Source organism: Phocoena phocoena, chromosome 7 (genome assembly GCF_963924675.1).
Source record: "Phocoena phocoena chromosome 7, mPhoPho1.1, whole genome shotgun sequence".
Lineage (NCBI taxonomy): Eukaryota > Metazoa > Chordata > Mammalia > Artiodactyla > Phocoenidae > Phocoena > Phocoena phocoena.
In genome coordinates, this window is record NC_089225.1 from 14,262,012 (window position 1) to 14,406,190 (window position 144,179).

Consider the following 144,179-nt stretch of genomic DNA (forward strand, 5'->3'; position numbering starts at 1 on the left):
TACAAACCCGCAGCCTGTGAAAAGGAGACCCCAAACACAGTAAATTAAACAAAATGAGAAGACAAAGAAATACGCAGCAGATGAAGGAGCAAGGTAAAAACCCACCAGACCAAACAAATGAAGAGAAAATAGGCAGTCTATCTGAAAAAGAATTCAGAGTAATGATAGTAAAGATGATCCAAAATCTTGGAAATAGAATGGAGAAAATACAAGAAATGTTTAACAAGGACCTAGAAGAACTAAAGAGCAAACAAACAATGATGAAGAACACAATAAATGAAATTAAAAATTCTCTAGAAGGAATCAATAGCAGAATAACTGAGGAAGAAGAACAGATAAGTGACCTGTAAGATAAAATAGTGGAAATAACTACTGCAGAGCAGAATAAAGAAAAAAGAAGGAAAAGAATTGAGGACAGTCTCAGAGACCTCTGGGACAATATTAAATGCACCAACATTCGAATTATAGGGGGTCCCAGAAGAAGAAGAGAAAAAGAAAGTGTCTGAGAAAATATTTGAAGAGATTATACTGGAAAACTTCCCTAACATGGAAAGGAAATAGTCAGTCAAGTCCAGGAAGTGCAGAGAGTCTCATACAGGATAAATCCAAGGAGAAACACACCAAGACACAAATTAATCAAGCTTTCAAAAATTAAATACAAAATAAATATTAAAAGCAGCAAGGGAAAAGCAACATATAACATACAAGGGAATCCCCATAAGGTTAACAGCTGATCTTTCAGCAGAAAGTGCAAGTCAGAAGGGAGTGGCAGGAAATATTTAAAGTGATGAAAGGGAAAGATCTACAGCTAAGGTTACTCTACCCAGCAAGGATCTCATTCAGATGCGATGGAGAAATTAAAAACTTTACAGACAAGCAAAGGTTAAGGGAATTTAGCACCACCAAACCAGCTTTACAACAAAGGCTAAAGAAACTTCTCTAGGCAGGAAACACAAGAGAAGGAAAAGACCTACAAAACAAACCCCAAACAATTAAGAAAATGGTAACAGGAACATATATAACGATAATTACCTTAAATGTAAATGGATTAAATGCTCCAACCAAAAGACATAGACTGGCTGAATGGATACAAAAACAAGACCTGTATATATGCTGTCTACAAGAGACCCACTTCAGACCTAGGGACACATACAGATGGAAAGGGAGGGGATTGAAAAAGATATTCCATGCAAATGGAAATCAAGACAAAGCTGGAGTAGCAATTCTCATATCAGACAAAATAGACTTTAAAATAAAGACATTTACAGAGGCAAAGAATGACACTACATAATCATCAAGGGATCAATCCAAGAAGAAGATATATCTGTTGTAAATATTTATGCACACAAAATAGGAGCACCTTAATACATAAGGCAAATGCTAACAGCTATAAAAGGGGAAATGGACAGTAACACAATCTTAATAGGGGACTTTAACACCCTACTTTCACCAATGGACAGATCATCCAAAATGAAAATAAATAAAGAAACACAAGCTTTAAATGACACATTAAGCAAGATGGATGTAATTGATATTTATAAGACATTCCATCCAAAAACAACAGAATACACTTTCTTCCCAAATTCTCATGGAACATTCTCCAGGATAGATCATATCTCAGGTCACAAATCAAGCCTTCGTAAATTTAATAAAATTGAAATTGTATCAAGTATCTTTTCTGACAACAACGCTATGAGACTACATATCAATTAAGGGAGAAAAAACTGTAAAAAATACAAACACAAGAAGGCTAAATAATACACTACTAAAAAACCAAGAGATCCCTAAAGAAATCAAAGAAGAAATCAAAAAAATACCTAGAAACAAATGACAATGAAAACATGACAACCCAAAACTTATGGGATGCAGCAAAAGCCGTTCTAAGACGGAAGTTTATAGCAATACCATCCTACCTCAAGAAAAAAGAAAAATCTCAAATAAACAATCTAACCTTACACCTAAAGCAATTAGAGAAAGAAGAACAAAAAGAACCGAAAGTTAGCAGAAGGAAAGAAATCATAAAGATCAGAGGAGAAGTAAATGAAAATAAATGAAGGAAAGAATAACAAAGATCAATAAAACTAAAAGCTGGTCCTTTGAGAAGATAAAGAAAATTGATAAACCACCAGCAAGACTCCTCAAGAATAAAAGGGTGAAGACTCAAATCAACAGAATTAGAAACGAAAAAGGTGAAGTAACAACTGACACTGCAGAAATACAAAGAGCATGAGAGATTACTACAAACAACATATATGCCAATGAAATAGACAACCTGGAAGAAATGGACAAATTCTTAGAAAAGCACAACCTTCTGAGACTGAACCAGGAAGAAATAGAAAATATAAGCAGACCAATCACAAGCACTGAAATTGAAACTGTGATTAAAAATCTTCCAACAAACAAAAACCCAGGACCAGATGGCTTCACAGGTGAATTCTATCAAACGTTTAGAGAAGAGCTAACACCTATCCTTCTCAAACTCTTCCAAAATATAGCAGAGGGAGGAACACTCCTAAACTCATTCTACAAGGCCACAATCACCCTGATACCAAAAGCAGACAAAGATGTCACAAAAAAAGAAAAATACAGGCCATTATCTCTGATGAACATAGATGCAAAAATACTCAACTAAGTACTAGCAAACAGAATCCAACAGCACATTAAAAGGATCATACACCATTATCAAGTGGGGTTTATCCCAGAAATGCAAGGATTCTTCAAAATATGCAAATCAGTTAATGTGATAAACTTTATTAAAGAATCGAAGCATAAACACCATGTGATCATCCCAATAGATGCAGAAAAAGCTTTTGACAAAATTCAACACCCATTTATGATAATAACCCTCCAGAAAGGCATAGAGGGAACTTTCCTCAACATAATAAAGGCCATATATGACAAACCCACAGCTAACATCGTTCTCAATGGTGAAAAACTGAAACCATTTCCACTAAGATCAAGAACAAGACAAGGTTGCTGCTCTCACCACTATTATTCAACATAGTTTTGGAAGTTTAACCACAGCAATCAGAGAAGAAAAAGAAATAAAAGGAATCCAAATTGGAAAAAGAAGTAAAGCTGTCACTGTGTGCAGATGACATGATACTATACTTAGAGAATCCTAAAGATGCTACCAGAAAACTACTAGAGCTAATCAATGAATTTGGTAAAGTAGCAGGATACAAAATTAATTCACAGAAATCCCTTACATTCTTATACACTAATGATGAAAAATCTGAAAGAGAAATTAAGGAAACACTCCCATTTACCATTGCAACAAAAAGAATAAAATACCTAGGAATAAACCTACCTAAGGAGACAAAAGACCTGTATGCAGAAAACTGTAAGACACTGATGAAAGAAATTAAAAACAACACAACCAGATGGAGAGATATACCGTGTTCTTGGACTGGAAGAAACAACATTGTGAAAATGATTATACTGTCCAAAGCAATCTACAGATTCAATGCAATCCCTATCAAACAATCAATGGCATTTTTCACAGAACTAGAACAAAATATTTCACAATTTGTATGGAAACACAAACAACTCCAAATAGACAAAGCAATCTTGAGAAAGAAAAATGGAGCTGGAGGCATCAGACTCCCTGATTTCAGACTACTACAAAGCTACAGTAATCAAGAGAGTATGGTACTGGTACAAAAACAGAAATATAGATCAATGGAACAGGATAGAAAGCCCAGAGATAAACCCACACACATATGGTCACCTTATTTTTGCTAAAGGAGGCAAGAATATACAATGGAGAAACGACAGCCTCTTCAGTAAGTGGTGCTGGGAAAATGGGACAACTACATTTAAAAGAATGAAATTAGAACACTGCCTAACACCATATACAAAAATAAACTAAAAATGGATTAAGGACCTCAATGTAAGGCCAGATACTATAAAAGTCTTAGAGGAAAACATAAGCACACCACTCTATGACATAAATTACAACAAGATCCTTTTTGACCCCTCTTAGAGAAATGGAAACAAAAATAAACAAATGGAACTAATGAAATTTAAAAGCTTTTCCACAGCAAGGGAAACCATAAACAAGATGAAAAGACAACCCTCAGAATGGGAGAAAATATTTGTAAATGAAGCAGCTGACAAAGGATTAATCTCCAAAATATACAAGCAGCTCATGTGGCTCATGCAGCTCAATATCTAAAAAGGAAGCAACCCAATCCAAAAATGGGCAGAAGACCAAGACAGACATTTCTCCCGAGGAGAAATACAGATTGCCAACAAACACATGAAAAGATGCTCAATATCACTAATCATTAGAGAAATGCAAATCAAAAGTACAATGAGGTATCACCTCACAATGGTCAGAATGGCCATCATCAAAAAAACTACAAACAATAAATGCTGGAGAGGGTGTGGAGAAAAGGGAGCCCTCTTGCACTGTTGGTGGGAATGTAAATTGATACAGCCACTATGGAGAACAATATGGAGGTTCCTTAAAAAACTAAAAATAGAACTACCATAGGACCCAGCAAACACACTACTGGGCATATACCCTGAGAAAACCGTAATTCAAAAAGATTCATGGGGGCTTCCCTGGTGGTGCAGTGGTTGAGAGTCCGCCTGCCGATGCAGGAGACACGGGTTCGTGCCCCGGTCCGGGAGGATCCCACATGTCGCGGAGCACCTGGGCCTGTGAGACATGGCCGCTGAGCCTGCACGTCCCGAGCCTGTGCTCCGCAACGGGAGAGGCCACAGCAGTGAGAGGCCCGCGTACCACAAAAAAAAGATTCATGTACCCCAGTGTTCACTGCAGCACTATTTACAATAGCCAGGACATGGAAGCATCTGTCCATCTACAGATGAATGGATAAAGAAGATGTGGCACATATATACAATGGAATATTACTCAGACATACAAAGAAACAAAATTGAGTCATTTGTAGTGAGGTGAATGGACCTAGAGTCTGTCATACAGACTGAAGTAAGTCAGAGAGAGAAAAACAAATACCATATGCTAACACATATATATGGAATCTAAAAAAAAAAAAAAAGTGTTTCTGAAGAACCTAGGGGCAGGGTAGGAATAAAGATGCAGATCTAGAGAATGGACTTGAGGACATGGGGAGGGGGAAGGTTAAGCTGGAACAAACTGTGAGAATGGCATGGATATATATACACTACCAAACATAAAATAGATAGCTAGTGGGAAGCAGCCGCATAGCACAGCGAGATCAGGTTGGTGCTTTGTGACCACCTAGAGGGGTCGGATAGGGTGGGTGGGAGGGAGACACAAGAGGTAGGAGATATGGATTTATATGTATACATATAACTGATTTACTTTGTTATACAGCAGAAATTAATACAACATAGTAAAGCAATTATACTTCAATAAATATGTTAAAAAGAAAGAAAGAAAGAATATTGTTGGGCATCTTTCTCTACCAATAAAAGGGATATTACTTTCACTTGAAGTATACATATTTCAATAAGCTTAAACATATAATCATATATATAAACTGTTTCTGACTGAGTTAAACTAAAAGCAAAATAGTTAGAGTACACATATTTATTGGTTGTCTCTTTCCCTCCATCTTCTAAAAGGGAAGAATTCTGTGATCATCAAGCAACCTCTCCAGCCTTCTTACTGATGAGACCACTGTAGAAAGGCAAGAATGAGAACCAATCAAATTGTTCCATGTGAGAATAGATATGGGAGGAATAGATGTTGGCTGCTTATGATAAACAGCAGAAGAGTGGAGGAAAGCAGGATTTAGGGTACAAGAGGGAAGATTCCATGAACAATTATATGAAAATAAAGATTTTAAGAAGACTTTTAGGAGACGCACTTATGAAAAAAATTAAAGAAATCTTTCAGCATATTCTGCTATAAGCCTTTTCCATATAATTTCTTAAAGTGACTTTGCATAGTCTATATATCTTCAAATGTTAGTTTTTGAGTTTGATTTGTGTTTCTCTTTGTTACAATACTAAACCAGTAAATAGCTTAAAGTTCACCTACTTTGCTTTTTTTTTTTTTTAACTTTGGAGGACTGCCAAGTGGGATTTTGGGCTCAACGTGCCTTGTATAGCTGTACTGCACCAATAATACACTTTCAACATAACCACAAGGTTTCTGAGTTTAAGGTGCAAGGAAATAGAAGTCAATGAAAATAACTCATAGTTTTCTTTTAATGTACCTCAAAATGAGTAGAAATTGTGCAAACCATTCTACCAATTAGAATTGAAACATTGGAATAAATGGGCATACGTAGTTGGATATGTGGAGTGTAGCACCAGATGTAAACATTGGGTTAGGCCCCTAACTGAGAAAGTCTAAGGAATTTCTGGGCATTTCAGCACTTATCCCAGATTCTATTAATAGATAATTGCTGAAGACATTGAACTCATTCCAAGAAGAGGAGAGGGTCATCTGGTGCAGACCTGATTGGATCCAGATCTGATTGGGTTCAGGGCCATCACAAAGATTTACTAGATTGAGATTTACTTAATCTCTATTGAAGATTAAGCTTCTGTGGTAGGTAGACAACCAAGCTAGCTCTGTAGCCATAGGGAGAGTACACCTATTCCATATTTGGAGAAAATCATAGGGTTACTCCCTCATCCAGATGAAAAATAAAGGAAGTCTAGTTTAAATCAACTGATGGGGAAACAGAAGAGTATTTGAGGCAGAGACTACAGGGATAGGATATGAGAGATGAGGAAGAGAGAGTGGGTCACCTGTTCTCCTTATGTTTCTGGCTTGGGGGGCAGGATAGAATTTGGCGTCATCAACCAAGGTAGGAAATACAAGGAGAGAAACCAGTTTGAGGTAAGGCTGCTAGAAGTAGGATAAGGGTAGAGAGAGTGTATTCTGTTTGGTACATATGGCATTTGATATGCCTATTTAGTGGAGTTTTCTATAAAGCAGAGTACTATACATCTGAAATCTTATAACTGGTGGTAGGATTCATAAAACATAAGGGTAGAAACAATCTATTAAGGAAAATGGCTTGCAATGAGAAATTGAAGCTAAATAGATTTAATGAATTTTCTCAGTTCTATATAGAAAAAATAATTTTTAAACTAATACCTAAAAAACTAGTAATGAGTAGGCGTTCCTTAATTTATACTTGTATCATTGCAAGAATCTCACTGCAAACTGTATATGAGTCTTTCACAGTTGATCATACATATTGCTGGGTTCAAATCCTGGGTTAGCAAATCATTATGATTTGGGCCTTGCTGTGAATGTTCCCCTTGCCTTAAGCTCTCTTCTTTCTTTCCTACACATCCTTCAGCTCTCAACTCAAGGATTGTTTCCTCATGAAAATCTTTTTTAATCCTCAGATTAGATCATATCTGGCTATCATGACTCTCATGCTTCTCTGTACTTGTCATTTATAGCACATATCACAGTTTTTCAAGACATAGTGTTGTGCTTATCCGATGAATGTCTTTGTCACCAACAAGAATGCATGCTGCATATATACCAAGTTCATACCTGCTTTACTTACCATTAAATCCCCAGTAGCAAGTTCAGTCTCTGCACGTGGAAGCTGACAAGTATTATTGAATACATGAATAAAATGATACTCGCTATGCTTTTTCAACTTACTGAACTGTGGAAAATGTCCAGAAAGTGGGAGACCATAATAATAAAGTAGAATGATTGTATATGACCTCATGAGGACCAAACTTATAATCTAGCTCAGTTAGCACTAACCACTCAGTTAATATCAAAATCAATTTCCATAAATGACATATCTATTGAAGCATGAATTGCTAAGGTTGGATATCTTATTACTTACTTGGCCGAAGGGAATTAATTCATTTAAGATAAATTAGGCTGCAAGTGAAACAACAACAAGCTGCACATGGCTTATGGAAGAGGAAACGCATTGCCTTACTCAACAAAATTCAGAGGCAGGACGGCACTGTGTTTGGCTAATCAACCAACTTAAGGATATTATCAAGGACAAGAATTTTTGTCTTTTAACTTAAAAAAATTTTTTTTCAGAAATATATCACTCGGCATCCCTTACCGTAATGTCCTTTAATACTGCCACTTCATCCCTTTACAAATTGTCATGGCTGTTTTTGTACTGTAATAGCAGAGTTGAACAGTTGCAACAGCGACCTCATAACTTAAAAAGACTCAAATATTTACTATCTGACCCTTTACAGAGAAGTTTGTCAACCCCGACTTAAACCATGAAAAAAAAAAAAAATGAGAGGACCTAGTTATCCATTACCACACACCCTCTATCTTCCAGCATTGGCACATTTGTAGATGAGGACAGCTGATTTGTGCACTTTTGCAATTAAATGACAAGTCCTAAGGCAGTTTTGACTTATGTTTCATTTCAAGTGGGCTCCACAGTAGTGCTCCTTAACTCTCCAGATATGATCTAGCCACATGAGAAGGAGGAAAGACAGGAAGAACCAGAAGGAAATAAAACTTTCATCCCAACCTATCTTGTAGCAAAAGCCACCCTCTTCCCCTCTAGTATAGTGATATAATTATATATACATGAGAACATTTTGTCCATGATTCATGTCTAAACTCCTCTCTTGAATGATTGAATGCAGAAAACTAAGGAGGAAAGAATGGCACTCAGAGACCTTTTAAGAAGTTAAAGGGGATGGCTATATCTGACTATATGTCTATATTATGTGTTTACACTTCCCCTAAAATTTATTACCAGTGGTTCAGACCTTGGAGAAAAGCTGAAGTGCCTACAATCAAGCAGTGCCTTAAGACAGAGATTATGAAAAGTAGTACTTCTGTTTTCATGTGTTATCATCACAGTATGAAACCTCAACTGCTATTTTTCCCAGCAAATAATAAACATTCTACTACCAGAAATATTGGACAAAGTAAGCATGGACAGAATATATTTTTATTTAGTGTGGTTAGGTACTGTCTCCACATTAAATTGAAATCTGCATGAAAATTGCAACACAGAGTTAATTATCTGGATGTCTGGTCTATCCCATTGCAGGACATTTATAAACATTTAGATGGCTGGATATCTAAATGTTTCTTTTGGGCTTTTAACTTTGATGCATATAATCACAGCTATTCTTAGAAAGCACCTATAGAATTTCAATACTATGTCAAAAATTTATTACATATGCTTTTCTAATTTCATTTTCTCCCAACTTTACACAGATGAAGAAACTGAAATAGTGAGATTTGTCACTGAGTACAACAAAAAATATAACTGTAAAATATGCACTATTTTTACTATTTATGTTCAGTTGCTTATGAGTACATTACTTATACCTCCTTAAGTTTCAAATCTGAACCAAACACATACATATAAATAGATTAGTTGTTGGTTTGTGGGCAAGAACAATTTATTAATCACTTTTTTTTAATCCACACTTGAAACATAGTACTGAGTCCTTCTTAACTACTTAATCAGAGGTTTCTTATCCATGACTTTGTTTGTTTATTCAACAAACATTTATTCATGCCTGTATCTCAACCATGTTTTAGTGTTATTCTAAACAAATACATGTTTCCACCATGAGTTTCTTCCATGGGTTCAATGCTCATATTTACAACTGCACACTAAACAATGTTAATATTTCACAGAATACCAACACCAATAGGCTTTTAACAAGCTTACCATTTCCCTCTGGATTCTTCTAGTTCTCCTGTCTTCTCTAGAGCAATGGATGGAACACCAGCCACCCAAGCTAGGATCACAGGAGACCTCTCCAACTCATTAAAATCTTTAATTTGGTCATCTTATTATCTTTCAATTCTATTTTATATTTTTAGTCCAACTATCAATATTTCAGTCATTTTCCATCATTTCTCATATAAAGTCTCTGAAATAGGTACCTGTTTGTACTCTCTGTGTCCAATCACACTCTCAGTTCTTCTCCCTTCCTGTTGCCTGACTATTATTGGTTGTTTACAAAGCGTACTTAATCATCTTGTTCCCTCACAAGGGAACCTTAAGCCCCTTATGCCTGCCTTTCCAGATCCCTCTCCTTCCATTCTCCATGGGCCCTGCACTGTTGTTATCCTCAATTATCACAGTTCTTGGGGTAGCCTGTGTGCTCCCACCTACCTGTGCCTTTGCTTAAGCTGTCTTCTCTGCCCTCCTTTCCTGACTTTCTCCTTTTAGAGTCACTGCCTGAACACTTGTATTTTTCCTTAAGAGTCAGCTCACATACCATTACCTCTGATAGCCATTTCCTGATCCTCTCAGCATACATTATAGGATCCTTCTATGCATAAAATCACTGAATACTTGTATTTTCTGGATTCTTTTTGGCTATTTCAGCATCCCCAGGACTTCCACTTGTAAGGGCTCTACTGCATTGCAAGGGAGAAGTCAAGAACAGCATTTCTCAGAATCTCTTTCTCTTCATGGCTCTCGATCTGAAGTTTTTCAATAAGAGAAACGCTTTGGAAATTGGGAAGGTAGGAAAGACAACAGAGCCATTATTCTCTTAGCAAAATTGTAGTCAGACAGGGGCAGACAGGAGATTCAATGACTACTAAGAACCACACACTTTGCTGCTTCAAACTTTTGGTGAGAGTTTCTTAGAGATTCCTCAGAATTAGAGCAGCTTTGTAGTAAACTTTGGAGGTGTCCTGCTTTCATGCTTTAGGGTTGATCTTCAGTGAGCCTTATGCAGTCTCCATATAATGGCTTGGTTCGGTATCAGCTAATTGGGAATTCTATTTTGCAGAATTCTCTCCTCTGTTGAGTTCTGGGATGAAGCTGGCCTTAAGATAAATTCACTGAGATTTGCAAGGTGAAAGTGAAGCAGCATTCAAGAACATTCTTTACAAGTCAGTGGTGGCTCGGGCTCTTTATCAGCCTGTGCTCTGATGGGTTCACTGTTTCTCTTTTATGGGCAGGAAGCAGCAGCCCAGTCGATAGCTTACAGCTTCTTCAGTATCTCCTTCTTCAGTTTCTCTGACTCCACAAACAGATGCACTTTTAGCTCTGGGATGCAGGTCATCAGCGACTAGTTCAGATTGCTCATATCACAGAAGTGAAGGTTAGAAGCCATGAGAGGTCCACATGGGTTCCTGCTCACCCCCATGGGTTACAGTTTGCCCCTTTGCACTCCAACTTGTCCTTGCTCTCTTCCACCTCTACGTTCATCTTTTCTTCTTGACTGCCTGCCCTATTGACCCCAGCCTTGAACCTGACACAGAAGCAATAGCTGGACATAAACGGGTCAGCCAGCTCCCACATAGTATAAGGTCAAACCTTATAATAAAAGTTCTCATTCTATATCACTGCTGGTGATTCAGTTTCTCTGATGAAACCCCGACTGACACATTCCATGATCTTCAATGGCAACATCTGTCACTCCAACCCCTTCAGCTCTTCCAACACTCACATACGTCCATGACTCCTATATTAAACCCTTTCTGTCTGGAATTCACAAGTCACTTCTGTTTTTTTAATTTTGTTTTTCCTTAACCCCAATTAACATATTATATTAGTGCTTGTATTATTTAGTGGATCCTTAAACATCAATGTGATTTAAATCTTGCTCATAGGCAATAAAAAGGACATGACTAATACAAATATGCTGTAGTTATCATTCCATGTTATAAAAATTGGAGATTATAATTTGTTTTGTGTTTGTAACTTTGGTGTCTAATATAGTCCCTAACACATAGAATGCAGTATACAAAAGTTTTAAAAATGAAACAATAAATTGATAGTTTATAAAGAATATAAAATAAATCAATCATCTATAATGAGTAAAGAAAATGAAGGGAGGCAAACACTCTTCTTGCTCATAAAAATGTCAGAATCTATCTGAGAAGATAAAGTCCACAGATTACAGAGTACACAATGACTACAATGCAATAATTAAACATATGAAATTAAATAATAACTTATACACGGGCACCTATCAAACATGCTATAGAGGGAATTACAGAATTGAGTTAGTAATTAAAAGTATAAAACAAACATTATGAAGTATATAAAACTAAAATTATCTCACCCCAGTTTGGTGGCCTCCTATGAATAACTTCAGTTCCACCTACGCCATATCAAATTCTGAAATTTCACCTCATTGCATTTTAAAGATAAAGTAAAATCAAGGGACAGAATTTGGTAGATTACAGATCAAAGAAAACAACTCCACAATGCACTAGGAAGCAATATAAAAACTTACTGAAGATTTCTTGGGTAGACACAGGATATGTACAAACCATTAGCCCACATTTATCTTAAATTTAGGTGTTTAATTCATTTTTTATTTGGACCAAAATCCCTCGACATCAGTCAGTCTCCCCATTTAAAGAAATGGAAAAGCCATCATCTATCCCCATTACCTCTAATATTCCCTATCTTGACCATAACTACTCAGATATCTCTCATATCATGCATGTCACATTCAGCACTCCAAAAACCAATTATTAGAAAGCAATATAGTGAGTAAAAATGGAGTAAATTTACCCCTCAGGGCTTCTTCACACCCTAAAGAGAATATCAAATAAATCCTCCAAAGTAGATATTATCTCATATTATTAATACATCGCTATTTCTATCAACTGCATGAATTAAGAAAAGAGTATGTAGGTGAGCAAAATTTGCCACCCCAAAATGTCTCTTTGACATGCAGATTATTTCTAGCTGAAAACAATCAAGGCCTAAAAGACTCAGGAAAAAGCTTTGACCTTTCCCCTAACTGCCTAAAGGATGTAGACAGAGGATTTGTCCCAGAAAGGAAGCTGTCACCTTAGGTAACTATAGTATGAACTCAGAGAGCAGAGGGAGAAACCTAGAAAAGTCTTAAAATTTCTGTGTCCCATTGTCTCTGCCTGGCCCAGCAAATATTTTTCACCAAACATTTGCTTTTCCACCTCCATGTCAATTTCCTCCCTCCCCTTGGAAGTCCCATCCACTACGGAAACCACCAAGTCCCCTAAAACTGAGTTCTTCTGCTGAGTTTATGATTAACCTCTCTATCCAGAACTTTACTCCCTTTCTTTTCCTGAACCTGTTCCCCTCAAGATTGAGGAGTATCAGAGAAAAGGGAGGATTTAAACCAAATACAAGCCCCTGTGTCCCTGTCCTGTGAAGTAAAAGCCTTCTGCTTTAGTCTCTCAGGCCTCTCCTGAGTCTCAAAAGGCTGACTCAGGAGTTAACAACTAGGAATGTGAAGATGTAGAGACAAAGAATAGTTGTTGGGCTAGGAAACTGGTAATGATTTAGACTATAAATCAGTCACATAGCAGAATCACTGAACTCTCAGTTCCCTGAAAGGTACAGATAAAGTCCAGACTCACATCCCCAAGTTGTTTTTACAGGAAGCAGAGCCTCACCAGATGAGAACTGCTGACCACAGCACATAGACCCTAGACTGGTTGAAACCAGGCAGCTGATGATGCTTGAAACTTCACCTTGATGCCAACGAATCCAAGAATTATGCATGAGCTGATCACGGACCCTGAAGACCCCTCCCTCACACTGACTGCCTTTAAAAACTCTTCCCTGGGGCTTCCCTGGTGGCGCACTGGTTGAGAGTCCGCCTGCTGATGCAGGGGACGGGGGGTTTGTGCCCTGGTCCAGGAGGATCCCACATGCCGTGGAGCGGCTGGTCCCGTGAGCCATGGCTGCTGAGCCTGTGCGTCCGGATCCATGGCCACTGAGCCTGCGCATCTGGAGCCATGGCCGCTGAGCCTGCACATCCGGAGCCTGTGCTCCACAACGGGAGAGGCCACAACAGTGAGAGGCCCGCGTACCGCAAAAAATAAATAAATAAAACCAAAAAAAAAAAAAACAAACCTCTTCCCTGAAAGCCACTGGAGAGTTCAGGTCTTTTGAGCATGAGCTGCCCATTCTCCTTGCTTGGTGCCCTGCAATAAATGCAGCAATTTCCTTCACCACGACCCAGTGTCAGTAGACTGGCTTTGCTGTGTGTGGGCAAGTGGACCCAAGTTTGGTTCAGTAACACTACCCCCGATATCCTCTTTTGTCTTTTGCTGAGATTGTATTTAAGGTGAGCGTTTCAGCCATTTTGTCGAGTTACTCAGTTCACCTGGATCTCTCCCATGTTATTAAACTTTTGTTTGTTTTTCCTCTGTTAATGTCTCATGTCAATTTAATCCATAGACCAGCCAGAAGAACCTACAAGGGTAAAAGAAATTTTTTTCCTCCCTGACAAGTAGAACAAATATGATTAGGATATATTCTCCTTGGGTAAATGACACACATCAGTATCACTCTATTATCAGTCTATAATCTTGACTGGATAGGTCATATGGATGGGGAATATTAATATTCTTCTGTGGTCCTTAGATGTAGTAATGGCTATTTTATTCGCCTTATGTACTCTCAGTTCCCAAATATCACAGCACATACACACATGATGCACATGCAACATTTTCCTCTCATTATATGCATTTTTATTAATATGAAAAGGGGAAAAAAATTATCTCACACCAAAAGTTTATTTGTGCATATACATTTTTATGAATGATTGAATGAAAAATTAGTAAAATAATTCACTTAGTTCCTGGAGTTATTAATTTGTTCCAAAACATACAGTACCAGATATTTTAGATACAGTACAAAATAGGATTAATAGCTGGAATAAAGTGTGATTTTTTTAAAAAGTATTTCCTTAGGAACCTTTTGGTTGTAATTATTCCACCATTTATAACTATTTATCTGTCACCACAACAGTCTGAAAATAAAATGAAAGTTTTCAAATATATTGTCCACATACTTGGCATCCCAAAGGCAATATATATAAATCTAACTGAATTTTTCTGATTCCACTGAGATACTTGACTCGTAATATCATAGCATTTATGTGTGGGTATTATCGTAGATCAGTTTAGTTGCAGAAAAACTTTATTCCCTAGACTCTAATAACTGTGATTTAAAAATACAAGACACTTTACAAGTTAAACTTTAAAATAATCTATAACATATTCAGTTATATTTAGTTACATTATTTTTCTTCCCAATGTACACAGTCTGTTTTATTTTTAAACCAATTCAACTGAAGGAACGTGATTATTATAGCTTCTGTAAGCAACATACTTTTCTTATTATCTTCCAAATGGCTGTGGTTAGTGTTCTTAACCCATTGAGAAACATGTGACTACTTTGTAGTTTTGTCCTGATACCATAAAATCAGTATAAGTGTAACTGGTTGCTATACCATTTCAACAGAGTGCCTTAGGTCTCTATGGCTTAAATAAGAGAAAATACCTCAATCATTCATAGCTTAATATTTTAAAGTTTTAAACATGCTCAATTTTAAAGCAAGCTTTTTGGAGACTTTGAGCACAAACTCAATGACTTAGTCAAGTTTTAGCTCATGATCACCAGTGCAACATTCCATTTATATATAGTAGGATGGTACCTCGCTCCATGAATCTATCCTACTGTCAGTCAAAAATCTCTTTAAAGTAGTCCTATTCTATTTCTCCTTTTCTTCCTCCTAAACCAAACACCTTTATAATTGTATTTTTTGTTGAGTGCCAATGTAGTGGATCCTCTTTGCCCTATTCAACATCCTCAATTTATCCCTAAATTCTTACTCACTATAATTCAATGCTATTGCTCATGCCACTCTCTCCATAATATATTTCACCTTCCTCTTCTTAAGGTCAGCATCTCTTTCAATGCTTAGTTCAAAACTCATTTGCCTTAAGACTTGCAACTCTGATAGAGAGAAACTTGTAAGTCATATTAGCTTAGGAAATACGGAAAATCAATTTCCCCATTAGTTAGATATATCTATGCACACCTTCCATATTTGGCTACAGTGAGGCATATAAGACTGTAGTTAATAATGGCAAGCAGCCTGCAGTGGGTGTTATTTATATGGTTGCTGGCAACTGTGATTTGTCTTTTTACTCAATTATATTGATTTCTTCTTGGATTGTCTTTTTATGTACAGCATTGTTGGGGCAGTTCAAACTGGTTTTTAAAATATTATTTTACTGGCATTTAATATAAACAATAATGTAATCAATTACCTTACTCTCTTCCAAGAAACTGAATGCAATATAATCAAGTCTAGCTGGAACTATAACTATGGAACATGTGGACCTAGCCTGCATATTTTTAAAGAATATTATATGCCAACTTTTTAGTACCTTCTACTTTTTAAAGCAAAGAATAAGAATATAGATTCAGCAAATATTAAAAAAGAATGACAGTCATGGATGAATGCTAAATAGTATTGCTAAATGTCACTTAAATTTTAAAATATGCAGTTAAAATTAACTAAAGAAGGTATAAAGACATTAAATTTTGTAAATGTGGATACATCACCTTTGTCAAACAATCCTTCTATTCTTTTTTTTTTTCCTGAAAATACCAAGATAAACCCACCACAAAGGAGCTACTCATGTGTAATTATCTTCCTTTATTTCCATTTGTTTTTACCTATGTCATCCTTAATGTCCAAATGAGTTGCAGCTGTCAGAGAGGGAGAACATTCCCCCTCCACCCTTCCTGAGTCCTTGTGGCTGGACTAATAATAAAATTGACACAAGACAGAGTAAAAGGAGAAAAAGAAACAAATTTAATTTGTGCACACAGGAATAAAACCTAAGAAGTGGCTAAAGCAGGCAGCTTTTATATTTTTTCGGCAAACAATAAATTTGAGAGGAATTGACAGGACAATAAAATTTAGATTTGGGTGCTTGATTAGTAAGGAATTTAAGCAAAGTTTGAGCTTAGGGTAGTACATTAGTAAAGAGGAAACAAGGTTTGATGATGTAGGCTTCTTGGCCCTGAATTCCGTACCTCTGGTGATAAGGATGTCTTTCTATCTCTTGGTACAGTGAGGTCATCTTTCACATGAGAGATTTATTTCTTGCTTTTGGGGAGACAGAGAGAAGAGTGAAAGTGTTCCTCTTGCATTGGCTGTTTCTTAAGTAGCTTTATTTCAAAATAACCAATATCCATTGTGGCATATTTGTGGGAAGCTTACCCTGGGCCTTAACAGTTTCCTCCTCTGAAAATTCCCTGGAAGTTTCACAGATTAAATGTTAAGCTGGTAGGTTGTTCCATCTCTTTGACCCAGAGACTCTTAGTCTAGACAATAGGTCAGTTAAATTAAACTCATTTCAGGAGGTGGTGATGCAGGTGGGCTCTCAAATTCAGGCCTATGGCGCAAGCAACCAGGTATTTAATAAGAGGAATTTCTATGGAGACAAAAAGACAAACAAACAAAAACAATGGTTAATAATTGGAGCAAATTATAAACCAGTGTTTGAGTTCTGAGGGTAGCCAGTTGAAAAGATTTCTAGATGTCAGTGTTGAAGCATCTTTTGTAGTTTGAATGTCTCTGATGATGTCATCAGTTGTTCTCTGATGATGTTATCAGTTGTAAACTTTCTGAGTGGCCCATATTGCAACAAGCATTAAGAAGATTGTGTAAACACGACCTACTGTGGTGATTTCTCTGAAGTTTATGTCAAGTCATCTAGCTTTAGTTTGCAGGGCTTCAGAAAAAGGGCAGTTTTCGTTCTCAATGATTCCAAGTTCAGATATCACCTGTCAGTCCCTGGCCTTGAGTAGCTCATGCAAAGAGGCCTTTGTATTCCTAGGGGACTCCAGAGCAGAAGGTATCCAGTGTTGTTTCTTGAGTTGTTTATTTTCAGGGCGTGGACAGCTCCAAGATAATACATTATCAAGAGCTCCCTCAAAACAGTTTGAGTCAGACCACAAGACTGGAGGCTGTGCAAACAAACCAAAGAGTGTCCAAAAGTTACCTTTGCTTTATTTTAGTGCTGAAATCTCCTCCCCAGGTGGAGCTTAAGCCTGATTAACACAACATGGGATGTATGAAGAAGCATGTTCACAAACTACGCTTGTGGGAGATTATGCCCACCTTTACCTGTAATGACAAAGTTTCCTGCTTGAATGTTCATCCCCTGCCCTAATAAAAGAATTAACCTTTCCTGGTTCTGGGAACCATGTCTTTGGAAAATGATTCCCCCGGTCTTTTTATTTGCTGCAAATAAAATCTTCACTTTGTGTGACAATTACTCTTAGTATTGTCTCTGATTAAAAACTCACCAAGAAGTGAACCCCTTTTGGTTAGGTAACATAAAGGGTGGAGGAATATTGGAAAGGTTAATTTGGAGAGTTTTAGCCAGGTGTTGGAGGAAACTAGAAAAATTCAGGATCCAGTCCAGTTTTCAGGCAAATAGCAAAAATCTCAAAGACAATTAATAGAACTAAAATCTGGTATCTATAAGTGTGTATTATAGCTTCTGCTGAAACATAATTTTTCTCTCTACAGTTACACCCATTTGTACCAAAGATAGTCAAATTGAGACTAATTTGTTTGTAAAATAAGTCTAGATTCAATAAACTTGGCCTGGTTATTTACATAAAGACAGCAAGAATAGCGATTAATCATACAGGCTCTTTAAATCTGTTTTGCTGGAATTTTTTATAAGGAATCTCTAAATTGAGCTTTTCCTAGGAGAGTTTTTTATTCAAACAACAATTATATTAACACATTATTGACCAGTGGATTTTTGCAGAATCTAATGTCTGTGGCCGTAATACGTCTCCAGTCAAAAATGTGTTAAATAATAGTGTATGAGTAGTGATTATGGTAAGAAAACCTATAGAGCAATAAAAAGGGAAGTAGTCAACATTTGTTGTGTGTCATTTATTTGTCAAGCATTTACAAGATGCTAGGGATACAGAGAATCACAATATGAAATTCTATTACTCAATATCTAAGCTCACTTTCATTCTTTCACTATCTATCCAGCCTTGCTCTTAGAGGGTAAATAACCTAAGGTCTAGTCTCTCAACCTCTCACTTTAACGCTCTCTCTTTCTCTCCATATAAGTAATTGATTAATGATATTTACACACACATATATATGTAAATACTATATATACATATTTCATTTACACCATATGTTCCATTAACCACAAACTGTAACTCACTTCTGTCCATAATCATCCTTTTCTTGTTTCTCCTTTTTGTTATAATACAGAGTTGTCATTTTCTTATCTATGGTCAATGTGACCATGTCTCCATTTGATTGCATTCTCATCTCCTCTCACCTTTTAGAAACCCAAAGTTTGCAATGCCACTAATGTTTTCTTTCTTTTTTATATTTAACATTTTCCTCTTTAAAAAGAAATCCTTACCATAAAAAAAGTGTATAAGCTTTCTGATATTAAACAAGCATTTTGAAAACCTTCTAAACTTCCCTTGACCTCTTGAATTCCTTGTCTTCTAGAATTCTCTCTCCTCTACTTCACTGCCAAACTATTTGTAAAAAGTATTTACACCAGCTATCCTCACAACACTCCAGTTTGGCTTCTGCCCCATATCTCAATGTAAACAGCTCTCATTCAGAACCTCATTGTCATTGAAGTCAGTGATTATTTTTATCGCACACAGGCCCTCTAGCCTTAATCTCTCCTTTGAGATTCAGAAGCATAATCTCAGTGCCATACTTGACATTTGCTTTTGAATATCTTAAAAGAAACTCATGTTCAATATATCCAAAAAGAAACTCGTAACCTTCCTGCTGTAAATATGGTCCTCTTCTGCTGTTCCCATCCTCAAATAGACAATTCCCAAAGTTGCCTAGAGTCATTCTTGATAATTCCTCTTATCTCACCCATCCTATCCTATCTAGGTCCAAGTGATTTTTATTAATTTCATTAATTTACCTTGAATACTTGTACTCTTCATCATCACCATCTATACCTATGCTAGTTTTCTAGATTCTAGAGCCCACCTGCATCCTTGGCTCATGACCCCCTTCTTCATTTTCAAAGCCAACAGCATAGTATCTTCTCATCCTCCTCTTTCTGATTCTAACCCTTCTATCTTCCCCTTATAAAAACTCACGTCATTACATTGAACCCACCCAAACTACTCTGGGTAATTTTCCCATTTCAAGATTATTAATTTAATCACATTTACAAAATTCCTTTTGCATGTAAGGTAACATATTTACAAGTTCTGGGGATTAACAAGTGTGTATCTTTGGTGTGGGGGGCATTATTCAACCTACCCCAGCCAGTCTAGTATAAACCAATGTTATCACGTGCCTGGGCAGTTGAAGCCAAGCTCTTAACTTATATCCTTTCTTTATTCATCTCCAACATCAATTCTTGTCTCCCACACATTTATTCATCACATTTTAACCAGAGTGAAGTTCTTACAAAAGGCTATTTTAGTCATATTCTAACCAATTAATGGTTCCTCATTGATCTGAGAATACTGACTACATTCCTGAATAAAGACAACAGGTCTTGTATAGCCCGATCTTTTCCAGTATATTCCCACAGCAAGTTCTTCACTCTTGACCCTTTGATCACACTAAATTGCTTTTTAGTGCTAAAAGTATCAAGCTCTGTGATGCCACATACTACTACACAGTTTTTGCACTAGAACACTATTGGACACATTTCAATAACATTTCCTTAAATACTTTTTAAAAACAAATCTACTTCTAAAATAGAGATTCACGATTAAAACTCTCCCTGACCAGTAATGTTCTGGAAGATACTCTTGTTCTAATGTTTTCCATCACTCTCAATCATAGCACCAACCATGCATTGTACATTATCCCTGCCTATTTATTTTTACATTTCATCAAATGTGTGATCAATTTGAAAAAACACTCAAAACTTACTTTATAAATATCAATTACTTAGAAATGGAGGGATGAATTTTCTTTCTAAATATGTTTGTTGCAACATGATTAAAGTAACACTTTATCCACCAAAGTTTAGGGTACATTTTACAAATTTTAGTTTAGGATTTCTAACATTTTCTGTGCTAAGAAAAGAAAAAAGGGGTCAGTTTGTACATTTAGAAATTTCCTCTGTTTGTGTGCCTTTTCTCCTCTTGAAAAATAGAAGTGCAGATTTATCTTCGAGGTTCATATGCTATACAGGTTTTGGTAAATATAATACAATGAATAAATACACAGAGATAACTTTGTGTTGGCTGACTTGATCTGGTCTGTAAAATGTTTTTATTCTTATTTTAAGAAATCTTGTCTCCCTAATTAAAATAAAATAGTTAAGACAATTGGAATTAATTCCTCCAAATGTTTCTTATGGGTAAGAAATTAGTGAAGGAAAATTTCCCCTCTTCTAACATTACTCTTTGAGGACAAGCATTAGGAAATTTCAAACTTATCACCACCTCAAATCAGTGGAGCTGAGTGGAGTGAGGTAGGGCTAGGGCTGAGACTCAGTAGGGCCTAAGACCTCTGAATACTTACTTGTCCAAGTGATTTTGGACTTCAACTTAAACCTTATCATCTTCCCCCACAGGATTAAGTGAAGCAACCAAAAACTGCAGCTCAACTCTCAACCTCAGTGGAGTAAGAGAGGAGGTAGAGAAGCAAATTTTTACATTATATCTTTAAATAGCCATATCCAGGTTGTGAAAATACTCTCTTTTGGAACAGGAGTTGAGTAATAGGAGGATATTGACTAGTTTATTTTCTTACTCAACTTTATTTTTTTAAACTTTTATTTCTATTACCTATTTAAAGAGAGCTTTTTTTTTTTTAAGTCTGGCAAGAACTGAAATATGTTCTCTGTAATTTCAATTGGTGAGAACACAGTGATTCTGGTTTATTAGGACAGTTTCACTGAAAGGAATACAAGAATATAAACAAACAAAACCCCCACATTTAGACATCTAGCCCCCCCAAAAATTGAGAAATCCAAAGCATTTTGCTTAACAGGCTGGTGGTATGATAGAGCAACTGGCCAACCTCTACATATATTTATAACATGCCAATATGAAAGAAAAATAAACAGTAATGTTTATAGACTAAAACAAATTGCATATAAATGTGGGAAATAAATGTCTGAAATTATTTTAAATACTTAGATTTCATTAATATTCAATCAGTCTAAATATATAAGGCTGCAATGTGACAGCTAGTGATTATCTTTTGACAGTTGATAGAATGCCTTGAAAAGGAGTACCTCTGTGCCAGATATTCATGACAAAGAGATAAGAATGAATGAGATTGGATCTTTCGGGTGTATACAGTCAATTTTGGAGAAAAAAAAAAACAAGAAAGTAACTGTCAAATTACTAAGCAATTAGTGTTATCATAATGATTATCGTGGTAGAAAATACATACACTTTTCAAAAGAGAAAAAATTTTTAAAAAATACCAACGAGACCATAAATGTGCACCATTTTACACCAACTAGAGTGGCAACAATTCAGAAGTTTGACCATACCAATCACCAAGGGGGATTACAGAGAAGTAAGGAGTAGGAATACAGAGAAGAATCTCCAAAGCAGGAAACCTAATAAAAGCCATAGAAGAGGGGATTTTTAGGACCCCCTGACGAGATGAGGTCGGCTTTTAGCTGAATTATGCTTGATACACAGATGCTATTGACATGAGTAATAAGGGCATTCCAGGGGGGAAGAAAGATTCTTAGCTAAGTTACAAGGGCAAAATAGGAATAGATATGAAAGGAGTATTCAGGAGGACTGAAAGTGGAAGAGGCTGAAGAAAGAAAAGCATAAAGAGGAACAGAGATGATTTCATGACAATCTTGCCCAAGAAGTCAGAGAGGAAGTATGTAATATGACTTTTCCATTACAATATGTATACACTGAGTTGGAGAAATAACATGAATGTATGCAACACCTCACAACACTTCAAACTCGGTTTACGCTTTTTGTTTTCTTCTTTTTGTTAGATATACAATGAATCTAGATTTCCAAGCTGTTTAGTTTAATTAATAATGGATTTTCTTTACTGATTCAGATATGGAAACCATCAATAAAATTGCCCAAATTGATCTGAAAAGAGTAAAACCTTAAAGAAACTCACACAGTGAGCCTTTACTTTCTATTTAATTCATATATTAGGATTTTCTCACTACTTGCTAATTCACATAAACTCTAACTTTTTTTTTTTCTCATCTTATCCTTAAATAAGATAATGAGAAAAGGGTAAGAATAAGAACTAATGAGTTCAAGGAATTGAGTCCTTTATTACAATTCAGCTCCATTACTATTTTGGCAACTAAAAGGTACAAAATTTAAGATTAATTTCCTCAGGGAAACATGACAAATCTGTTCTTTGATTCAAGCAAAAAGAGAACAACTTATTCACTCAGCACATCATAATTTCTTATTCCCAAAATACTCTTTACTTCTTTTCTTTATTTATTTTCTTGGAAAAAACCTACCCTGCACTGCAATGAGTTTTGGGCTATAGGTAAAGTTTAGGAGCTATTGCCATGTTGTGTGAAGATTTGTGCTTGAAAGTACAGAGCATGCTGAAGTCAGTAGTATTTTCAGATGATGATCCAATTTGCAAGAAATCATTTGGACATTTTAACTCACTAATACCACTAAAGTGTAATTCCAAGGAAAATAAATTAATGTGCCTTCACAAGTAAGAAAAAAAAGAAAAAAACATGGCAATGCTTGGTCAGTGAAAAGAATATGGGCATAACCACCTGACCACTGTAATTCCTGAACAGCAGGGATTACTGATGTTTTCACAAAGAGACTAAAATTAAGTTATCAGAAGAGGAATACATGCACATTTTTATGAGACATAACAAATTTCTTAATGTTGTTGTGCCTTGATTTCCTTCTCTACAATTTGGGGGATATTTGTGAGGATTAAATGAGTTGATGGCTAAATCTCAACAATGATGATAACTATGATAATTTTTGTCATCATAGTTTCCCTATGTATAGCATTTTGAAGTATTGGAAAATATATAGCCTTTTTTTTTTCCATTTTAGATTTGCAATAAATTGGAAAGGTAAGACATCCATAGGATTAAGGGACATGGAAAAGAAGAGATAGAAAAGCTTTGTTTGAATTTCTCCCCTCTCGGTTTCATTCTGTCCCTTTATCCCTTCACGTATCCATCCATCCATCCATCCATCCATTCATTCCTCCATTACCACTATTTAGGGATCAAATCAAATGACATATTTATGAGGATAAGAATACTAAGAACCTTGTGTGTTTCATAGATGGTTTTTAATGATAAATAAAAGGAAGCATAGTAGAGTAGTTAAAAACTCGGGCTTGATTGATGGATAGAGACATGAATAAATGTATATATATAATAGATGATAAATGAATATATTATATGTGATAAAGCAATATAGTAAAAAGTTAATTGTAAAATTGCTTGGTGATTATAGACTGTACACTACACCATTTTTCAACTTTTCTTTAGGTTATACAGTTTTATCAAAAAATGTTAAAAATATTTAAAATATTAAAGTGTGTTAGAAAGCAAAAATGTTTAATTTTATTAATTCATGTGGAAGCAAAAATAATAAAACTAATTGGTCTGCTTTGGAAGAGACTTGGGAAGCAGCTCCTTATTTGAAAACTAATAAATAAAGGGAAAAGCAAACATTTATCCTATGTTTTCTATGCAAACTGAACCCCTGGAGAGCCAAATAGTAGATGAATGGAAGTTTATCATTGAAGAAGTAGTTCAATAAAAATGAAGACATAGTGTACTTAATACACGAACATTTTGCAACTCTTTTTGAGTTGATCTAAACAATGTCATTAATAACTGCTAATCAAAAAAAGATTCAACTGAACATAATTGCTTCTTGATGGAATGAAAAGGTTTTTTTTTTCTTTTTTTAATTAATTAATTTACTTATTTTTGGCTGTGTTGGGTCTTCATTTCTGTGCGAGGGCTTTCTCTAGTTGTGGCAAGCGAGGGTCACTCTTCATCGTGGTGCGTGGGCCTCTCACTATCGCGGCCTCTCTTATTTGTGGAGCACAGACTCCAGATGCGCGGGCTCAGTAGTTGTGACTCACGGGCCTAGCTGCTCCGTGTCATGTGGGATCTTCCCAGACCAGGGCTTGAACCCGTGTCCCCTGAAATAGCAGGCAGATTTTCAACCACTGCGCCACCAGGGAAGCCCTGAAAAAGTTTTTTAAATCAACTATCTATAAAGAAATTCTGAAAAAAAAACCACTATATGTGAACCTGATTATCAATTTTTAGGAAATCAGAGGAGAGAGTAACATGTCAAACTACACTGTAATGTGCTGTGAGGCAACTACCAAAATCCAAACTACAGGAAACTCTACAGGATAGGGAAAAAAGAGTTGTAGGAACCACTAAATTAAAGATTTTAAAAGTCATATCAGTAATTTCAAGTAGAGAAAATTAAAATTTTTATTATGACATTTATAAGAAACTTAGAAATTTGAACATAGACTGGATAATTGATTTTATTAATACACTATTGTCAATTTAGTGTGTTACTTTAATTGTGATTTTTTAAAAGAGTTCTCATACTCATAAATAAACTAAAATGTAGGAATTTGTTTCAAAATAATATAGGACAGGGGAATTAATGAAAATGAAAAAAACAGTTGGCCTTTAACTGATAACTGTTGAATTGGATGATGGGTTTATGGGGGTCATTACACTGTAATTTTTTTTATTGTATATGTTTGAAGTTCATAATCCATAATAAAATGTTAAAAAGGCTAGACTGACATAATGCAGCCTATGGAGTCAGAGAACTATTGTTGAATCTCAGCTTTTTCATCCCAGCTCTTTCAAAGTGTGATCTTTAATTTGTGTTTTCCAAGTCTCTAAAGCATTCCTAACATTGAAGTTTCATTTCCAGAAGGCAAGTCATGTATCACCATAACTGCTTAATTAGCTCTATACCAAGTACCTTCCTGTGTCGGCATCAATTACTTTGGGGAATGCATCACAGTCCTGGATCTGGTCCTCGGACTTGAAGATTCAGGAATCTAGTACTTTTTTCCCTAAAGAAGAGATCTCTCTCTTAGGAAAAAGTTATAAATTGGAACTTCTAAATTGGAAGCCCAATCATTATTTCTTTCAAACATTTATAGCATGCTTACTATGTGTCAGAGACTGTTCAAGCACTTTGCAAATAATAGCCACTTTTGTCTCTATAACAATTCATTTACAGATGAGAAATAGCAGACACAGAGATGCTGTATTACTTTCCCGTAGTCATATAGCTCATAAGTAGCATAGTTTAGATTTGAATCCAGCCAATCTGGTTTTAAATCTATGCTTGTAACCATGCTACATTTGATAATTATCAAGAAAGAACTAAAGAAGTCAACTTGATTATAAAAGAGTTCTTGAGCTCTTGTTGAAGATGAGTAGAACTAGAATCCTCAAAACCAAATGGCTACAGATGCTATAACTCCTGCAAAAACAGGATGGATGCTGATAAAATAAGCCTCATTGACTTGTATTTTTCCATTTCCACAAATCTAATTCTTATTGTGTGATATGTGTATTATTGTAAAATAGTTCATTACCTTGATTCCAAACTTTCCTGATAGAAGGGATGTTTTACTTTTTGTGGTAAGTTTGCATATCTATGAATTTGTCTCAGTCTTCATTTTACAGGATATTTTAAGTTATTTATAATTCTGACTTCCAAGTAAAAAATACTGGGGCTCAAAGAAGTTAAATAATTCACTTTTATGGCAAGGCTGGGAGATTCCATGATTCCCAACAGAGAGCTTTATACATTTTATTATAGCATTCCCAAATTAAACAGCATGTGAATGTCAAATAGAGGGTAGAAGAGAAGTTTTTAAAGATACTTCACTTCACCAACTTCTAAACTGTGATTACCAAATATATTATTCTTTCTTGTCACCAGTATAGAACAAAGGATCATTTCTGATTCTGTTTTGTTTATATGTCAATGGCTCTGATTGAATTTCATTTTAAAAAATTGAATTTTTTCAAACTTCCAAGGTTGTCTATTTTTTTTTCCTGATAATAAAGTCCTTATCTTTGAACTTTTCAACCCACAACCAGGTATTATATTCCTATCCAGGTAGCGTGTCTTTTCTTCCATTTCAATTTCCCTCAAGTCTATATATTTATTCAAAAGTCAGGAGACTTTGAACCCACTATGAATTATGTATGGGGATAAGATAAAAGAATTATTCTGAAGGGCACAAATCTAGCTTCTCTATATTATATAGAAATATTTTGCAACCTAATTTCACTGGAGGTTTTTTTGCCAGTATTTTATTTTGTATTTATAAGAGTTTTGTTTTTGATAAAATTTATAGTGAGGTAAAATGTTAAAAAGAAAATTATTGATTACATAATTCCCCACTAACATCAATATGATCAAATATAAGTTGTTAGGGTGCTCAATATTTTTTTATACGAAAATGTTAACTTCAGTCAGAGAATCCTTTGTTATCCGTGAAATTACAGTCACTGCAGGAGTCATACTTGTTATTGCAGGTTCTAAGGAACAATACATAACTAAAAAAATGAAAAAAGAAAAGGAAAAGAGAGTGAGAACTCACTACCACTCTGTCGTAAAGACTTTTGTTATCATAGGAAAAAGATTTAACTTGCCTGGTAATTAAATTGTGAGGAAAGACATTTTCTTTTTTCTTTTTTGATTCTAAACTGAGATTTTTTTTTTTTTTTTTGCTCTAAATAATTATCCATTGCAGTAGATATAAATATACTAAAACCTGAGAGATAGGAAAAGATATCCCGTATTTTAAAATTATTTTGAAGTCAAGCTATTGTTATAATCAGAAAACATATTTAAATTTCATTTCTCTTGGTAAAATCAATATAAAAACTGTTTTCTGAACCACTTTCAGGAGACGCATGCAAAAAAAATCTTCTCTTTTTGTTTATATGATGAAGTTTTTTTTTTTTTTTTTGCGGTACGCGGGCCTCTCACTGCTGTGGCCTCTCCCGTTGCAGAGCACAGGCTCCGGATGCGCAGGCTCAGCGGCCACGGCCCACAGGCCTAGCTGCTCCACGGCACGTGGGATTCCCCAAGACCGGGGCACGAACCTGCATCCCCTGCATCGGCAGGCGGACTCCCAACCACTGCACCACCAGGGAAGCCCTGATGAAGCTTTTTGTTGATATCCATAATGTGATTTAGTTTATCATATTAGTATTAATAGTTTTCTAAGTATAAATAATATAAGGGTAGAAGCTATTTAGATAAATATAAAGTATATAATACATAATAACGGTAAAAAGTTTAATTGTTATACTATTAATTACTAATAAAATCAGCATCCTAAATAACATTCTTACAAAACTAGCAATGAATGATAGAAAGCAGAGATAATTCAGATTCACACAAATGGTGTAAAATATTTTTGAATCAATAGAAAAGTGTTTGCTTTATGTATTTTATTCTGAGGTGTATCTTGTAAAATAATGCAGGAGTGCATCTTTTTACTGGAATTTTGAGAGGATACTCGGTCACTTGAATAACCTATTCCTTTTATCTTTGCCTTCACCATTTGTTGTTTTTAGTTATAAACTTTAAGGTGAGCATATTTCACAGTAATAAGAGAGACCGGAAAGATGCAAATTTTTATTATGCAAAAAATATTCTTACACACCTGCATTCGTGGTGTTTCATCCATAAATATCTTTCTCACTCTCAACATTGTACTCACCACACTTTCTGACTAGATTTACTGCATCCTACCCTTACAAGTGTCCACACTAAAATATGGTCCCATAGTTCACACCAATAAAAATAGATTATTTTAAATACCTTAGGGCTTCCCTGGTGGCGCAGTGGTTGAGAGTCTGCCTGCTGATGCAGGGATACGGGTTTGTGCCCCGACCCGGGAAGATCCCACATGCCGCGGAGCGGCTGGGCCCATGAGCCATGGCCGCTGAGCCTGTGCATCCGGAGCCTGTGCTCCGCAACAGGAGAGGCCACAGCAGTGAGAGGCCTTCGTACCGCAAAAAAAAAAAAAAGACTTAGTCACGTTCTTTGTCAGAAACCTAGAAGAGCAAAAAATCTTTCATTTCAAATCTCAAAGGTAAATGTTATTATATTTCTAAGTGTACGTGTGTGTGTGTGAAGAGAAAATGAATTCTCCCTGAGAATAGTTCCTGCTTGCACTCGCCTCTGATTTGTATTGGTGGACATGGATTCACAAATCTTCAGACACTTATTGAAGAATATAAAGGTAGGCTTTTTAAAAAATGTATTTTATTGGGGCTTCCCAGGTGGCGCAGTGGTTGAGAGTCCGCCTGCCAATGCAGGGAACGCGTGTTCGTGTCCCGGTCTGGGAAGATCCCACATACCGCAGAACGGCTGGGCCCGTGAGCCATGGCCCTGAGCCTGTGCGTCCGGAGCCTGTGCTCTGCAACGGGAGAGGCCACAACAGTGAGAGGCCCACGTACCGCCAAAAAAAAAAAATGTATTTTATTGAGGTATAGCTGATTTACAATGTTGTGTTAATTTCTGCTGTACAGCAATGTGATTCACTTATACATATATTTATGTTCATTTTCATATTCTTTTCCTTTATGGTTTATCACAGGATATTGAATATGGTTCTCTGTGCTACACAGTAGGACCTTGTTGTTTATCCATTCAATATATAATAAAGGTAGGTTTCTGTAGTGAGGTTGATTCACTTGAGAAGGGCAAAAGTTAGTCATCCAATGGATGAAGGAAAATAATGTTAACTGTAGTAAAGAATTCAGATAAAAATAGATGACAGTAAGAATCTGAATGAATGGGAGGAAGGAAGGTGAAAGAATGAAAAGAAATAAACAAAAATATATTTACTAAACTAAAAACTAGAAACACAAACATTTTGTGTTTCATCTATAGTTTCCTGTCAGACCATCAGGATTTATTTCCCTACACCATTTCACAATTTTTGTGCGATACATGCTTTCCAGGTACTATTGTCCATCTGATAAAACATCTCTGATATTAATGCCTAAATGCCTCTTGACACAATAGTTCTTCAAAGTAAATCTGTCATTTCATAGTGCCATTACCAAGGCAATCTAGCACTGTTCTTATATATGTGTGTGTGTGTGTGTGTGTGTGTGTGGTGTGTGTCTATGTGTATGCACAAATTAGCTATCTAAATATATAAAATGTTATCAACTATACTTCAATTAAAAGTTTTAAAATATATATATATATACACACATAAAGTTTTGGTAAACTTATGTCTTATCCTTTGATTTACAGCCCATCTCCTGAGACACAGTCCTCCCAAGCCTCTTTATACCAAGAATTTTCTCTGCTGTGCCTTACCTTCTTCCAATCACGGTCCTGTCAGGTACATGTTGTTATTCTCATTCTGTAGATCAGAGAGGTTGCATAATTGTCTGAAAGCACACAGTGAATAAGTAGCAGAAACAGCGTGCAAAACTGTGTCTGTCTGCTCTTAAAATGTTGAGCTTAACACACAGAAATGTATCTAATGAGGATTTCAGACTCCATAGCATTCATTAGTGTTTATAGTTTGAAGCCCACAAGGTCCTAAACTTGTCTGTGTCATCTCATTGGGCACTGTCAAGTGATCTCCCTCTGCACTGGGTTGGAGACAAATAAAACTCACTGCCAAAATGTGCTTGAGACAAGGATAAAGGAATATATGTATTATTTTATATTTATAGATATATTTTATATCTCACAAAAGCACTCCCTGTTCTCATGAATCACTCTCTTTTCTTTGTTTCCATACCGAATTAGAACACTATAATATATTGCTACACCAATGGAATGTAGGATAGAGATTGCAGAGATTTTTATAGTTTCTGTTCCCTCCTAGTTATTCCATCAAGAATCAGAGAAGGCTAAGCTGTATTTCAAACTCGCTAGATCCAAGGTAAAAACTGTATGTTTTCCCAGAAATTGTATTTCTGAAAAATAAATTGAATGTAAATACAAATCTATAAACCTCATATGACATGCATGACACAAAATTTCCATATAAAGAAAGTCTATGGTAAGTTCTTCCATAGATTTACCAATTATTTTTATGATTGGATTTATGTTTGAAGAGACTTTTGTAAAAATAGCGCATGCTTATGTTTGGGTGGCTGTAAATTAAACATTCTTTGGAAGGAGTGACAATTATTTGGGGGGTTACAGAACTAAATGAGAACAGGAGACTTTCCCCCACTCCCCAATATTATACTTTTGGCCTCTGAGGCATGTCTTTTTTTGCCCCTATTCATAAAACTGAAGTGTAAGTTGCTTTGCAAATAAGGTTTTGTGGCTAATTTTTTAACAAAAACCAAATATCATAGACCATACCTGATGAATTCCTCTATGTGAAAACCCTTCCAATGGTTTCCCATTTCCATTGTGATAAACTCGTTTTTTATTGAAGGATCTTATTTATCCAGGGAAAATGATATGATCAAGTATTTATTTTACTTGACATTGCATTTTCAGCATTTCTACATATTATTAAAATCATCAAATTTCAACACTCAAATCTCAAGTTATGTGTTGTTGCCTCAGTAAAAATATTTCTTAACCCCATTCTGGGTCATGAAGCTATGGGATGTGCTGTCATGATGCTATATATCTTTCTTTTATAGCACACTATGCTATTTTTAATTATACCTTTTTTAAATTATTTGATTAATATCTTGATTAATTTAGTTTAACAAAGACAAAGATTCTAATGTTGCTCACCACTGAATCTCTCAAAGCCTAGCATGGACTATATTAAGCTGTGATAAATGCTTAAATAATGTATTTTTGTTAATGACATCCTAAAATGTCTGTGAATGTTGAAAGAAATTTACAGCAAAATTAGGCATTCCATGCAGTGTGATTATAAAAATTGTGCTACACTCTTAATAATTATCTGTATTTTGCATGCTTTCTAAATGTACAGTATGTCATGTTATAATAACATTTTTAAAACTAAATGCATCAAATATAAACATCCATATCAATTATTTAGCACCACACACAAAATTCACAATAAAACTCCTTGTCTTGCATATCAGCTTCTATTTTCATTATTTTTAAGATACAATTCCATTCCTTTGGCAAGTGCCCCAACTATGAATTGATATTTTAAAATCAAACTTTGTTTCTTCTCTTGAAAACAAGGAAGTTGTAATTTGTCTCCTGTATGGATGATTTGATTATAGTTATTTCACATAAACCACGTCAATCCATTCATACTGACTTATTTATGACCTATAGTGTAATGATCCAGCTGGGTGCTAGAGACATAAATGTAAGAAAGACATGCTTTTTTTTTTTTTTTTTTGCCGTAGATAAGTGCTTAGAATAGAAGTCATGATTTTAAAAATTACATGGGAGTAACTGCTCGTAGAACATAACGTCTGATGTGATTTGAAGACTCAGGCAAAGTTGTAAGCTAGTCTAGTGAGTACACAAGGTGTGGGATGAGTCTAATCACCTTTCAGAAGAGTTTAAAATTGAGCAGAGACTTGGAAGAAGAGGAAGGATTCATCAAGAATAAAGTGGGAACAGACTAGGTTCCGGGCAAAGGGAACAGCAGATGCAGTGAAGTGGGAACATAAAAGTGCCTGCTGTCTTCAGGAAATAATAATGACAAGGGCGTGGCCAGTCCATATGGCACCCCGGGGAAGTGTTAGGAGACAGCCCTTGGGAAGGGAGTTGGGAGCCAGATAATGAAGCAAATCTTATGCCACACTAAGAAACTTGCTATCTTGGTACATAGGAAATTTTACTACAGGAGAAAGCAGAATGCATTCCAAATATTGAAATTGTTCGTTTCTCTAGATTGCTGCCTCAAGAACGTAATGGAATCATAAAGCTGTAAGATGTATGATCATGCATTCTAGTCCCATATTTGTGAAAGAGTCAATGATTTTAATGTACAAGTAAAAATTCACTAGTAAAAATGCTTTGGTAGCATTGAGAGTACGAACTGACATTTTCCACACCATTCCTTGCAGAATTTTAAATTCCTCTTTTAATAATAATGTTGTATTTGCATGTTAATGCACATTAAACTATTTGGACCTCAAAAAGCAAATTCTTGTGTTTAACAAACAAAAAAAAACTTCAGTTATGATGGGATAATATTTTACTATTTATTTTCAGTGTTGAGTATGTATCGTTAGAGATACTTTAGAATCAGACAAACAGTGGTTTAAATTCTCAATGGTTTAAATTACCCACCTCCTTATTGTCTGTGAAATGCCACTTACAATGAATCTCTCTCAGCTTTTATTTTGGTGAATAAAGTGATAATAATATCTGCCTTCCAATAAGTCATCAACCTCACCCTCTCAATCGGCCCTTACTTATGTCTTACCTAGAAAGAGCTGAAGTATAGTCTGTGTCTTTGGAAGTAAGAAGCCTATGGGTTCATCAGAAATGGACCATGCCCTTGGTAGCACTGTGCACTCCATCAGTGTTTGTCAGACTGTGGATGCTTGGAGAATTTTTAAGGGAGAAAAAAAAATTATTGCCTTAAATCCTTTTTATCTTCACATTACTGACTATATAAATGTAAACTCCATGTAATCATCTCTATAACTATTATACAACTAGAGAAACCTACAAATATAACTATAAACTCTTAAATTTAAATTGCAAAAAATAATTCAATATAACACATGCTATTATTTTGCTGAAATCAAACTGCTGCCATTAGGGGCTCAACAATATTTTATGAACATATGCATGAACGCAAAACAGAGTTCTGACTGATGATATTCAGGTTCTACTCTGATATTTTAGTACAAGTGTTAGCCACCAGGTTATGATCCCACCATTTTCTTCTGCTTGATCTATAGTTTCTTCATTTATAGTGTTCCCAGATTATTTATCCTTCAATTAGTTTAAGTGGATTGTTTTACAGTAAGTCTGCCTCTGTGTATTTTCTTCTTTTTCTTTTTTTTTTTTTGGCCACACCACAGAGCATGGGGGATCTTATTTCCCTGACCAGGGATCGAACCCATACCCCCTGTAGAAATGCAGTCTTAACCACTGGACTGCCAGGGAAGTCCACCTGTGTGTTTTCATTAGTCTGTAATGAAGTAACACCTTTATGCATCAATAAAATCTGAAATATAAGTATACATATTGATACTAAAATTTTCTGACAATAATAATCAATATAGTTGATAATTATATACTTGATAGCCTAATAATTACACTGTGCTTTCATTAATATTCTATTTTAGTATAACATAACAGCATACAATTAAAAATATGGAAGTTTTATGGATACTAGAAAACACTTCTGCTAGTCATAAAGATTCTGACAAAATCTAATATAAAAATAGAATTCTTTAAATAACTAAAGTAATATGATGCTTTGTAATAAAAGTTCTTTTAATACTTGATCACTTCAAATAGTATTATGCTCTTAATAGCATCTTCATAAATTAAAAAAAATATGAGAAAACTCTGAGATACCTTTTAAACAACATTCACAAAACGTTTGGATTTATTTTTCTAAGACTCAGTTTCATTTAACGTATTATATTGAATGCTTATCATTATTTTGTGCCACATCCCATAGCCTCCAAAAAACAGTTCATGAAAAGAATTAGGTTTGAACCATGAGTTCAAGGAAATAATTTTTGTCATGATAATGCTTAAGATTTATCGAATGTAGAGTAAAGGCATTTTATCTGATTTCAATTCTCATAACAATCCGAGGTAAAGATATCTGATTTTAATTATCATAATAATATGAGGTAAACAACATTATTGGTGCTTTGCACATGTAGAAACTGAGGTTAAAAGAGTTGAAGTAACTCACTAAAGTTCCACAGTGAAGGAAAAACATATAAAGAATCTAAAACCAGGCCAATGTGACTCGCAAATCCCTGTTCCTTCCGTTGTAGCAATGGGTGTCTAATTTTTCATGACTGTTTTAGCATATATTTTAATTAAAATTATAAAAAATATGAAACTAAAAATTCATCTGAATAGCTGTACTCACAAACCTAAAAAGGCAATTTTAGCACTTAACATGGATTCCCAGATCTCTTCATATTATAAAAGCATGCTAAGGAATCTCACAAAACTGTATCATCATTTCTTATGGGCAAAAACAAAAGTTGTATCTTTTGGTTATTTTTACATTGATATTTCTAAACATAGAAACAGATGTGCAGGAACCCTTAGGAAGAATAAACTCCACTGATAATGACCTTTGCTTTGCTAAGCTAAAATATACTTTTGACATCTTGGCAGAATCAAGTTTACAGACTGGCAATTTTCAAATTTAGGATTAACTATCTTCATATATATAAATACTTATTTTTCCTAAATTAAACACAAAAACATTAAATCATTTATTTGTCAGTGTAAATATTGCTAAAGTATATACCAGTCAGAAATACGATGGAATAGGAAGTACCATTTCCTCACAGAGACAACCTACAACAATATAGGGACCAAAATATCTTGATGAGAATTGCTGAAATCGTGTAAGAAGTTACAGTACTCCATGTGTGTGCAAAGCCAAGAATGTCAGAGAAGCCATTTCACTTTACCCTCAGTCACTCCGGACACAAGCTGACACAGCTCAAGGCCACTGGGAGAGAAGACTGCTCCTAGCCTCTCCCTTGGGAGAGCAAGAGAAGGGTGGAAATGTGGGCAGTCCTCTAGCTTTTTGAAGAGCTGTCTGAGGGACTGATTTTTGTCTGCCTGACTCGGAGCACTGATGAAACCAGCATGGTTTGGATGTCTGGGGGCCACTGAAAGCAAGGGAGAGTGGAGGAAGCTTGCTGTGATACCAGAGGGCCAGCAGTGGCACAGTTAGAGGATGGGTGTGGTTCAGTATGATTGGGAGAAGGATCCCAACTCATGACTTCTCCTTGGGGAAGAAAGGAAAAGAGTAGAGCACGTATCTGGGATTCTGGTTTTTCAGAGGGCTGCCCAAGGGACTTACTTTTGTCTCACCTGACTCAGGGGGCTAATAGGGAGCTGGCATACTTTGGACGCCTGGGCCACTGAGAAAAAGAGAGCAGAGACCACAGAACCTGCTGTATCACAGACGGACACCAGAGGGAGCAAGAGATTATGAACTCCTGAAAAAGAAACCAGGAAACCTCTCCAATTGAGAAATTACACTTACAAACTCAGAGAATTGTCAGTCTGCCAAAGATGTTTCAGATGCTCCCTGAATCTCTAGCTAGGCTGAGTGGAGCATTGCCCTATACAAAGGCAGCTTACAAAGACTGATAGTGGTGGCTATTTTTTCAAATTCATACAACTCAGAAAAAATCAAAAGACATATAAAGAAACAGGGACACATGGCCAAATCAAAAGAATAAAATAAATCTTTTGAAATCAACTGCCCAAAACAGAGATCTATGAATTACCTAAAATATATATATATAATTCAAAATAATTGTCTTATTTTGAAGACAAAGAAGCTCAGTGATCTACCAAAAGAAAAAAAATGCAGATAGACAACTAAAGAAAATCAAGGAAAGGATGCACAAACAAAATGAGAATGTCAACAGAGACAGAAACCATAAAAAAGAGACAAACCGAAATTCTGGAACTGAAGAATACAATAACTGAATTGAAAACTTCACTAGAGGGCTTCTACAGAATACATAATCAAACAGAAGAAAAACAATCAGAACTCAGAGACAGGTCATTTGACATTGTTGAATCAGAGGAATAAAAAGAAAACAGAATGAAGAAAATTGAAAAAGCCTTAGGGACTTATGCAGTACCATAAAGTGGACCAATATATGCATTATGGGAGTCCCAGAAAGAGAAGACAGAAGGAAAGGAACAGAGAGCTTATATGAAGAAATAATAGCCCAAAACATTTAAATCTGAGGAAGAAAATGGACATCTAAATTCAAGAAGCTCTAAGGACTCCAACTAGGGTGAACCTAGAGGACCTGGAATAGCCAAAACAATCTTATGAAAGAAGAACAAGGCTAGAACCCTCATATGTTCAGATTTCAAAACATACTACAAAACTACAGTAAGCAAAACAGTATAGTAGTGGCATAAAAACAGATATGGAGATCAATGGAACACAATACATATAGAATAAACATTCATGTATATGGTTAAATTCTTAATCTTAATCAGCAAAACAAGTCAGATACCAAAATATTCTTGTGAACTGGGCCTTTTGACTATTATGAAGTTTTCCTAGCCTGTGAGACATATTGAATACTTAAAATTTCAATCTTCGGTACAATCCTTACAGGAGGAAAACCATCTGCTCCGAAAATTTTCTTTACACGTGAGTTCAAACCAGCTTTGCCTTTTTATCACAACTGTAAGTTTGGAAAAATCACAAAGAGAACTTTTGCAAATAGCCTTCTTAGAAACCATCTGGGCCCATGGCTGTTTCTGGATATAGTTTTTTGAAAAATTTAGAAATTTATTTCATGGGTATTGGTTTATTTAAATGTATACTGCTTCTACATTGGGTTTGGTAATATATATCATCCCAGAAGCATACAAGGGAATTTTATTTCATATATATTAACAAAGATTTGCCCCTAACATTGTCTTCTATTATATATATTTTTTAATATTTTGACTTTGTGCCCTTTCAAATTCCAAATAACATTTTATTAATGTATTTGTTTTTTTGTCTGTTTGTTTATTCATATCACACACATACATATACTCTCCCATTTATTTTGATTAGATGTTTCTGATGAGGTTTAGAACATGCTACCCCAAACTATGGCACCTTGGTATACTGACTCTCTTAAGATGGAGGACTTTGAGAAAAGAAGAGAAACAAGGAGGTAACTCTGACATCACCCCCTTCACCCTTCTTCCCTGTAACAGGTCGTAAAACTCCCATGTGAAAGGCATTCTCCCTGTTCCAGGAGGGAGGACATTCTTATCACCTGAGATAGGAAATTTCGGGATGATAAATCTGTACAAACTTTGTTAAACTAACCTTCATCTTCCTAGTTACTACTTCACCACTTATTACTCCTATCCCCAACCACTTTGTCAATTTTTCACAAATCTGTTTTTTCTTTGTCTGAAAAGTATAAAAGTGTCCTACTCTGGTCTCTTCTTTGGTTCTCATGCTCTTGTTACATGTTCTATGTATATGTAAAAATTTAATAAAACTTTTATGCTTTTCTCCTCTTAATCTACCTTTGTCAGTTTAATTTTCAGACCCAGCCAGAGACTCTAAGAGGACTGAGGAAAACTTTTTCTTTCCCTATATGTCCTTAATTTTTTTGCACTTTAAAGCAATTTTTTCTTTTATTTATTGTTGCTTTCTAATTCATTAGCATCCTACTTCATCTTTAGTTAACTTACCTTTCTTCTTTTCCTTAATTTTCAAACAGTGAGTTGAATGCCAAATTCTTTCCTATTAAATATTTTACAGCTTTTACTATTACTCCAAGTAAAGTTTTAGGCCCCACCCTATAGCTTGCTATGTAATGCTGAAATTTTTTCATGTGTTCTAAGAAAGAGAAATCAGATTTTTCACCCATTTCAGCTAGGATAAGTTCTTGTAACTAACTTACTTTGACATTAATATTTGTTACAATTTTTATAGTTTCATTTGTATTGTATAATTTCTGTCTTTCCAAGTTTGTTAAGAATTTTTTAATCTTCATTATGCCAACAAGGAGAGAAGGGGATCACATAAATATTTTCACTTGCACACATTTCAATAAGTCTATCCACATTTCTTTCCCAGACTTCTTGTCAAGCGTAATTGCTCTCAAATACTGATTTGTTTGTTAGTTTATCTTAATAAGTGAATTTGATGAGCTGGAGATGATCCAGTATATGGGAAGGGTTAGAGATATAGGAGCAAGGAATAATTCAGAGAAAAAAATCACTGAGGAGTTAGGAAGAAATGTAAGTCAGAACACAATAAGAAGACTTGGGCAGGGGCTAGGATTGTTCGAAATAAAACAGCACATGATGGCATTGGAAACAGTTATTTGTTGTTTTTTGGTGGCAGAAAATTGTTAGTGTTCCTAAGTATCAGTCCTGGTTTTACAGAGAATAAGAATTAAACTCCAGAATTAAGGTATAAAAAAAGATGGTACATAAAAAAGATGATAAATATCAACTCATATATAAAAAAAGAAATAGACCTACAGACATAGAAAACAAACTTATGGTTACCAAAGGGGAGAAAGTTGGGGTGGGGGCGGCAGGATAAATTAGGAGTTTGGGATTAACACATACACACTACTATACATAAAATAGATAACCAACAAGGACCTACTGTGTAGCACAGGGAAATATACTCCGTATTTTGTAATAATCTATAAGGGAAAAGATTCTGAAAAAGAATATATATGTGGCTGAATCACTTTGCTGTACACCTGAAACTAACACAACAATGTAAATCAACTATACTTCAATTTTAAAAAAGGTATACATCTGAGGAATTTTGTTACAGAATCTGTTAAGTCCAAATTCCTATGGTAGTTTGACAAGTCTATAATTTTTTACTCATCCTTCCTATTCAGCCTCTCATTAATTAATCAATTACACATTTCTCTACTCCATTTACAAGACAGACTTTATGTTGGGTGAACCATGTGGACACATCTTCTTGAACATGCCCTTCCTTCTGCCTGAAACATTTCCTCATATCTTCATGTGATTAACTCTTATTCACTCTTCAAAACTCAACTCAAATATTGCCTGTTAAAGAAAACTCTTTATAATACTCCTGGGAAAAGTTTCATTGTGTCATATCTCTATACTTTCATAGCACACTGGATTTTCATGTATTGTGGCATTTTTATGTTTCATTTGCTTATTTACTTTTCTGGTTATTCTATTAGGCACAAACTCTTCAAAGGTGTGGTCTATGAACTTGAATCCCTAGGGACAAGTACAGAGTCAATATTCCATTAATATTTGTTGAATAAATGAATGGATTAATTAATTATTTTGCACTTGGGATTGAATTAGCAGGTAGTTGACACACCTGAATAAAGGTATACGTGAGAGGCTTCCCTGGTGGCGCAGTGGTTGAGAGTCCGCCTGCCGATGCAGGGGACACGGGTTCGTGCCCCGGTCTGGGAAGATCCCACATGCCGTGGAGCGGCTGGGCCCGTGAGCCATGGCCGCTGAGCCTGCGTGTCCGGAGCCTGTGCTCTGTAACGGGAGAGGCCACAAGAGCGAGAGGTCGTCGTACTGCAAAAAAAAAAAAAAAAGGTATACGTGAGAAAAATGATGGAGTAGAATTTACATGCATTTAGACTAAAAATGTTATTATCCTAGACTAATATAGTAAGTCCCCTACATATAAACGAGTTCAGTTCTGAGAGTGTGTTCGTTAAGTCCAATTTGTTTGTAAGTCCAACAAAGTTAGCCTAGATACCCAACTGACACAATCAGCTATATAGTACTGCACTGTAATAGGTTTATAATACTTTTCACACAAATAATACATAAAAAACAAACACCAAAAATAAAGAGAACATTTTTAATCTTACAGCACAGTACCTTGAAAAGTACACCAGACACGTGAACTAATTTACATGATTGGACATGCACGTTCACATCTTTGAAAGTTCACAACTTGAAGATTCATATGTATGGGACTTCCTGTAATTATAAAAATTTAAATAGGATCAGCATGAAAGCTATATTTTTGTGAAATAGATAAAGTGAATGTGAACCTCAACTTGTTACTCAAATCTCAGGACATTGAAATAATCTAATCTCTGCTCCCACCAATCTCCATCGACCCTCACGTACACGTCAGAAGCATGAAGTAACAATTTTAGGACAGATCAAATTTTCAATGAGTTTACAAAACTAATTATCCCAAGAGTTTCTCAGGGATGACATGCAAGTTGCTTTAATAAAGGGTTGTAAAAAGTAATGAATCTTCCGTGGTGCTATTAAACAATATTGTAACAGTGATTATTAACAGTAATTTATAAGTGCAGTCATAAAAATAGGGATGATAGGAATAATTGTAAGGTTAACTATTTTAAAAATTAAGTACAATAGCAAAAGGAAGTTCACAAAATGAAAATTTATACAGCGAGTGTTTGGAAACCTGAATTGTGCAGATATGAAGATATAACTGAGAGAACAAAGAGTGGGGTTGGAATTAGATAGATCGCACCATTTTCTCCAGGTCTCAGTAATTGTAAAATTGTTCAAAGCAGTCTTCCAAGATGAAATGTTCTTTGATTTGGAGGACAATTAATAATACAATAAATTCCATAAATTGCTTTCTCTAAGCAGATTACACTGAGTAAAGTTCTTATATATTGGCTAAGATCTTTAGTGTACAAAATTCTTGGAGGAATTCCATCAAAATATCTATGAAAATAAAATAAACCTACCATTTCATAATCACCAGAGCTTGCTGTTCTGAATGATGTACAGTAATTATAACTAAGCCTATGGATAAGGGATTGTGAACAATCATGTTCATTGCTGTGTCTCAACCCTGTTGATAACATCGGGCTCATATCAGAACGCAATATGTACAGAACTGTGATGTGAATGAGGAAACATCCAATAATTGAATTTTATGTGACAGTAAATTATGCTGAGGTTGGTTGAGAATTTGGGCTAATTAGAGTTAGATAGTCACATATATAGTGAAGAATATTCTGATTAGAGAAATTATGTGTACAAAGATTTTGAGGAAAGGAAGTACTTAGAAAGTTCATGTAATTAAATGAAAATGTTTATAGCTGGACAAGAGACACCAAGAACATCAGGCTGCAGAGGTAATCTAGAGTCATATCCTAGAGGGTCTTTTGAATCATAATAAGAATTTTGTGTTTTACTCTAAGAGTTTGGAAATCTTTCAAAGTATTTGAAGCAAGAAATTCCATTATGTTATGTTATAAGCAGGGAAGGCTTAAGGTATTATTTTGAAATTTAACAGTATATTCCAAAGTTAAAAATACCTTTTGGTGCCAAATGTTATGATGGTTAATGCATTAATTTCACTTTATGTGTAATTTTATTTAATGTAAAATAAATCGAAGACATCAGGCCATGCACACAGGCTTCTGAAATGTGAATCTCTGATATTTGTGGGTCACAGTTAGAATCCAAATTTAGAATCTCTCCTCTAGAATTTTAATAACTGTCAAGTTTGCCATAAACTTGGTGACAATTTATATTAGTGTCAGCTAAATGAATGTGAAACAGAAAATCATACATTAATTAAGTGGTAGCCACTTCAACCCTTTGTGGAGTGAGCACTAGAAATTGAAGAGTTTTCTATTTTCCCCTGTACTGTGAGTCTAGTCTTATGATTATTGTCTTTTATTTGAGAGCTAGTTAAGAGGGTGTTTTGGTTCATTTTTGAGAAACAATAAAAGGACCTATATTTAAACAGATTTACAGCAAAATTAAACAAAGGGGGTTTCTTGCTATAGCCATAGCTTTTAACACATGATTACAAGTATTTAATCATTTCTTCTTGCTATAAAAAGATGTCAGATTTGCTAAGAAGAATACATTGAGCAGTGTGTCTAATTCTTGTCTAGCACTGAAGGGTCTCAGTGTCTGCCAGTGCCTCTTTCAAATCTCGTCATTGCATCACAGACCTCTTCATGAAGCACAGTCGATAAGGTCTCAAGCTTCAAAATCAACCTGACCTGGATTTACATCTTGGCACAGCATTTATAATATCTGTGTAACTTCAAGGATCTTACTTAATTTTACTGAGTCTCAGGTTTCTCATCCAAAAATAGAGTCAGAAATATTTTAATCACAGACTTGGTGTGAGTCTTAATATTGAAACTTTTATATATTGCTTAATATGTAATTCACCTATCATATAGGGCACCTAATAAGTTTCACTATTATTAGAAATATTAGACTTTGTAATCTCTTCATATTTCTGGGTAAGTCAGCCTCTGTGCATACACACTGACTGTTCTTATCACATTTTCTTTCAATTTACATTTATACTTTCTGTGGGTGAGTTCCATGTGTAAATGGCTTGCCTTTCTACTGAGATGATAAACTGGATGAGGAAAGGGTTTTTTTCTCTTAACAATAAGAATAAAGTAAATTTTTAAAAAACCTTATTAATGATAAGAATCACAGTTTACAGCATGCAGCATGTCTATAAACATATGGTGTACAAGAAAAAAGAGAAAGTGTAAAGGTAAGCTATAAAATATATCTTTTTGTCTCATTTTTATCTTAAATATAAATCAAACTGTAGCTGGAATTAGAATTATTTGTCAAAACTTCTTTTAAACAATGTAATCACAGTTTCTAATAATGTAATTTTTAATATTTTATGCTCTAATCTGCTCTTCAAAATCAACTTTTAAAGTAATGTATCAGGTATTTTCAACTCTATTTTGTAATAAGAAACTGGGAATAAGTCAGTTTAAATAAATAGCCCATGTTCAAACAGTTGGTAATGAGTCTTGATCAGATTTTTTAATGTACAAATCAATGGATTATCTAAATACCACATCACCCTACATGTCAGATCAACGTACTAATAGGGGAACCGAGTCTAAACTAGACACCAAAGTTGAAAAAGATTCCATAGAAATACTTAGGGGAAGAAGTTTAAATCACTAAATGTAGCACATGATGTATTTCAGCCCTGATCCAGGTTAAAAATGAGGAAGTATCTATACCTTTTTTTTTAAATCTCCAACACATCTTGAAGGGTGAAAATGTATCACCGTACAGTTTACTGAGGGCACTGTTATGCTTCCTCTAGCTGAATGAGGCAGGACTGAAGGCCACACACCTGGGAATATTCTTTTAAAATAATTCTTAGAGGAAGAAAAGGAACACAATAAGAAATTAATGATAAGTGGAGGCCATTTGTGGAAATAGGGATGGGTTTAAGGTGGTTGGAATTGAAGAAACCAGGATAGAACTGAAAATTGAATGAGATTTGACTTAAATATCGGGGCGGGGGCGGCGATATCAGTGAAATATGAGGAGAAAATAAGTTCAGATCTCAAAAGTATAGCTTTCATTCCTAATTTACTGTGTGAAAATGTGTGATGCTCGTGGTAAGCAGAATACAAGTCCCCCCCAAATACTTGTGCCATAATCCCCAGAAGCTGTGAAATAATATGCTATCTTTCCTGCTAAAAGGGACTTTGGAAATGAGACTAAGTGTCTGGAGTTTGAGAAGGGGAGATTATACTGGATTATCCAGTTGGGCCAAATTTAATCACATGAGTCCTTAAAAACAGTGACCTTTTCAGGCTGGTCTGAGAGGGAGATTGTAACTCTGCAACAAGAGTCAGAAAGATGCAATTTTGCTGGTTTTAAAGATTGAGGAAGGGGCCACGAGCTAAGTGACCCCTAAAGGCTGGAAAGGACAGGGAAAGACATTCTCCCCTAGAGCCTCCAGAAACAGACACAGCCCTACCAACACCTGGATATTTGCCCAACGTGAGCCATGTCAGATTTCTAACTTTTAGAACTGTAAGGTATTACATTTGTGCTGTTTGTAACCCCCAAGTTTGTGGTAATTTGTTACGGCAGCAATAGGAAATGATATGTCTATCTTCATCCAGACTGCACTGTAGTCTTTTATCACCTATAGCAGTGGTCCTTAACAGCGCTGCACTTTGGGAACACTCTCCCCTATGATAATATGAGGAAAGTGCCAGACTCTGCATTATTTTAGGGAGAATACAGATGCCAGCATGGGAATCCTGTCCTACGGCAGGGGAATAAATGAGGAAGCATTGCTGGAAGATACTCAAATGAAGGTCAAAGAAACATAGAAATAAATAAGCCCAAGAAGAATAAATGTGATAAAGACATATTTGTGGATTATATGGAGTCATCAAAAGACCACAGGAATAAATTAAATTGTGTAATAAATTCTCTTGCAAAGAGAAAGACAAGATAAGGTACTTTTGGACATCTAATTCATTCATTCCATGAAGACATCTTTATAGTAAATTTAGAAAGCAATATACTGTAGACCACTAAAATTTAAGTCAGCTTTCTGAGATACCAGCTCCCTACGATATGCAGGATATCGATATACATATGAATAGGTGTTATGTGTTAAAAATCTTTGATAGCATAAAACCACAAAGGAGACTAAATCAGCATTACATGTGTTTTATTTCTCCCCAAAGTCCAGAATACATGAACTTCAATTGTTATTAAGTCCCATAATGTTGAACAACAATAACAAAAAATTATATCCATCAATGGGAAATTAAACTTTACTGATATTTCAAATGTCATTATTATTTTGTTTATTTATCAAAATCTTTCTACATTTCTTACAACCCTTTGTGAATTTACACATTCTTACATTTATACTGTCCTCATTTATCATATAGGATTATTTAAATTAAAAACACAGAAGTGTAGATAACATTTGTTAAGTTTTTAAATACACATAGAAAATTTCCATAAATTATCTGGTACCTACTAAAACATACATCTTCTACAAATTAGTACTTACAGTATTATATTTTAAAATCATTTCTCATAACCTCACTTTCTGCAAATAAAAGAATGGTCCTTGCTGAATCATTCATTTTCATTTCCTAACTTCAATACATCTCTTTCCAAGATAATGTACTATGCTGAAGTAGCAAGGGATTTCTCAGGAGAATTCTGAAATCAGGGAAGGGCTAGTATATATTAAACATTTTATTAATGAATCAGGTTGCAATTAATATACTTGAATGCTATTTCAGGAAATGATACCAAATAATGTTTCATTTTACAAAACTGACTTCAAGTGTCCTTTAGGGATACTATAAAGTAAAAGTTCTCACGTAAGTAACATTTTGCTTAAGTTTAATAGAAAAGTCACTGAGGGCTTCCCTGGTGGCGCAGTGGTTGAGAGTCTGCCTGCCGATGCAGGGGACACTGGTTCGTGCCCCGGTCCGGGAAGATCCCACATGCCGCAGAGCGCCTGGGCCCGTGAGCCATGGCCGCTGAGCCTGCGTGTTCCAGAGCCTGTGCTCCGCAACGGCAGAGACCACAACAGTGAGAGGCCCGTGTACCACAAAAAAAAAAAAAAAAAAAAAAAAAGTCACTGAACTTAGAATAGCAGGAAAACGGGCAATAAGATATCTTTGATATGATAATACAATATTGAGACAAAAACATTTTCCTGGTTAGATTTTCAAAGATTAGAAGGTGAAGGAAGGTTTAAGTTGCCCATATTAATTTGGTTTAGAAAGCCTGGAGGAAACAATGTCCTTCACGTTTAAATCCTAATTTTAAATTAACAAAATGTGTCTTCTGAAGATAAAAGTAATTGGAGAATTTCTGCCTGTGCACTTGAAACTCAGACAGCATTTCTACTGTTATTTGATGATGGATCTTTTCCGGTTTTGTCTGGTATAGCTTTACCAGAATTTTATGATTTTTGTTGTAATTATTCACTAGTTGTGATGTTGAAGGTGAAAAGATGTAAACACTGGTCTCTAGCAAGATACGTAACAAAAAATATCTGGCAATTATTTATACTATTTTGTTAAAGACAATTATTACATTAAATTTAGAGAAGTCATCTCATTTCTTTGACTAATTCTCTTCTTGCTAACCTCACTCAGGAAGAATATGTTTGGCATAAGTTTTATGATGACAGATACTTTTCTAAGTATTTTTAAGTACTATTTTTAACCTCCCCAAATGTTGCATGCTAACTTTAATATAGTAAACCCTAAGTAAGTAATGACTAATATTTATAAACAAAACTAATATAATTAAGTTTATGCTTTTCCTTTGAAAATTCAATCAGCCAATTCAATCTAATTATAGCACAGAAATATCTGTTGTTAGCAAGGCTCATGAACTTTTCTTTAAATGAGCAGGCAACTTTGAGATTTATATCACTAGTTTACTTGTGAGCTATGACTACTACAGAAATAATCGACAGAAAGATTTTTCTACTTCAACAACCATTTATCTGCAGGTACATTTATGTATCTATTTATTCAGCAAATACTTACCAAATAACTTCACTAAAAACAATGGAAGAAATAATCAATACGGAATGTACTGGTTTGACTCAAGGTTATTTATCCATTCAACAAACAATCCTAGCCAACTAACACTGTCAGCCTCCAGAACTGTGAAAGGAGATAATATATTGTTGAGCTAAGTCACCAGGTTTTCAGGCTCAAAAACTAAGTTGCTATGCAGTAACAAATAAAGGTGGCAAGCATTTCAATGTTTTTCTGATGATACTTCTAATAGGAAATAAATATGTAATGAAATATTTCTGCTTTGTGAATATTCAGGTAACTATGTAGACCCTACTCAAATAAATAGATATTTAGCTTTCATATCTGGGACAATGGAACTATAAACTTTGAACTCTGAGCAAATGACAATACCTTTGTCTCTTCCTTCAGGTAAGTTGGAAATATTGGGAAGGATTAGCTTTGGTGTTCATAACCCTAGCTGCCTTCTGAGACAAGCTCATCTGTTTTCTGAGTAAGAATAAATAAGGAGTATTCTGGTTTCAGGTCCATCATGCAGTGAGGTTGAAAGTTGTCACTCCATTTTAACAACAAGCAAAAAGCTGAACAGACTGAAAAATCAACACTTCTTAAAGTCATAAGAGAAGGGACGACAGGACAAAGGACTGCCCCCAGTATTGGAGAGACAGGTGAATACAGGGATTCATGACTTACCAGAGCACAGATGAGCAGAAACCACACAGGAACAAGAGCTGGGGTAGGAAAACCAGACCTGTAATTACTGAATTGCTGGAGGCTCAGCATGAGCAACTCTAATAGTGAAAAACTCCAGGGGGGCGCAGTAATGGGGGGAGGTCTCACAGTATTGTGAGATTTACCTCTAGGAGATCAACCAGGGTCTCACAGTAAATACTGGAGAAAACTCCCGTGATGCTTCCAGCAGGAGGAAGAGAAGGATGCCATTTTGAAATATACCAAAGCATTCTGTTCTTAACAAGGCCTGACCCCAGGGGAATCTAGTTAACCAAAGCCTAACCTGCTGGAGTATTATCAAAGTCTAACTGACCTGGGAGAAGGGAAATACCAAACCCCAGCCAACCCTAGCCATCCTGTCCCACCTATGGGGGAATAAAACCCTGAGAAACACTTGGGAAGTTCACAGGCCAGAAGTGTAGGCTTATTAAAATACAGAGACCTACTCATAGGCTATAGAATGCTTCCCACAGCATCCCATATGCATAGCTCACCACCACATTACTAAAGGCCTATTTACAGCTGTTCCTTTTACCCAGTACAGAACAGAGTACCCAAGGACTGTGGAACAACTACAAAATGTGCAACATACACGTAATGAGGATACCAGAAGAGAGAAAGAAACAGAAAAAAATATTTGAAACAGTAATGACTGAGAATTTCCCTCAGATTAATGTCAGATACCAAATTACATATTCAGGAAACCCAAAGAACATCTTTTATTTTTCTTGTTCTTAATCTAACTTTCCTTACTTTGAAGTATGCTCTGTGTGAAATTAATGTAGCTTTTTTATGATTAATGTTAACATGATATATTTTCCTCTATCCATTTACTTATAACATATATGTGTCTTTATATGTAGACAACATGTAATTGAGTGGTATGGTTTGATCAAATCTGAAATCTCTGTCCTTTAATTGGTGAATTAAGACCATTGACTTTCAAAGTGATTATTGGTATAGTTGGATTAATATCTACTATATTTGTTACTGTTTGCTATTTGTTGACCTTGTTCTTTGTTCCCATTTTTTTTAATTAATAAATTTATTTATTTTTGGCTGCGTAAGGGTCTTCGTTGCCACGCAGGAGCTTTCTCTAGTTGCAGTGAGTGGGGGCTACTCTTCATTGTGGTGCACGGGCTTCTCATTGCAGTGGCTTCTCTTTTTGTGGAGCACCGGCTCTAGGCATGTGGGCTTCAGCAGTTGTGGCATGAGGGCTCAATAGTTGTGGCTCCCAGGCTCTAGAGCACAGGCTCAGTAGTTGTGACACACAGGCTTAGTTGTTCTGCGGCATGTGGGATCCTTCCAGACCAGGGATTGAACCCGTGTTCCCTGCATTAGCAGATGGATTCCCAACTACTGCACCACCAGGGAAGTCCTCTTTGTTCCTATTTTTGTTGCCTGCTCTTTTTCTGTCTTTTGTGGTTTAGTTGAACATTTTTTAATGATTTTATTTTCTCTCCTTTTGTAGCATATCAGTTATAGCTCTTTATTTAAAGGTTTCCCTAGACTTTGCAATATACATTTATAACTAATCCAAGTCCACTTTTAAATAACACTATGATACTTCACAGATAGTGTGAGTACCGTATAACAACAAAATAATTCTAATTCTTCCCTTTTGTTTTCTGTATTTTTGCTCTCATTCATTTCACTATATATAAGCATACATAAGTGTATATATATATATATGATACATGTGCTAAGTATATATAATCAATTACATTGTTGCTATTATTATTTTGTACAAACTGTCATCTGTTAGCTCAGTTAAGAGTAAGAAAAATGAAACTTTTAATTTTATCTCTGCTTATTTCTTCCTTGATGCTCTTCTGTTCAAGTATCTGAACTATATTATTTTTTCACTCTCTAAACCTGCTGGCAACTAATTTGCTTAATTTTTATTTCTCTGAGAAAGTGTTGGATGGCATATTCTATAGATGTCAGTTAGTTCCTCAATCCAACTATGTCCTAACTAATTTTCTGCCTTGATCTGTCTATTTTTAAAAGAGATGTGTTGAAGTCCCCAACTATGATAGTGATTCTTTTATTCTCCTTGGTGTTCTATCAGTTTTCACATGATGTAGGTTGGTGCTCTGTTTTTTGGTTGTATATGTACAAGAACTGTCTCCTTGGAGAATTGACCCCAAGGAATACATCATCCAACAATAGCAGAATACACATTTTACTAAAGCTCATATGGAACATTCACCAAGTTAGACCACATTCTGAGCCAGAAAACACACCTTAACAAAGTTAACCAAAAGGAAATCATACAATGTCTGCTTTCATACCACAATTAAATTAAACTAGAAATCAATAGCAGGAAGATAATTGAAAAAATGTGGAAATTAAACAACACTTCTAAATAACACAGGGGTCTAAGAATAAAGCTCAAGAGAAATTTTAAAATATTTTGAACTAACTGACAATGAAAACACAATGTATATTATTTATGAGAAACAATAAAAGCAGTACTCAGAGGGAAATTTATAATTTTAATAGCATATATCAGAAGTAAAGAACAATTTAAAATAAATAATCTAAGTATCCTGTAAGAAACTAGACAAAGAAGAGCAAATTAAATCCAAATAAAGCAGAAGAAAATAATAAGAAGAATTAGAACAGAAATCAGTGAAGTTAAAAACAAGAAACCAGGGCTTCCCTGGTGGCGCAGCGGTTGAGAGTCCACCTGCCAATGCAGAGGACACGGGTTCGTGCCCCGGTCCGGGAAGATCCCACATGCCGTGGAGCGGCTGGGCCCGTGAGCCATGGCCGCTGAGCCTGTGCGTCCGGAGCCTGTGCTCCACAACGGGAGAGGCCACAACAGTGAGAGGCCTGTGTACCACAAAAAAATAAAATAAAAAAACAAGAAACCAATAGAGAAAATCAATGAACCCAAAAGCTTGTTCTTCAGAAATAACAATCAATTGATCAGCTTCTTGGCAGACTAACTAACAGAAACAGAGAGGACATATCAGAAATGAAAGATGGGGCATCACTACGTATTCCATGTCAATTAAAGGATAATAAAAGAATTCCATAAAGAACTCTAGGCCCACAAAACTGATAACCTAGTTGAAATGCACCAATTCCTTGGAAGACACAATCTGCCAAAACTCACACAAGAGGAAATAGACAATGTGAATAAGCCTGTATCTATTTGGTAAGTTGAATCTATAATTAATAACTTGCCAAAATACAGAGTACCATGCACAGATGGATTTACTCATGAATTTTACCAAATATTTAAGAGAGAAATTATACTAATTCTCTACAATATCCTTCAGAGAATAGAAGCAGAGGTAGTACTTCCTTACTCATTCTTTGAAGCCAGCATTATCCTAATACCAAAATCAAAGACATTACAAGAAAACTACAGACCAATATCTCTCATGATCAAAAATTCAAAAGTACTAACAAATATTAGCAAGTAGAATTAGACCATGCATAAAAATATTATACACCACAACCAAGTGGAATTTATCCCAGGTATACAAGGCTGGTTCAACATTTGAAAACCAATTAATGTAATCTAACACATCAACAGGCTAAATGTACTTATTAGGGGAACTTGGTGCTAAACTATTCATAGATAACCTTCTTCTTTTAAAAAAAAGGCCAAAAAAATCATAAATGACATGTCCATATCAATAGATGAAAAAAAGCATTTGACAAAATCCAACACACTTTTGTGATTAAAAACTCTCAGTAAAATAGGAATATTCTAGAAAATTCTTCAACATGGTAAAGTACATCTACAAAAATTCCAGAGCTAATATCATACTTATTGGATGGCATTTCCCTAATGGCTAAGGATGTTGAACACATTTTTCATGGACTTCTTTGCTATCTGCATATCTTCTCTGAAACGTCTCTTCATGTGTTTTGGTCATGTTATAACTGGATTGTTTCTTTACTATAGAGATTTAGAGTGCATTATAAGCTCTTGGCATTAGCTCTTGTCAGACATATGAATTACATCATAATCATAATCTGTAGCTTGTCTTTTCATCCTCTTAACAGTGTCCCAGGAAGAGAAACATATTTACTTTAATGAAGTCAGTTTAACAAGTTTTCCTTTTAAGAATCATGCTTTTGATAACAAGTCTAACTCTTTGCCTAATCCTAGTTCTGAAGATTTTCCCCAACTTTTTCTTTCAAAACATTTTATGGTTCTTTATTTTTTCTTCATTTGTGGAAAAGGCTATCTTTCCTACATTGAATTTTTTGCACCTTTGTCAAAAACCCTTTAGATATATTTGTGTGGATCTATTTCTGGTTCAATTTTATTGATCTTTTTTGCAGAAATAGCTCTATTTCTTTTATTTTATTTCTCTCTTGTTTTCAATTTCATTTATTTCTCCTCTGATCTTTCCTTCTTTTTCTTTTCCTGTTTTGAGGTTTTTGTTTGTTTATTTGTTTGCATTTCTTTTTCTAGGCTCTTGAGGTGATTGCTTAGATTGCTGATTTGAGTCTTTTCATCTTATCTAATGCATGAATTTAGTGCTATAAATGTCCCTCTCAGCAGCACTGTTTTAACTGTTTTCCACAAATTTTGATATATCTTTATGTTCATTCAGTTCAGTGTATATTTTAATTTATTTAGTGTCTCCCTCTTTGGCCCATGGATTATTTTGGAATGTGTTGTTTAGTTTCCAATATTTTGGAGATTTTTCTATCTTTCTGTTATTAGTTTCTAGTGTGAGTCCTTTGTAGTCAGAGACTGCACTCTATAGAATTTAAATTCCTTTAAATTTGTTGAAATTTGTTTTGCAGCCCATGATATGGTCTGTGTTTGTATATGTTTTGGGGGAATTGAAAATAAAGCATATAGCCTAAATAAATAAGGACTTGTCTGGTCGTCCAGTGGTTAAGACTCTGCCCTTCCACTGCAAGGGCCACAGGTTCCATCCCTGGTTGGGGAACCAAGATCCCACATGTCGCCGTGTGGCACAGCCAAAAACAAAAAACAAAAAAGCATTATAGTCACCAAAAATGATGGATATTCTATAGATGTTCATTAGATCCCTTCAGTTGGTGGTGTTGCTACCTTTTTTTTTTTAATATCTTGACTGGTTTTCTGCCAAATAGGCCTATCAGCTGTTGAGAGAGAGTGTTGAATTCTCCAAAAACCATGGTGGATTTGTCTACTTTCTTTTCAGTTTCTTCAAGTTCTGCTCCACATATTTGCAACTCTGCTTTGTGTTGCATAGTTTTAGGATTGCTATGTGCTCTTGGTAGATTATTTTATCATTATGAAATGTCCCACCTTCTCTCTGATAATATTTTGTTGTTGTTGTCTGTGTTCTTTTTTTATCTGTTATAAATATAGTCACTCTTGCTTTCCTTTGATTAATGTTGGCATGACATATCTTTTCTATCCTTTAGTCTGTCTATTTACAATATTTGAAGTGAGATTCAGACAACGTAAATTTGGATCATATATTTTAGCCTACTTTCCCCATATATAGCTTAAGTCTGCCATTCTATTTTGGAAAGTTTCTCTCTCTCTCTCTGTCTCTCTCTCTCTCTCTTTCTCACTCTTTGACTTCCTGTGGTTAACTGGAATATTTTTAAATAATTCCATTTTGATATATATACTATTTACAAAACTTTATCTTTTATTCTCTTCATCTTAACCCTAAGTATTTGAAGGCAGGAAATAAGAAGGGTAAAACTAAAAACTACTGAGTTTAAAGAATGAGTTTTTTATTACAAGGCACCTCCATTAATGTTCCAGTAAGTGAAAGGTGCAAAATTTAAGGTTAATTTCCTTAGGGAAATATGATAAATCTGTTTTTTGATTCAGGTAGAAAGAGAAAAACTTGTTTACCCAGTACATCATAATTTCTTATTACCAACAGGAGCTCTACTTCTTCTACTTTTCTTTTACTATTTTCTTTTCTTGGAAGAAAGCTACCCTGCAATGAGTTTTGAGCTATAGGTAAAGTTTAGGGTTAAATAAGCCAAGCAAGGAGCCATTGTCACACTGTATGAAGATCCGTGCTTGAATGTCTAGAGTATGCAAAATCAACAGTATTTTTCGGTGATAATACAATTTGTAAGGAATCATCATTTGGACACCTTAATTTACTAATACTACTACAATTTAATTTCGAAGGAAAATTATTATTACTGTGTTTTCACAAGTAATAATAAGAATAATAAGAATAATGACACATGGCTATACTTCGGTCAGGGAAGAGGATTATGGACCCCAACAACTACTTGTACAATAAAAGTTTTATTATATTTATTTTATCACATATTCTATCCATCTCTCTCTCTATCCAACCATCAGTCAAGCCTGAGTTTTAAAACAATCTATTATGTTATATTTTATTTATAATTAAAAACATTCTATGTACTACATGATATTCTTAACACCCTTCTCATCATAAACATGGCATTCAGAATTTGTCCCTAAATAGCTATGTAAGGATGAATGGATGTATAGATGGGTGGGTACATAAAAGGATAAAAGGACAGAATAAAACCAAGGAGGGTAGAATTAAAAACAAACTCTTCTATCTCTTCTTATCCATTTCCCTTCATCCTGTGAGTTTCTTAATTTCCAATTAGTTGCAATTATTAAATGGAAAAAAATAAAAACTGACTGTTTTCTAATATTTTAAAATGCTCTACACAGGCAAATTATGTTAATAAAACATCATAATCATCATGGATAAGACTGAGTGATTAACTCTTACCCATCATCATGGATAAGACTGAGTGATTAACTCTAAATATTCCCCAAAATTTAGAAAAGAAAATCAAGGCACAAAGACATTAAGCAACTTGCATATCTCACATAATAAATGTGCATATATCCTCTATATTTCTCTCCTAATAATGTACCTATTGTCTCTTTGTGAAAAATTCAGAAATCCCTGCTGTCCAGGAATTTAGTCCCCAGGTAAATATGCCCATAATCCTCACTGACCCAGGTGCAGCCATGTTTTTTTCTTGTACATGAATACACACTGCTTTATTTTCTTTGGAAATTAAACTTTAGTATAATTATCTAATTAAGATGTCCAAATGATGATTCCTGGCAAATTGGATTATCATCTACAATACTGAGGATTTCTGTATGCTATTTCCACTAATGACTTTTCATGTAGCATGGCATAGGCTCCTTCCTTTGGGTTACCTGAAATTTTATTTTATCATTCTACTTTGATGTATCTATAGTGTTTTTGAGTGTTTTCCTTATGGTGGCTACAATAAATTCTTTGTCAGATAATTCTAATATTTCTGTCATCTCAATGTTGACATGTTTTGATTATCTTTTTAAACTCATTTTGAGATCTTTCTGGTTCTTAACATGACAAATAATTTTTGTTTGAAACCTGAACATTTTGTGTAGTATGGGACTCTGGATCTTCTGTTACAGAGATGTAACTCTTCTGTCTTAGCTAGCTTTCTCCATCATCATTTTGACAGAGGAAAGGAGTATTCCATCTCATTACTGCCAAATGAGGGTATAAGTCAAGGTTCCCCAATTGACCCCTATTGTTACTCATGTTGTGGTTCATCTTTAATGGTGGATGTATATAGGAATTCTGTTTCCAACCAGGTCTCTTCTGATGCCCTCTGGCTGGGGATTAGGAGGGTGCTTTGTTACTGTTCTCATGTAGCTTTCACTAACACCATGAGAAAGTAGAAGATGACTTCATCCCTGGGTGGGTGGTGTTGAATGTCCTGACTCTCCCATCACTCCAGTGGAAAGGGAGCGGACACCTTTCTACTGCTTGGTGGAGGTGGAAATCCAGGCTCCCATATGATCTCCACTGACACCACAGGATGGGTGCCTTGCTCTAATCTTATGAGTGTGGAAATTTAAGCTTTCCAATTGGCCTTTGCTGGTGAACCAATTTGGTGGTGGAACCACTGTTTTGTTGTTGTTTTTCATTTTGTGTGTGTGTGTGTGTGTGTGTGTGTGTGTGTGGTGTTTGGATGGATTAAAGTCATTATTTTATAAATGTTTTCAGTTCTTTTAGGCTGTACTTTTCCTGGTCCTTTGACTAGAGAGAGCAGATTTTTGTTAACAATTTTTGGTCTGTATCTACTGGTGTTTCCAGGTTGTTATCTTCTTTAGCACAAAATCTGAGTCATATAAGGCAAAAAGAAAACTCAGCAAACTCACCACCATTGTTGTTTCCATTCTAGGACCACTAACTAGTCTGTTTTGTTTTGTTTTTTTCCTCTCCACCTCTTAGAGTTTTCTTATGCCCTGGGTTTTTAGTTGTGCTTATCTGAAGGTATGGAGAAAAATATATCTCTTCCATTTTTCTGGAAACAGAAGTCTATATAATTTATAATTAACTGTTTTAACATTGATACTGTAAGAGTCTGTACTTATTAGCTAGATTAAACAACATGCTCGAGATAATCAGTTGCTCTAATCAGTAACATTTACTCCAAAGGTGGTGTTTTAATGAAAAAATCTCATTCTAAGTGGCAACTCCTACAAAGGCTTCAGCCATCATTATCTCTGACAAAGAAAACTTCTCAGGCTATTTATTTATGATCATGTGTTAATTTTTTATTATAATATTACATAGAAGGAGAAAAGGACCCTTATAGGCTGCTTAAAAGATTCATTCTTTTCTTTTTAATTTCTTTATCCAAACCAATATTTATTGAACACCAACCTAGTGCAAGACATTACAGGAAGATATTTTTTAACTTTTTATTTTATATTGAAGTATAGGTGATTAACAACATTGTGTTAGTTTCAAGTGTACAGAAAAGTGATTCAGTTATACATATACATGTATCTGTTCTTTTTCAAATTCATTCTTCAAAAAAAGATTCATTCTTATTAGGACATTTTTATAGGAGAAATAATTATTATTAGACAGAAAGAGAAAGGAAAGAAAACCTGGTTAAAGTCACTACAGTTTTGTGACAGCCAGCTAAGTGGGAATATAAAGAGTTTGTCCATAATTTTCAGAACAAATCTATTCCCACTGAAGTTCTTCAAAAATTACTTATTTTATCAGAAATGCTAATTTCTTTTCAGAAGAAAGTTGTGAGTCATGGCCCCAAAGTTTCCTAACTATGTTTGGGACACCATTTCTTTTATACTCATATCACTACCAGAAGACTTTCTAATTAATGCAATGAATATTGGGGAAAAAAATTTAATTGGAGAAGTGTATGACTCATTAAATAGCTTAAAACTTAGAATTTGACTGTCATTTGGTGAAATCAGTAACAATCAAGATATGGTGAGTGTTTAAGAGAGTTTATAGACACTCTGACTTTAAATGAATAGTGTATGAGACTCCTACAGCCTCTTCAATATTGACTAGTTGATCTATAAATGACCCCTTGTTGAGCCACTCATTTGGAGCAACTCTTGTATGTCTCAGTCTGACTATTGGACTCCCTAGTTCTGCTACTAGAACACCATCATTTTGTCAGGTCAAACTGACACGCATAGTGTTTTGGAGCTCCAAAAAATGGAGACCACAGGTCACTGAGCTTACACAAGGGATTGTGTGATTGGCTTTTTCCAGCTTTGTTAAAAAGTGTATGTGCAGTAGAGTTTGACTGAAACTTGCTTTCATTATAATCTGTGAAAGAGGTTATGGAGGAGAAACTGATGTTCAAATATTGCCAAATATTGCTTACCACCTATATTTAACAAAAGTACACAATGAACGTGCTTTACAAATTGTCTCTTTCAGTTTGAAACTATATGGATATAAAAGCATATTTCTTGTAAATTAAACACTGTGATATAATTTTGCTTAGGAAGCTTATCTGGAATATCAGATTTTTCTAAGAGTTTTGCGACCAGGGAAGCTATATCACCTGACAGTATTCCATGATTCTAATTACCTGGGAGGAATCTCATTAAAACTTTTATTTCACACCACATTTATTTAATGCTTTTAGTGTTTCACATTTTTTAAAACATTATGCTCTTTTTAAGAAAAATACAATGTTAACTTTCTTACCTACCCTGATGGTTTATACTTTGTAAGTACCAGTAAACTTCCTAATCAATGATGTAAAATATTTGTAACAACATAACAAATCTACTTTCAGATATCACTCAGGATTGGACACCTGTCTTTAAATATGTCTAAATAAAAGGAACAATATTAAAACCACTACACTTTTTTTTTTAACTTATCTTTCCAAGCATGTTTTTGGAGATTTAGAATTCTCAAATAATTCCTCAATGTATGGAATGGATTATGTCTTTTGTAATATGTTACATTTGATTAATATTAATTGCATATTAGGTCCATTCTATTTATTTTATTTCTTTTTTGTCATATTTATTTATTTACTTATTTTTCATTGAAATATAATTGACATATAATGTTATATTAGTTTCAAGTGTAAAACACAGTGATTCAATATTTATATACATCTTTATTTTAATTTATGCACTTATAAGGTATTATAAGTAAATTTCTTTCAAAATGCAGCTTAACCTTAGCATTACTGGGCATTTCCAAAGCACTTTCAACAGTAAGTTAGAATTTGTTTGCTTATGACTCTCTCCAGCTCCATTATGATCTTAAGAGAGTTGTATATAGATGCAAATTGTTATCAATTCACATAGCCAGCATTCATCAGAAACAAGAGCTGAAACCTATTCTTGGTTTTCTCTTTTTGGGCAACAAACTGCTTGATGAAACTGTAAAGGAAGACATCTCAGTCCATAAAGTCCACAAAGATTTGGACCAAACTACAGACCTGTGAAAGAGTGAACAAACCCCAAATTATAGTTTGAAAATATATATATATATATTATACATATTATATATATAATATAATATATAATATAAACTCTTTTCATATAACCTACCTACTAGTATTAATCCATAGATCTTAATGTGTAATTTAAGATTAACATCAAGAAGTGTGGATCCTTCCTAATTCTGAAAGTGCTGAGAAACAGCACAAGAATTCAAGTTGCAGAAGAGCCAGGTAATATCTAGTTCAAATATTTATAATTAGTGACTAACACAGTGAAGAAAGTAAATGAGTTTAGTTACAACATGAATAAAAATGACCAAAACAATATGAAAAGTTAATTTCCTTAGCCAAAGTCCAGGAATAAAGCAGCTCTAGCGTTGGTTAGCTCATTGGCTAAGTAAGATTGTTAAAAATCCAGGTTTCCCCCACCTTTTTGTTCTGCCATACTAAGCATGTTGGATTTCTTCATGGGTAAAAAAGCCTATTTTATTTATAGGCGTCACTTGCAGATGTGTTAATATCAAGTGGAAAAATAATCTGCTTCTTCCCAGATGTCCGTTTTTACAAATTAGTAAATCTTTCTTAGAAACTCCCTAAAATACATTTTCCTCTTTTTTGTCACATGTTATAGGCTGTAACTAAGTCACATGCCCAGTCATAAAATAAGCTTTTTCAAGGAATTTCCATGATTGGCTTACACTTCTCTGAGGGTAAATATCTCAACACAATTAGGGTTTAGATAATGAGAGGTTGGGGAGAATGTTCCATAGGTAACCATGGGTATCTGCTACAGAATTTCATAAGTATTTGTGCTCTTATACAAATATTCAGTCAGCCCTCCAGACACCAGGAATCCACACAAGCTAGGAACTATATAAATGTTTATATGAGATTTTAAAATAAAGGAAGAAAAAATAATAGTATTTACATATACCAAGAATGTCACAGTTTAAGCCAGCTATTTTTTGTGTAGCTAAATTTTACAACTATAGTGGAGCAAGGCTAATGTCCCATAATGCTCCTACATTCTACATTCTCTCTTTTCCCCTTGAGTGTCTTTGTCATACAAGTGTCTTACTAAGAGAATCAGTTTCTATTTTAAAAATGTAATTCTAAAAACTCGATGTAAAATCTTGCAGATATGAATCCCTTTCAATTATACCCAATCCCTATAGTCCTGACAAATCAATTAAATGCATTAATTGTTGGATACGTTCAGCTTTTGAATGGTGTTTCATTCATACGTCTAACCAGAGAATACTCAACACCTCACATTATTTATCGTTATCAGTAGAGGGGCATTGGTATGGGGTGTGATTTCCAGGGTTTGGGAGTTGTTGTTTTCTACTCTGATTTTCTGTATTATCTTATCATTTTTCCATTTTAAATATAATTGCTAAGTTCTGCGTTACGTGAGAAGAGATAAAATAAGGATAGGAAAATATGCAGTAGGTGATGACAAAAAGCAGGGCAGGAAAGCAAAGATTTAAGAGTAAGCAAAGAGAGGGATTTAAGTTAGCAAATTATGTCAATTTAATCATCCTTCTTAGTCGTGACTCCCAGTGTGGTATGCGGCCCCAGTTCTGGTCCACAAATTGCTGTGTCAACAACGAGAAAATAGAGAAAGTGAGAATAAGCCCTTAGAAGTACAATGTGGCAATGTCCAAATGAATCTCCTTATACACCAGTTCTAGATCTGTTCAGGTATGGTTGAACTTATGTGCTGAATCTCATGTAGCACAAACAGAATGTATTGGTTCCTGATGAATTGGAAACTTAAAAATTAAGATCAAAACCAAAATCTAACTTCCTTCACAAAGAGCTTGAGAAACCTTACTGCAGAAAACTTAACCTAAGATGATAAAGGCCCCCTTTAGTATGACACTGTCTTACCACTAAAGCTTTTGTTTCAAGAGTTTATGAACTAGGTCCTATCTGTTTGATTAAAAAGAAACAACCAACAACAACGAATACCTCCGTGTTTATACTGCTGGAAACCAAAGCCTGAGATTCAGTGTAATATATATATATATATATATATATATATATATATATATATATATATATATCTCCACAATGATATCTAATTGTGGAAAAAAATAACTACTTGAATTTCAAGCAACTAGAGAAATGGTTGAACAAAGAGTGGAACATTCCATACTGCAGGATATTGAGCAACTAGTGAAACATATACATATAGCTATTTCTATATGTATTAAACTGGACAGATATTCTTGATGTATTGATCCAAGTTACAGAATGCAAACAATAAATTATTTGTGAAAGCAAACAAAAAAAATTCTTATACATGTATATTTATGTAAACAGCTAAGTATATATTTGGCTGGGCATGTAGTAAGGAATGGAGTGATAAAAATTTTCTGCTAACATTTATTAGTTCAGTAGAAAAAGAATAGAGGGGGACATTAAAAGAGAAGTTAATAATTTTATTTACACATTTTGGGAAGATATCATTTCTTATAGAAAGAGCATATTGCTATTTAAATTTGAGAGGTTTTGTTAATTTTTGTCTTTACTGAAATAATTTAAACTTGTAGTAAATTTGCAAGAACAGCACATATCACCCTTATTTACCATGACTCATCAGTTGTTAATATATTAACACACTGCGTGCTGTCTCTGTGTATACACATGCACACACAAACACGCGCATGCTCTCTTCATGGGGAGATATTTTGGATCCTCATTAAATGTTTATCTACTAGTTTTAACAGCTGTTGATGATTCTTTGTTACCATAATTCTGCAAAATGTTGACTTTCCAACCCCATTATTTCTTCTACATTTATTGATTCCTGTCCTACTATAATTTTTAAATTTTTAACAATGTTTAATAAAGAAAAATAACTGTAACAAGTGGCATAAAATATGTTGGAGGTTGTTGAGGATTAACCAGGCTTAAATCCAAGTGAGTTCAAGAGCTCAGAAAACCCAACCCTTGGGTCAAATCTTGGCTCTAACATGGTGACTCCCAATACAACTCTTCCTCTCTGTGTACATTCCATCCCTGCCCAAACAAGGTAAATTACTGCTAAGGTACTATTCAGTAATATGACTCTGTGAGATTATGAGGTCTGCTAGAATAGATTCATTTTTAGGAATTATTTCACTGGAAAAGGTAACTCAAATTTAAGGACTTTGGATGAACAAAGATGGAGGCATTTGCCTCCTTACTATGCTTCAGTAGCCCTGATTCTTCACATGGTCTTAGGCACAAGGGAGAGTGATTCCGGATAACTAGGGTACACTACAATTGTTTCTGACAATCCATCAAATTATACCTTTGTACCAGAGAGAAAACAGTAATTTGGAGAGACAGTGGTGATCTGAATATTTAAATATTTGTTTTAAAATATTACCACAAATTTTTTTTCTCTGGTTCCCTCATGCTTTTAAAAGAGTGAATTGCAAGTAAAGGAAGCATTTTCTGTGAAAAATAAACCTCCTCTCCATGTAAAGGATGATAATAATGAATTGATATCATACCTCAAAGGAACATGTCTTGTTAGCAGTAAAATTTAAATTATCGTCCTACAAAAGAGAAAGCTGACGTTCTACATAATTATATAGCCAGAAGCGGTCTTAACTATCTTGGGGTCCAACCTCTTTATTTCATAGTTGAAGAACAGAGGTCAGTTGAGATAAATAATTGTTACAAGTCGAGGAGACAAGAATGCAGATTCTTTGTTGTCTAGTCCATGCCAATTCTAATGTTCTGTACTTCCTTTCACAACTAGAGGTTTGAGAGACAATATTTAGGATAAAAACATTAAGCCTTTTCCTGCGTAGCATGATATCAAATGTAGCAGCGTCTGAATAATCCCTAGATTGTCTGACACCCAAATGACACATTTTTTCCTATTTATTTCTACTGCTCTCTTTTACAAATTCTTTCATTTTCCTTTAAATCATCATTTCATTGAGAATTGCTAGTTTATTAACAGAATGTTGTGTATGTCCTAAAGATTTTTGAAAGTCTACTTTATATCTCCTCTATCATTTTTAATATTATGTATTAGGTTTTTTTTCTTGATTAGCTTACAAATGCCAACCCATTATTTTGGTCTTTTCAAAACAATAATTTTGGAGGGTGTTTACTAAATCTATGGTTCTTCTGTGTTTTAATTAACTGTTTTAAAATATTTTATGTGTAGATTTCTCCAAACTTTCCTCGGGTTTAGAGTTCTTTTTCTAAATAGTGTTGAATACTCCATTAATTTTCATACATTCTTGAATGACAATATTGAATTATGATGAAACTATGAATGTAGCTTTAGCCACATACATTTAAAGAGAGTAATCTAATTGTCATATCATTTCCAACTTAATATTGGTCAAGAAAACATGTTTTAGGGGCTTCCCTGGTGGCGCAGTGGTTGAGAGTTTGCCTGCCGCTGCAGGGGACACGGGTTCATGTCCCGGTCCGGGAAGATCCCACATGCCGCGGAGCGGCTGGGCCCGTGAGCCATGGCCGCTGAGCCTGCGTGTGCTCCGCAACGGGAGAGCCCACAGCAGTGAGAGGCCTGCGTACTGCAAAAAAAATAAAATACAGGTTTTAGTGTCAGACAGACCCAGGTTGAATCCCAGTTCATCCTTTACTTCCACTTTGTTCTTTAGAGAGTTACTTTAATTTTGAGCCTTGATTATGTCATTTGCAATGTTGTGATGTTTATGGTAGACATGGAGAAACAAGCATGAGCTCTCTTCTGCTTCTCAGGCTTTTGGCCAAGATCAAGTGTAAATGTGTGAGCTCTAGAACCAGACTGTTAGGGTTTGCATTTGAGACCTTTTAGCTATTAGATCTGTGACCCAGGGCAATTTACATAACTGCTCTGTTCTACAGGTTGCTTACCTATAAAATAGAGCTGACAGTAGTACACACTTAAAACGTGTCAGTGCATGTTATAGTGAGTACAAAATAAATATCTGAGGATTAAATTAGATAGTCCAGAAAACTTTAAATCACATTGTCTAGCATGTAACAGATGTTCAACAAATGTGTTACAATTTTTACTACTATTAATCATTTTTAATACTTAGCAATTGTAATTTTTCTTTTTCCTCTCCTCCTTCCTTTCTTCTTCTCTCCCAACCTCCCTCCCTCTTTCTTTCTTTTCTTTCTTCTATCCAGTGTCTGATCAAGGAAACAAAACCGGACTAAGTGTCATAGGCAAGGGATTTATTATGGGAATTAAATACAACATAATTGTGGAAGCTGGTGGAGATATTCATGGAAAGTTGGTGATGGTGAACTTGAATCAGCATAGGTTAATATGGCTAGCAACCAGCAAGAAAAGATGGAAATAAAGCAGGGCAGTGAAGACACAAACAAACTGGAATCTCAATACTTACCAGAACTAGTATCCATTTCTCATCAACTCCAACCTCAGTAATAACTAAGAGGTTTCCCAGGGGATGTTTTACACTCCAGACTTGCTGCTCCCTGATCCCATTGTGTATTGGCAATGGAATTTCTCTGTCATTGTCAGGATGGATAGCCCAAACCAGTGCAATATCCCAATTTTGAGATTTGGCTACCGAAGACTTCCATCTCGCTAACAGACTCTTTTTCCCTTTTGCTGACTTTTATGAAGCTGCCACATTGGAGAAGACCACATGTACCAAGGATAACCTCTGGCCAACAGCTAGTATGGACATAACCGATGCCATCAGTCTAGTAGTTCATGAAAAATTGACTCCGACCAAAAAGCACTGAATGAGCTTGAAACAGATACTTCTTTAGTTGAACCTTGAGATGTCAGCAACCCTAGACGTACCCAAGATGTACAGCAACCCTGTACATCCTGAGTATAGCCTTGTGAGAATCTCTCAAGCAGAGGACCCAGCTAAGCCATAACTGGACTTCTGACCAAGAGAAAAATTGAGATAAAAAATGCATGTTGTTTTAAACTGGAAATTTTGGGAGTAATTTGTAACACAGCAGTAGAGAAGAAATATATAAGAGGTAAGAGGTTACCACTAAACCGGCCACCAAAAATACAGTGAGGGGCGTTTAAAGGGAAAATAAATTTTTCAAAAATAAGACTTTTCTTTTTCAGTTTATAAGAAGCATCTTCAAATATACATGGGGAGCTTCCCTGGTGGTGCAGTGGTTGAGAGTCCGCCTGCTGATGCAGGGGACACGGTTCGTGCCCCAGTCTGGGAGGATCCCGCATGTCGCGGAGCAGCTGGGCCCGTGAGCCATGGCCGCTGGGCCTGTGCATCCAGAGCCTGCGCTCCACAACGGGAGGGACCACAACGGTGAGAGGCCCATGTACCGAAAAAAAAAAAAAGAAAAAGAAAAAAAAAAAAAAAAATATATATATATATATATGGGAATGTAAGATACAAATGTCAAAGGAGAAATGAGAAAAACTACAGATAATAAAATGGCAATTAAGACAACTGAAGAATATACATACTACTACATTCAATTTCCCACTGCTTTCAAATAGCAAAGGCAGACAATACAATGCATATCCATGTTTTCTTCTCTACACACACTCCTCCAATTCAATCATATATCTTTAAAAAGAATGTAAACATTGTGTGAATTTTGGGGAGAGGAGATAACTTAGGTATTTTAAAAATAATTCTTAAAATAATCTTCACTGGGGAGTGCATCTGTAGACCTCCACTTGCTGTCTTGCACAACATGGAACTCCTCATTATGGTTGTAACTTGTATCTGGTGATTGACAGAGGTGAGCATCTATTTATGTGCTTATTAATCATTTTATTTATGAAATACTTACTCAAGAATTTTATATTCTTTAGAATATGGTTGTTCATAATTTTTATTGACTTGTGAAGTCTTTTTATATTGGGGGAATAAGTATTTTGCAAATATTTGCATTGTCTTCTCATCTGTGGCTCACTTGTTAATTATTTTAATAAAATATTCTAATGAATAGAGGTTTTCAAATTCAATAAAATTAATTAATCATTTTCTTTAGGACTATTGTCTTTACATCCTATCCAAGAAATAGTTGCCTACTACAAGGTTATGAAAATATTTTTCTAATTTTTAGTGTTTTACTTTTCTTTTTTAGGTCTAATAAAGTGATTCTGCAGTATGATGTTCTAGCACCATTTATTAAAAGGCAGTTCATTCCCCACAGAATTTCATGGAACATTTGATATCAATCTAGTTGCTTCATATGTGTAGATATTTTTCTGAGCTCTCTAGTCTGTCCCATGGATCTATTTGCCTATCCTTACACCACTAGTCTGTTTTATTACTATAATTCTATAATAAGTTATGAAATATGGTACTATTACTCTTCTAAATTTCTTTTCCTCTTTAAGATTATCTTGGCTCTTCTAGTTCCTTTGCATTTTCAAATAAAATTTTGAATTCAGCTTGTCAATTTCCACCAAAAAAATTGAAAAGTTTGCAGAAAATTTCCATCTTAACAATATTGAGTCTTCCAAATCTTATATTTCTCCATTTATTTGTCTTCTTTAATTTCCTTCAGCAACTTTTTCATTAAGTTTATGGAAAGGTATCTGATTTTTTTAAATGTTATTATAAATGGTATAGTCTTTAGACTTCATTTCCAATGGTTCCTTGTGACTTTACAGTAATATAATAACTTTTGAGATATTGATTCAATTTGCCACAAACTTGCTAAATATTCTTATTTGTGCTAATATTCCTTTGTATATTATTTTGGATTTCATACTTACCCAGTCATATTATTTGTGGATTAACACGTTTCCATTTTTTATTCCATGACAGTCTTCCTTATTGCACTTACCTTTAGTAAAATCTTAAATGGAAGTAATAGAAAGAAATGTCCTTATTCCTAACTTATATATTTCATTTCATAATACGTTAGCTATGCCTTTTGTGCAATCATTCTTCATAAGAATAAGGGTTTTTATTTCTATTTCTAGGTTGCTGAGATTTTTGTCATAAATAGGTCATGAATTTTGGTCAAATGATTTTCTCTGCATCTGCTAAGATAATCATATATTTTTCTTCTTTATTCTGTTAATGTGATGATTGTGTTGAATTTTTGAATGTGAAACAACCACCTTGTCATGCTGTATAATATTTTTAGAATATTTTAATATATTTGATTTGATAATACTTTGCATCTTAATCATTTGAGAGATAATCATTTTTATTTTTTTTTCTTGTAACGTATTTTTTTTTCTTGTAACGTATTTTTTTTTCTTGTAACATGTTTTGGTGTTGGTTCTGCTGGCCTCACAAACAATTCAAAAAGTATAGCATCTTTTGATATTCTTTGATAATATGACATTCTATATCTTCTAATATGATCCATTTTCCACCTCTTTCTATCTTTCCTAACCTTCCCCCATACCTCTGTAATACATGGTCCCACTGTAGAAAAAGTCATTCATTTTCACCACAATGGAAAATTTTCTTACCTTCTGTGAAAGTTCTCTTCCTCTTCTTGCCCTATCTGAAAGCTGTTTCTACCTTGAGGATACTCTTCCACTGTGATCCTCTCAAGTGATGATTATTTTTATATTCATATCCTTCATATCAGTGGTGCTAAAGTTGTGTAGTTGTTTCTTTTTTCTAACTGACTATTTCAGAGCATTGTCCTTCCATACCCCACCCCCAGCCAAAAATCAAATAACAACAAAATACACGTTAAAAGTATTTAAGCCCAGGTTTTCAAATTATAACATCTGCTGCCTCTCCTTGTTGCAGTTTTCATTATAAAAAGCATAACTATAACCATAGTTTTTGTGTCACAGCTTTGCTCATACACTTACATGACTCCCAACGCTTGCAGAAACTCCCAATTCTACAAAACCTCTAGTCAGACATTTCATCTTCTCCGTAATTTGACCCCAGTCTAACTCTACAATGTTGGTCTGTCAGTAACAGCCCTGGAGCAAGTTTATTTTATTTCTCCAAACACATGTAATTATAATATACCTTGTCATTTTTCTGGAATACAGTCCCTGCTCTGCCTAACGAGATTCTGACCATCATTGTATACATAATTTTACTTTGATCTCTTCCATGAAACTCTCTTGATAAAATCAGAACCAAATATTCTAGTTGTACATTTGAACTCCTGTGGCAGTGATACCAATCACTTATTGCTAGTTATTATTAGTTAACCTTTCTTGCATATTAAAATTTTCAATCACATCATATATTTGGAATGGGAAGAAGTTATCTTTTATTTCTCTTGCCTAAAAGAGTATCCAGAATATATCAAGTATTTATAAGGTATTCGTTACAGAAATGGAAGTGAAAAAAGTGATTATGTTTGTTTTCAGGTTTTAAATCTTAATAAAATAAAGCTTGGAGTCTGGGTCTTTTGAGCATGAGCCACACATACTTGCTTGGTGCCTGCAATAAATGCTGTACTTTCCTTCACCACAAAAATAAATAAATAAATAAATATATATATATATATATATATATATATATATATATATATATATATATAAAGAAAGCTCATAGAACTTTCCAACTATAAGAATCAGAGATTTGTCCTTGGCTATGCTACCAACTGTCTCACTAGTGTTGAATAAATACTTCCATCTAAGTTTCTTCTCTGCAAAATGAAGTCTATAATCATCTCTGCATACTCCACAACTTAACCAAATGCATCCTTAGAAAATTTAAAAATCCAGGTTGAAAGAAACAATCTATTATGTAAGAAAAATTATTATTCAGCTTAAAATTTGACCAAGGGTTAGTCAATGAGTAGATCCAAATATAAATATGACCTTTAAAAATTGTAAAGAATCTTAAAGTAATTACAGGAGGGAACACAATGTACTTTGCTACCAAGTGTCAAAAAGAACATTTGCATTCCTCCCAGTTGTGGAGTCTCTGAATAATTTTATTCCATGCCTATTGTTTTCTCTTTGTTTACAAGTCTTCTTTACTAAAAATTCTCAGAGGTAAATTAAAGAAGAATATTGGGGAAAATATATTTTCCTGTGCTCCATTATCTAGGAAAGACAGAGTACATTTGGCATCAAAAAAGGAAAAGAAAGAGAAAGAAAGAAAGGAAGAAAAGATTGATTTTCTGTAAAAGATTCCTTAATAATTTTTTAATGTTTCACTCCCAAAACGAAGATGAATTCCAAAATATCCCAAAGACAGTATTCTCAGTAATAATATGATATTACTATGGAAAATGTATTATAGTGCAAATTTTAAAAGAAAACACTCTCCAACTCTTGGTGTTTTAAAAGGAAAAGGCCAGTGACATTTGAGTTCTAGGTGCCATAGAGGCACTATTGGTTGTATATATACGTGGGAGTTTGGTGGGCAAATGTGATTTTCATAGCTATGCTCAATTGGGGTTTGGTGGAAAGGAGACAAAAACAAATAGTATTGAATGTCAGACAGTCACAAAAGCAAAGGAAAATGAAACTTTCCTTCCTATTATTTTATTAGAGTGTGTGTTCCAAAAACAAAAATAGCATAACGTCTGCTCATGTAATTAAGTAAATGAAGGCAAAGGAAAGCTCAGAGCCTATTTCCTAGAACAGCTAAACATTGTGTGTTTAGGTGACAATAATTAGTGTGGAATTAAGAAAAAGAAGAGAGCCAGGTGGATGTATCATTACAGAACTTGACGAAAGTTTAGAATTATTGATTTTGAGCCCCAATAAAGAGTGTTTTGCTTAGGTACATGGACATATGACTAGTATCCAAAAGCTTTACAAGATAAATTTAAAATTCAAATGCCAAATTGGTCAAACGTATATTACATTTCTACCATTTTCAAGAAAATATATTGATCTCTTACGGAAGTTAAAATTGAGAAAGTACAATTTAGAAAAGGTTTCAAATTTTTTAAATTTAGATAATTGTAATTGATTGTGTATAGACTTATTATAATTCCTATAAAACCCCAATAAGATTCTTTTCTAGGGGCTGATAAAACCTCATCTGAAAAAGTAAACAAAGCTTATAGATGAAAAATAAAAGTAGATGGCTGACTCTTCCTACCACATAATAAAATATATTTTAAAGCAAAAATAATGAAATTCACACATATTCAGACAGATCATTGAACTGAAACAGATATCTATGGAATTCACTTCATAGTAGCTCATAACTGGTCATAGATTTGAACAATGTTTACCTTCTTGGCTTGCTACCATGAGATGGCATGATGATCAGTAATACATCTGGACTTGGAGGTTTCAAACAAATAGACTAATAGCCTATGGAGATCTAAGCTATTCATAGGTAGCAGCTTCCTTGTTTACATAAAGCATTAATATATAAAAACAGATTTTCCAGTGAAGATATTATAACTTACCAAACAAGCATGTTAATGGGTGAAGCTAAGCCAGATGTCTCAATATAGTGAATATGTAAAGACATGAAGAGAGAGATATGAGCAATCATCACTGAAATTTATGGACTGAAGACTTGGTGGTATTGGCAATGCTAATGAGAAGTGTGTCATCAGAATTTGTCCTCAATGAAGATAGCTATGGAAAAGTCAATGTGAAAAAGGAAGTATTTGGAAATCTTTACTACTTAGACCCTCCTTAAAAGGTTTCCCTTAAGCATTCATGGCTTTGAATATTAAACAGAAACTGATTCAATTCTGAAGACAATCTTCAAGTAGAATTCAGCTACTCACTCAATCGATTCCAAAGGGGCTTGAATTGTTGTGGTGTGCATTGCAACCTGTCTGTGTTCATTTGTTTTGTTTTTGTTTTACTAAATGAGAATATTTCCATATGTGCCAATTCTTCAGTTCTCTTTATTGTTTTACAACTGGTTTGATTGTGCATTTTTTATTGTAATTCAGCAGACCCTACAATATTTAATATTCTCTTTTTTACTTCTCATTTATTGCTAGAATACTTTATCTTTTCAGCGGAGTTAGAAAAATTTGCTAGTGACCTATTTGTCTGCCTGCAATTGTTTAACATTTGCCTTCCAGTTTTCTGACATCTTTCTGGTTATACTGGATACCTGTGTGTCAGAGAGAGCTCGTGGCAAGAAGAGTGTATAAAACAGAACTCAGAGAAAATATTCCATTTCCAAGACTTTGGGCCAACCTCACTATCTCCCGTTCATTAGTGTCACTGATCTTCTCTACTCCAGTTTCTACCTATCTGGACTTCTAATACCTGCCTACTCCTTCCTGCTATAAGTTAACTTTACTGAACCCAGTCTTTTCCCCTTTAAACTAAGTGAAATAATTAGAGATTGATGTAATCCTCACCCCCTCACCCCCAAAACCTGAAATCTGGCTTCTGGATTTGTCTTGGTCTAATCCCATTGTCAACTGTTATTTAAATCAACTACAACTACTACTTCTATTAAAATCTCAGAAACATATCATTTTGTGCAAAGCACCCTGCTTTAAAAACAATAGCACATTTAATCTCTATATTAACCTTGAAATACAGGTTTTATATCTACACAAATAAGAGGAGAAAACTGTGCCACAAAGATTCAATAACAAGCTTTAAGACATACATAAATAATGGAAGCAGAGTCCTATCATGTATTCCAATTTTAATACTATTCTCAATTTACCACACTTGTAGCCAGCACAATAGGAAATCTTATCAGTTACTCCATGGGCCAAAAAGGAATTACACATATTCTCACTTTGTGGGGTCCTCTAATTACCAAGTTTCCAGACAAAGAAAGCCAACATATTAATGCCATGAACAAATTTGAAACAGAAATTAAGGCTTTATGTTAAGCATTGAGCATTTTAACTAAGTGAACAAGAAATTTAAAATTAAAAAATATATATACATGTTCATATGCATATTTGTATAGATACATATATGTGTATATGTATATATGTATGTACGTATGTATAGAATTTTACAATTTAGACCCAGTATAGAAACCCCTGTTCATTCCTAAGCTTATAATTTATTGCCTAACTCAATAAATATCCACACTATCTTATGAAGCAAAGTAAGAAAATTAATCAACGGCAAGAAATGCTTGGAAGAAAAATCTTCAGTTTTCTATTCAGTGAATAACCATTAATCATTCCAATATGAAAGTCATCTTTATAAATATTTAGAATTGAGTTTGCATCTAATTAAAGAGGTTCTTTGGAAACAGTAAATAATGTTATAAATATAAATGAAATTATTCACCTGATAATTCTTTGTATATATACAAAATTTTGGCAAAGTATGCTATATTTTTATTGAATAAACTAAAAAGATAATATACTCCAAAGAAACAGTTATTCATTTTAATTGAGGGTATCAGAGTTTGAGCCTATTTTATGATGTTTTTTATTTAACTTTGTCACCCATTAAACTTGCAAACACATTTTTAAGCATTAATTAGCCAGCTAATTTACCAAATTAACTAAACCTTCTTCCTTTAAAAGTTGTTCATATTTATACTTAAAATAAGAATTATACGTTATATTGCTACAAAATCCCAGAGTTGTTAAATTATCAGGATCTAGAAAGTGCCAAGTATATATTAAAATTTACCTATGCCAGTAACATATTTTTCAAAATTTTTTGAATTCTTCTGTGATGCTTTTCTTTTTTCTGAAATTATTACTTTGCAATTAAGATTTTGATAATAGTGTATACAGCCTTTAAGAGGTAGAAATTGAGTCTAAATTTGAAATTAGCTATCACAATTATATTCATCTTAAAGATTAAGTAAGCGTATCCATTGGACACTGCATTTTGAGTAATGGAGAAAAAAAAATCTTCAGCTTGATTTCAGCATTAGCCTTTCCCAAGCTGTTCAACTTCGAACATGGTTCTTATCCTCACTAGGCCTCCATCTTCTCATCTGCAAAATGAAGATAACTCACACAACAGACGTGGTTGAATAAAAATTAAATGAGATAATATATATGCACATTACTTAAATGTTGCTTAGTACAAGGAAGCCTGTAAGTCATCGTCATTATTATCAACATTACCATGATTAACTTTTATTATTTTATGTATAGTTTATCATTACAATTGAATTATTCCTATTTCATTTTTACCAATCATTACACATTGCTTTGCTCATTGCCTTCAATCCAGTGTGGAACAAGGTAAGACGTAAGATAAATATATTAACTGTTTTAAATATGTAACATATACTTGAAATACATTTTTTCTCTATCACTACCAATATCCCATAAAAATCAGCAAATTTCAAATAAAAATCTAGTTTTTAACAGAATATCAATATGTTTTTGGTTCATTAACTTAGTCAAACACAGGCTAAGTAAATGGCATTGTGTAGCATTACAAACTATACTGACCGTTTTCCCTCTTATATCCCTTCATAATGAATCTTAGGTGGCTAAATATGAAATAAACATTTTTAAAGCTGTTATAAAAATTTTTATTTTAGTTACTTGTATCATGATTCCTTCCACTGACAGATAATAGAAGTTGACCATTTTAATGACATTTATCTGAATCTATCATCACTTAATATTTTCAAGTCTTACTGAATATTATTTTGTTGGCAGCAATAATATCTGATAAGGTATCCTTTTCTATCGATTTTGTCTCTGTTTTTATTTTTCATATAGTCTATCTTGGCAAAGCTGAATTGTGTAATTGTTCCTGCCTTCCAATAACCCAAAAATTATTATTAATGATCTTGACATTCACAATATTTTTACCTACTACATCATATGAGACAGAGATGGATATGTTAATATTATCACCAATTTCTTAAGGAGGCTCCATCTGACTGTGGTAATTCAGACAATATTAGAAAAAAGTTTGTACTTTTTGAAATTTCATAGAATTCAAGCCCTTTCTTTCCCAATGTAAACGTACATGCATGGCATTTGAGAAGTTTTCACTTGCCACTACATTAAAATATATCTTTCTTTTTAGAACAATATCTGCCTGCTAAAAATCTATCTTCCATGTTAAAATTACAGTTTTCATCCATGTGAATTTTCTCATATTTCATGTTCAGTTCTGTATCTGAAACATTGACCACATGTATTTTTGACTGCCAAGTGATGGGTGATCATAAAATTTGCTCTGGAATGATAAAATCTGGCAATACTACATGTGCATTTTCTATTTCAGGATTATTTACCAATGGAATATAACTAGTTGGTGATTTGCTTTCCTTCACCCATTCTTTCAATGGACTGACCAATATCAATCCCTCTCTCATCCTGAAAACTTCACTTAAACTCCTCTCTGCTTCATTCTCAAGTATGCCTGCAAGAACTTTGAGACTTAGGTAAGAGCTTGTCTTTCACAGCATGGTCATATTTATCTGACATTTCTGTAACCTCTCATCCAAGTCTGTTAGTCGTCTCTCCAATTTGATGCTCTACAACTTGTGTAAATGCAGTTTATTTGTCATATAATAAACATTTAATAGATCCTTGCTTAGTGGATAAATAGAATATAGATTGTTATTGTATTATAATATGTATTTGTCTCCTAGATAGTTTATATATTGTATCAGAAAAAAAACATATGAAATTAATTTTTGTAACCCCTGTACCTAATAAAGTGCTCGGGACACAGTAGGGGCTCCAAAAATGTTATTAAATAAACTGCCTTTGCCTTTTTAGATCATGAAAATAATGCAGAGTAAACCTTTCTCTTTCTCTCTCCAATCCTACAGGCTGTAAATATTTAGGTCTGGGCTTTTGGGGTGATAAAAAATTATGGCCAGGCTTCCCTGGTGGCGCAGTGGTTGAGAGTCCGCCTGCCGATGCAGGGGACACGGGTTCTTGCCCCGGTCTGGGAAGATCCCGCATGCCGCGGAGCAGCTGGGCCCGTGAGCCATGGCCACTGAGCCTGTGCGTCCGGAGCCTGTGCTCCGCAATGGGAGAGGCCACAACAGTGACAGGCCGGCATACCGCAAAAAAAAAAAAAAGAAGAGGGAGAGACCTCTCTCTCTCTCTCTCTCTCTTTCTCTCTCTCTCTCTCCCTCTCTCTCTCCCTCCCTTCCTCCCGCCCTCCCTCTCTCCCTCTCTCCCTCTCTCTCTCCCTCTCTCTCTCTCTCTCTCTCTCTCTCTCTCTCATCTCCCCGCCATGCCCCACCCTGCTTGCACACAAAGGACAGACCAAGTGAGGACACAGCACGATAGCAGGCATCTACAATCCAAAATGTGAAGCCTCACCAGAAGCCAACTCAAAATATCAGTCTGTGGTATTTTGTTATGGCAGTCCCAGAGCAGACTAACACAACCCCTAAGGAAGAGCAAAGTGGGACTCTAACAAATAACATGGCTCTTGTAAGCTATGTTAAAACTATAACATAAATGATGATTCATTAAGCATGTGAAAATAAATATGATAGATAGATGATAGTACCCTATAGTACACCGCACATGTAAACTAATTCCTAATTAGATTAATGACACAAAACTGAAAAGCATATCTTGAAGCCTTTACTATGGATATTTGGGGCAGGGAATGATTTTTTGAACACTCAAAAAGTGTAAAATATAAATTAAATATTTAGGATATTATCTACATTGAAATTATTATTTTCATATAAAGTAAGAAAGTAAAACAAATATCCAAAATAATTTCAATACACAGAGAATTAGTATTCAGGTGATCTGAACAAAACTACAAATCAAAAGAAAAATATTTAAAACATATTAGAAAAAAAAGATAAGCAGATGAATGAGAAACATATATTGCAGGTTAGATGGCTCTCTTAATTTGCTTTGACAGGTTTAGCAACAAAAGCAACTGGAAAAGACATGGAAGGTGTTTTTCACTGAGGTCGAGATGGCTAAACTGCCCTTTTCAGCCTACCCAGATACTTGGAGCCACCTAAAAGCTGGAGTATACAGACTATTTACACTAAATTTTAAAAGTCTATGAATACAAAATGTTGCCAAGAATGTAAAATATAAGAGTAATTACAAACTATTGGTAAGCATATAAATTGGTAAATCTAATCTGGAGAAAAGTTTGGCAATATATCAGAAATTCCACTCAGATATATTTTAAAAACTAGCCTATATTCACAAGTACGTAATTATAGGAATATTTATTGTTGCACAGTTCAAGAAATTGGAAACAACATAAGTGAATTTCAAAAATAAAATGGATATTTAATTTTAATTTATGGAACACTAATTCAGCGAATGAACCAGACTCTCTCTTCCTTTCTCTCTCTCTCTCTCTCCATATATATATATATTTGTTTGCATTATGTTTGAAACATATATATACATATATGTATATGTATGCATACATATGTATATATATATATTTCAAACATAATGCAAACAAATCAGCATAAATATACAATTATAAAATGTGTACGCACATGTGCACATAATAGAAAATAGAAAATATACATGTGGTATAAAGCATAAATTATTTGTAGTGTTTTCCTCTGAGAAGGAAGGGAGGCATCAAAACTATAATTATGATCTGAAAAAAATTACAGTCATGTTAGAATGTACTCCAACAAGATGGTGTTATGTTGAAATTCATTATTTCATTAAAAAATTTTGTCATCTTTTTGATGTATTTCTTTAAATAATTTTAAAATAAAAGGATAAGAGGAAACATAGATGTACTAACATCTGGTTTATAGATTAAATTTCATGAAAGGAGGATACCACTTATCAAATCTTAAGATTTTCTTTTTATATGTTACATATAAAAGCACAGCCTAATCTAGAAATTAGATTTAATATATATGATATATGTATGTATGTATATAGATAAAGATTATATGTATAACTCATTATCAATGTATATGTGTGTATTTGTATTAGTTCTTACTAGTTTTAATTTTTATCTCATAGAGCTATGTCCTAACAAAATGTCTTACACCAAGCTATTTTCTCCAGGGATTCGCCCTGAGAGGGCTGCATGCATCCTTCTGTTGTGGTGGGCTGACTATATGTGTGGTCTGCTAGGCTTGGTCGGGCCCTTGTCTGGTTGGTTGCCAGACCCTGCCTTGTATTGATGCTGCTGCTTGCTCTTTAGTGGGGCCTGGTCACAAGGCAGCTGGTTGTGGAACCCTAAGGATCCCCACAGGGTTAGTGTTGGCTCACTGGTGGGCAGAGTCAGGGTCCCAAAGACTCTGGGGCTTTTGTCCACTGACTGGCAGCTGAAGCCAGATCCTGGGGTTGGTGCCAGACTACTGGCAGGCAGAGCTGGTTCCTGGAGCCAGACTGCAGGGTCAGGGACCCCAGAGCTCTTTCAGATCATTGGTGCGGGGGGAGCGGTTCCTGACACAGTTGGGTATGGGCTCCAGGGTGTCCTGCAGATTGCACTGACCTGCTAGTGGGCAGGGCCAGGGCCCAGCTGGTCCCAGGATAGGTTTTGGCCTATTGTTGCTGGACTCAGTCCGCAGGCTATGGGATCATGGTTTTCTTGCTTCTGGTGTCTGCCCCCTGGTGGATGAGGCTGGTTTAGAGGTTTGTGCAGGCTTCCTGGCAGGAGGGGCTGGTGCCTGCCCTCTGGTGGGTGGAACTGGGTCTTCATCCTCTGGTAGGCAGGGGGGAGTCTAGGGGTGTGTTTAGAGGTGGCTGTGAGCTCTTTAGTCTAGGCAGCCTGTCTGCTGATGGGTGGGGCTGTGAACCCACCCAGTTAGTTGTTTGACCTGAGACATCCCAGCACTGGCACCTGAAAGCTGTTGCATGGGGCCAGGTCTTGACACTAAGGAGCCAAGATATCAGCCACCAACAGCTGTGCTCACATGGTTGAATGCTCCCAAATACGTCTGTCACCAGTGTCCATGTCCCCAGAGTTAGCCAAAACTGTCCACCATCTCCCGCAGAGACTCTCCAAGACCAGTAGGTAGGTCTGGCCTAGGATACTATCAAACTACTGATTTTGCTCTGGGGCCCAGTACATGTGAGATTTTGTGTACACCCTTTAAGAGTGAAGTCTCTATTTCCCCCAGTTCTGTGGTGCTCCTGCAATTAAGACCTGCTGACCTTCAAAGCCAAATGCTCTGGGGGCTTATCTTCCTGGGGCTGTACCCCAGGCTGGGGAGTCTGACATGGGGCTCAGAACTCTCACTTCTGTGGAGAATCTCTATAATATTATTATTTTCCAGTTTGTGGGTTGCCCACCCATGGGGTATGGGATTTGATTATATCTTGAGTCCGCCCCTCCTACCCATCTCATTGTGGTTTCTTCTCTATGTCTTTAGTTATAGAAGATCTTTTCTGGTAGGTTCCAGTTTTTTTCATCGATGGTTGTTCTGCAGATAGCTGTGATTTTGGTGTGCTTGTGAGAGGAGGAGAACTCAGTGTATTTCTACTCCATCATCTTGGCCGCTCTCCCCTTTCCCCCAAAATGATAGAAAGTATCTATCATAATTCTTAAGGAAAAATTACCTATCAGAATCTTCCAGTGACTTTCAGAATGCATTCATTTCTGTTAATTTAACATTACAAGGCTGTGCAGTACATTTGACCTAATTAGATTCTAGTTGAATGTGAAATATCTATTCCCATTTCTGGCAACAAGCCATTCACTTGAATTGCTTTTCCTCATCACTTTCCCTTGAGCTATGTGAATTGATTCCATTGAGTTTCCTTCCCAATATGGAGTCTCTCTAAACTCATCTGTCTATGGGTTTTATTTGCACTGGAGTACCATGGAGCATTGTATAGGTGATATTTGGTGGAAGATGAGAAAATGAAGTCATCCATCCAGGTGGTGTCCGAAAAGTGCAAGGCAAACCTGACTCCTATTCACAGTGAGACACTCCCTTCAATTATGGGGGTCCTATAATGAATAGCTTCTGACTTGCAGAAGGAAGATTGAGGTCTCCAATACAGTCCATAAGCCTTCACATATGGGGATGAAAACAAACTTGCTAACACAAACTCAAAAGAAACATAAGTTTTGGAAAATATTCAGAAGTTACTGAAAAAAAATTACTATCTTGTGCCGTGCAGATGACAAGAAATGTATTTTCTGAATGTGTCTCTGTGTGTGTGTTTCAAAAATATTTCTCTATTGACAGCTTGTGTTGTTAAGGGATATCTTATGTTTTGCTCTGGTTTTGGTTTTCTTGGTATCACAGCAGCTTTTATAATAACACCACTTCACACCAATCACTTTGAAACTGAGAACTCTAATTCCAGCTTGTCAAGAATGAAGAGATGAAATGTAAGGAAACTACCCAACGAGAGACAGATATCTGTGCACTAAGAAATGATATTCACTACTCCCACTGTGAATCAGACTATAAAATTACTGCTGTCTTGGCAGTGATTGGTGGTTGAGGCATTTTTTCCTACAAAGGGATCTCAGATAGACATCTTTAATAACCCTCATGTCTCCTTATTGGCTGGTATCTATTATGCTGTGACTCTAGGATTTAATATTATACAAATGCATACATAGAATATCTAAATTTCAGTTTTTATAACTGTCTCCTCTTCTGTTTCTTTGTACTATAATGCTACCATGTATATTGCCTTTCAACTATAATTTAAATAACAAGGCAGTATATCTACTGTAGACTACTTCATATAACTGCCCAGAGTTAGAGACTTGAAGGGGTCCCAACTAGAACTGTGTGCTTGACTAACTTGATTTGCTATATATACTTTCTCGATAAGAGGTGTTTTCATTTGTGAGAGACATTCAAATAGTGCCCTTTAAGTGTAAAATATCCCTTAAGGGAAAAATACATAATTCTTTGATCAGTCACTTCCCCTTGGTGTTTATGATTGTTAGTTTTATGTCAACTTGACTGGGCCATGGGGTGCCCAGATACTTGGTCAAACATTATTCTGGTGTTTCTATGAGGCTATTTTTGGATGAGATTAACATATAAATTAATAGATGGAATAAAGTAGACTGTCCTCCATAATGTGGGTGAACCTTGTCCAATCAGCTGTAGGCCTAAATAGAATAAAAAGATTGACCTTCTGAATAAAAGAAAATTCTTCTCTGGTGGTCTTCCATCTAGGACAGACTTTTTCCTGCATTCAGATTCAATCTGAAATATCAGCTCAGCTCTTCATGGGTCTCAAACCTGCTAGTTTTCAGACTGGAACTACACCCTCTGTTCTCTATTGGGTCTCCAGCTTGTTGACTTACCCCATAGATCTCAAGACTTCCCAGCCTCCATAGTCACATGAGCTAATTCCTTATGATAAATTTCTTTGTCTCTCTTTATATGTACATCCAATTGGTTCTGTTTTTCTGAAGAGCTGTAACTAACACTAATATAGTGTGAAGAGTTTACCAATTTATTTTTCAAGGAGGAAAAATGTCAAAATTTTGAGTAATAAATTGAGAATACTATATTCATGCTGATGTCAAGATAGAGAAACTCAGAAGAAACATACAAAACAGATCAGATGATATATTCCAAATTATTCTTTCTTTTTAAACCCTATCAGGTAATGATGAATAAGAAATTTGAGATGAAATTAACTATTTTGTCTTATCTCTCTATTTTAAATTTTTAAGCAATCAATTACTTGTTTTCCAAGGAACTTTTTCATAAATAAAATAAGAAATAAAATAAAAAATAAAATAAAGTTTATATTTCTTAATTCCATACCTCTGTCTTGCCCCTCCCCCTTCCCTTTCCTCAATGGTAGCCACTAGGTTTTTTCTGTACATCAGTGAGTCTATTTCTGTTTTGTTGTATACATTTGTTTGTTTTATTTTTTAGTAAAAATATTTACTGAGTACTGTCTAACTTTCTTCCCTTCATTGATCAGCAATTTTATCACCATCTGCACACTACCAGAGTATCTATTCTTCCAATTCTCTCTTCTAAAAGACTTGAATCGTTACTGAATGAAGTACAGTTGATCAGTTACACCAGGATTTATTTTATCTTTGGATGATTCAAAGCAGTCCTCTTGCTCCTTCTGTTTTCTTGTGCTTGTCAGGCTTTTGAAATTTTCTATTACTATGTCTCCACGAGAGATAACAGAAAATCCAAAAGCTCAAATGAAATGTTTGATAGAAGCTAAAATTTAAAATACTGGAGAAAATCCAATTTGGGGATTATCTGAAAATTTCATTTTTCTACAAAAGCCAGGTTCCTCACCAATACAGATAGTCATTTCCCTCCTATACTCAAAAATAAGCTTTTCAAAATGGCAAATATAAAGTAAGTAATACATAATATCAATATAGAGTTTTTCTGGCATGTTAGAAATGATCATGGTAAAACCCTTAAAACTTTTCATTATCTTGGTTTGTTCCTTGAAAAATATTTTTTAAAAGCTAAAGAAAAATGCCTTTAGAGTACTTACAATATGTAGTTTCCAAATACAGATTTTACTTAGTTATTTTTCTTCATAGTTTTAGATTTGGCAAGAAAAGAATGTTTGTCTTTATATTTCTGTCTTGATTAGAAATAACTGTATTCTACTCAGTACCGACAAGAGCTAGACATGAGGTTGGCTAGAAGAGTCTGGAGAAACTGATTCAACTACAGAAAGTCAAAAGTCAAGGGGAAAACCATGTGTGCAGGGCTCATGCTTAAAAGTAGGTCACATTTTGTTATGGTTCAGTTCAGCAGAGGGTCCTGGTGGTGGAAGAAAGAACACTAATCTTGTAGACAGAACACAGCAGTCCACAAGGTTCCAGAGCTGAGCATATTCTAATTTAAATAAGAAAATTATCTAGGTTTGTGTTATGAATGTGGATAAATGCAGAGGTCAAAAGCAGAAAGGTTGATATAACCTACAGATTTGGGGGGTTTGGTTTTGGTTTGGTTTGGTTTTTAAAAACCTTTTGTTAAATACCTACTGGAAATCAATTTGGAGTGCAAAATGGCATGCAGTACTTAGGGTATTTCAGCCCCAGGCCAGAAAGCTAGGGTTAAGTGTGAACGTCAAGTGTAATGGCAAACTTGAGTACTGAGTAGGGAGCCTGAATCTGAACTCAATCCTTCAAATGAAGGTTTACTTGTTAAGAATGAAAAATATTTTGTTTAGAGGGTCTCCAGTGGCATATCAAGAGCAGGATGAGGGAAATGTCTGCTCTGAGTACAGACGATAAAAAGATTTATTGTCTGTAGAGGATATCAAATGAATAACAAAACTAACTAAAAGTCAGTCTGATTTTATTATCACCGTACACTGGCAGTATCAGTGATATAGTACTCTTTCTTGCTGGGCCGACCACTCCTACTGACAATTCCCCCCACCTACCACCTTTGTATGTTTCTTGGTCTATGGGTGCCTAGAATTTCTCTCTGATCAACATTAGATCTTAGCCCTGTATCCAGATAAATTTATTCTAACATTCTTTGGAATGGGAGAACTGAAGTGCCCTATATACTTCAGATGCCTTGCTTTGGATGTAGGCAAAATACAGCTTTCAATGCCTTGAGCAATAAGAGGTTAAAGATAGAATGACCTGACATTCTTTTAAAGGTTGAAGGAAAACCAAGAAAAAACATCTTCCTTGTGAATTTTTTTTAAGTAAGCGAGCAATAAACATTTATTGTGTCAAGCTGCTGAGATTTGGGGATTGTTTGTTACAGCAGCTAATGATTCACTCTAGACTAATATATTCTTGAGTATTGTGAATGGAAGTGCTGCTGCCAAAAATGGGTAAGCTTTTTTTTAAACTTATTTTAGTGAAGTAGAGTTGATTTACAAATGTTGTGTTAACTTCTACTGTACAGCAAAATGACTCAGTTATACACATATATACATTCTTTTTCATATTCTTTTCTATTATGCCTTATCACAGGATATTGAATAAAGTTCCCTGTGCTATACAGTAGGACCCTGTTGTTTATCAATCCTGTATATAATAGTTTGCTTCTTCTAATCCCAAGTTCCCAATCCATTCCTCCCCACCCCACCTCCCCCTTGACAACCACATGTCTGTTCTCTATGTCTGTGAGTCTCTTTCTGTTTTGTAGATAAGTTCATTTGTGTCATATTTAGATATCACATATAAGTGATATCATATGATATTTGTCTTTCTCTGTGTAACTTACTTCACTTAGTATGATAATCTCTAGGTCCATCCATATTGCTGCATGAGTAACCTTTTTTGTTGACTTCTGTGTGTGTGTGTGTGTGTGTGTGTGTGTGTGTGTGTGTATGTGTGTGTGAATAAGTAATAAATATTTACTGTGTGCCCTGTGACTTTTTTAACCAAATAGAGAAACCTCAACACATGACCAAATTCCATCCACAAGTCAAAATGCACCTAAAAGTTCCACCTCTACTTGTTTTTGTTTATAGGGATGGGGGAGAGTTTGACTCAGTTTTCAAGACATAGCCAAGAATACTGGTTGAGAGTACAGATTATGAAAACAGCCTACTTGCAGCTGAATACTGGCTGAGCTAGCCTGCAAGAGCAGGGTTGTCTAAACTCAAGGCCCATCCTCTTTCCTTCTCCTTTCAAATATAAAATTCTAGTCAGTAGAATTTCAGGAGTGCTTGAATGTTAAGTAAGTACAATTTTTCAGCAGAGGAACAATGATATAAACCAATTATGAATAGCAATGTCTTCTGAAAGAACTAAACTTTTTTATGTGGCTCAGATTCAGTGAGTAGTACAAATGAAATCAGTTGAAATATGATGATACATAGCTGTAGGACTTCTATAAATACTTTAGACTTCACAATTTACTGTTAAAATTCATCTAATTTTCATCTCAAAGCTCTTGTAAATGCATAGCTGACTGAATCAGTCAGTTGCTAAGTCTCACTTTGGAATTCAATAGTACATTTGCAATTATATCAATGCAAATTTCCTGAAAAATGATTTTTTTACTAAGGAAAGCACAGACTATTCTTGTGCTTTCTTAATATTTACATAAACATGCTCATGTATCTATATGCATTGAAAATTTCAATCAAGCTTGGCTTTATACTTTTAAAAACTGTTTCTTTATGGGACTGACATATACACACTACTATATATAAAATAGATAACTAATAAGGACCTACTCTATATCACAGAGAACTCTACTCAATACTCTATAATGACCTATACAGGAAAAGAATCTAAAACAGAGTGGATATATATATGTACAACTGATTCACTTTGCTGTACAGCAGAAACTAACACAACATTGTAAATCAACTATGTGCCAATAAAAATTAATTAAAAAAATAAAAATTGTCATTTTATATTAATGAAAAAATGATGAATTGACAATCATTTTACTGTTCAGTTGTAAACTATCGCACAGGAAGCATCTGAAGTAGAGGAAGATCAATATGTTTTATATTTTTTTGTGTTATCCAAAGTTTGCCAATGTCAGCAAATAAATTAGGAAAGACCTAACAGGCCATTAATTTTCATAGTTTGTTCCAATCAATCTAACAGGGCTAGCTTCTTTAATTCCTTTCCATCAGAATTTCAACAACATTATGATTGTTCTTATCATTATCATAATACCAGATCAATTAGTAGACCTCAATGTTTTTATTACAGATTTTGATTATAGAGAATAAATCACAGTATTTTTAAATAAAATATAACTTCTTCACACCTTCACAAAGGAAGTTTCTGTTAGTTTTTCAACCAAAATCTTAACTGAGACGTGTGTTTTGCTATATCATTTGCCTTTTTTTTTTTAATTTTATTTTTTAACTTTATTTATTTTATTTATATCTGGCTGTGTTGGGTCTTCATTGCTGTGTGCGGGCTTTCTCTAGTTGCGGCGAGTGGAGGATACTCTTCATTGCGGTGCGCGGGCTTCTCATTGCAGTGGCTTCTCTTGTTGTGGAGCACAGGGTCTAGATGCACTGGCTTCAGTAGTTGTAGTATGCGGGCTTCATTAGTTGTGGCCCACGGGCTTAGTTGCTCCGCGGCATGTGGGATCTTCCCGGACCAGGGCTCGAAACCGTGTCCCCTGCATTGGCAGATTCTCAACCACTGTGCCACCAGGGAAGCCCCATTTGCCTATTATTTAAATTCCAAACACAAAATTAGTGTTACTTTCTCTCTGCCCTCACTAACTTAATGACCTGAAAAAAAGTTTTAAATGATCACTTAAAAGGAGTAAGTAACCAATAAACCAAGATGAATTGTTTCTACTTGCTATTCAAAATTCAGTGTTCAACCAACCATCTGAGCAGGAGGGTGAGGAGTAGAAACAAAATTCGAAAGAGGTTGTTAATTTGACCCACTGGCTTATGCATTAGGGACTGAAGGCACAGTGCCCGTGAAAATTGTAGGGACCCACAGAAATGACTCAATTTTAATTTCTTTTAAAATCAGAAGAAAAGATAAATAGTATAATAATAATAATGAAGATATAATAGTAATTTGAGCCTGGATTATATTCATTGTTTTACCAATACAATTGTAAAATATAATTTTTAATATTTTTTATAGAAAAAGGGACCCATGAAGGCAAAAATGCCTAGTTTCATAATAGTCATAACTTAGCCCTCTTACTGGTTATAAATATTAAGCAATTTTTTCAATGAAGAAATAATTAAAGTTAAATAAATTTGAGCTCTCTTTACAAAGTACTGGGTTGCCAATACTAGGCTGTAAAAATTTAACTATCTCAAGGTTTAATTTATATTAGTCAGCTTTATGTAAATTAGTCTTTATAATTATACTAAAGAAACCTGAATTCCCTTAAAATTGTACCAATGTTTTCAGAAATGGTCTTTGATAGTTTCGAAATCAAATTCTTAGGCAGCATATTTTATCACTGGAAAAGGCAAAACCAAACAAAACTAAAATAGTGCTAAACAAAGCATTGTTTTCTAATTTATGTCTCATAAACACTGATGTTTGTGTGAGGGCATTTATTAGAACATAATGTTGAAATGTTGCAGTCTATCTCAAGGAAACTTTTTAGTGCAATATCAACAAATGAATATTAAATTGCAAGCATGGATTAATGACAAGGAATGATCATAAATAAAAGTGCGGTAGTAGTAGGCAAGAAATAACTCAGGCAGATTTAAACAACCATCCTGAAAATAACTTTTTTCTTTGCAGCCTAGAGAAAATCTTTTGAAACTAGACATTCATACAACTATCATTTATTAAGTACTATATGTATTGGTTAGCTAGCATTCCAACTAAACAATAAAAATACTTCTCTAACAAGAGATGTCTCATTTATATTAAAGAGGCTAGCCCACCTTTTTCAGTTAACTCACAAAAAGTATAATCAAATTGCCAATTTTGGTGTTTTGGCTCTACAAATCACAGTGATAGTTTTAATTCATAAATATTAAAAGTAATAAAGGAATTGCTACATTTGGTAAATAAAATCTCCCTTTCCACATTATAAACTCATCAATTTTACATTTTAAATACAACATTACATCTATTAGTACAAAGATCCATGTTTAATAAATGAAATAATTTACTTTTTGCTTCGGGGAATACCTGCCATTGTGAGTCAATTCAAGTTCAAAGATGTTATAGTTTTGATGAGAGATGGCGCGTTTCTGACAATTCAATTACTTTGTATGTGTGGCTCTTGTTTTCACCGACAAAGTTAAAGATTCAAAAGGGAAGTAGGAAAAGAACTTAGTATAACTAAGTGCCATTCAAATGCACAAAAGTGCATTCAAAAGCCTGAATGCTTACTACTTACTAGTACCTCAAGCAGAGACTTGACATAAGTTTATGCTGCTGTCACGACTGTATTTCAAAGCAATCATCGCGGAGTTTGTGTGGAGAATGGTTTGGACCAAATAAAACCAGGGCCTTAAAAAGTGTATTGGTACTAGTAGTGAAGAATAAGATAAACTTGATAGAGATTTTGGAAGTATAATTTTTAAAATCATTGAGTGGATTGATTAGATTTGGAAGCAAGGGTAAAAGGCAGATGCAACATGGACTAGCAAATTTTTTACTGCTTTAATTAATAGTTGATTGCTACTAACTAGCATAGTGATTACAAAAAGTAACACATTTTGGGTGGGCCAGTAAGACATGATGATTTCTGGATTCATATTTTGAGTCTGATACATATGCAATAAGTTGTTGGCTCTATCAGTCTAGAACTAATTCAGGGGAATAAATCGTGATTAAAAAAAAGATACACACAGTCTTGCAACTACAAATGTGAATGAAATCACACATATGGGGATGAGAATCAGGGAGGAACACCAACATTTGGAACAAAGAAATAAGAGGAAACAATAAATGAGATTATAAATGTGCTGCTACCGGGGAGTTGAACTCAATACCAACTACTCCTAAAAAAGGAGTTCTCAGAAGAATAAAATTGTCAAAAATTATAATAATGAAAGGAATCCATACGACTTTGTAAGAAACTGAGTACGGATACTCTTTGCCACAGTGGTTTTGTTAAGTGTTGATCTAGCAAAAACTAGTTTGCCGTGGGTTGAGAAATTTATGGAAAAAGAGAAGGTAGAAACTCAAAAGGTCAAAAGAGTTTTAATAAAGCTCATTTTCTATAATTTTTTTATTCCCTTTGTATAGCCCTTTAAAGGAAAGAAAAGAAATCATAGAATCAAGGGCTTATGGTTGGAGAGAGGAATAGAGGAGGTCAAAATATGTTAAAGGATGGGAAAGAACATTAGAGAAGGAAAGTTGAGAATAGAGTGAAAAAATGATGATTGGAGATCTACATGAGTCCATAATACAAGAAAAGATGTGACCTTAGACAGGAGTTTGTTGTATATTTTCCTTTTTGACAGTGGGGAGAGGCAGGGAGGATTGTGTAGATGGATGTAGAGGGATAAAATATTGAGGGACTTTCACCTACTGACGAGTACAGTGATAATAAAAACATTAAATATTGGGAATTCCCTGGTGGTCCAGTATGTAGGACTCCACGCTTTCACTGCCAAGGGCCTGGGTTCAACCCCTGGTTGGGGAACTAAGACCCACAAGCCACCCGGTACAGCCAAAAACACAAACAGGAAAAACAAAACAAAATAAAAAATTAAATATTTGTATGGCATTCATCCTCCATGATTCTGAGTATTATAAATATATATATTATAAATGTATTGTATATAAACTCATTTTCTGCAGGAGGTAAATAAGATTCTCTCTTCAGAATTCTGTTGCTTATATATAGCAGGGTAATGGGATAGAAGCAGAATATGAGAAAGAGATCATCTGAAATCATCACTATAGAAAATTCCTGGACAGTATTGAGTGCCCAGCGGGACTTGACAGCAGGAATCTGTAAGGCACAAAGCTGAGTAGTCAGAAGATTTTCCTTGGTCTTGCTTAGGAGCTCCTGTAAGAAAGGGGAGAAGGTAGAATGTGAGAACTAGCTCATGTTGGAATGTCCCAGGTAGATGTGACAGAAGTATCATGAGACAAAAGAAGTGGAGTCATAAGTGACAGGTCTCAAGGAAGTCAAAGCAAAGGTGAATTGCAAAAGGCAGAGAAAGATTAGGAGAATGAGGTTGCAGTCATAGATTAAGGTATTTTCATATAAGATTTCAGTTTTGGAGGAGTCCATGATGACAAGGGCAAAGATGTGGCTATTGGAGTGGATGTTCAAGCAGAGTTAGATGGAGGTCATTGGAGCTAAGGAGGTCAGGAATGTAAAATAAGTCATGCTCCAAGATGCTTCAAAATGAAATCACTCCAGATTATGAAAGACCTTGGAGGCAAGAGGAGGACAACCATTCAGAGGCTCTGAATTGGTTTATAGAATACGGGAGCAGGTAGGGTAGGAGAAGCCTGAGTGTGAAAGAGAATGAAGGAAATTAAGTGATGACTCAATTTGGTAACAAATCTACTCATTTTTGACTTCAGGAAAATTTTACACAGCTTGTTTAGCACACAGAAAAATCATTCATTAATTAATTCTTGTCTCTTTTCGTTGTCCAAATTATTCAATGAAATGTCCTTGCCGTGCCATCTTCTCCTTCTTCTAGCAAAAGTCAGCTCTACATAGAAAAACAATGTAATAAAATTAGCAAATACAACAGATTTACTATCTTTCAGGCATCATTTTAAGGGTTTTTATTTATATAACCCAATTTTGTTTCACAGTAAACTTATGATGTAAATACCTCTATTATTTCCAGTTTGCAGATTAAAAAAAAAAGAAAGAGAAAAATGGAGGCACAGAGATGTTAAATAAACTTGTCCGTAATTACACAACTAAAAGTAGTAGATCTCTCATTTGAATAAGCACACAAAGATCATTAGTGGTTCCTAGTTAGGTAAGCCTAATAAGAAGAGAAAGTTTCCCAGACCTCTGCCTAATCACTAATCACTAATCACCTACTAATCACTAATTAGTAGATTTATTCATGCTATCTGGGGTAATCACACAAAATTCTCCCTTTGCTGGCTGTGAGATTCCAGTCATTAAGATCTGACCTCAGTTTCCCAAGATATCACTTCTACTTTTTTGGCAAGATGAGCCTATGACCTAAATGACAGTGAATTTTGTCTCCCATGAACTCATGCCAATTTTCTATCCCCAGAATATGTTTATTATTCCAAATCCAGCTGAAATTGAGTATGGCTGTGCCTTGTTCACATTCCTTGGTTTCTAGGAACCATGACAATTTTTGCCTGAAATCTTTATGGCCTTGACCTGACCAAAGGATTGGAAACCCTTGATAGTAAGACATTCTACCTAACAAGCTGCTTGTCATACCCTTCATAGTGTATAAGGCATTGCAGACAAAGAAAAATTCTCAAATAATATCATGTTAGTTTCAAATATATCAACCAAACAGCACATTGTAAGTATTCCCCTTTAACTGTTTTTTTTTTTTGCAGGATTTAAAAAAAAATTTCCTTGTCTGTACATTGAAGTTGCCATTCAGACTAATTAAATACCTCAGAATCACCCTTTTTGTTCACCACAAATTGCAAAGCAAGCAAGAAGGCAAGTTGCATTAAGAGTGACAGTCGTATTGTTTAGGTAAGTAATAGAATATATTGTACATAAGAAAGAATAATAACAAAGGGGGCAGTAAACGGAGATTTCAAAATGGATTAAAGACAGAACAGAATAGATGTCTTTTCTTTCCCTTCTGTGAGGCACCAGCCTTCTCATATTAAATGCTAAAGGTTATGTAAACAATGAAATGGAAAGCAAAAACAAGATATTATCAGTTAGGTGCTTTTCAACAGACGTCAATGAACTGGGTTATTTTAACATTAATTTTTTTTTTCAATAAAACCACAGCTCATCCATGGGAAACTACAGGGAAGTCATCATAGACTTTTTATGCCTTGCCATATTTGTAGTGATAAAAAAAAAGGTAAGTCAACAGTTTAGAATGAAAAAAGATAATCTGGTTAAACTAGATCAGAAAGATAAACTGTCTAGGACAAATAAGGCATCACTTACACCTCTTTATTTAGTGATTTTCTCAAAGATAAGCAAGAAAGTGTTCATTAAACTATCATTTTTACCAGATTAGTATATTCAGCTCTCAGTCAACAGCTTCCAGGAGTGAACTGACTTGATATTTTCCTTGCTGCCTTATCTGCCTGAGTTTACAGAGTACTGAAAACCCTCGCTGACACATTCAGATAATTTACCAAAAGATAAAAACCACAAATCAAATATAGCTTGCCATAGGAAGTCAGCTAGGTCACAAAGGGTATTTGTCTTTTGCTAGAAAAGATTTTGCACTTGTGAGCATAAATTTAAACTAATGTTTACTGAAACAGATACTCCCAGACACACTATTATTTGGAGGATAAGTATACCCTCTGTACTATCTATATTGGAGAACTGTTCTGTGGTTTATGATGAGGAAATTCGTATCACCTGACCATTGATAGATCACTAGAATATTTTTTTCTGCAGTTCAAAGTTTTAGGGGACATGCTTAAGATGATATAATGTCCTAAACATCAATAATAATATGTTTTTCAAATATCTAGTCATTAAGACTAAGTCAGCTTATGATTTGGCATCTTTTAATTGTAATGCAAATGAGAAGACAAAAAAATGAAAAGATTCAATAATGAACTCCTGTACTGTGATCACCCAACAGAGTCAAAGTGCTACTGTTCAAGAAATGACAATTCAAATATGTGGTATTTTTTAAGGAATTAACTACTACTAATAAGGAGGAGTTGAGGGCCTCAGGCAGAGTAGAGGACAGTTAACTTCAGATGGTCATTAATCCCCAGGAAATCTTTTGTGCTTGTTATTGCCTCTAAATATCGAAATGGGAAATAATGCAGTGATATGAGTCCTTTTTATTGCAAAACTGATAGTTATAATAGCAATTACAAAATTCCTATAGAGTTTTGTCCACAGTTAACTCACTTAAGTGGGTTAATTACCTAACCTTACTCATGCCACTCATAAAATATATACAAAACCTGAAAAATCAACAACCACTAAAGTTCTGCCTGGCTGTTTATGGGACATAAATAATAATAGGGATAAAGTAAGCAGAGGTTTACTGAACATTTCATAAATTGTGATTACATCCAAATGTTGACCACTCTTATATGCACAACCTTGGGCAAATTACCCCTTGAATTTATTTTCTTCAACCATATAATGGCATGAATACTAAAGATAATATAGCAAGGTGGTACAGATTTACTAGGTCTATATATATAAAGTGTTTAGCTGAAAACATTGTACATATTTAAGACTCAATAAATGTTATCTCAGTCCCTCTAGCTCCATAATCACTTGGAACTTAATTGGGTTTCTAGGTGCAATGAGTGAAATGATAGCAAATGTGCCCAATACCAAGAAAGAGACACCAACATATATCAAAATGTGCTCCAAGGGGAAAAAAAGTCAGTCCTAAAAAAAGCATCTTGTGGCCATGAAATTTATGAATTAGACTATTAGATATTATCTATCTATCATCACCTCCCATATGGTATATTCATAAGCACAGCAGCATATTAAAGAACCTGAGATATCCTGTATTTAAAAAGACTATTTAATTTTTTTTTTTTTTTTTTTTTTTTTTTTTTTGCGGTACGCGGGCCTCTCACTGTTGTGGCCTCTCCCGTTGTGGAGCACAGGCTCCGGACGTGCAGGCTCAGCGGCCACAGCTCACGAACCCAGCCGCTCCACGGTATGTGGGATCTTCCCGGACCGGGGCACGAACCCATGTCCCCTGCATCGGCAGGCGGACTCTCAACCACTGCGCCACCAGGGAAGCCCAGACTATTTAATTTTTAGAGTTGTTCTCTATGAATATCTTTTGAGGAAGTTTTCAAGGAATGGACCTTGAGAAGTACAGGCTTACAATTTGCTGAAGAGTTAGTTGATTGTATGTATTCTATCAATAAAAATGATCTTGAGCTGTACAGGACCTGAAGCCTGTTTGTGTACATTGTCACATTTAATCGAAGCTAACACATGAGAGGATCATTTGGGCATGAATTGTAACAGCAACAGAAAGTCTGAACAGCTAGGGAAAGCTACATGAAGGAGAACACAGGTGGTCTCAGAGTCCACACAGGGTTTAAAAAAGTTATCAAGCATCATTGCTTGAGACAATAGAAGGACAAAGGTGCAAGTCATGGTAATGTGGCCAAACCTAAAAGAGTTATATCAGAAACAGAATCTGCTAGACCTCATTTAACTCTGACTTCCATGGTAGGGTTGTAACTTACTCTCTAGAATATCTCAGAATGCTTTGATCCCCAGCCCTGTTGGGCAAAATAAAACTTGTTAGTTTTAACATATAGATATATACTGTGCCTTTTCCTGTCCAAACTTTATTCAGGAGAAATGCATGATTTGGGGAGAATTTTTACAACCTTTTGACTGAGAACCTTATCTTTTATTAAGAATGCTGCCCACTCAATACAGGTGCTAACTTAACTAAAATTCATCCTTGAAACCTCATGTTCTACCTTACAGTAGAAACTTAGGGCTTTGAACATGAAAGACTTCCACAGTAGCTCTCTCCTTCTTACATTTCTTAAACCTTCCTTAACACTCTCCCCTCCACATACACACATTAAGCTCTGGGTGGTTTCCCTAAACTATCAGGAGTAAGTTGATAGGTTAGCATAGGGCCCAATTTCAGTTGTACTTCAAAAAAGATAAGGAAAGAAATTTGGCAATATTCATAAGGTGATACTCTTTACTATTTTTCCTATGAGATGTACATGATGGGACCATGGTCTTGGCAAAGGAAAGGAATCAGTGAAAGGTCATTATAAAGATTCCCTGCAGGAATTCCTATGAGCTATTTGGAAGACTATGAAAGAAGAGATGTCCAAGCAACAGAGACCTCTGCCTCACATGGGCTAAGATTCAGTTCACAATTATGAGATCACCTTTTCTCTTTGACATGATGGAACCTAGGTTCATGCAAGACAACCCTCAGAAGTAGTCCAACCAAAGAATGGATAACACGGTTAAATATGGAGAAGTGGTAGACAATCCATTTCTTTTACTCAACCAAGAGAGTCACCTAAAAAGATGTTTAATACCAGCCCAATGTGGTTCCAGCCCAACTTCATTCACTATACCTTAGATAGATGTATCAATTTTCTAGAAACTTTTAAAGCAAATTCCTTAATTCTAGGACCAGAAATAATAAAAGAGGAAAGTGATGAATTGGTTTCATTGTAATGGAAATATTGAGTGTCTTGACCAAGACGTCCTTTTTTAAATTCCACTATCATGTCAGAAACAAATCTTGTGGGGCTTCCCTGGTGGTGCAGTGGTTGAGAGTCCACCTGCCGATGCAGGGGACATGGATTTGTGCCCCAGTCCGGGAAGATCCCACATGCCGTGGAGCGGTTGGGCCCATGAGCCATGGCCGCAGGGCCTGCGCGTCCGGAGCCTGTGCTCCGCAACAGGAGAGGCCACAACAGTGAGAGGCCTGCGTACTGCAAAAACAAACAAACAAACAAACAAAAAGAAACAAATCTTGTGAGTCACTATTGAGAAAAGAGTTGTTCTCACTTTGTTATAAATCAGAAACGAACACACCATTGTAAAGCAATTATACTCCAATAAAGATTAAAAAAAAAAGAGTTGTTCAAGCTGTTGAATGAAGCTTGGTATTTTGGTATCTCCAGAAATTTTAAATATCATCCCTGATCCAAAGATAAGAAGCAAATTTACTCTAATGCAAGTCCAGTGACTCTAGGTACAATACATGGATACTCTTTGACAATAAACCCATCTCCTTGGCCCTCTATAATCATCACTCTCATCTCATGGGCATTTTCTGTAATGGGATATATATTTCCAAGATTCCATAATTTTTTAGTAGTAGTAAAGTAAATTTCTCTCTCACCAAAGGCTATAATTTCATAAAACATCCAGCCAGGCAAGAACAGTGACTCCTACTAAGGATGAGAACCTTAACTTTACATTTGGAGAAAAATGAATTTCAGGTCTAATATCTTACCATATGCTGTTTGCTGTGCCCACACCCAGAAGTTTCTTTAATTCAAATCTTCAATTAGCCTACTCACATAAACATATTTGTTTGTAGTGGCCAGTTTTGGAATGAAGCTCTATGACACAGATCCTAGAGCTCCCCAAAAACACTTTTCCTTGATTTGCTAAGTGTAAATGACCCTGGAATGAGAACTGCAAGAACTCTTGGCACTTAAAGACTTCATCCAAATTTCTGCACTAAGAGACTTGACCAAACTGTAACATGATTTCCAGCAACACAAAGCCACGTCCTTGAGATGATTCTCCCCCACCCCATTTTGAGTTTCCATCTGGAAAAGCCTAGGACTATCAAAAGAATTTACTGTTTGTTCCACCCAACACCTGACAGTTGTCTTCCTACCACCCTTTCTTAGATCATTTACTAAAATGGGCTCACAATTGTGAATCCTTCTTCTGTCCTTTGGAGATGTACCTCCTACAAATCAGGAGTATCTCTCTCAAGGACCTGAAAGTCATCCATTTAAAATGTAATCATCAGGAAGGATAGAGCTTCTGCCTCCTCTCAGTCTCTATGAGCTGATAGAATCCGAACTTCAATATTGTTACCTAAGCAGACCCAGTTGGCCTAATTGATTTACACTGACCAACACTTTTAATTTTTCACTTTCCTGACTCTACTTGAGCCCCTACTGGCTCTCCTTCCCGATTGCCTTATTCTCCTTTAAAATGCCCATTCACCTCTGTGCAAATTAGAATAGAGCTCAGATCTTTCCCCTACTCTCCATAGTTATTGAGTAAAATCTATTTTCACCACTTTAATTAATGTCTGACAGTTCTACCACAGTATGGAAAAGTTCATTAACTAGGCATATAAAGTCTACTCTTGTGCAAAGAACTGTCCATGGAAATTAGAAGGCATACAGAGAATATTGACATCCCTAGTATTTACTCCGAAGCTATCTCCTTAATTTTCAGAAAAAAACTTCTCTAGACCTAAAATCATGTATTATCTTGGTGGCAGCAAATACCCTCTTCAAAGCCAGATATTTTTATTTAGCAAAAGGGACCTCATTATGGCAGTAAAAATAACTATTTTTGCCTAACTTATTGAACTTATCAATGTTCCCGGGCTTTCTACTAGGTCTCAAAATTACACTGGTATATTTTCACAAACAACCCATTTTTCTTCTGGGTACCTAATCCAGTCAATGAGAGAGAATGACTCACCAGTTTCTAGAGTACAACGTGTAATTCGGTGGAAAATGGAAGTACCCTTCCACCTGCCATTTAATTGAACTTAACTCCATCTGCACGTTCACCCAAAACATGTCTTTTCCTCCTATGCTTTTTATTTCCCATGTCAATACCAACCATTATTCTTATCACTTATAACTAACTTTTGAAATTCTATACCACCAGGCTGGACTTAGAGGACTCACCAGCGGACAAGCTCAAAGGATCTCTAATCGGTGATATTCCAAAGAAGTGCTCCAGACTTTCTTTGACTTTATCTGCCATTTCAATCAGTCATTTTATTAAGAAACCATATAACATTTGCATGGATCTATTCACTGTTATCTATAAAGGTGACCGTGTAAGTGGGAGGAATATTCATTTATGAAATGGACCTAGAAAAAGAAATATTGGCTGTCTCAAAACTGTACTTGAAGATCTTTCATCTAGTATAAAACTTGAAATTATCTAATATAATAGAAGAATAAGAAAAATAAGAGAATAATTAATCAAAAAGAATACTGCTTCACAAGCCAGCTACATAGTTCACTCACCTGATGCCAAAAGGAATTATTCAAAGGAAGGATTTAATGGGGAAATTGTCATCTGCATAAATTAGATCCTAGACCAAATCCCAGAAAATTTCTACAGTACTTCTTCCAATGACTCCTTGATTACTATACTTTTTTAATACTATACTTTTTAATACTCCTATTCACAGATGCTGCAACCTAAGTATAGTCTAATCACCAGATTTTATATTTGGCCCTAAACTTTGTCTCTCCATTCTGCCTACTTTCAGCATAATGCCTGTCAACTGACCACTTCCTTTTTAAACTGAAGATTCCACAAAGTTTTATTTTTGTTGTTATTATTGTTTGTTTTGAATATTTAGACTCCAGTTTTGCCTCTGTTTTCTCATTCAGACAAAAGCATTTCTGGTTGGAGAGCATGACTTAATTAGAAGGCAATGATTTGAGGACACTACAGCTATGAGAAAACATGACAATCAGGTAAATTATTTGTGGTCAATTATATTTTTAGTAGATATGTGTAATTGAAGCAGTTACTACAAAATTGAAGATTGTTCCACTTATTTTCATTGGTATAGAATTGGCCTCATAATTTGTGGAAGGGAAGTGAAATTTTAAAAATATTCAGAGAGAGCCTTTTGAAACAACTGTGTCCATTCTTAAGCTATAGTCGTTTAGCTTTGATTCCACCATTCTACAGGCTGCTTTGTGATGCTAGGGCTGAGACCCTGAAAATTACATTTATCCTTTGCCATCTGATCCCCTTTTAGAGTCTTCAAAAAGGAGGTATGAGAGGGTGACTGGAAAGGTCTTTTCCATTTTCTTCCTCTTTCTCATTGTTGCCTTCCTGTTCCTGTCAAGTGTCACCCAAGCAGTTTCCTTAAGTAGTCACAGCTGAGCCCAGTGAGCAGTCTTTCCAACACTTGCAGATTCAACATCATGGCACCCTCATGAGACACCAGTGCCATCAGCTGGTGTTCCTCCTCTGAGTCTGGAGGTAGCTCCATGGGGCCCCTCCTTCCAGCTCAGCAACAGGAGCTGCAACTGATCAATAAGTCTTTGCTTTTGCTTGTTCACTTCCTGAATGTCCAGTGAACAATTCTTTTATTAAAAATTCTGTCTTTTAAAGTAACTGGTATGTTTTCTGTTTCCTGAGTGGATACAGGCAGATATAATGATCTGTAGGAAGAAATCTATTTTATATTGCTATTCAGTATATGCATACACACACACACACACACATACACACACACACACACACACACATACACTTAAATGTTTCCTGAAACAATATTCACCCTTATTGTGTGTGATACACTCTGCTTTCTATTACTTTTGTTCTGTATTCTGTTTTTTGAAACTTCTTTTAGAAATCTACTAAATTTATTTTACAACCTCTTATTAATTCTTAATGTGAAAATACTGATATAAATGAAACACAAATGTACAGCCTAACACTAATATCTTTGCCTATGTGATGGCTTAAGCCAGATATTTGATTTGTATACAGGGAATTTTATGGAAATTTTCTAATATTAAATACATTTAGAAATTGGAAATAAAGTTTAACAAGAAGTACAGACAAAAAAGAAGATGAAAAGTAAAGTTTTAAAATAAAATTAAAAGTAAAAACTGAGATTATACAAATAAGTTCTATTGGGGTGATTTGGGTTAACTGCCTAAATTTTGCAATGGACATGCTAAAAAACAGCAAGAACCAAAACATGATTCATACACATATACACACACAAGGATGGAAGAAGGGCAAATTTGCTTTCGCTGCTCCAGCTGAGACATCCATCTTCTCCTTCCCTCAAACATCAGCACTACTGGCTCTGGGGACTTCAGATTCAAGTCCCTCTGATTCTTAGGCCATCAGATCTAGCCTGAATTAGTTCTCCAGCTTGCAGACAGCAGATGATATGATTTATTGGCCTCCATAATTGCATGAGCCAATTCTTCTAATAAATCTCCTTCTATGTGTATATATAACCTACTGGTCCTTTTTCTCTGGAAAACTCTGACTAAAACACACTTCTAATCATGTTTGCCCTTCATATTCAGTTCAGGTATCATCTCTTCTAGAAAACATCCTCCAAAGCTCCTGGTTACAATGCTTCCACAGAACATATGATTCTATGAATACACATCATAAGTTCCCTTGGAATTGCCTGTTTGTGTTGCCTGGCTCCCCCCATGATGCTGTGAGTACCTCAAGGATACACAGCATATCATACTCATCCGAGTCTCACCATTACCTAATCCTTTGCCTTGCTCATAATATATGTTCAATATTTTTGCTGTTGAACTGAGCTCTCGGAGGACAAATAATCAACAATTTGTACTTGTCCATGTTGTTAGTACTGTGAGTTCAGAAGAGAACGCAGAGTAAGATAAATAGAACCTAATTTAGACATCACTCAATTTCTTTCCCTTATTTTTTTTCCCTAAAATAGTCCTAAAATTTGGTCCTTAAGAAAATTGGCTCAAACCCTAGTCCTGGCCTTGCCTTCTGGTTCCCTGTCTCACACCGTCAGCTTTCTTTCTTTCCATGGTGTGCTGTGAACAGCTGGCATCATGACGACACACCACTGACTGCCTCCGCCATGCCTCCTGACGGCCATCTTCAAAACAAAATTTAAATTGAAACTATTCCAAAACACATCCATGACCTCTCAAAGATTTATCAGTTCTCCTGGTGTATGTAGTAAATGAAAAATTATTATTCTCTTCCCACACAAATTCTGTCTGACAGATGGTGTTTTGTTATTTTAGGAAAGCAGCTATCCACTGAGTCTTTAAGGGGTTCCTTTAATAGTCTCATTGTGACACTTCCATAAATCATTTGCTTCTCTCTAAGAGAACACATACAATAAATTCATCCATAGTAAAACTACAGAGGAATTGGTATCTCTTAGGGTTATGAAGATGAAATTTAAAAATTGATGTGAAAGACCTCTGTAAGCCATCGATACTTTATAAATATGTGTGCAAACAAGGAAATCAAATCAATTTTCTGTGGGATATTTCTTCATAGTATCTCCATATCTCCATGGAAGTAGCCATTTAAAATTGTTCGTGTCCCTCAAGCATCTCTGGCTTCCCAGTGTGTTGTGCTCCTTGTAGTTTTCTAATGCTGGCTGATAAAATTGACTTTTGTAGATATCACAACCCTTAATTTCACATGAAAACCAACTGAGATTGTCAGAGATAATCTCAACAAGGAAACCAAAGATCTATTTGAAAATTTGCCCCAAGGAGATGATATTACTTTATAAATAAATCATAGAAGAGAGCAATCATGTATCATTATCAATACATTAAACAAAGGCCAGGCTATATGATCTGAAATTAGAGATGATTACCAATAGGGAATATCATTTCAGATCATTAGAGAATGATAGTGTTCAAGGAAAGGGAAAGTGAGTTTAGCAAAGCTAAAGAATGTGAGGCAGTAGATATTTATACTTCCAAAAAAACTTATGAGCATTTTTTTAATTTGTTGAACATAAGATATCCAATTTGTCACTTTAAGTAGATTAAAAGAAAAATTACTATACTGAATTAAAACATAAATTGAAATTAGTAGCTACGCATTAAACATATTTCAATGTTTTAAATAATAAGTAAAATGAATGTAAATAAGCTAGATGGCTTGACGTATTTCATACACATTTAAATATAAATTAACATCAATGTTCTTAAAACTAGGAGTAGAAATTGGTGCAACACTTGTGGTGGGCCGTTTCTCAATATATAACACTAAAACTTTTTAAAGTGCACCCACATTTTTGAACCTATAATTCCACTGCTGGCTTCAACTTAGAGCTACAAAATAATATTTATAATATGATTATTGAAGTATGACTTAAGCATGGCTAAAATAATTCAATAATAACAGACCAGGGACTTCCCTGGTGGTCCAGTGGTAAAGAATCAGCCTTCCAATGCAGGGGACTCAAGGGGATGCGAGTTCAATCCCTGGTTAGGGAACTAAGATCCCACATGCCCCAGGGCAACTAAGCCCGGCCACCGCAACTATTAAGTTCACGCGCCTCAACAAGAGAGCCCATGTGTTGCAAACTACAGAGCCCACGTGCTCTGGAGCCTGCACGCAACAACTAGAGAGAGAAAACCCACACAGCCCGAGCACTGCAACGGCAGATCCTGCATGCCTCAACAAAGATCCCACGTGCCACAAATAAGACCTGACGCAGCCGAAAAAATAGAGAAAAATAAATAAATATAAAAATAAATAACAGACTAAAGACACAGCAGCTATGCATACACAATAGTAATCAAAATGCTTGCTCACTTAGCTTTTTATTTTTCTCCAAAGGGATTCTAAACACACTAATCTTCCTGGCACGTTCTACTGAAATGATTACATCTCTGAGCTATATTGATGCCATATAAATGTTAATTCCCATACAGTGTAGTTACAGGCTTTATACTTTTATATTGTATTTTATAAAATATTTTGCATGACTCTCCTGTACTACTTGAGGACCTTTTCACAATTATTTATTTATTATTTATTTATTTATCTGTTTATTTAGCTAGTCAGCTTGCAGCCTGGGCTGTGACTATATCAGGTGTAAGCCACATTTATATTTTAAAATAAATAAACTTTTGTTCTGGAATAATCTGGGGTTTACAGAACAGTTGTAAAGATAGAACAGCAAGTTCCCATATATTCTGCACAAAATTCTAGTTTCTTCTAATGTTATCATCTTACATTGACACTGTACATGTGTCAAAACTAAAACTGACATTGATTCATTACTATTTTTTAAAATTTATTTTTGGCTGTGTTAGGTCTTCATTGCTGCACTCGGGCTTTCTCTAGTTGTGGCTAGTGGGGGCTACTCTTCATTGCAGTGCGCAGGTTTCTTATTGCGGTGGCTTCTCTTGTTGCAGAGCAGGGGCTCTAGGCATGTGGGCTTCAGTAGTTGTGGCACGCAGGCTCAGTAGTTGTGGCTCCTGGGCTTACTTGCTCCATGGCATGTGGGATCTTCCCAGACCAGGGTTCAAACCCTTGTCCTCTGCTTTGGCAGGCGGATTCTTAATCACTGCACCACCAGGGAAGTCCTGATTCATTCCTATTAATATTAGTCAAATTGTAGATTTAATTTGGATTTCACCAGTTTTTCCAGTAATGTTCTTTTCCTGTTCCAGAGTCCAATCCGGCGAACCATATTCCCTTTAGTTATCGTGTAGCCTTTATTCTCCTCCAATCTGTGTCAATTTTTCAGTGTTTCTATGGTCTTCATGATCTTGACAGTTCTGGGGACTACAGTTAGTATTTTGTAGTCTATCTCTCAATTGGGATTTGTCTGATTTTTTTTTTTTTTAATAATCAGCCTGGGGTTATAGGGTTTGGGGAAGAAGACCACAGAGGATGTATTTCCTTCTTATCATATCCTATCATTGATCTCACTCCTCCTTGGTGACCAGAAGGAATAATGAGAGTCCATAGATTTAAGATATTTTGTAAATTGTGAGGTTCATCGGGGATATTTTGGAAATATGCAGGGTCAGTTTTAATTGTCATCAAAACTGGGGGCACATAGACATCCAATGGGCAAGTGCCAGACATTCTAGATTCTCAGCAACATGCAGGATTTGGCTGTATATAGACTCCATGCTACAGTCTGCACACATGTGAATGCCCTACCAGGCATTCTTATAGAAGAAAAATTTATTTATAAATATCAGAGCCTAGAACTTGACTCTATTGTACAAATAAACAGAAAATATTTTTCATTGATTTAATATATGTGAAAATTTTCAGGACTACTACAGTCATGAATATTAAGGTAAGGTTGTTCATCATTTTTAGGAATATTATCAAGGTTTTGTTCATCAATTTGGAAAATCGTGTCACTAATTGTAATATTACTCATGACATTTGATTTGCCAAACAATGAATCTGTGATAGTATGCATTTGTAGCTATAGCATTTATGTGACCCTATGTGTAGAAAAAAATGCATTTACTTGGCCTTTATTTTAAAATGTCAAACAAAAAATGATAATAATATCCAGTTGAATATTATCTTACATTTCTTAAATCCAAACTTATTTCTTCTATGTAGTTACAAACATTTGGCTCCTTCACTTTACTTTGTAGTGAAGATATTTCAAACATTTACTTATGGCATAATGTCTTATTTTATTATCAATTACTTTCTTTTATTTTTCTCCCATAATTCAGTAAGAGCATTACATTGATTTTCAAAAGAACTTGTATAGGTTGGTTATAGTTTTTAGTGAATATCAAGATCATAAAGGAGTATTAAAATATTTATCGTAAAGGGGTTTTTGTATCTGATAAAGTCAAGAATTATAAAGTTATAGTAACATGCTCTCATGCTCTGCCCATCCTAATTAAACTCATTAAGACTGACCAGGAAGTAGACCCCAGGCTCTCAAGTGCAAGTCTCATAATCAGTCATTGCAGTGGTGCCCGGGAAAGTAGGGTCACCTTACATAACATGTTTCAGACAGTCCAGGTTTTGGAGCATTTTCAAGGTGTAATTACCAACAGCACTCCCTTTGCTCTCACAAGTTCCCCAGGTTGGATGATAAATTGTTTGTTCTCACTAGTAGGTACAGGACTTGAGGCATCACTGCTAGTGATTTATTCACTCTGGCTGGCCTTCAGGTCACTGGGAAAACAGGGATTTGCTTTACAACTTGTTGTCAAACACAAATACAGGGACTCACAACACCATACAAAATAAAAAGTGTATCTTTTCTTTCATCACCTTTAACACCACTCAAGTTCTCTCCTGGTGCCTCCCTGGAAGCTGACGTCCTGCCTACACATATACCAAATTAGGCTTATGTTAAGTTGAATCATATGGACTTTGTAGATCAATTGTGTAGGCCACAAGTTAAATAGTCGTAATTTCATATTCTTAAGACCATATATCCACTTCTTGGTATTTCCCTGCCATCACTGATATTGGGAATGGTTTGATATCCTAGTTGTTTTCGGTTTTTTTCCAAAGTATATGCAAAGCACATCAAGCTGCTGAGATCCAAGGTATCAAAACTGAAAGCAAAATAAACAAACAAAAATAATAAATAACAGATCTGAGTTAATAAACATCAGTAGTTGCTAAATGGGCATATGTGGCATCATACTTGTACTCTGAGATAATTTTTTTTTCCTTTTCTTTTATGCTTTTTTTTTTTGGTAATTTAAATCTCTCTTTTTCTTGCCAGAAACAGTAATTAAACTTAACCATTCTCCTTTATTTGTTAATTGTATCTCTCATAATTCTATTCCTAATAGGAGGGGCTAATTCACAAAGGGCCTTTTTTGTCCTGATGATATATTGGTAATAGGGAGCCACTGAGAACATCATGTATGTTTGAAATAAATACAAAATTTAAGACTAGACTTAACTTGTGTGACCCACTTTAGCGACTTCTGCATATTTTATTCTACATCTACACAGGTTTTGAGACTTATGTAACAGAATGTGCAAAGGATTTCTATTTTAAAAGAGTTATAACAGAGAAAAACTAGTATGAAGACAGAAAGTGCTAACACTCTCCTTCTGTGACAGCGCTAGGATTTTGTTGCAACGTTAAAAATCCGTTGAAAATGTAAACCAGTCTTCTTCTTCTTTTTTTTTTTTTTACATCTTTATTGGAGTATAATTGCTTTCTTATGGGAATAACACCGACTAGAATTTACTAGTATCTTAAAACCATGAGACAATGAAACAGATCTGAAAAAAAGTCTGAAATCTTCTAGTCCGATTTCATTTATAGATAAGAAAACTTAGGACCCAAGGTTGAATAGTCAGTAATTGAGAGAGCAAAGACTACAACACATACGACTGCTGCTTCTAAGTCCTGATCTCCTTAATGTTCACCAGACTGCCTAGCATTCTACATTTTCAACACCGATTACTGATAGCGGTTGGAAAAGTATTATTAAAATTCATTTGGAAGTTACCATCTGCAATGTTCAGCATATAAACACCAAAGGAATCTGTTTTAAAATCTTAAAGCAAGACTGTTTGACAAGAATTTATAGAAGCTTTCCTAAAGTTCCTTGTCAGATGGTTGAAACAAAAGTTTCACATGAAAATTTTTCAAATTGGTGACAAGTTGAGGCATTCATAAAATATACCCAGGCTTCTAGTTCAAGGTGGCAAAACACTTCAATTTCCCCAAAAGAGTATATTAAAGTGTTAGTATAGAAACAACAACAACAATAATAACGACAGTATTTAGAACAGGAGCTTGGGGACATCGGAAAGCAGCAGCAGATTAATAATATTAACAAACTTCTAAAAATATAAATCATATGCAATCATATTGGGATTCTCAGGAGAGAAAACGACAGCTAAAAAAAATACACTGAAAGTCCTGCCGATCCAGTGGGGCAGGTCCAACATTCCCACCAAATTGAGCCTCAGAGTTTCTGAGTTTAAAGTTGACAAATAGTAATGAGAGAAATACGTTGTTTAGTGAAACCTTTGACAGTTAATCCCTCCTAACTTCCCCCACCCTATAATGTTCTAAAAATATAGAGTGACAAGAAACAGTGGTATTCTGTTGTAGAACAATTCTGGAAAACTTACTATCTAAAGAAATAGACTTAGTTACTCAGAGATACCAGAAGCCATGGGATGGGTTCGGGAAACTCAGAGCGTGGCCGTCTTTATGTAAGTATTGGGAGGTTAGACTTTCATGCCTAATTGCTTATCATTCACCAAAACAAGAATGAACCTTGCTAGTGATATGTCCTGCCCACTTAGATAGAGCTCACAACTAGGTAGAGCTCAAGCTTATTATGACAATATAGACCTGGAAGATGGCTGACATTCCCATGAAAATACAAACCTTAATGATACATTTTATGGTGTATGATTTGAGATGCTCATCCTTGAGCATGCATAATGCTCTGAAATTCATTGTTTTGGCATCAAGATATGATTGATATTAGATGTTATATCCACTATTTTGTCACCTCTAAGAAGCAACTTTTAAAATAGCATTCTTTCGAACATTTACCAACTGTACCTTATTATCTCTGGAGGAATGAATATTTGGATAATTGGGAACTCTAAAACGTTGATGTAGGGATTTATGATTTGGATAAAATTGTCTTCTGCAACATGAATTTTTGAGAGACTGGAAAAACTCTTACAACCCAAAAAGACTCAGAACTTATTAAGTGTACCAAGATATATTCATATTTATACTGAGGCTTTATTGCATTTTTCATTTAATAAATTTGTGTCTCCTTTGATCTTTGATCCCCAAAGACTCAACCCAGCACACTACCATTTCAAATTGAAACATGTGTATTTTCATGCTCAATGAAATGCAACTTTTAAACACTGAACACTCTTTTACAAAATGTCTCATGTGAACTTAAAAGAAGGTTTTCATATCAGAGAACTTTAAAAATCATTTCTATGTTTCAAAAAACTTCATTGTTTCCTATTTTGCTTACAATTTCACCATTTCTGTCTTAATCTATAATCATAGCTCAGGCAACACTACTAGAAAAATAGATGAGTTTAACTATTAATTGTTATAATTTATTCTTCATCACTGTACTTTCTGCCATTCATCATTCACCTGATATTTTTTTCATGATCCAGATCATATTGCTGAGTTCAAAATAAATCTAAGTATAAACCAAAAGTTTAGAAATCCCATACAGAAGCAGTTCTGTCAACCATGATACCCTCTCCCCTCTTCTTCCAACAAAGACAGATATTGGTTAAACTCATCTGATGCGTGAGGTATTACTCTAAATACTGCACAGAAATCAAAAAGAAAGAGGTATGATACCCGACATCAAAAAGTTTAGAGAAGCACCTTGCCTTATAAAGAAAGGTCTGTTTAAGGTTCCCCTGAGTGACTCAATTAAAACTGCAAAAAGAAATCAGGAGTGAGAGGATTTCTGTGGAATGGAAAATCTATTGCTAAATAGGTCTGGTACTGAACTTCATCCTGTCTGTGATTTCAGAATCAAAAATATAGACTTCTTGGGGGGTCAAACACTCCATATTTGACCTTCTGATCTTTGAGCTTATTTCTCTGAAATGGCATATAAAACTATAAAAATTGTTATTTATGTCATTATGAAAAAATGCAATAAATTCCTTGGTCCTAGAACATCTTATACAAATGGCTATACACAGTAATGAGAAATACAGGTATATTTAATTACAGAAAGCTCCAAAGAAAAACAATAGTTAAAATGAGGCATGAGCAATCACTTTTATACTTTTCTATTTCCATTGAAGGTAAGTTGTCTCTTTTCCCCCAAATTCATCACTCTGTGTCATAGTGTTATGTAAATTTTGACACTGAAGCATTTTTAGACGCCATGTATGTCAGCAGTTTTCCTGAGCACCCAAAGGTTCACGAGACGTACCCTGAAGCTGCCATTTGAAGTGAGGTGAAGGCTGAGGAGTCGGGCTCCAGTCTCCTCCAGGTTCGATCTCACGGAGTTTCTACCAGAGATGCTCAGCTTTTATCTGATTTTTAAAATATACTGGGATTTTGTATAATATTGGGGTTTTTTTAAGTTTTTAAAAATTATTTATTTATTTTTATATTGGAGTATATTTGATTTACAATGTTGTGTTATTTTCAGGTGTACAACCAAGTGATTTAGTTACACATATACAAACGTCTATCCTTTTTTGGATTCTTTTCCTATATAGGTAATTACAGAGTATTAAGTAGAGTTCCCTGTGCTATACAGTAGGTCCTTGTTGATTATCTATTTTATATTATAATGTTTTTAACAAAAGGTTTTTGGAAAAATATTTTTGTAACTATTAATCTATTCCAATTTTCTCATTTTAAAAAATGAGAAGTATGCAAATGCATAAAGATTAAAAAGTTCACAAGGTCACAGCTAAGGATTTGAAAAAAAAAGTTAGGAAGAATATTTAAATTTAAGCTTCACGATAAATAAATTATTTTGCATAGTCCCTCAGGTTTCTCTTTTACTTTTCTTTCTCATGAATCTAGACCATCAAAAGAAGGATGGAAATTGTCTTCTTGCTTTGCAGCTCAACATTTATTCATAAGAATAACTACACACTTATTACAAGACTCCAAGATGGACCAGTATAAGAAAACCCAACTAAAACAAGTAAATTGCAAGAATCTGCTATTTAGGTAGTAGATAAGCCAATGTTCTTAGAAAACACATACATAAAATACTCTCAAAATATATCTTGCCAAAATACTTATTGTTGAGTGTTTTGGTAAGATTTACAGCCTGGGGAAAAACATGAAATTGCCTTAGAACTTTGTGTCTGACACCTTACAGAGTTGTTTATTAGTAATTGGAACACTCAGGCTAGCTAAATATAGTTCCACCTTGAATTTTATACTACATTTCAGGTGTGAAATATTCCCACAGAGAATATAATTCCAGTTTGTTGGTATTTAATATAAATGTAGTCCAAGTAAAATATAAAAGGAAAATGTCACTACATAGAAAACTATAATAAAACATCTGGAAAAAACTGGATCAACAGATGTCCTTCATTTTGTGCAAATGATGTCATTTAGTATGCCACAAATTGCAAACAAATAAGCAAATCTATAAACACCGCCTGTTGGAAGGCAGAGAGTAGTTGTAGCCGGACATAATAGGATGACTATGACCTTTGTGGTCAGATAGACCAAATTGCAAATTCAAGCTCTGAAAGATATCTTTTGAACCTCCATTTCCTTATATGTTTAATGGAGATAGTAACACCTCTTAAGATAAGGTGATAATTAAGTGAAATAATGAAATACACAAATCTCATAACAAGGTTCCTGTCACAAGGTACTGTAAACAAATATTAGATCCAATTACATGCTAATAGTAGAACCAAAGGTAGAATCAATACTAGGAGTAATAGAAACGGGAGTAGTTGTACATTTCTAGAAGTAAGAAAGGGCAGAGGAAAGCAGCATCTCATAATCTCTCTTTCTCTCACTCCCTCTCTCTCTCTCTCTCCTATTCCACAAAATGATAATAAAGAAATTCATAACATGGCATAAACCTATAGCAAAGAGAATGGGAAAAGAGTGATCCATGGACAGGAAATTCCAACGATTATTGGAAGATGGAAAGAGCGAGAAGGAGCATTGAGGAATACAGCCTCAACCTTGGCCATAAACACAGGGGAATAGAACACTTTGGCAAGCTACAATAAAGTGAGAAGACAGGATAAAGACACTTTCAGCCTGAAAAGACTCAAAGAGGGTACTCGCCGGTTGGCAGAGCTTCAGAGACACTTTACATTTAGAAATCAGGGTACACTGTGGACCAGAACGAGGGCTCAGGCTTAAATCACACGTCTAATAGAACACACTTAGGTGGAAATTATTCATTCCATGTGAGCGCACAGAACAAACGCTGAAGTCTGATATCTATGTCTAGACAAAAATGTTCTTCTGCACAGACATGCACTTAGTGTCTGAGGAGAACAAAAGCCCCCTAAGGAGAGCTCTCCTTAACCTGATGTTAAGAGTTCTCCCAGTACAGCAGCCGGCTTCACCCCTGAGTCTGCCTATTAACAGCCTATTTATAAACAGTGAGCGACCTGGTCTTTCTATTGCTGCGCACATACATGTAAATCCAAAATGAAGGATCTGTAGAATTTCCAAGAAATCCTGTAAGATGAAATAGGCTGATAATTAAACAGAATGAAAGAAAAAGAGCCAAAGAAAATAGCTTCAGGGAAATGTACACATTTTATGTTTAGACAAGAGCAGGATCCTAGGAAAGAGAGAAATCACAGAACTAGATATTAAAATTATTGTTGTCAGAATAAAACAAACAGTAGATGAGAAAGAAGACTAAAGTGAAGAAATGTCCCAGAGAGTAAAACAAAAATTATATAGAAAAGAAAGGAAGAGATGAAGAACAAAGAGGACCAGATGAGGAACACATGGACTTTCCAGAAAGAGAGAATAGACAAAAATAATGGGGGAGAAAATTAATAAAGAAACAATTCAAGAAAAACTTTCACATTTGAAAGAATACATGGTCACTTGAATGAAAAGTATGTAATGAGTGCAAGACATATGAAAATAAACTCAGAAATCTAGATGTATCGATTTTAAATTGCAGGATAAAGTTAAGGCTCTAAAAGTGTCAAAACAGGAAAAAAAAATAGGTCAGTTACAAAGCTATGAAATGTAGAGTGACCTCAGCCTTTTTCTTAGCAGCAATGAATGTAGGAAGACAATGAAAAAAATACCTTCAGAATTATGAAAGAAAAATATTTTCAACCTAGAATAGAACATTTTGGCAAGCTACAATAAAGTGAGAAGACAGGATAAAGCCATTTACATCATGGAAAGACTCAAAGAATTATCTTTATTCGCACTTAGGAAATTACTCAAGGATATATTCTAGTAAAATAAGAAATTGATCTATTAATTAAAAGGAAGCTGTAGACTCAAGAGGGCAAGAAAAGTAAAAGTCCCCTGATGACAGCTGTGTAGCAGGCCTGAAAGTCTAAATTGGAACATAAGAAAGAGAGTCTGGGAGGGATTTCTCTTGAAGGAAAGGGGGCACTTGAATGGAGATCTTGAAATTTTTTGAGAGATGGAGAGATGGCAGCTTAAGTTCCTTGATTGAAGTTGACCAAAATAGAACCATGAATTAAAAACAAAACGAACAAACAAAAAACTCTCTTGGCAGGTTGGGGATGAAGGCCCCATACGGGGAGGTCACATATGAGCATGTGAGCTACTTCCTAATCTTTTTTCTAATTTCCAGGAAAAGAATCATAACTAAATCTGATGTATAAAATAAGTAATTATTTAGTGATATGAAAGAAAATACCATAAAATCAAGCCTAATCCAAAATGATAGCAATTGTGTCCAGGAGGAGGGAATGGGGAGGGAAGGGGTGGTCATGCTGCTTTACAATAGGAGCCTCTTCTTTTGTGGTGGTCTTTATATGAAAACTGTTTTGATAAAATAAACAATAAATGTAAATGGCCATTTGATGTCTTCAAGATGGATTTCCCAGAAGCAGACCTTGAGACATATTTCATGTGCAAATGCTTCATAACTGAAGTGTTCCCAGAAGAAACCAATAACAGAGTCATCTGAGCTAGACAAGGAAGGAAAAGAGACAAATGGAATGATTTAAGGGAAAAATCTCAACCACAAGCTGGTCCTCTAAGATCTTGTGCTGACTAAAGGCAAGGGGGCTGAGCTTTCCCCTTCCAGTGGTTCCAGTCTATCTCTGCTAAGAGCTATGCTGCAGGAAGATGAGAGGGTCACAACATTCCCGTGTTTTTGTGTCACTAGTAATACATGTAAAGTAGCCCTGGAACAACCATCTGAAGAGGGGCAGGTGCAGTACTTTAGAAACACCAAATAGTAAATGAAGGGAGGGACACACAGAAATGGAAAACAGATCTGCAGAGATCTGAGTGGAACACTGACAGTGTCCACTACAGAATGTAGTTCAAGATCATTGGCTTTGATAGTCCAGCCAGTCTTAGCTAATTTTAGTAGTAATAGGCCATTCTCCTGTCCTCCCCAATGCATGTTAATAACCATCTACTGAGCTCTGACTTCTCCTGTCCTCCAACAGCACCATGCATCAAATTGTACGTAATTTAATAAATGCCATCATAAAAATGCTGCAAGAAAGGCACTGGTCCCAATTACTGTGATTGAGTGATGGTTTGGGAAGTCAGGGCAGGGTAGTTAGTGTTCCAGGGGACATTTCTAAGAGGTGTGGACACTGGTGTTGAGGTAGGAATGAGTCCTGTCTGAGAAAATAAGTGAGAAAAGGTCTTTCCAATGAGAAGTCGCAGATGTGAGCCACGTACAGAGGGAAAGGTCTGACTGAGCTTGGTATGTTCTGGGAACTGTGAGTACTTGCGGAAGAAAGCATCGCCCCATCAGCCATTTTAAACAGGCTATTTGCTAAAAACCAAAAGTTTGATCTGACCATGAAAATAGACCCAGTAAAATCTCCAATGTATTCATCTTTTCATGTTATTTTGATCCTTTGTATGTATTTAAAAGCAATCACATTTTGTAATAAATCACTCAAATCGATTACCTTTAAAGCCACAAGCTAGTTGCCTGTTAAAAGCTCAGTTTACTTCTCAAAGAAAACACACTGTGAAAGCATTGGTTCACCATAACAGCAGGGTAGAGAAGAGATAAGAACTACCATAGAACCCAGCAATCCCTCTACTGGGCATACACCCTGAGAAAACCATAATTCAAAAAGAGTCATGTACCACAATGTTCATTGCAGCTCTATGTACAATAGCCAGGATATAGAAGCAATCTAACTGTCCATCGACAGATGAATGGATAAAGAAGATGTGTCACCTATATACAATGGAATATTACTCAGCCATAAAAAGAAACAAAATTGAGTTATTTGTAGTGAGGTGGATGGACATAGAGACTGTCATACAGAGTGAAGTAAGTCAGAAAGAGAAAAATAAATACCGTATGCTAACACATATATATGGAATCTAAAAAAAATGGTTCTTATGAACTTAGGGGCAGGACAGGAATAAAGATGCAAGTGTAGAGAATGGACTTGAGGACACAGGGAGGGGGAAGGGTAAGCTGGGACGAAGTGAGAGAGTGGCATGGACATATATACACTACCAAATGTAAAATAGATAGCTAGTGGGAAGCGGCCGCATAGCACAGGGAGATCAGCTCGATGCTTTGTGACCACCTGGAGGGGTGGGATAGGGAGGGAGGGAGGGAGACACAAGAGGGAGGAGATATGGGGATATATGTATATGTATAGCTGTTTCACTTTGTTATAAAGCAGAAATGAACACACCATTGTAAAGCAATTATACTCCAATAGAGATGTTAAAAAAAAAGAAAAGAAAAAGAAAGCATAGTAACCTAGCACTAGTGTTATCATTCACTTTGGGCATTTAATTCTTATTAATGGCTCTGTTGGAAATGCTATAACTTCTCCATCCTTGCTACTTATGAACCATATCACGCTGGGCTAGTTGTTTCACCTTTCAGAGTCCTATATTTTCCTAGCTATAAAATAAGAATATATAAGGTTAATTCACAAGCTTGTATGTGGATTAAAGAAATGAAATTATAGCCATAATACAAATAATGAAGGACATGACCCATGTCAAGTGCTAAACAAATTACAGTTTATTCCCTTTTCCAGATTCTGCACCTTACCTACCTACTATAACTTCCGGAAAAGACTATTTCTTGATTGAGTTCCAGATACCCTGATTACATTATATGCATTATTCATCCTCAAAGGAAAAACTTAAGGATGGTATTATAATTGTTCCATTTTAAATGAGAAAGTTAAGAAAAAAACAGATTAAGTAACTTTCCTGACATCACATGCTGGATAGGAGACAAATCCAGAGTTCAACCTAGGTGACTTTGACTAAAATCTTGAGTTCTTTCCACTATAACAAAGGGTATTGCAGGATGTGAGATAACTCAGAATCAGCCTTAAGCCATGCTTGGATGCAATAATTTATTTTAAATGTTCTCAAAAAGTACTTTCAAAAGATCAGAGAAAAAGAAAACATCGGCACACATTTGAACATTGACAATGCGGCAATGTGGGTTGACAAATGTGAGCCTTTCATATTTTTATTGGGTGTGTAGAGTCTGTAAACATACACTGGACACTTGAAATGAACATAATGCTACTATGCTAATCCTAAAAGTTGTAGGGCGTATTTTGCAGTAATGTGAAATTGTTTGCCAGCTAAACCAAGGCACAAGATCACAATGTGTGGCACTCTAAAAGAATTGTAGTTTCTTGGGAGACAGCATTATCTTACTCTGACTCATACACTGCTTGTGGAAATTTTCTTTAAAATGAAGAAAAAAAGAATTTTACTGGTGTGTTAGTTGGGTCCTACAGAAGCTGACATTTAGATACAATTAGTACAGCAACACGTTTATACAAAAGTAACATATATGAAAGCACAAGGGAAGAAAAGAATGGGGCATGGGCTTCAAGATACTGTGATGCTAATATAACAAAATCTCTGTGAACCCAACTGGGGCCAGGGAGCAAATATTAAACTAATCCTGTAGTGAGCAGAAATTGCTGAACCCTTGTATCACAGTCTCACCCAGTCATTGGTTGAGGCCACCCAAAGAGAGCATGACCTCGACTCAAATGCTGAGGCACACTTGAAGAAATTAACAGCAAGATGTTGCCAGCAAACCACACTCCTCTCAGTTGGGCAACAAGTCTTTCCTTGAAGGGGGATTTGAGAGTCCCAGTTCTCTGTTTCTGCCACATTCCAGCCCTTGTTCCCTGAGGATTCACTTCTCCATGTGCATTTGGAGAGCAGCTACTTGTACAGAGAAGTTTAGAAAAATAAGGTAGTGACTGGAATTTCATCCCCCTTACCTGTTCCCATCCCAGGACTGCAACTGGTACTCATCCATCTCTTTCCTCCTCCACGCTTTCAAATCCTCCTTCCCCTCAGCTATCACCTTTGCTGATTTCAGTGGGTGGCTTACTTCATTGTGTGTCCCAAATCCTCATTCTTGAGGGAACTGAGCTCCTGGCAAGCATATTTTTTTCAGGTTAATGTCCTGCACTTATTCATTCACAGTTGTATTTGGGCAAGAAAGTACCAAGAGTCACCCAACTGGATAACTCATATTTCATACATATTCCTTACCTACTGCCCCAGTTGGATAACAGCTGTTCTACTTTCTCTTGTTGATCAGGTTCAGTGGTCTGCTAAGATGGTGGCTTAACAGTCTGACTGCCTGTCCCTGGACACAGGAGTCCAAAGTATGAGGTGGTAGTCATAGCTTTTAGCTTGTCATTTCTATGGCAAGAGTGTACCCTCTTTGTGAACCAGGATCTCCAATCCTGTAGAGCCAAGAGTTGAGACAATGAGAAACACAAAGTCTCTGTGTCAAGGAATCAGGGATGATACTAATTGAGGTCACTTCTGTTTCTGTCCCTTGATTCCTATGCCTGTGTATTCTTCCTACTGGAGACACAATGCCATAGAGAGGCCTATGACTCCTGGAAGACAGAACTTCACACTCCCAGAGTATTGCCTCCCAACTGGTACTTCAGTTGTTTCTTCAATTATTATGTTTCTTCTGATTGGTGTATATGAAAAAACCAATGAATCCCAAGCTCATGGACCCACTCCTGCACCTCCTTTGCTATGAGGTGGGACCAATCAGAAGCAGTTACCTGATGGCCCATCATAATAATAAGGCATGTTGTGTACTTAGTTGGTAGCGTCTCTTTGGTCAATGCTTTTTCCTAGGTACTGATAAGTAAAATAAAGTTCTTCACAATTTGTGCCTTCTCCCATAAGTCCATTCATACGTCTCCACTCAAGACCTTTTTGTCTCTGATCTTCCAATCTTTTTATTCTAGGTCCCTGTTCAGCCAGACTGAACATTGTACTTTCCATGAGTCTGTATATATTCTAATCTTGGGCCCCTTCTTCCACATAAAGTGGATGCTCAGATGTAGCACCCAAAACTCTTCCCATTGGAAAGATTTTTGCTTGCCACCTCACATCATGGCCACTTCTGAGTGATGACAACTCATAAGCTGAGGTAGACCTGGAGATGATAATTAATAGCTGGGTGCTGGTTGCCAACCACGCTCCTCATCTGGGCAATGAAGCCCTTACGTGAAGGAGAAGCAGTCTGCATATCTTCATGTCTGTCACAAATGGCTATTTATTATTCTAATTTACTCATCATTCCTTCCTAATTCTTTTGGTAACAAGGTCAACCATACTCTCCCAAGAGAATTTGAAACTCGAGTTATGAAAACAGAAGGGAAACATTAGCTCTTGGCTAATTCTGTTGTCCAATTTTTCCTGCTGCTGACACTGCAGGGGTGCACGGGTGTCTGTCCTTCTGAAAGCCTCAGTATTCCATAATTCTATAAGCTACTGCAGCATCTTTAGAAACAAATTCCATTTCTGTTTCATAAGTTAACTAGAGTAAGTTTCTACTGCTTGCTATAAAAATCCCTAACTGATATGGAACTCTAATAAATTGTACAACTAGACCTGAAACTCTGGGAAAAGGGATATTTCTGCAAACTGAAAAAGGCTTTTCATTCTGGACAGATGCAAATCTACTGATGCACAGTTTGGTGAGCAGATGTCCCCTTTGTGCTAATGAGGAAAAGAAGCCCCTTCCAGTGGCCTTCTTGGTGGCTCCCTTGTGCAGGATTCAACCTAATACCTTTGCTTGAGTCAGTGCTTCAGATAATTCTTATCAGATAGAGGAGGCAGAAGGAAAATAACATAGGAAATAAATATTTTTGAAATGGAGAAATAGAATGCTTGTTATGGTACACACCTAAGAGGGATCCAGCTGATTGTGACTTTTAGCTGAGAGGATTAAGTAGCAAAAATGAAGTCACTAATTTTCTTGGCTATGGTAGAAAATAAATTACTTCAAAATGAGGGAGCAGGAAAAAAGCTACATAAGAACAAGCTTTGCTTTTGAAAAAAGAAAAAATATATTTTATCCAGTTGGCTTTAACATAGAAATGCAAAAGTTAACCAGAGCAATTATTCTAATCTCAGCCCTGAGAGAACCATTAAAGAGAAGAAAGACTCCATTTCAGAATGACACAAATTTAGCATAAACTTTCAAAGGCTTTCATTCCTATTTTTATTTTAAAATCTTTTAAAAATGCACAACCTTATAAAATTGAAAGCTTTGTATAATTCCTTAGAAGAATCTATTTGATAAAAGAAAAGCAGCTTGAATTAAAATGTTATGACTCAATATGAAAAATTGTCATGGGAAAGCACAGAAGACAAGTTTTTCATACATTAGTGTATAACATGGATGGTGATATCCATGCCCCTAAATGGACAGGAAAGACCATAAGTTCATCCACTCAATTTCCTAAAACAGTCCTGCTTATCTTCAGGCAGATGGGATGTTTTTACCAACAAGCATAAAGGAAAATCTCAGGGCCCCCTGGAATCCACTTCAGAACCACTATGGTAGACGTGCTTAACAAAGGTTGATCCTGGATAATTAAACTCTAGGAACAAAGTGAGAGATGAGTAATGTCCCATGGCACTTAACATGCTAATCAATTAAATGTTTAAATTCTGGAAACGTACCCTCTTCATACTGAACAAATATTTTTACTGAGTACCTGCTAGAGTAGATAGCTATTGGTCACCTTCACATTTTCCTCTACCTCATGTGAGAAATTGATGATGATTTTTGTAGACTAGTGAAATAGCTGTTAACATGGATCCTTTGCCTAACAATGCTACAGCATTAGAGGCATGGATAATACATCAGGATGGTGTTACTTGATTGCTATTTCTTGTAGCTTCAGTAAGTTTATTCATCATAGGAATAAGTTACTTTGAAACTGTCCTGTCCTCTGAAAGAAGAGGAAGGTCTACAGTTTTGCTATGAGAGATCTTGTCTGCTCAAGGAGTTCAATCCATGTTGATAAGACTTCAATATTGAATAATTTCACAATTGGAAAGTTAGATTTTCTATCTCAAATTCTAACACTAGTTCTGACAAAGGTAGTAAAGTTAAAAACCTTGGCAGATTTTAAGACTGGGACCCAGGAAAAGCCTGATCCCCAAATCCTCCCCAAACAATTCTAGTAGCTCAATTTTTGTTTGTAAAAGGGGACAGTCACTTCAATGTAGAGCTGGGATGCAGCCTGGGATAAGAGGACAGTTTACCTTTACCTTGTCTCCCCAGTCTACTTTGGTCAATTTAATAAAGGAGAATTTTAAACTGAGGGTTAAAAAGATAGAAATACTTGTTAAGAGTGGACAGAAATGTTCAAGCTCATTACTGGCCACAAACATTGGCTAGAGAAGATTCCATGATGTCTGGGACATGAAATTATTAGAAAATAAAGATTTTGAAAATAAAAACTCTGACTCCATTTTTTATATGGAACTGCAAACATCTTTTAAGCTTTATTCCTCCTTCTTTCCCTTCTGTCAGAAATCTGGGGAACCTAATAAATCTGGGTGTTCCCTCCACTGAGGTCATTGGAGATTCAAACCACACAAACCCTCACCCATGTGTGGGAATACTCACCACAGGTGCAATCTCTAACCACAATAAACACCTGAAGCCAGTACTTTTTTTTTAATTTAATTTAATTTTTTTATATAGCAGGTTCTTATTAATCATCCATTTTATACATATGGGTGTATACATGTCAATCCCAGTCTCCCAATTCATCCCACCCCCACCCCCACCCCCTGCTGCTTTCCCCCCTTGGTGTCCATACGTTTGTTCTTTACATCTGTGTCTCAATTTCTGCCCTGCAAACCGGTTCATCTGTACCATTTTTCTAGATTCCACATATATGCGTTAATATATGATATTTGTTTTTCTCTTTCTGACTTACTTCACTCTGTATGACAGTCTCTAGATCCATCCACGTCTTAACAAATGACCCAATTTCATTCCTTTTTATGGCTGAATAATATTCCTTTGTATATATGTACCACATCTTCTTTATGCATTCGTCAGCCAGTACTCTTTTTTGGTTTTGTTTTGTTTTGCTTCCTCAAGCCATTTTCAGATCAGCTTGGGAAGTCTGCCCATCTATCCCCAGAAAAGCCCCATTATTACGTAAGTGATAAACCTTTCCATACCTTCTGGGTGTGCATGTGTCATCATCAGTCTCAACATCTAACCCAAATTTTTGGTGGGAGACTTCCCAGCCTTTGTAAGTGTGACCAAAACAGACCTAAAGCCCACTGAGAATTTAGAAGATGTATTGCGAGTAAACCTCAAGTCTGATTCCCAGTGGCTTATAATGTGGGGCAAGGTCCAGGCCCCTGAGTTTACACCACATAGAAACAGGCTGGTTTTTAATATTTCCTATTTTGAAGGACAACTTCCCCAAAGGGAGGTTACATACAATCCTGGAGAAGAGATAAATGGGCGTGAACCATTTACTCTGAAGAGCAAAACCTGGGTTCAGCTGGTGGACTGAGACCTCACTTCTCCAACAAGGCAGGTAGATTTTGTTACTGTTGTCCAGAGGATATTCTCTGTGTTGTGGACAAGTGATCCCTGTTTCTCGTTTCTAGATATTCCTTCTGCAAGTGATATTTTTTTTCTTTGAGATATTTTATTTATTTATTTGCTTATATTTATTGAGATAACATTCATTTATAACATTAAATAATTTTCTAGTGTACAACATTATATTTCTATAGCATGCTTCCGCCAAAAATGTTTCCACCTGTCACCATACATTTGATCCCCCTTACCCATTTCATCCTCCCCCAGCCCACCCTCCTTATCTGGTAACCACTACTCTGTTCTCTATATCTATGTGTATGTTTTTGTTTGATCATTTATTTTGTTTGTTTGTTTGTTTACTAGTTTTCAAAATATTCCACATATGAGTGAAATAATATGGTATTTGTCTTTCTTCGTTTGACTTATTTTACTTAGCATAATACCCTCAAGGTCCATCCATGTTGTGGCAAATGGCAAGATTTCCTTTTTTATGGCTGAGTAGTATTCCACTGTGTATATACACCACATCTTATCTTTATCTATTCATCTGTTGATGGGCACTTAAGTTGTTTCCATATCATGTTTATTGTAAGTAATGCGTCGATGAACATAGGGGTTCATATATCTTTTTGAATTATTATTTCTGTATTCTTTGGTTGAATAGCCAGAAGTGAGATAGCTGGATCATGTGGTAGTTCTATTCTTAAGTTTTTGAGGAACCGCCATACTCTTCTCCATAGTGGCTGCACCAATTTACATTCCCACAAACACTGTATGAGTTTCCTTTTTTTTCAACATTCTCACCACACCAACACTTATTTGTTGTCTTTTTGATAATAGCCACTCTGGCAAGTGTGAGGTGATATCTCATTGTGGTTTTTCCCTAATAATTAGCAATATTTAACATCTTTTCATGTGCATATTGGCCATCTGTATGTCTTCTTTGGAAAAATGTCTATTCAGCTCCTCTGCCCATTTTTTAATTGGATTTTTTGAGGGTTTGTTGTTGTTGTTGTTAAGTCATATGAGTTCTGTATATTAGGGGGATATTAACACCTTACTGGATATATCATTTGCAAATATCTCTTCTATTCGGTAGGTTATCTTTTAGTTTTATTGATTGTCCCCTTTACTGTGCAGAAGCTTTGCAGTTTGATGTAGTCCCATTTGTTTATTTTTGCTTTTGTTTCCCTTGCCTGAAGAGACATATCTATAAATATATTGTTAAGATTAATGTCAAAGAATATTCTGCATGGTAATTTTTATTAGAGTTTATATGTTGGAGTGGATAATTTTTTTTTTAACAATAGGTACTGGAATGTGAGAAGGTATATCTGTGCCTGATTAAGAGGACTGAACATCATCCAGTGAACCTAAAAATCAGAGCTAGATGGTATATCTGAATGAGACTTTTGTTATCTACTTTTGTAAAGAAAATGAGTAAAGTCCAGGTTGATAAGAGTATATTGGAAAAGAGCATAGAGATGGTGTGGCTATTCATCGGTCAAATAGATTATTGTGAGTAGTTGTCAGTTTCTTCTCTAATATCCATTCACCCTTCTTTGTAACTCCCAAGGTATAACAAAAATCCCTGTGGTTTAGGCAAGCTGATTCCATCCCTTAGTTTCTGGAGCAGCTCACGTTTTCTAAGACAGTTAATCCCAGGACTCTTCTTATACATTTTATAATAGAGAGGCCATCCTCTTATTTTGGATAACATAGCTTGCAGATGTTAAGTTTGAAACTGTTGCAGCCTTTTTTTTCCATGAACAATACCAGTCTGGGCTTCCCTGGTGGTGCAGTGGTTGAGAGTCCGCCTGCCGATGCAGAGGACGCGGGTTCGTGCCCCGGTCCGGGAAGATCCCACATGCCGCGGAGCGGCTGGGCCCGTGAGCCATGGCCGCTGAGCCTGCATGTCCAGAACCTGTGCAAAACCATACCAGTCTGACTCTGAAGGATTAGAAAAAAAGAGTTAAGAAAATCTCAGGAGAATGGGGCTGGAGCACTGAGCAAATTACACTTGGAGGCTGCCCTACCCATGAACCTTTTCATTTCCACTAACCCATAAAGGCAACAAATTCTCTCTCTGTCTTTTTTAAAGTGTGGAGTTTTTGGTTATTCACAGTAATAAACATCCAGGGCATTACGGATTGAAAGAAAAGGTCATAACACATTGTTTCCCACAAACATGGCTCTCTCTTCTACTGTAGCATAAGGAAAAATGCCATCAAGTGTTAGAAGGCCAGGATCGTCCACTATTCATTCCAAAAAGAGACAAGAACAAAATAAAATTGAGCTCTGAGTTAAACTCAAATGTCTAACTTGCAACTAGACACCTTAAATTGGATTTTTAAAATTAATACTTTTATTCAATATAGCTAATTTAATTTTCTGATCTTCACCTGAAATCTGCTCCTATTACCATGGCACCAGTGAATGTTACCACCAATCTTTCCTTAAGGAGGCAAGAAAGTGTGGCGTCATCCCTCCTTTATGTCATTCTCCATATATAATCTGTCTCTGTTGCTTGTAGGTTTACCATCCAGACAGCTCTCACTTTTTCCCCTCCAATAGATTTTACTCAGGAACTATTACATTAGGGAAATAGAGACCTCAGTATAGAACTGGGCTCAATTCCAAATACTGTATGGATAAGTAGAGATTCATAGCCAAGGAGTAGGGTGGGGGTGAGTGGACAGAAAATTGCTAAGAGGAAATATCAGAGGTAAAGGGGGATTTCTGGGTAAATGGATTTAACAGGATTCTTGCTGAAGGTGGGCCAGGATAATCAGGTGACTAGGGCGATTGTAGAGGATGAGGAATTTGATCAGATATCAAAGATGGGTAGTTCTTTCTAAACTGAATTCACATGATTCTTGGTAAAATTGGGTGATACAGGCCAAACAGGGACAGACACTGAAGGTCAAGGCCTAGAGGGCTTAGAGGCACCTGACTAAAGTTTAGTTAAGGAGAAGGTCTTGTCAGTAGCTTAGGAAAATATATAACCCTCCAAAGCCTCACTTTCTTCATTTATAAACTAGCCATAATAAACCCATCAAACTCACTCCGTAGGGACTTCCCTGGTGGTCCAGTGGTTAGGACTTGGCGCTTTCACTGCCAGGGGCCGGGATTTGATCCCTGGTCGGGGAACTAAGCCACACAGCACAGCCAAAAAAAAAACAAACAAACAAACAAAAAAACTCACTCCATGGAATTATTTAGATCATATAGTATGTCCACCATCAACAATTTCAGGCATTTAGACCTAGACATTGTCATACTGAGTGAAGTAAGACAGACAGAAAAAGTCAAATACCATATGATATCACTTACATGTGGAATCTTAAAAAATGGTAGAAATGAACTTTACAAAATAGAAATAGAGTCACAGATGTAGAAAACAAATTTATGGTTACCAGGGGGGACGGGGGGTAGGGATAAACTGGCAATTGGGATTGATATATACACACTATTATGTATAAAATAGATAATTAATAAGAACCTACTATACAGCACAGGGAACTCTACTCAATGCTCTGTAATGACCTATATGGGAAGAGAATCTAAAAAGTGTATATGTGTATATGTGTAACTGATTCACTTTGCTGTACACCTGAAACTAACACAACATTGTAAATCAACTATACTCCAATGTAATTTTTTTTTTTAATACAGATTTAGATTCCTTATCTTCTTCCTGGATGGGAAGAGGGAGAGTTTTTCTTTAGAATCCGAGAAGCATGTTGTTGTTTTTTGGTTTGGAGGGTTTTTTTGCGGTACGCGGGCCTCTCACTGTTGTGGCCTCTCCCGTTGCAGAGCACAGGCTCCGGACGCGCAGGCTCAGCGGCCATGGCTCACGGGCCCAGCCGCTCCACGGCACGTGGGATCTTCCTGGACCGGGGCACGAACCCGTGTCCCCTGCATCGGCAGGCAGACTCTCAACCACTGCGCCACCAGGGAAGCCCAAGCATGTTGTTTTTATTGCAATGACATTTTCTACATTTCTGCCTGTTACATCCACAGGCTTTCTACCTGGAAAACTCTTGTCAACTTAATTCATCTGATACTATAGACAATGACTCATATGCAAGTCAGGCATGATGTTGCCAGATAGAGAATTGACACTACTTCTATATGGACACTAAAGAATTTGGGGCAAGCTAGAGAGAGACATTGGCTTTAAAGAAATGCAGTTCTGTCCAAATCCTGCCTCCACCACTTAATTACCTGTGACCTTAAGTAATCTTATGATTTTCAACCTGCTCTTCATGGAGATACTGGGAGGATTAAAAATAATGGGTACAGAACCTGGTATAGTTCCTGATACTTAGTTAGTGGATAACAAATAGTAACCACTGGTGTTGCTGTTGTTATCATTTTTATCATTATTGAGAAATGTCACCTTCATGAGATTCATGATATAGAAAAAGGCAGAAATAGTAAGTCTATGATGCAACCATGTTTCATACTTCTTTGTGAATAGTTGTATATATCATTTACTGACTCATTCAAAATTTAATAAAGAAATCTGTTTTAGTTAGTTAATATATGTACTCCTCATAATAATTTTCAGAGAAAGATCCTTAATAAATTTTCTTTATTAATGAGCACATAGTTCTTCAATTCAATATAAAGTATATGATGGAACTGGGCTTCCAGAATACCCTGACAACTATGCCTACCATCATACAACTCTTGATACTTATCCCTTTACAAAAATTAACCCTACTTTTAGCTTTTGACTCATATACCACAGAATCTTCAAAGATGAATGAGATAGGTGCAGCTATATGCTATATGCCATAGAGATGAATATGGCACAGTCCTTGTCACTAACACTCTTTTAAGCTATACATAATACATTGTATTGTATTGCTTATTAGTATGATAATACATGTATACACAATGCATTAGAAATATAGGGTAGAAAGCCCCTATGCTTTAATCATTTAATATTTGAGTATTTGCTCAGAGTCACACCATATGTCCGGGATTATCCCTGTAAACTGCTGATATAACAAGTTCTTTCGTTGACTTTTAAAATCAGCTGATCTCTGGGTAATAGTTTGACAAGCAGTGCAACTTGGCCCTGCACACATTAGGAGTTCTATAAACAAATTTAATTTGATTGCCATTGAAACTTAATGATATTATATAATAGAAGCTATTTTTATCTATATGAACACACAGGTTAAAGCATTATGAACAAGGTTAATTTAAGGTACAGTGGAAATAAGGTATAATAAAAAGATGATCAGTTTAAATTGGGTATTAATAAATGCAGCAGTCAGAGAAGCAAGTGTTTTAATGTCTTAAGTAGGTGACCTAAGGGACAAAATTTAAATGATCAATGTCTGAACTATAGGGGAGGGAGTAAATGAACCTTGAAAATATTAGCCTGGCTCTACTAGTTATAAGTAAAATTTGGCATTAATAACCACTGGTTTCAAAAAGATATCATTTATAAAAGAGAAAGCAAGAGTGAGAGTGAGAGAAAATGAGACAGAGAGTGGAGAAAAATGGGAGGATATAGTGAATTGAATTGTAACCCTCCAAAAGATATATCAACCTGGAGCCTGTGAATGTGATCATATTTGGAAAAAGGTCTTTGGACATATAATTACATTAAAAATCTTGAGATTTTCCTGGATTTGGGGTGGGCCCTAAATACAATGACAGACATTCTTATAGAGCAGGAGAAACACAGAGACATAGAGGAGAAGACCATGTGGAAATGGAGGCAGAGATGGAAGATATGCAGCTACAAGCCCAGGAACTTGAAGGGGGATTGCGGAAATTCCCATGTTTGATACCAAACTCCGACAGAAGTGCAGGTAGTTCAGGGATCTCTCCTGTGCCTGGCATCTAGCAAAAGCAGTCTTGTTAAGGACCTTGCCCTTTAACATGTGAGATCTGACACTAACCCTAAGGAGTTAGTTAGAATTGAAGGACTTTGCCCTTATCTTGTGGCATCTACACAAATTCTGGATAGTTAGTGACAGAACTGAATTGTAGGACACCTAGTTGGTGTCAGGGTGGGAGAGTTTCTGTTCATAAAGCATGCTCTGAAGAGAAAGCCAAAGATGTGGCTGAACCACATTTTGCTGAAGGGACCAGGGAAGTGGCTCATGGATCCAAGTACGCATCTCAGCAGAAACCAGGAATAGAGATGAGATCATACAGAAAAGATTTGTAGAGGACTGTTGTCTAATGGCATGGACCTGAGTTATACACAGGAGACCAACATGGTTTTCGAGAATCAGCAGAAACACTATGATCTTAGATTGAAAAGTACAGAAACAGGACACAATGACAAAAGACTGTGGGACCTCTAAAATTCTACAGGCAAGAATGGAATCATAGAGCTACTTGGCTGCAAACACATACTGCTATACAAGAAAAAGGAAGAATGACTCTGAGAGCAGCACAAACGCGGGGGGAGGGGAGGGAACCGGGGTAGGGGGCATACTGACAGCTCAGAGGACAAGGCTTCAAGCCACAGAGGATTATTCTCAGGCCTTGGACCCTAATGAAATTTTCTCTGATGGGTTTTGAACTTGCTGGGATCTGAATCAACCTTTTCTCCTTCCTATTTCTCCCTTTGGAATAGGTAATATCTATTCTATGCCTGTCCTACAATTGTGTTTTGGAAGAAGTAGATAACTTGTATTCTAGGTTCACAGGTCCACAGATGGAGAACAACTTTGCCCCAGGATAGACCATACTGTTGAAGTGGAGCCCAACCAACAGTTACACCTCCAATGGCTTGCTGTTGTTCACAGAAATACTTGCTGTTCAAGTTATGCCTTGGAAAAGTAGAAATTTTATATTCATCTCTTCGTTTTACCCTAAACAAACTTAGAGGCCTTAACAGAGCACCGAATTATTTATTGGAAAGGAGAAAAGCTGTGTTATTACCAATACTGTAAGGAATAAATATTGACAAAAAGAGGAGACAGATAAAAATAACAAAGGAAGGTTTGAAAAATATATAAGTAAGGTTTGAAAATCAGTGGGATGGGATGGGAAATTTAAAACATGATCAATAATAAATTTATAGTAAAAAATTCTTTTTCTACCTAAATTTATAGGATAGATAAATCCAGAACAGCAATGTACAAGATTCCTATTCGGACAGAATCATATTCTAAAATCAAATGTAATACCTTAATTCCCAATTACATATACATTTTTCTTTATAATACAACATTAAGCACAGAGAAGAAAGAAAAAAAATACAATGCATGAAATGTAAGTAATTTTTTAAGAACATAATGTATACCTCAAAATCCAGAGGACATTTGTTGTGAATATAACTAACACATGCATATCCAGCAAGGGTTATAAATGGTGCAAATTAAACTGAATAATGACTTCACTGTCTAGTTGGTTTCTACATAAGAGATAAACATGGGGTTTGAAGCAAGTCAGTATTTATAATGCAATATAGAGTATAAGTCATACTCCAAGTTGGGATTTCTGAAATGTCACCAACACACTAATTTACTACTATTTCCAGAAGAAAAATAAAAGCATTGAACACAACCACTACAGACTGAAGGTTAACAGAAAATCTCAATTACAAACCGTATTTTTTCCTTTAAACTTTACTTTGCTCTGAGGGCAGCTTCAGATGTTTCAAAGGAAGAGAGGGAAAAGGAGAGAGAAATAATATTCGCTATTTACTTAGAAGAATGCCATTTGACATATTAATAACTGGACCAGAAATTGATGACTTCAGATATACTTCAATCTATAAAGTTATAGTTTCATCAGAAATCCTGTAAAGGAATGCTGTTTTGTCCAACCCCCAACTATATATTGTTTGTTGGAAAGAGGATTGCAGAAGATAGATGCCAGTCACTTTTATATAAATAAAGCTACAAATCTAAGACTCAAACGAATTTCCGATCCGTTGAGAATTAAATCAACTCAAGAGTTATGTCAAGAGAAATTCAGTTTCAGAAATTTGTGCCAATCTAAAAGGATCCCATAACAACGTGATAGTTCCATCCTGGTTCCTCATGCTAATATGCAATGTTTGCTTCTTTAGTGCAACTGGATAGTGACAGCTGGAACACAGGACAGAGATAAAGAGATGTAAAAGAAAGCAATGTTTGACAGTGCCAGATAGTAATTCCTAATCAGCTTTAATCTTTACTTAAGCAATGGAATGTTAACCCTTGTTATTTGAGTAAATGGTATAAATAAAATTTTTAAAAAATTAAGAGAATTAAAAGAAAATAGATTTTGATAATGGTATGTTACTTACTAAATTTGAATAAGGAAAAAATCATTAAGAATATACCTACTACCTTCTATGGTGTGGTCTTGTAGCATACTGAATTAATAAAATGCTAAAATACAAAAATTGAAGTGCCACATGTCATCTCTCACACATTGTTTTACCCAAAGCCAGAGGCAACAAGGCAATGTGCACTCTGTACTATAGAAAAGAGATGGTGTAGTATATCATTACATGGAATTGTTATTTTGCAAGTAGATTATTTGTGTGTGTGTGAATAGAGAAGAGAAAATGTAGTGAAACCATAAAAACTAATTACTATAATTGACTACCATGGAGCCTTTTTAAAAAGAGTGGTATTAAATGACTTTTAATGATAAGTATGTTTTCTTATGGCATCATTAGATAGACAGGGGAAGAGGTATATATGTGTGGTGATGGAGCAAGGGAGGTGGTTCTTTGTAAAAGGCAATTAGACTCTCATGACTCCTGTTATGCAAACTGACCTCAAAAAAATCAGCCTACTCGATGTTAATTTTACATGTCAACCTGATTGGACCATGGGGTGCCCAGATATTAAATATTATTCTGATTGTTTTTGTTAGGATATTTTTAGATGAGTTTAGTATTTAAATGGATAGACTGAGTAAAACAAATTGCCCTCCAAATATGGGTGGGCCTCGTCCAATCAGCTGAAGGCCTAAATAGAACAAAAAGCTGACTCTCCCTAAAATAAAAAAGAATTCCTCCTGCCTGATTTCCTTCGAACTGGGAAACTGTTTTTATTCCTGTCTTCAAACTCAAACTGAAACATCAGTTTTTTCTAGGTCTTAAGCTTGTGTTGAACCACATCATTGTTTCTCTTTGTGAGTAAAATTTTATGATTTTACTTTTTTAAAAAGTAAAATCTACTTTTTTAAAAAGTAAAATCCACCTACTTTTGTGAGTAAAATTTTATGAAGCACAGCCATGCCCATTCATGTATCTGTGGCTGCTTTTGTGCTACAAGGATAGAGTTGAGCAATGGAATTGAAGTCCATATGGTCCACAAAGCCCCAAATATTCACTCTCTAACCTTTTATGGAAAAAGTTTATTGATCCCTAATTAAATCAATCTCTAGTTAGTTCACTTAAGCCTCTTCATAATACCATGCATACTTTTTGAGAGGAACCACCCTATCTTCTGTATATTCTATATTTCCATTAACCCCTAGTGAGGTTCATGCCATGGTGGATGCTTAAAAATGGATGGTGGGGGCTTCCCTGGCGGCACAGTGGTTGGGAGTCCACCTGCCAATGCAGGGGACACAGGTTCATGCCCCGCTCCGGGAAGATCCCACATGCCACGGAGCGGCTGAGCCCGTGAGCCATGGCCGCTGAGCCTGCGCGTCCGGAGCACCACGCCAGTGTCTTTCTCAGAGGAGGTGTTCAATAAATGTCTTTAGTGAATGAATGAAAATGAATAACCTAAGCAAATGGCCAAAGGCCAGAAACACACTGGCTAAGAACTTAGTGCTGTTGGAGCATAAAAGGCAAGGGAGGGATGGTGAGAAATCAGGTCAGAAAACTAATAGCCATCATATTAAGAAAGGCCTAGTGAGACAAATTAAGAACTTTGATTTTATCATTTAGGTGATGGAGTGACCACTGAAGGAGAATAATTACAGAAACTATAAATACTATAGGTCTAGTTGTGTTCAGATAGATCACTTTCAAAGGTTAATATTAGAATATTAGAACAAATATTATTGAATAAGAAGTGGAGAATCAGAGGAATATTATGTGTCTCCTGAAGTAAATAAAAATATACTACACATTCCACAAAACAAATATATTTAACATTTTTAAAGTATATTTTAAAGCCATTTATAAATTTATTTAGACAACTAAATAAATAACTCACCCACATAGATAAAACACATGTGGGAAGTTGAATCACTTTCCTAGAAGTTTTGGAAATGGTTATGTAATTCAGAACAGCTGCCTATCTCTATAACCTTTACCCAGAGATCATATTTTATTCAGATAAGTTACAACTTTCTGAAAGGATGTCCCCATAGGAAGCTTCAATTACTACCACTTTGTATAGCAGACAGAACTACCAATCACCAAATCAATAGGGCATACTGATTCAATTTTGTTTTACATTTGAAATCTCCTAAAGATCAGTTTGATCCTATAACATTGGCGATGCAACAGATAAGCAAGAGGCCAAATGACTGAGAGCTGACATAAAGACTTTCCTCAACTTACCAAACTTTTACATAATGCAGTTTTTCCAATTTATGCACATTTTACTTCCATGAAAATCTACTTCTTACACAAAAGTTACATTCATGTGTGAGATAAGAATAATACAGCATAAAGATAAGGGGCTTTGGAAGCAAGAGAGTTGGATGCAATTTTCAGCCCCATCAGAGTCAATGTGTGTGATTTTTGGTAAATAATTAACTTTTCTGTGCCTCAGTTTTCTCATCGGTAAATTGATAGTATTATATCTACTCAACTATATTCTTGTATAAATTACAGATAATGTATGTAAAACCAGTGTAACTAAATAAAGTTTCATATAGGTTATCTGAAGATATATTTTAACAGCTGTTCAACTAAATTTAATGACACATCATGATATAGTTACATTAGCAATAAAAAATATACCTCTATGTAATACATAGATAAATCAATTTTCATAAAAGTTACCTCATATATGTTTAAATAGGAATAAATTCTTAATGCAGTCAGACAGCCTTTGCCTCTTTATTTTGAAAGACTCCAGTTCTTTATTAATTTTATCTGCAATTATATTTTGTAAAAAGAAGAAAATGTTGAAAATGATGTTGCAAATACTGCTTATGTCTTCTTTGTGTTCTCAAAGGAAGGAAAAGTGCGGATTCTCTGGAAGTCATTGTCATATCTTTTTTTTTTCATTTTACTACACACAGAAGTACTGTTTCCTATGACACATGCTCTGTAGGATTTTAGCCTTTGTAATACATTTACTAAAATTCATTAGAATTAGTTGGTTCCATTTCTAGCCTTTTGGGCCTTCCTTTACGTTGCATACCTTATGTCACGGTTTTCATGTGAACTATTGAGAGAAACTGTGACATATTTGAGAAATAAAAATAAATGACTGAACTTTTTACCATAATCATATTAGTGAAGTTCAAACATCCACATAAGAATGAAACTCCCCGGGATGCTTTCTCCCTTCCACTACTTTAATAGCCATTCTCTAATTATTTCCATTTTGTTTGAGGCCATCTAGCTGAGGAACTTGAATCACTGCGCTGATAATGAAATCTGATTACCATTCAATCCTTGCATTGACCTGCTAAACTTAGTTCAGTACTGTATCCACAGTCCACAACAGTATCCCTCACCAACTGCTGTCCAAACAAATGTCAGATTGCATTTTTCATCTCTGAGGAAAAAATTCTCTTAGAAATGGCATTATGGTGATTTGCTTTACATAAGGGAAAAGTTGTTAAACCTGAATCTCCTTGCACGGACATATTACACTAATAACATAAAGATGAGTCAAAAAAAAAAGCAAACCATGAGTCAAATGATATATTTCATTTCTCCTGAAATTTCATTAGGAAAAAAAAAAAAGGTAGCTGCAAGGTAATATTGTCCCTGTACTATTAAAAATGTTGATTATATATATTATTACATTTAAATTTGTGATTTGGGAAGTAGACGATTTTATTTTGTGGAGAAGACAAATTATAAAGAAGTAGGGAACCATACTAATATGCCCAGAAATAGCTAGTTTGCTTTTTAATATTGGTCTTAATTGATTTTACTTTTAATTGTAACTAAAATTCTTACTTGTTAACATTGGAGAGCTTTTAGGGCATATATGTGAGTACATGTTGATAAAGAGAGAAGCTGTTGCTTTGTAAAAGGGTGTTTTATTTTCTCAGCTCATGTGATGCAATGGTGATTTCAAAGCATCAGCGTCCTGTACAATGGACCCATTGGTAATTATCTATATTTAACTCTTTTTAAGGGCTACCGTGTCATTAACATAACCGTCTCTAAGCAAGTCTTATTATTCTACCCCAGTTACAATTTCTGCATCAAGCTGTTCTGTACACCATCTGGAAGTGTCTGTTTAGTGTTTAGAATTGTGTTTTAGACAGGCCCCTTTGGTAGCTCAGTATTGGAATGAATTTGAGTCAGAAGCCACAGAGACCAACTAGAGCAGTACAATAAAATGGAAATATAATAGGATCCACCTAGGTCATAGCAAGATTTTCTAGTAGCCACATTAGAAACATAAAATGAAAGAGGTAAAATTAATTTTAGGAATACATTTCATCGAATACAATAGATTCAAAATATTGTCATTGCATATAAAATCATTATAGAATTATACATGAAATAGTCTACATTCCTTTTTTTTTTTTTTTCTTTTGGCCACAGTTTGTAGCTTGCGGGATCTTAGTTCCCCAACCAGGGATGGAACCCAAGCTGTCAGCAGTGAAGGCGTGCAATCCTAACCACTGGATCACCAGGGAATTCCCTACATTCTCTTTTTAAATACTATCTTCAACTCCAGTGTGTACTTTATGCTTTCAGCTTGTCACTGTATGAACCTGCCAGATTCCAAGTACTCACTAACCACATGCGGCTAGAGGATACTTATACTGAACAATCAGAGCTAAAAGCTGGCTCTAATATCTCAAGGGCAAGATTACAGCCCCAGCAGATAAGCAGTAGCTAGGTGACATTGGTGGGTCTTAATGACTTGTTGGAGGTCATGGTGAGTGGGAAGGAAGAATCAACACACTTTCTTATTTGTTGACATATAATACATGTCATGGGGCAAGAAAAGGAAATCAGTTGAAAAATACCACTTGGCTCTTAATACAAGGCAAAATATATTAGATATTCCACAAGCAGCTACCTCACCTTATGGGTAGGAAAATTACATAAATAGAAGATACATGGAAAATAGAATCATTTCATGAGTAGTTTGAGAAATGATTTTTTAATTATTTAGTCACAGAACAATCACATAGCTAAATAACCTTTACACAAAGATCATTTTTCATTCATATAAATTACTACTTTGGAAAACATGTCCCCTTGTTGAGTTTTGTAACTGCCATTTTGTTTCATGATTGCAGACTGAAATACAAATTGTCCAAATAGTAGTGTATATTGATCTGGTTTTATGTTGCAAATTTCATTAAGAAAAAAGTCTCATAACAGCTTCAATGAAACACACACACACACACACACACACACAATTTCATATAATCAAGTTGAAATGGAGATTTTTCTTCGTTTAGTAATTTTTACCAATAGTTTTTTTCAATTTATGTATTTTTTTGCTTTAATATAAAGTTACTTGAGAAATAATGTCAGGGAATAAATATTGTGATGAAATAATAGAGTAAGAAAGGAATCAGAATGAGCTGGGTTTAAATATCATCACTAACATCATTTACTTCAATGGATTTGGGCATGTTATTTAACTTCCCTGTGCCTCAATTTTTCTATCTGATAAATGATGGCACACTACTTATTCTGCAGAATTCTTGTGTAAACTAGAGAAAATACATACAAAACATCTAACACATGCAATAGTTTAACAAATGTAAAATACATAACATACAAAAAGCTCTCAAAATATTATAATAGCTATTTACGTGGATAATGATTTCTGATTCATTGTAACTTTTCATATATGAAAATATATAAAATTAGCATCAAAAGAAAAGCTTGAGCATTCTCATAAATAATTTGAGAATTTTTTTAATCTTTTCAGCCAAATTCAAAAGTATATCAGTGTTATTGTTTTCATTAGTACTACAGAGATACTGATCTCTAAATAACATGGAAGAATCAACTTTTTTTTTTTTTTTTTTTTGCGGTACGCAGACCTCTCACTGTTGTGGCCTCTCCCTCCCGTTGCGGAGCACAGGGTCCGGACGCGCAGGCTCAGCAGCCATGGCTCACGGGCCCAGCGGCTCCGCGGCATGTGGGATCTTTCCGGACCGGGGCACAAACCCGTGTCCCCTGCATCGGCAGGCGGACTCTCAACCACTGCACCACCAGGGAAGCCCGCAGAAGAATCAACTTTTATACATCATCGCTGAATAATTTCAGTGGAAAGGAAAAACATTTCAAGGCAATCAGATAAAATCTATATCACTTCTAAAGAACCAAAGTTTTTTACCAATGTTATCAGCAAAGCCCTTATGCAAAAGTGAAAGAAAATTGAAGTTCTGTTTTAAATTCTACTCCTTTTCTTTTTCTTTAGGTTGTCAAAGAAAAAAAATTAAGGTTCTCCATACTTCAGTTCCATAGCCTAAATGCTGTGGGGATTTTTTACTTGTTTGTTTTTTCATTTTTGTTTGTTTTACGTATCCTCCCTGAGAAACAATCCTACAACTCTCTTTTATTTTTCTTTTTAAATTTTTATTGGAGTAGAGTTGATTTGCAATGTTGTGTTAGTTTCGGGTGTACAGCAAAGTGAATCAGTTATACATACACATATATCCACTCTTTCTTAGGTTCTTTTCCCATATAGGCCATTACAGAGTATTGAGTAGAGTTCCCTGTGCTATACAGTGGGCCCTTATTAGTTATCTATTTTATATATAGTAGTGTGTATATGTTAATCCCAATCTCCTAATTTATCCCTCCCTTCCCCCCCAAGACAACTCTTTCTATTCAGGTAACCTCCGCTTTCCAAAAGTTCACTTTACACCACTTAGCTTTTATGAAAGACCTACATTAATACCTGTTTTGCCAACTGAAAGAAATCCAAAGAGGATTTTCATTCTAGGAAAAAAGGCGAAAAGCAGAAGCTGGGTTCAGTGTTTGTTTTGTAGCAGCAAGCTGCTATGGAGGCAATGAGCACCTGAGCAGGGGGTGGCCAGGCCCCCAACCTGGCCAGGCTCCTTCCCTAAGGAATTAATTCAGCATCTCAGCATCAACAAGCGCCATAGCTCTAAGCCGTGTCTGAGAGCGCCTGCACTTTATCTCGATTTATTTTGTGCGTTTGTTAGCAACATGTGTCCTGAGCTGGTTGCTTCTTCACTTTACGCCATTTCGGCTTACTAAAGGTTTCATAGGAACATTCTGCTTTCAGAGAGTGGGGGAAACCTGTTTTGAACTTTGAATCCATTACTGCTTTTCTGCGGAGGCCAAACCAAAGTATTTATAATAAACTTGTAATTAACTTGCTAAAATCCACTAGGTCAGCATTTCTCAAACTATCTTTGACAAAACAAAATTTAAAGATCCAATACATCACAGTCCAACACTTAAAAGAATTCAAATGAAATGCTAAATAAATAAAGAGGTATAATATACAAGCCCAAAGTTTTTCAGCCATCAGAGCCAACAGGCATATTAAATTTTAATATCCAATCAGAACAAACATAAGGAAATAATTAAATATATGAATTATTCATTGCAAATGTGAGTAATCAATTAATATAAAATATTACACACTTTTTTGTCATTCTAGATTTATAACTAAATGGAAATGTATGAGGGATACAATGATTCTCCATATTAAATACCTACAAGCACACTTAAATAAATACCACCTATATTAACAATCAAATAATAATGTGATAAATGAGCTTGCTTCTCACTTATTAACTTAACTAATGTAGGTTGCTTTAACAATAGTGCTACTAAGAGGAAATAATATGTAGCTAAACTGCTTCAATGTCTTGTTTTGATAACATTCGTTGTAGCGTACCAGTGTCACAGTGATGTGCTAATGGGTATAGAAGAGATTTTAAAGCAACTTCAATGAGCTCAGATTATTCATTTAAGCTTTTGTCCAAAAGGTAGCAAGTAATCTCTATTTTTAAAATTCATTTTCAATGTATCATCAGTAGCTAGTTCCAATGATTTATCTTATAAATTTAGATTTAAGTTGTCTTTTGACTAAAGAAATCAATTTTGATCATAAACCTCCTATGCATGGATCTTTCTTGACAGAAATGTAATTCATAATGTTTTACCAAATTTTTAAGGTGTTAGGTGATAACTTTTCACAGATTTACAATATCAATATCCTAATTAATTGGTAATTATCCTTAAATTGTGGAATATAATGACAATTTTTAAACCTTTGTTCTTGTAGATTTCTAAACTTTGTTTTGGCTCTTTTATCTCACATGCTATTAAAAAACATCCATTCCTTCTTTGCATGGAAATGCTAAAATCATTTAAAAAAATAATGATGATAAACAATAAGTGGCTGTCCAAAGTATGTGTTTATATCAAGACTAAACTGATCTCCTACCTTGCAGTAACACAAAAATGTGTTTGTCCATAATTCAGGCATCATTGAAATGATTCTTCTCCTTATTAGCTGCTGTACCTCGGCATACAATAAATTTATGATGTTTTGATATCATCATGTAAAAAGGAGAGTAATCCTAAATATAATACTCATTCTTTAGGTAACTCACAGTCCTTCATAAAACACTAACAATACTATTTAGTGAAGCTGAAGTTCTGTTTTTTGTTTGTTGTTTTGTTTTGGGTTTTGAAACAATACTTCCTCAACAAAGGAAGCAGCATATGATTTACATTTATGTAAAATTTTTAATCTGGATGTGGTAGCCAGCCTCTAAGTTGGCCCCCAACGAACCACACCTCTTGTGTAGTTCCCTTTGTGTCAGGGTTGATCTGTGTGTCCAACAGCATGTGGTGATATGATGGTATGTAATTATATTCAAGTAAAATTATTTAAGACTGCAGCTTCTGTCTTGAGAGTGCTCACTTTTTCTCATTCTTTTTTGGGTCACTTACCCTGGGAGAAGCAATTCTGTGAGCCTCTATGAAGAGGCCACCAGGGCAATCAAATGGTCAAAGCTAGTGACAACTGAGGCCTGACAACAACCATATGAGTTTCTGGAAGCTGATCTTTCAGCTCCATCTGAGTCTTCAGATGGTTGCAGCTCTGGTCAACAGCTTGACTAGAACCTCATGAAGTAACCTAAGCTAGAAGACCTACGCAGATGTCTCACATTCCTGACCCATGGAAATGGTGAGTAAATAAATGTTTGATTTTTTAAGCCATTAAGTCCTGGGTGATTTGTTATGAGCAACAGATAACTGATACACTGGGCAACTAAACTGTAAGGTTTTCCTATCTTTGTAGCTGGGTCATCGGAACTGAAGTCTCTCACAATGTACAGCTACAATGTTATGCCCTTCAGAGCTGGCTGTTTTATAGCAGTGAAGCTAAACAAGGGAATCATTCCTTGTTATCTTCATCACATTCAAAGAACTGCTGTTTTAACAATACCTGGGCATTCTGTAAGATGAAACAAAAAATACCTTGATAGTTTTATGTTGTTCTAAGTTTTGGTGTTCTGTATCATTAACCATCTCCTAAAAATGTCCATGTTATAACAGTTAACTGACACTTGACTTACCTTCATTGCCACCAACTTATCCAACGTTTATAGGTGCCCCTCTTTGATACAGTCTTTCACTAATTGTCCCTCTTTGATACAGTCTTTCACTAATGTCTCAGCAATTGTATGTGGTCCTTTAGTCTTCAACCTGATGTGTTACTTTATAAGAAGCCCTCTTATATGAACCAACATTTATATTTTAATTATTGAACATCAGCTTCTTTTGAGTTTTTAATTCAGTATATTTTCTTTTAAAAGGTAATCATGGTTGAATGTGTTCCTTTTTATTTTGCATATAAATGATACTTAAGTTGTAATAGAATCATTGTTTCATTAGTCAGTACATCCCTCATAAATAGCCTACTGTTATTCTAGCACTTCCTTGTGAATCATGCCTATAAAAGTAAACTCAATATTTGTACAATCATACATTTGAGTAAAATTAGTATCAGCTATTTTGGTTTTGTTTAGAATCACTTGCGTAGCTGTCATTAGGCTTACAACTACTGCTTCAAACAAAAGCATTCATAATAATTCTTGTCAAAATGTAATAAACTTGTTTCAACATATTAAAATTAGGGTGAAAAAATAAATAACACAAATTATGCTTTCCTAATTTAAATAATACTATAAAACTATACATTTTTTAAAGGCTTGATAAAAAAAGATGTTTATAAAAAACAAGTAATGAGGGCTTCCCTGGTGGCGCAGTGGTTGGGAGTCCGCCTGCCGATGCAGGGGATGCAGGTTCGTGCCCCGGTCCGGGAAGATCCCACATGCTGTGGAGCGGCTGCGCGTCCGGAGCCTGTGCTCCACACGGGAGAGGCCACAACAGTGAGAAGCCTGCGTACAGAAAAAAAAAAAACAAAAAAAACAAAACAAGTAATGCAGTAACTAAATGCTTAAGCTTTTTCATATTTTTCATACTTTTGGGCTTCATTTAGCAGATTAAACTTAAAATGTCATGAGTAATACTTCATTCATACATGATATGATTTATTACAAAAGATCATCAGCACCAAAATGGATCTGTTTCCTGTTCAGGGAGACAAGTCTTGGATCATGTGCTTTGAATAGTGCAGCAACGTTAAATTACTATAAATATTTTCAAAACATCTTCAATTTTTGAATCATATTGTCCTGACTCTAACAAACAGTTCATTGACTAGCAGCAATCTGCAGACCACACTTGAAGTGCTACATGAGCTTTCAGAGCTCTTCTAAATTTGACTTCATTTTTGTGAATGATAGAGAATCTCACATGAGATTTGGTGTAGAGCAATAAAGGCAACTCACATTTATAAAATACGGTATCTTTAGATTAATATAAACTCAGATGTCTGTATTGGAATGAAAGGGTGGGGAAAACTGTCATTTGTCTGTCTACTCTTTTCAAAATTCCTTTTGGCATGTGACTGCTTATCCCAGTTGGTTGGGTCTACCTACATTTCAAATACTTTTATTACATTTATATATATATATATATATATATATATATATATATATATATATATATATATCCTTGTGAAATATGTGGTATTATATTGAAAAAGGATTTACTTAACTCTAGCTCTTAGCTAATTATACAATTCTATATCTTAAATTGTTTCTTGCAGTCCTACAAAATATTCTACTGTGTCTAGCTTCTACTATTGTGATTGAGTAGTTAGCTATCATCCTTTGTACATAATCTGTCTTTTTCCTCCTGGCTGACTTGGTGCTGTTTAATTTCATTCTGATATACCTAAATATATATTTCTTGCTATTTATCCTTCTTGGAATGAATTATGCTTCCTGTATATTACTGTGTGTCACAACATTTTTTTCAAATATGTTTCTTACCCCTTTCCACTATTGTATTCTTCTGGGATTCCAATTAGATGTATATTGGATATTTTTATTATATCCTCAATGTGTATAAACCTTCTTTCACAGCTTCTGTTTTTTCTCTGTGTTGCATTCTGCATCATTTATCCATTTATATTTGTTAGTGCACTTATTCTCTTTTTTACTTTGTTTTTAATTTGCTTTGTAATATATTGCTTGTTTTTCAAATATGCAAACTTGTTTTTGAAAGTTGTGTTCATGTTTTTTATACAGATCATTACTTCTTTAAATAAATATTTGTAAGCATCTGCAGTCCTAATACTACATTTGTTCTTTCTGTGGACTCTCTCACATGCCGTACTGTTTCAATTGATTTGTAATTTGTTTGTGAGCTCCCATTCAGCCAATTGTATTTGATAGAAATCCCACAGTATCTAGGTTGAGCTTGAGTTTCTTTAGAGAGTATTTCCACTTACTTCTTTCAGAATCTCTAAGGCAGTGTCTCTTGGTCTTTACTGTGTGTGGTAGACAGAATAAAAGCCCTTCAAAAATGCTCATTTCTTAATTCCCAGACCTTGAGTATGTGTTACCTTCTATGCCAAAGGGGCTTTGCAGAAGGAGTTAATGGATTATGCAAGGGGGGCTCTCTCAGCCCAATGTAATCACAAAGAGTCTTATAAGAGTAAGGCAGGAGGGTCATAGTAAGGGAATGAGATGTGATGCTATAAATAGAGTAGAAAGGCAGAAAGGGAGAAGGAAAGAGATTTAAAATGTTATACTGGTGGCTCTGAAGATGGAGAAAAGGCTACAAGCAGAGAAATGCAAGCAGCATCTAGGAACCTGGAAAGGCAAGGGGATGGATTCTTCCCTAGAACTTCCAGAAGGAATGTGGGCTTCCAATACCTTGATATTAGAAATTCTGATCTCCAGGAAGATAATAAATGTGGGTTGATTTCCACTAAATTTGTGGTTACATCAGTTTGCTTGTTCCACTAAGTTTGTTACAGCAGCAATAGGAAACCAAGGCAATGTGCATGCAAATCACCTTGGGATCTTGTTAATAACACAAAAGCATCTGATGGTAGGCCTGGGAAAGAATGAGAGTTTCTGTATTTCTAGGAAATTTCCAGGTGATCCAGATGCTGCTGGGTGTTTGTGGATCACACGTTGAGCACCAGGGATCTAGGGTAATATTAGCCTAAAAACGCACTAAAAAATTCTCTATTTGAGTTTTCCCAGACCATGAAGGTCATTGAAAATCAAACCTCAAATACTGTGTGAAGGCAATTTTCTTTTTTTATCACAACATTTCATGGAGTTGAGGTCCCTAACTTTTTGAAAAGGTCTTGTTTAAGGTTTCTCCTGGTGCAAACTCCATGGCTTTTTTCTGTCTCCTGAAGAGAACTTAAAACCCAAGGCACTAAATTTATGGTATAAGCAAATACATGTAAGAAAGCTTTTATCTCGTGCTTTGTTTACTTTGCTGGTTTCATCTCCTCTGTCATTTTTGGTCTCTATATGGTCCTGCTCTCTCAGCTATGTATTCATGAAGATATTTATTGCATTTTATCTGGGATTTCAAGTTATTTTTGTACCAAGAGGAATATTAAATTTGCTATAATCCTAAAAATATAGTCTTCATCTATATTTGCAAATTTGGAAATTCTCTACTCATTTTTCAGTGAATGTCTACTCAATTATTTCTGCTTGTTTTTAGGTGATTCTTGCCACTACGACCAATTAATTGTTAAGTAAAAGTGTATGTCCTAAATAATAGTTAATATTGGTTTTGAAGAATAAAAGTCAATATCAGAGAGATTAAGTGTTTAATACAATTAATGTGTATGTGAATTGCTTTAGACATTTGGATTAAAGAAAGGAAGACAGTGTGGATAAATAGGAAAATCTACATTTTCTGTTGTCTCAATCACTAACTTAAATCTCTGTAGATGCCATGAGCCATGGACTTCATATACATTAATTAGTTCATCTGATCTTCACAACAACTTTACAGAGTAAGGATTATCCTGATTTTAGACATGAGAAAACTCAGAAGGAAAATAAACTTCTAGAGAACCCTCCTAGAAATGTAAGAACATATACACTTAAGAATTACAGTAATATTTATTATGTATCTGGATGTACCAAGATCAGAAAGAAACAATATCCTACAGCTTGAAAAGTGCAGAGTCTGTAGTGGAATCCAGGACTTTCTCAGACCAAGTCTACGCTCTTTCCACTATTCCATGTTAGGTCTAAAATTGTCCAAAATAGAGATTTGCAATTGATTTTGAGTACTGTATGGAATTCTATCTAAAGTTTCCTTACACAGTGAGATAGTCTCATCTCCTGCTAGTTGAAAAGCCAACTGGTGTAAATATTTATGGAAATTTTTGGCAAGAGCAAAAATATATTACTTATGTACATGAGCAAATAATCACTTTTGGATACATATATACACACAAACAAACGTAAATACTCTACCACTGATTGTTACTATTGTATATCAATGGATCACAAATTCCTGACCTAACCTCCTCAACATATTCTACATCTAATTTCTCCAAGGAGCTTTACATTTTCTCCCACTTCATCAATCTCATAAGTTCACTTCAATGAGAAGACTTGTCATTAGCATGAATTTCTTTGATTTCTCCTTCTCCATATTACATACTTTCCACAACCAAAAACATCCTGAGGTCACAAATACCACCTTCATTTCGAAGCCAAACCCTCCACGTGTTCTTAAGTCCAACACTTTGTGTCCCAGATATTGAGTTCTATTGATTATTACTGCAGGTTTTTTTACCTTTAATTTCTCCCTCTGACAATTTTTTTCCTTTGTTAATCATTCTTAAAACTCTCTCACCCTAAAAACTAAATTATCCTTTGCCTTCTATGCTATGTGTCCTGCAAGACACTGTTTAATCTTTTACTCTTTTCACTTAAACTTCACAAAGAAAAAACTACCCTCTGTCATCTCACTGAAAATTTATTTCTCAAGTCATGATAATTTCGTTCCTAATCTCACAAAAGAACTGAAACTTTTCTTAATAGCATTGAGTTGCCAAATTTAATGAAAAATATCCCGACCTTATATTAATATTTCCTGTTATATTTAGCATCACTAATCACTCCTTACATGAGAAAATGTCTACTTTCCCCTCATGGCTACTTCTAAGCTGTTCTTGGGAATTATTACATATTAATTTTCCATAGATTTCTGTCCTTGAGTCTCTGCTTTTTATCATTCATCATACTTCGATAGTTTAGGTGATCACTTCCATGCTCATAATTTCAACTTCCTCTTGGATGCTGGTAACTCATGAATCCATTTCTTCTATCTGCCCTCTCTCCACCAAACTTCAGTTATTCTATCTTATTGCCTGAGGGCCAATTACCTCTGAATGCCCTACAAGTACTTCACATTGTCCAGATTCAAAATGGAATTGATTTTCTTCCCCTATTTGTGACGACTTCATATATCAGTCAAAAGTGCCACAATTAATCAGTTCATATAATCATCCTGGCCCGCTCTCTTCTTCATGCTCACAATTAGTTCAACCATGTTCTTTGTCAATTAAAATCCAATCAGGAGACAGAACCCACACAGTAATTTGAAATGAGAAAACAATATAAAGACTATATCAGGGGAATAAAAGGTAAGGACAACTCTAAAAAATACCTTTCTGCTGAAGGAGAGTGTCAAAAGTAAAAAACAAATTTGGAAGTAGAGGAGTTTCTTTTTATTTTTTGGATTAAGTTTTTTAAATTGAAGTATAGTTCATTTACAGTGTTATGTTGGTTTCAGGAGTACAGCAAAGTGATTCACTTATACATACATATATATCTATTTTTTTCAGATTATTTTCTCTTATAGGTTATTACAAAGCACTGAGTATAGTTCCCTGTGCTATATACAGTAGATCCTTGTTGGTTATCTATTTTATATATAGTTGTATGTATATGTTAATCCCAAATTCCTAATTTATCCCTCCCTCCATTTCCTCTTTGGTAACCATAAGTTTGTGAAAGGGTCTATTTCTGTTTTGTATATAAGCTTATTTGTATCATTTTTTTTAATTCCACATGTAAGTGATATCATATTATATTTGTCTTTCTGTCTGGCTTAATTACCTTCTTCAAGACAGGGTTTCAGGGCTTCCCTGGTGGTGCAGTGGTTGAGAGTCCGCCTGCCGATGCAGGGGACACAGGTTCGTGCCCCGGTCCGGGAAGATCCCACATGCCACAGAGCGGCTGGGCCCGTGAGCCATGGCCGCTGAGCCTGCGCGTCCGGAGCCTGTGCTCCACAATGGGAGAGGCCACAGCAGTGAGAGGCCTGCGTACCACAAAAAAAAAAAAAAAAAAAAAAAGACAGGGTTTCAGACCCTGTTGAAATAGATGTGGTAGCAGATCACCAGTTTGTGGAAAAATTCTCAGGGTTGAACTGAGCCAGAGCTATTTCACAGTTTTCAGGCAAACAGGAAACACTTGTGCAGAATACAAGTGGATAAAAATTGTGGATGGGATTTTCAAACAAGAAAAAACCCTCTGGGCTACAGGTGACCATGGCTGGTGGGAAGGTCCACAAAAATGGGTCAGGGCTTTAGGAGATGCTAAGTGGCTAGTGGTGTGAGGCCTGAGATATGTGGTGTCTGTGTTAGGTGTTTCTTGACATACATGTGAGATTCAGTTTGACCAAGGTTCAGAGGTGTGTGCATAGTCAGTGTCAAGGCTTTAGTATCCTGCTCACTGAATGGATAGAAAAAGGCCTGGGGAGCACAATGTCCCTATTGAGAAGACTATGGTGAGCTGTTATCCAGGTCAGAGCTGGGGCTGCAAACTTACCAAGGGACTGCGTTCCCTGGGTGTGCAGCTGTATGACAGGAGAAGGAAAAGGCCAAAAAAAGCACACCCAACCCAGGAAGAGAAATACCTTCCTTTTTCAGTTTCCTTCCTGTGTGCTCTACTGATAATGCTTAATGCTGTGCCGGCTGTAAAGGAGCATTGTTTACAGGGTCCCACCCCATTATCATAGAGCAGGTAATAAAGTATGAATTGGGAGCTGTGAAGCAATACATTTTTAAGTGCAAATAACTATCAAATACATACTGTTATAAGTATATCTTACATTTGTATATTAACACCCTTTCCTTTTCATTGTCATTTTTTAACTTTTACCACCCAAGTTTAAAATCTATTTTCTACTGATCCAACTAAATAACCTACCCAAATGGGAATTCTAAGTTGCTCTTTTTAAGTCTTCAAAAATACTCATTTTCATAAATAAACTCTGCAATTATTTATCCAGCAAATAAGCTCCTTTTCCCTTTTTTTATGGCCAGATCTCTTAGCATTCATTGGCTTTTTTTTTTTTTTTTTTTTTTTTTTTTTTTTGCGGTACGTGGTCCTTTCACTGTTTTGGCCTCTCCCGTTGTGGAGCACAGGCTCCGGACACGCAGGCTCAGCGGCCGTGGCTCACGGGCCCAGCCACTCTGTGGCATGTGGGATCTTCCCAGACCGGGCCATGAACCCACATCCCCTGCATCGGCAGGCAGACTCCCAACCACTGCGCCACCAGGGAAGCCCCACTGGCTTTTTTCATTGGCTTAGCCGACTACAATCTGTCCTCGGGAGCTCTCACTCCGTGTTTTCATCCATCCGTTCTCTGAAAGAATCATTTCTTCTATTTTGGTCTTGTTCCAAGAAAACTACAATAGTGTTAAACGGACGCTCCTGAAAAATGGTAGGGAGACTAATTCAAATTGTAGTTCTTAGGGCCAGAACAGACATGAGATAAATAGAAACAATGAGGAGGACTTATAATCATTGTCAGTCAATTGTATTTGTTAGCACTAAAGAGCAATAAGAGAATATAAGGTTAACATCCTCCCTTAATAAGTTTAGATTTTTTTAAAAATATATAACAGAGGAGTTTTCACTGGGTCTTAATAATTTCAAGAAACTTGCCCTTTTTCTGCTATACTCAGGGACAGAAATGCTCCAAAGATTTTGAACTAATTGGCTTTCTTTCAGCTGATTCTGAGACATTGCTCATTTACCAGCTAAGGGTCTTGGAAGGCAAAGGCCTTGATACTGTCATGCCAATTCACCATATTCTCAGGTAGATTCCACCTAAAAAATATGTTCGCCCAAGTCTGCTGTGACCACAAACATAAAGGAACAGAAAAATTTGTCAAAATATGTAAAGTTACTTCATGTGACAACCAACCTCTTTGTATCATTCATCATCAAATTGTGTATTATACGGGAATTGAAAAATATAAATCTCATCTTCATCTGATCTATGATGCAAGTTCAGGAGATATATACCTCTTTTTAGGTGTAAATGTCATGGAAAAGGATACAGTCATCATTCATTTATAAATGGTTTTTTGTGGTAGCTATTTTCAATTACTAAATTAAACATTACATTAAGCAGATATTGGGAAGTTTTATGATATATCCAAATAATAAGTTTTATTTAATAAAAACCCTTTAGTACTTATAAGAAAAAATTGTCATAATGAGCACTGAGTACCTGAGTACTGTCAAAATAAAAAAAATAATAAGATCATTGAAATATTGAGTCCATGAAGTAAAAGAAACACATCCTTCCTCAAATAGCAGGAAGGAATATATTATAAGCCAAAAGATACCAGTGATCTCTATTCTTTGTTCTATGTAGCCAAGGATATGATATCCTTTAATAAAATAGTATCAATATAGTTTATATACCTTTATGGAATACTTATTAAGAATTGAATATAATGTATAAAATGGTGTATAATAATCCCACTTAGGCAAGACAGAAATTTGGTAGTTTGATTGGCAATTTTTGTCTCTATGTTTTACCAATTTGTCTCTTTAATATAAACTCTCCTTAAACTGTATGTTTCTGTGTATGAAAACTATGATCTGACATAGAAAAGGCTGTAGACAAATTTCCTAAGACTTGTTAATACCCTTAAGAAATAAGCAGAAATATTTGCCTTTCTATGATAAATATATGTTGCTGCTAATTAACGCAGATGAAACACCGAATATTCCTAAAAAACATTGTCTCTAACCTTACATACCAGACATCATCATTCTTCTGACTTTTATCTTCTTCATTTAAGACATTTGAAGTTGCCAACTTTATTTGCTGAAAGTATAGAAAGCTTTGGGATAAGAAGAAAAAGTATTCAATAAGCACAAAGCTTTTCATAGTAACTTGAAAAGGTTAAATTAAAATGTATACATTGCATAACTGAAATTGTATGCCCATTAAACAATAATTCCTCATTTCCCTCTCCCTTTAGCTCTGGTTACACACACACACACACACACACACACACACACTCACACTCACACAAGCATACAAAAATGGTTAGCTAAACAGCCAATGTCAATTGTACTTCTTTCTCTCCAACAGTAAGATATGAAAGGATACCAAATAAATTGAGGCTTAAAATCTGGCAGGTGGAGCCTCCCGTAACAAGCACAATGACATCTGTAACAAGAAGAACAACTACCCCTACTTCAAAGTATCAGGTTCTGCTTTTGATTAGAGGACAAAATTACAATGTAAATCCCACAATAGGAAAAAAATTAATATGCCATGAGTAAGTG